The sequence below is a fragment of the Hyperolius riggenbachi genome, chromosome 5 (genome assembly GCF_040937935.1).
Source record: "Hyperolius riggenbachi isolate aHypRig1 chromosome 5, aHypRig1.pri, whole genome shotgun sequence".
Classification (NCBI taxonomy): Eukaryota; Metazoa; Chordata; class Amphibia; order Anura; family Hyperoliidae; genus Hyperolius; species Hyperolius riggenbachi.
Genome location: NC_090650.1, coordinates 30,970,194 through 31,100,158, shown reverse-complemented (window position 1 = coordinate 31,100,158; position 129,965 = coordinate 30,970,194). Strand labels below are relative to the sequence as shown.

Here is a 129,965-nt window from a genome sequence, read left to right as displayed (position 1 = left end):
GATGGTCACTGAGTGACTGAGATTAATAATCAGGGAAGTGGGTGGAGACTATAATAACCAATCAAAATTCACCTGTTGATTTTCAAGTGGAATATTTAAATTACTGCCATTTTTACACTGTTAATAGCAGATGCCTCAAACCTGCTACAGTTGGTCATTGGGTGACTGGGGTTCAAATGCTGGAGAGGGGCGGAGCCACAAACAGCCTATCTGATTTGTTTAATTTCTATGGGAATATACAAATTATTGATGCCAAGGACCCCAAAGCTCACAAACTTGGTCATTGAGTGTTTGCGCGTTAGGGTTAGAAAGTGGGCGAAGCCAACACCAGCCAAATACATACCCGGGCAACGCCGGGTCATCAGTGGGTGAAGACAAATACAAATTTCACTGGGAAAATGTACACTGCAGCCATTCTGTTAATGGCAGGGTTTTTAAACTTTGCACAGTTGGTCACAGGGTGACTGGGATTAATATTCAGAAAAGTGGGCGGAGCCTACAAAAGTGAATCAAACTTCACCTATTGCTTTTCAAGGGGGATATTTAATTGCTACCATTCTTGCACTGTTAATGGCACAGGCCTCTGACTGGGGTTGAAATTCAGAAAAGGGGACAGAGCCACAAACAGCCAATCAGATTTTTTCATGTCAATGCAAATTATTGATACCAAAGACAGCAAAGCTCACAAACTTGGTCATTAAGTAATTGTGTGTTAGGGTTAGAAAAAGTGGGCAGAGCCAACACCAGCCAAATACATACCCGGGCAACGCCGGGCAATCAGCTAGTATTTGATAAAAGAGATATCGGTCTCTTGGCCAATCTTCCCCTAAATCGTTTGCACCAATACTTACCTACGGGGTGTGCCTCCTCTGGTCCTTCTGTACACCATCTTCTCTTCAGACTGGCTACAGAACCGCAGTTTGTATCTCCCGGCAGTGCTGTGAGTATGAGTATGTCGCAATGCATGCTGGGAGATGTGTCCGTGGATGCGAGTATATTCTCTGTACTCGTATCTCCCAGACTCTACCTCCCAGCAAGCATTGCACACTCCCAACACTACCAGGAAATACAAACTACGACCGGTGTGAAGAGAAGATGGCAAATGGGGGACCAGAGGAGTAGCACCCGTAGGTAGGTAATAATGCCCCCCCAACCCCACCCTTCCCCCAATGAAAGCTTCATTTTTAAACCTCCCTTATGCGGAATCAATTTATTAAAGGAATACTATCGATACCCAAGTGTTCTAAAATGACAGTGTGCAAATAATGTCTAAGTAGCTGTGTAAACATTTTCCTACTTTTCATGGTAAATATCAGAGGAAAAAGCTGTAATTTATTGAGGGTAGGATTTAGCTATATTGGGACAAATCAATTGCAGAAGGGGTGTCTGCTTCAATGCACAGCCAGAGTTGCATATCAGACTACAGAAAGCAAATATCAAACATATCAAACTCTGAAAGCAAAAACAGTATGAAAAAGCTGTGACAATTAGTTACATTTCCTCTGCTCTCTTCAGACAGTCAGTCAGAAACCCAGGACACAGGAGCTGCAGCTGTTAGGAGCTCTCTCTCTCTCTCTCTGTCACACATAGAGTTAACTGGTCAAGTGTGAGGGGAATTTCCCCTCTCCTCATGGCTCAGTCAGCCATCAGATAACAGTAAATGAAGTTGCTACTAAAATGTATACACCAGTACTTAGCAGCACTTCCCAAACAATTCCTGTGTCAATTGAAAAAAATATGTGAATCGATAGTATTCCTTTAACTCTAAACACCTGCAAAAGATTCCTGAGGCTTTTAAAAACTCCCAGCCTGGTTCATTACTCAAAACCGCAATCATGGGTAAGACTGCCAACCTGACTGCTGTCCAGAAGGCCATCATTGACACCCTCAAGCAAGAGGGTAAGACACAGATATAAATTTCTGAATGAATAGGCTGTTCCCAGAGTGCTGTATCAAGGCACCTCAGCGGGAAGTCTGTGGGAAGGAAAAAGTGTGGCAGAAAACGCTGCACAACGATAAGAGGTGACAGAACCATGAGGAAGATTGTGGAGAAGGACCGATTCCAGACCTTGGGGGACCTGTGGAAGCAGTGGACTGAGTCTGGAGTAGAAACATCCAGAGCCACCGTGTACAGGCGTGTGCAGGAAATGGGCTACAGGTGCCGCATTCCCCAGGTCAAGCCACTTTTGAACCAGAAACAGCGGCAGAAGCTCCTGACCTGGGCTACAGAGAGGCAGCACTGGACTTTTGCTCAGTGGTCCAAAGTACTTTTTTCGGAAGAAGGCAACTTTTGCATGTCATTCGGAAATCAAGGTGCCAGAGTCTGGAGGAAGAATGGGGAGAGTGAAATGCCAAAATGCCTGAAGTCCAGTGTCAAGTACCCACAGTCAGTGATGGTCTGGGGTGCCATGTCAGCTGCTGGTGTTGGTCCACTGTGTTTTATCAAGGGCAGGGTCAATGCAGCTAGCTATCAGGAGATTTTGGAGCACTTCATGCTTCCATCTGCTGAAAAGCTTTATGGAGATGAAGATTTCATTTTTCAGCACGACCTGGCACCTGCCAAAACCACTGGTAAATGGTTTACTGACCATGGTATTACTGTGCTCAATTGGCCTGCCAACTCTCCTGACCTGAACCCCATAGAGAATCTGTGGGATATTGTGAATAGAAAGTTGAGAGACGCAAGACCCAACACTCTGGATGAGCTTAAGGCCGCTATCGAAGCATCCTGGGCCTCCATAACACCTGAGCAGTGCCACAGGCTGATTGCCTCCATGCCACGTCGCATTGAAGCAGTCATTTCTGCAAAAGGATTCCCGACCAAGTATTGAGTGCATAACTGAACATAATTATTTGAAGGTTGACTTTTTTTTGTTTTAAAAACACTTTTCTTTTATTGCTCGGATGAAATATGCAAATTTTTTGAGATAGGAATTTTTGGTTTTCATGAGCTGTATGCCAAAATCATCAATATTAAAACAATAAAGGCTTGAACTACTTCAGTTGTGTGTAATGAATCTAAAATATATGAAAGTCTAATGTTTATCAGTACATTACAGAAAATAATGAACTTTATCACAATATGCTAATTTTTTGAGAAGGACCTGTACACTGGTGATAACCTACATGAGTTTATAACATTTATCAAAGTAAAGGAAAAAGGGGCTCCTTTCACAAAACCTTGGTAAAATGTACATGCATAGAGCTCCCCTGTAGATCTGACCAGGCTTTGCACAATATACACTGTGGGTTATGCAAATAGCAATGCCTAGGTTGTTTTATATTAGGAAACAAAAGACACATCACATTTATGTCAGGCTTTCCTCCTGGTGGACTCAGAGCGCTTCAGGGCTGTAGCCACTTAGGGCGTTCTCCATGGGCAACCAGGCTCAAAGACTCCTAAAGGCCCGTACCCACTAAGCAATTTTTATGACAACTGGCGCTTTTTTGTGATCAATTCCATGCGACCTTTGGCGACATGCGGCGATAACCACCGTCATGGCGGATCAGATCTTTAAAATCCCCGAAACACTGTGCGCAAAGTACCACGATCGCTTGTGCCCATCATGTGACAACTGTGCGCAAAGTACCGCGATCGCTTGTGCCCATCATGTGACAACTGTGTGTAAAGTACCGCGATCGCTTGTGCCCATCATGTGACAACTGTGCACGATCGCTTGTGCCCATCATGTGACAACTGTGCGCAAAGTACCACGATCGCTTCTGCCCATCATGTGACAACTGTGCGCAAAGTACCACGATCGCTTCTGCCCATCATGTGATAACTGTGCGCAAAGTACCACGATCGCTTGTGCCCATCATGTGACGACCGTGCGCAAAGTACCACAATCGCTTGTGCCCATCATGTGAGGACTGTGCGGAAAGTACCACGATCGCTTGTGCCCATCATGTGACGACTGTGCAAAAAGTACCACGATCGCTTGTGCCCATCATGTGACCAATGCGCAAAGTACCACAATCGCTTGTGCCCATCATGTGACAACTATGTGCAAAGTACCACAATCACTTGTGCTCATCATGTGATGACTGTGCGGAAAGTACCACGATCGCTTGTGCCCATCATGTGACGACTGTGCACGATTGCTTGTGCCCATCATGTGACAACTGTGTGTAAAGTACCGCGATCGCTTGTGCCCATCATGTGATGACTGTACGCAAAGTACCACAATCGCTTCTGCCCATCATGGGACAACTGTGCGCAAAGTACGACGATCGCTTGTGCCCATCATGTGACAACTGTGCGCAAAGTACCACGATCGCTTCTGCCCATCATGTGACAACTGTGCGCAAAGTACCACGATCGCTTCTGCCCATCATGTGACAACTGTGCGCGCAAAGTACCACGATCGCTTCTGCCCATCATGTGATAACTGTGCGCAAAGTACCACGATCGCTTGTGCTCATCATGTGACGACTGTGCGCAAAGTACCACAATCGCTTGTGCCCATCATGTGAGGACTGTGCGGAAAGTACCACGATCGCTTGTGCCCATCATGTGACGACTGTGCTGAAAGTACCACGATCGCTTGTGCCCATCATGTGACCAATGCGCAAAGTACCACAATCACTTGTGCCCATCATGTGACAACTGTGCGCAAAGTACCACGATCGCTTCTGCCCATCATGTGATAACTGTGCGCAAAGTACCACAATCGCTTGTGCTCATCATGTGACGACTGTGCGCAAAGTACCACAATCGCTTGTGCCCATCATGTGAGGACTGTGCGGAAAGTACCACGATCACTTGTGCCCATCATGTGATGACTGTGCGGAAAGTACCACGATCGCTTGTGCCCATCATGTGACGACTGTGCACGATCGCTTGTGCCCATCATATGACGACCGTGCGGAAAGTACCACAATCGCTTCTGCCCATCATGTGACAACTATGCGCAAAGTACGACGATCGCTTGTGCCCATCATGTGACAACTGTGCGGAAAGTACCACGATCGCTTGTGCCCATCATGTGACAACTGTGTGTAAAGTACCGCGATCGCTTGTGCCCATCATGTGACGACTGTGCACGATCGCTTGTGCCCATCATGTGACAACTGTGCGCAAAGTACCACGATCGCTTGTGCCCATCATGTGACGACTGTGCGGAAAGTACCACGATCGCTTGTGCTCATCATGTGACGACTGTGCATGATCGCTTGTGCCCATCATGTGACGACTGTGCGGAAAGTACCACGATCGCTTGTGCCCAATGCCCATCATGTGGCAACTGTGTGCAAAGTACCACGATCGCTTGTGCCCATCATGTGACGACTGTGCACGATCGCTTGTGCCCATCATGTGACGACTGTGCGGAAAGTACCACGATCACTTGTGCCCATCATGTAATGACTGAGCGCAAAGTACCACGATCGCTTGTGCCCATCATGTGACAACTGTGTGCAAAGTACCACGATCACTTGTGCCCATCATGTGATGACTGAGCGCAAAGTACCACAATCGCTTATGCCCATCATGTGACAACTGTGCGCAAAGTACCACGATCGCTTCTGCCCATCATGTGACAACTGTGCGCAAAGTACCACGATCGCTTCTGCCCATCATGTGACAACTGTGTGTAAAGTACCGCGATCACTTGTGCCCATCATGTGATGACTGTACGCAAAGTACCACAATCGCTTATACCCATCATGTGACAACTGTGCGCAAAGTACCACGATCGCTTGTGCCCATCATGTGACAACTGTGCGCAAAGTACCACGATCGCTTGTGCCCATCATGTGACAACTGTGCGCAAAGTACCACGATCGCTTGTGCCCATCATGTGACAACTGTGCGCAAAGTACCACGATCGCTTGTGCCCATCATGTGACAACTGTGCGCAAAGTACCACGATCGCTTCTGCCCATCATGTGACAACTGTGCGCAATGTACCATGATCGCTTCTGCCCATCATGTGACGACTGTACGCAAAGTACCACAATCGCTTGTGCCCATCATGTGACAACTGTGCGCAAAGTACCACGATCGCTTGTGCCCATCATGTGACAACTGTGCGCAAAGTACCACAATCGCTTGTGCCCATCATGTGACGACTGTGCGGAAAGTACTACGATCGCTTGTGCCCATCATGTGACAACTGTGTGCAAAGTACCACGATCACTTGTGCCCATCATGTGATGACTGTGCGGAAAGTACCACGATCGCTTGTGCCCATCATGTGACGACTGTGCACGATCGCTTGTGCCCATCATATGACGACTGTGCGGAAAGTACCACGATCGCTTGTGCCCATCATGTGACAACTGTGTGCAAAGTACCACAATCGCTTCTGCCCAGCATGTGACAACTGTGCGCAAAGTACCACAATCGCTTGTGCCCATCATGTGACAACTGTGCGCAAAGTACCACGATCGCTTCTGCCCATCATGTGACAACTGTGCGCAAAGTACCACGATCGCTTCTGCCCATCATGTGACAACTGTGCGCAAAGTACCACGATCGCATCTGCCCATCATGTGACAACTGTGCGCAAAGTACCACAATCGCTTGTGCCCATCATGTGACGACTGTGCGGAAAGTACCACGATCGCTTCTGCCAATCATGTGACGACTGTGCGGAAAGTGCCACGATCGCTTGTGCCCATCATGTGACAACTGTGTGCAAAGTACCACAATCGCTTCTGCCCATCATGTGACGACTGTGCGGAAAGTACCACGATCGCTTGTGCTCATCATGTGACGACTGTGCATGATCGCTTGTGCCCATCATGTGACGACTGTGCGGAAAGTACCACGATCGCTTGTGCTCATCATGTGACGACTGTGCATGATCGCTTGTGCCCATCATGTGACGACTGTGCGGAAAGTACCACGATCGCTTGTGCTCATCATGTGACGACTGTGCATGATCGCTTGTGCCCATCATGTGACGACTGTGCGGAAAGTACCACGATCGCTTGTGCCCAATGCCCATCATGTGACAACTGTGCGCAAAGTACCACGATCGCTTCTGCCCATCATGTGACAACTGTGCGCAATGTACCATGATCGCTTCTGCCCATCATGTGACGACTGTGCGCAAAGTACCACGATCGCTTGTGCCCATCATGTTACAACTGTGTGCCAAGTACCACAATCGCTTGTGCCCATCATGTGATGACTGAGCGCAAAGTACCACGATCGCTTATGCCCATCATGTGACAACTGTGCGCAAAGTACCATGATCGCTTCTGCCCATCATGTGACGACTGTGCGCAAAGTACCACGATCGCTTCTGCCCATCATGTGACAACTGTGCGCAAAGTACCACGATCGCTTCTGCCCATCATGTGACAACTGTGCGCAAAGTACCACGATCGCTTCTGCCCATCATGTGACGACTGTGCGCAAAGTACCACGATCGCTTCTGCCCATCATGTGACAACTGTGCGCAAAGTACCACGATCGCTTCTGCCCATCATGTGACAACTGTGCGCAAAGTACCACGATCGCTTCTGCCCATCATGTGACGACTGTGCGCAAAGTACCACGATCACTTCTGCCCATCATGTGACAACTGTGCGCAAAGTACCACAATCTCTTGTGCCACGTGACGTCACATGTACCTGCCCGCAGGGGGGTAGATCAAAGAGCGCTCGTCTTTGAGGGATGTCACTGGGTTCCATCTCCTTGGGTTGTCAGTTGAGTATTCAGCTTTACAGATTTACATACTGGCTTGATCCAGGATCCAAACCCTGGTCAAAGGCCCCAATCCGACATCAAAAGGAAAAACCTTAAAGGACAACTGAGGTGACATGTGACATGATGAGATAGACATGTATATGTACAGTGCCAAGCACACAAATAACTAGGCTGTGTTCCTTTTTCTCTTTCTCTGCCTGAAAGAGTTAAACATCAAGTATGTAAGTGACAGTTTCTGTCCGGGTCGGGACCGAGTCGGGCTGGGACAGACTACAGCATAACTCTCACTGATAAGTAATTACAGCTATAAAACATTTTCCTGTCAGTAAAATGCTTCTGAAAGCAGAGAAGAGATTTAAAAAAATGGTCAATAATTCATAGATTAGAGGTCTGGCATACTTCAATGAAGTTGTCATTGAGCACAGACACAACGAAACCGTAAAAAATTCGAAACTAGACTTAAATATAAAATAAAACTGTGGCACGCTTAAAAAAAAGTCATTTTTAGGAGAAGGAGGATAGATACAATGGTTTTTCTCATCAGATTATTTTCACCTTGGATTTCCTTTAACCAGTACACTATCCAGCTAGGTGTTACGTTTATAATACAAGTTAACTTATTTGCATAACCTTCAACACAAATTGCGTGAATCCTAGTAGGCTCTTCAAATGTGGAGGCAGATTTAGAGGTGGACTTATTGTTAATTACGCTCAGTGCCTGGCCTGTGTGTCGAGAAAAGCAGGTCTGCTACAAGTGTGTATTCGAGTGCGCCCAAGGCAATGGAAAGCTTGAAGAAACCCTTTGAAGATAAAGCTTCTCTTGGTATTTACAGTTCTATGGCCTTAGGATGAGTTCTGATCTATTTAAGTGAAGGTTGTTCCATCTACTCCCCTGGTGCATCTCAGTTAGGAGGAACTTGGACATTAAGTCATGTCATTCCTGAAAACCATAGTGTCATACCTTTACCCTGCATCGTTGTCCAGAGGTCCATCCCAAGATTTAATGGATACAAAATGTGCATAGGAGATCCACAAGGAGTGGAGTGATGGAGCGGTGTGATGGACGTTTAGATGTGGAACAGAGGCGCCAGCAGGATAAAAGTTGATAAAATCTTTAAAAGTGCTTGGAGGAAGTGGTGGACTTGCCTCCCAAAAGCAGACAAGAGATCCTGTCTTCATATAAATCAATACATTTATTATACGGTACCCCAAACAACAGTGCAACGCGTTTCGCAGGTCAAGCCCTCTTCATCAGGCAAAAATTGGGGACAACAGGAGATTTGTAGTAACGGATTTAGCGCCTCAGGGTGTGATGGACGTGGCAGGGAATAATAATAATACTCCACCAACTATGGCAGCATTTTACGGTAAGCCCTGGAAGAGGAAGCCAGTGTCCAACATCAGTGGTGGGCCGAAATTTCGCATGGAAATTTGCATTTACGCATCGTAATCGTAATGCGAAATTTCAGGAAAAATGGTAATTCAATTCATATGTGATAGTAATATTTGATAATTTTGTGTCATTTTTCATGTAATTTTTGCACAATTTTGCAAAATGTTGTGCCAACTTTAGCAGTTCATAGCAAAGCCCACATACATACTATTGCTACTAAAATTGCTACATATGTTAAGGAAAATATTGGGTAGAAGTCAGAAAAAGAATTTTTCAAAAAGATGTCGTTTTTGAAAAAATTATTTTTTAAATACACAAAGAAAAACTGTTTTTAAACTCATTTTGTAGTTTAAAAACCATTTTTTCTTTGCATTTTTAAAATCGATTTTCTCAAAAACTTCGAGGTCTTTTTGGAAAATGATTAATATTTTGACTTTTACCCAATATTCTCCTTAACATACAGTATATAGCAATTTTAGTGCCACTACCATCATGTAGGGGACTTTGTTATTTACTGAATCACTGCCAAAGTCGGCACAAAAATACACAAAAATTACGCAAAATTTTAGGCAAAATTACGAATCACTATACAAAATCAATTGAATTTACAAATCATAATTACATACAAGTGTAAATGTGAAAATGTTTACGAAATTTCGTATAAACGTAATTAGCTGATTACGTTCATCACTGTCCAACAGTACTATTTTCTTACTGACATTTATTGACACTGTATTGCCTGCATGCTGGTAAATATTCCCATTCTCTATGTTCCGGACTGTCACTACTTAGTGACGGTAGTAGTACTACTAGGAGTAAAGTGTTCTTTTATGGTCAAATTAAAAAACTAAACAAAAAAACAATAGCTTGTTGTGCCAAAAAATTACAATTCAGCTGGGAAATGGCAATAACAACTGTGTGGCCAAAGTATTAACATATCAATTGAAAAAAAGCTGATAAAAAGCAAATGTCTTGAGCAAGACAGCCCCATCCTGGAAATAAAGTGTGATAATAATACGAATATGAAGGGGAAGGAGAAGAGGAGGAGGAGGAAAAAGAAGGCATAAAAATATAAACTGGATGAAGAGAAGACTGCAGACAAGGCTTCCTTAGTCATGATGAGTTGTGTCATTGATCAGCTTGTAGCACATTGCCCCCTGTGACTGACTGATGGGATAATAATTATATTTACTGATAATCTACGGCAACACAAAGGTGGCAATTTTATCAACATCACCCTCAGGGCAGCCAAGACGAGACAAGGAAATTATTAACAGCAAGGTCTGGACCAGTCCCAGGAACCTCCTCTCCTTCTTATAATAAACTTACAGTCTCCTCTACCGACACCTGTGCCACAGCTATGGGGAGCAGGGCTCTGGTCTCAGCAGGATGGCTCTCTGGAGCTCTGAAAGCCAAGAAGACACCATCACTGCGGGTGCTGGACAGTACTGGTGGGAAGGATGCCAAGAAGACGTTTTCAGAAAGACACATCCCTGGAGCTTCCTTCTTCGACTTGGAGGAGTGTAAAGATAAAGCATCACCGTATGAGATGATGCTGCCAAGCAAGTCCCAGTTTTCTGAATACGTTGGCAGCCTTGGCATTAATAACCAAAGCCATGTGGTGGTCTATGACTGCGATAACAAGGGCATGCTCTACAGCCCCCGGGTCTGGTGGATGTTTCGCGTTTTTGGCCACAACAATGTGTCAATACTGGATGGTGGTCTGGTGAACTGGGTGAAGCAAAATCTGCCCGTAACATCGGAAATTGCGCACGTGAGGAGAGAAAAGTTCAACGTCACTCTGAATCCTCCATTGCTGAAAACCTTTGAAGAGGTTCAGGCGAACTTGGTCAATAACAAGTTCCAACTGGTGGATGCTCGATCAGAGGGAAGGTTCCGCGGCCCAGAACCAAAACCAGGAGAAGGTAAGGAGGAGGTAGGGAAATGGAGATGATGGGATAGGGTTGGGCCCCAGAGGCAGCGGTGAGAGATTATGAAGGACAGAGAAAATGGAGTAAAAAAAGACGGAAGGTTTAGGGTTTGGGCCACAGGTGGGAGAAGATGAGAGAAGGGGGACAGACTGGATAGAGTGGAGGTTTCCGGGCCACAGCTGGTGGACCTTAAAGGGGCACTACAGCGAAACACTGTAAAATATAAAATATGTGCAAACATACAAATAAGAAGTACATTTTTCCCAGCGTTAAATGAGCTATAAATTACCTTTCTCCTATGTTGCTGTCACTTACAGTAGGTTGTAGAAATCTGACAGAAGTGGCAGGTTTTGGACTAGACTATCTCTTTATAGGGGATTCTCAGGGATATATTTATTTTCAAAAGCACTTAGTGAATGGCAGTTGCTCTGTCCAACTACCAAAAAACTGTGTAGGGAGCAGGGAAGCTGACCAGCATCATTGTTTAAATCCTTTTTGGGGAATATCTTTATAAAGAATAAAAAGCCTTGCTGAGAATCCCCTATGAAGAAATGGACTAGTCCAAAACCTGTCACTTCTGTCAGATTTCTACTGCCTACTGTGAGTGACAGCAACATAGGAGAAAAGTAATTTATGGCTCATTTAACTCTGGAAGAAATGTACTTCTTAATTTTATATGTTTGCACATATTTAAAATTTTACAGTTTTTCGCTGTAGTGCCCCTTTAAGAGTAAAGAAGGAGACAGTTATAGAGAGGTACACAGCCAGGTACACAGCCAGTAGGGAAATGTCACACAGAGTGCATAGACAGGAGGTTTGGGCATAGCTCCCAAATGTCCCTTTTTCATAGGGAACCCAGTCCCTCTGTCCCTCTTTCCTCCTCATTTGTCCCTCTTTCAGGACTGATGTACAGATCTAAATAATAATAATAATAAATATATTTATTTTTCTACTGAAAAAAATGAATGAACTCTAAACTTTATTCCTATCCTCTAAATGGAAATATTTATTTTGTTTTCAAATGTCAATATAAAAAAAAAATGATGACAGAAAATACCAGTGTTGCTTGTATTGTAAAACAACCTCTTTAGCTTATGAAATCTTTGTGATATGCATGACGAGGGCTGTGGCAGGGGTGTGATTAGAAGTGTTTCTTAGAGCGTCCCTCTTTCTTATCTCAAAAAGTTGGGAGTTATGGTTTGGGGTCCGGGGTTGCAGCCAGGAGAAAGTGAGTACAATGCAGAGATAAAACAAAAATAGTGGAATGGAAAAGTGACCTGGAATGGAATTCAATGATTATGAAATGATTGGAGGACATAGTCAGAACAGAGAGGGTAGGTTTAGGGCTCAGTACTATAGCTGAAAGAAATACTACTGAGCGAGTGGAGACAAAAGATTCTTACCCCAGTGCATAGGAAAATGCGGGGGGGGGGGGGGGATTACAGCTGCCCGAAATCCCCCTCCGTGCAGTGTCTGGGAACAGGCACAAGTTGAGACACCAGAATATCTGCAGGCATCCTGCAGCTCACAGCCCCGCCCCCTCTCTTTCCCTGCTACAGTTGACTTTGAATGTAGCAGCAGCGTGTGTACTGAGCAGTGTGTGTGCAGAGCATGGAGCAGCTGCATGTGTACAGAGAATGGAGCAGCAGCGTGTGTACAGTAGTGATGATCGAACACCTAGATGTTCGGGTTCGGCTAGGTTCGGCTGACGTCATCCAGCTCGCCTGCCCCCTCCCGCCACCAGGGGGCGCCGGTCCTCCCGGGGGGTGGCAGGCCGGCTCTCGGGTAAACCAGCGCCCCCTGGTGGCAGGAGGGGGCAGGCAAGCTGGATGATGTCAGCCAAACCTAGCCGAACCCGAACATCTAGGTGTTCGATCATCACTAGTGTACGGAGCATGGAGCAGCAGCGTGTGTACAGAGCATGGAGCATCAGTGTGTGTACAGAGCATGGAGCAACAGCGTGTGTGCAGAGCATGGAGCAGCAGTGTGTGTACAGAGCATGGAGCAGCAGTGTGTGTACAGAGCATGGAGCAGCAGCGTGTGTACAGAGCATGGAGCAGCAGCATGTGTGCAGAGCATGGAGCAGCAGTGTGTATACAGAGCATGGAGCAGCAGTGTGTGTACAGAGCATGGAGCATTGTATTCACAGGGATGGAGGCTGGCACATCCAAGAATAAAAAGCTCTTTTATTGAAACATCAAGTTTAAAATCTGTGGTAATACAGCGACAGCCCGCTGTTTCAGGTCTCCAGGTCTCCAGCCTTTCTTCAAGCTGCTTGAAGAAAGGCTGGAGACCTGAAACAGCGGGCTGTCGCTGTATTACCACAGATTTTAAACTTGATGTTTCAATAAAAGAGCTTTTTATTCTTGGATGTGCCAGCCTCCATCCCTGTGAATACAATGCTCCATGCTCTGTACACACACTGCTGCTCCATGCTCTGTATACACACTGCTGCTCCATGCTCTGCACACATGCTTTTTATTCTTGGATGTGCCAGCCTCCATCCCTGTGAATACTTGATCGGGATCTGAAGGTGTGAGGATCCGTTGAGGCTTGGGCACCCCTGTCCCATGTAATTGAGTGCCACTCTTTTTATCACTTGGACTGATTACAGAGCATGGAGCAGCAGCGTGTGTACAGAGCATGGAGCAGCAGCGTGTGTAGAGAGCATGGAGCAGCAGTGTGTGTACAGAGCATGGAGCAGCAGTGTGTGTACAGAGCATGGACCAGCAGCACGTGTACAGAGCATGGAGCAGCAGTGTGTGTGCAGAGCATGGAGCAGCAGCGTGTGTACAGAGCATGGAGCAGCAGCGTGTGTACAGAGCATGGAGCAGCAGTGTGTGTACAGAGCACGAGGCAGCAGTGTGTGTACAGAACATGGAGCAGCAGCGTGTGTAAAGAGCATGGAGCAGCAGTGTGTGTACAGAGCATGGAGCGGCTCTGGGGAGTCAGGTATGAGCACAGCCCTGTGCCATGCTGTGCGAATGCTTCACTTTCCCCTTTATTACCACAATGTCAGCTGTCCTCATTATTATCTGTATCCATACTGCTCCTGATTGATTTCGTTGTCGATCAGGAGCAGATCGGACATTTAGGAAATTATTGTCAGATCCTGTCAATTGGATGGAAAATTGCATTATGTGTACCCAGCATAATGCCAAGTTACAAACTTCTGAAAATCATTTTGCACATAATCATTATTTTGAAGCCTAATTTCGCAATTACTTGTAATTTCACAAAAATGTAACTTTTTCCTGCCCGTAGACTTCAGTGTATTTGTGCAAAATGTTTTTTTTCCTCATTCTCATTCATAAGTGGATTAATTGAACGTAAATTTGCACAGCACAACTTGCAAAAATTATGCAAATTTAAGGTTATCCTCAAAATCATAATTACGATTATAATAACAAAACATTGTGTAAGAAGATTCATGTGAGCAAAATTACCAGTTACACTTAGTACTAGTGAGAAAAGGGTAGGTGTGTGAGTTGTCTGTATCTCAAAGCCAACCAGGAGAAGACCTTTTGCATGTTTCTCTAGTCCTGTATGCCGGGTGACGGGTGTAATTCTCAGTATCTACTTATTCTGTATATATGGAGGCTGCACAATAGCACTTCTCTTGTCCTGTACATCAGGTGTAATTCTCAGTATCTGCTCTTATTCTGTAGGTATGGAGGCTGCACAGTAGTGCTTCTCTTGTTCTGTATGCCGGGTGTAATTCTCAGTACCTGCTCTTATTCTGTATGTATGGAGGCTGCACAATAGCACTTCTCTTGTCCTGTATGCCAGGTGTAATTCTCAGTATCTTCTTATCCTGTATGTATGGAGGCTGCACAGTAGCAATTCTCTTCCTGTATGCCGGGTGTAATTCTCAGTATCTGCTCTTAATCTCTATGTATGGAGGCTGCACAGTAGCACGTCTCGCCCTGTGTGCCGGGTGTAGTTTTCAGTATCTGCTCTTATTCTGTATGTATGGAGGCTGCACAGTATGACTTCTCTTGTCCTGTATGCCAGGTATAATTCTCAGTATCTGCTCTTATTCTGTATGTATGGGAGATGCACAGTGGCACTTCTCTTGTCCTGTAAGCCTAGGTTCACACTAAATCTGGAGCCACGGATACCAATGTTTAAAATAGCGGCCATCTTCACACATAACAATCGCCTAACGCCGATAGGCGGTGGCAGGTCGTAAGTGGTTTCCCATGGAAACGGCCACTCGTTCGAGCGGCCTTTCCATGTCAGTTCACGGAAGGTTTCTCCGTGAACAGCCTGCGAGCCTCCGATCGCGGCTTGCAGGCTAAATGTAAACACGCGGGGAAGAAATCCCCACTGCTTACATCATACGGCGCAGCAGCGCAGCAGCACCGTAAAGGAGATCAGCGATCCCCGGCCTCTGATTGGCCGGGGATCGCCGGCATCTGATAGGCTGAAGCCTATCAGAGGCGGCGCAGGACGCATCGCCGTCCTGTGCCGCCCAGGGAAAGGAGGGAAAGGGAGCGAGGCTGGGAATCGCTGCGGAGGGGGGCTTTGAAAAGCCCCCAACCCCCCCGCTAACCACAAATAGCCGGCGGTGATCAGACCCCCCCCTCGGCAGGACATCCCCCTAGTGGGGAAAAAAGGGGGGAAGTCTAGTCGTCCCTGGCTGCCACACGATCTGTGCTGTGGGCTGGAGAGCCCACGCAGCACAGATGTGAAGAAACAAGCCCGGTCCTTAAGTGGTCAAAAAATGGATCCATGGGATCCGGTTTGAAAAACTGAACGGAGAGTCCGGATTTGCAACATTTTCATGGACCGCAGATACACGGAGGGGTATGCAAAAACCAATCTCCCTCTACACAGGCTACTTTGCACACAAAACGGAGGGAGAACTGGATTGCCTACTGCCTGCTCCTCCCCTCAACGTCATCTTTGCGGACCTCTTATCCCCTCCCCATAGGTAGTATAATTGCCCCCAGGTAGCAGGCAGGAAGGGGATCAGCGGGCACAGCAGCGGGGAGGGGGTAGGACCCCCCCCCCCTCACCTGGGTCCCCTGTCCCTGCTCCCCCTCCAGCTATTTGTGCTAATGCAATCAGCTAATGTAATCAGCAGCGAGTGGGGAAGCAATTACCTACTTCCTTCCTCCTCGCTGCATGACTTCCTGCAATGCCGCCCACTGAACTACAGAGGGCGGCATTGCAGAAAGTCACACGGCAAGCAGTGGAACGCAAGGAAGGAAGGTAATTGCTTCCCCGCTCGCTGCTGATTACATTAGCTGATTACATTAGCGCAAATAGCTGGAAGGGGTCCAACCTAGCCCTCCCCGCTGCTGTGCCCGCTGACCCCCTTCCTGGTTGCTACCCCCTCCAGCACGGGAGCCCCCCACCCACGGCCAGGGCTGGGGGCACATTTTTAAAAACGCAAACGGAGTAGAAACGTATGCTGCAAAATGGCAGCATGGATCCGTTATCCTTTGGGGAGTGGGCATGCTGACTAGTTACGTTGTTTTGGGGGTCATGCTGCAAAAATTATGATGTTTTACACAGGGGGGTGGATTTCTGGGAAGGACACACAGGTTTGGGTCTAGGGTGGCTGCTGTCCAGGTGGGCGGCTGATCATGGAAAGGAAGGTTGCAGATAGAGCATACTGTAGCACATGTTAGTGGGCAGCTGGTACTTAAAGAGACACTGAAGCGAAAAAAAAAATATGATATAGTGAATTGGTTGTGTACTATGAATAATTACTAGAAGATTAGCAGCAAAGAAAATATTCTCATACTTTTATTTTTAGGTATATAGTGTTTTTTCTAACATTGCATCATTCTATAATATGTGCACATTACACAACACTCAGCATTCAAAATGAGTCTTTCAGAGCAGTATGTGAAGTAATGACCTCTCCTCTAGCAGAGGAAAAGTAAATAGTTCAGGAACAGTTGAGATAATAAAAGTCAGATTACAGCCCTCTCCATGACTAACTTAGTCGGAGAGCTTAATGGCTTGTTTGCATAGAGATAACAACTGGAGTTTCTCAACTCTTCCTGTACTGGAAACAATTACACTGATGTATCTGATCTTAATGTTTTATTTCTTAGCTGTGCTACACATACAAATCATAATATCATCATTTTTTTCCGCTTCAGTGTCTCTTTAAGTGATTCATACATGAAAGACAATGACTGCAGTATGTGGAAGGTACACATGGAAGAGCAGTCTTCTTAAAGCCACTATCCCCAAAAATGGTAACATTTAAAATACCTATTTTTAAGTACATTTCTCTATAAATCACGTACTTTTCTCCTATATTGCTGTCACTTACAGTAGGCAGTACATTTCTGATAGATCTGACAGGTTTTGGACAAGGACCTATGTAAGGATGCCGGCCAGCTTCCCAACTTGCTTGCCCGCTTTTTTGGCTGTTCAACCAGGCAACTGCCATTCAGTAAATGCTTTTGAATATAAAGAAAAACCTGAGAGTCCCCCATGAAATAATGGACAAGTCCAAAACCTGCCAGAACTGTCAGATTTTTACAGCCTACTGTAAGTGACAGCAACATAGGAGAAAAGCAATTTATAAGGCATTTTACTTGGGAACAAGTATACATTTTATACGGATCATACGCATGCATTTTAAATGTTACAATTTTCCACAATAGTGGTTTTTTAAAGGGATGCTATGGAGGGGCTCAAAAAACAAAAACAGACACTTACCTGGAGCTTCTATCGCCCCCCTGCAGCTGTCATGTCCCACGCCGTCCTCCTATGATCCTTGGTTCCCCACTGCCAGTCCCAGTCCAATATTGGTCTAACTAGACGTAGACGAATAGTGCTCGCTCCCGTGCCCGTCATCGGGAGCTTACCGCGCAGCCGCAGTCTAGACGCAAGATTAGACCGGGAGCGGCGGCGGGGAACGGAGGATCGTAAGAGGATGGCAGAAAAGGCAGTAAGCAGAAAAATCCCAATCACCTATGTGGTCATAGTGTTAACATAAGAAAAATGATACAGACTTGATAAAGAATGTGATAAAGCTTTGTGTTCTGTACACGCAGATAGGCACCCAGTTAGAACTGTTTACTGAAGAAAATCATGCACAGATAAATCATACACAACCACCAGGAAATGCAGCCTTACTTAGAACAGAGAGGAACACAGAATGAATACGGGTAATAACAATGCCACAGAGATCATCATCACATTTTACAGACAGTGACATCTTGTGGTTGTTAACTATACTGGAGTTTAGGAACAAATCCTGTTGTTACTACCAACAGAATGTACCTTCAATAAGACAGCTCCATCCAGGAAACAAAGATATAATAATACAGATATACAGAGGAAGGAAAGAGGAATAGAGTAGAAGGTAATGGATAATTTCGCTTTCGTCAAATTTCTCGTCATTTTCACAATTACGATCTTGATTGCATGCACGAAGTTCACTGAATTCAACAAAGTGTTTTAAACATATTTTCGCATAAATGAGTATGGCATATGTGCGAAAATGTATGGGCATGCATGCGAAAAATTCATTTCCACTTTATGGCAGTCAGTGGGCATTTTCAAATAGAAGAATGATGAAATTTTGAGTCAATGAGTAATAACACATTCTAATTGTGATGATTACGTGGAAAAATTATTTTGCAATAGATTAAAATGTCACATTTCGATTCTGCATCATAATGTCATATTTCGCTGTGAAATTAATACTATGCATCACTTGAACTCCTCACTAAGAAGGTGGCAGAAGAAAAACAAAAACAAAAACATAAACTGGATGGAGAAGAAAAAGAAAGAACAGACAAAACAAGTCCTTCTGATCGGAGGGCAGCGCATGACAACAAAAATTGCAGTCTTCACCACTGGGAATAGGAGGCACGGATCTACACAGCTTTGATTGCGTAGCCTGGGAGTTCTAATTGATGGGGATTTAAACTTCAGAACTCACATCTCTGCTGTGGTGAAATCATCCTATTTTCACCTTAAAGGGAACCTTAACTGGCGGGGAAAAAATAATTCACTTACCTGGGGGCTTTCCCAAGCCTCCTGCAGCCGTCCTGTGCCCGCGCCGATCCTTCGGTGCCCTCCGGTCTCCCTCCGCCGCTAAGTTTCGTTTTCGGACGACTGCCAGTCGTCCTCGGGCAAAGCGTCATCTTCTTCCGCATTCCCCGTCGTAAAGAGCCGTAAAGCGCGTCCGCATGACGCCAAACGCTTCATGCGGACGCGCTTTACGGCTCTTTACGACGGGGAATCCGGAAGAAGATGACGCTTTGCCCGAGGACGACTGGCAGTCGCCCGAAAACGAAACTTAGCGGCGGAGGGAGACCGGAGGGCACCGAAGGAGCGGCGCGGGCACAGGACGGCTGCAGGAGGCTTGGGAAAGCCCCCAGGTAAGTGAATTATTTTTTCCCCGCCAGTTAAGGTTCCCTTTAAGAACATCGCAAAAATCAAGCACCTCATCCCCCACAGAAGATCTCCCAACCTTAGTTCATGCCTTCATTACCTCCCGACTGGATTACTGCAATGCTCTCTACACTGGCCTTCCAAAAAAGGTCTTGTACCGCCTACAGCTGATACAGAATACTGCTGGCAGACTGTTAACCAACCAACCAACCCCGTCACTGCAACATAACGCCAGTCCTGCACTTCCTTCACTGACTACGTATAGAATGGAGGGTCCTGTTCAAGATCGGCCTACTGACATTTTAATCACTAAATAATCTGGGCCCTGGATACATGAAAGATATGTTGCAGCTGCGTAGCAATCCCCGCATTCTCAGATCCACAGGTTTCAATAATCTAGTCATACCCAGAGTCCACTTGGAAACATTTGGTCACAGAGCCTTTTATCGTGCTGCTCCTACGTATTGGAACTCCTTACCTCAGCAGATCAGGACAGCTTCATCCCTGGACATGTTTAAATCCAGACTGAAAACCCATCTGTTCAGTTTGGCATTTGCAGAAATATCACTTTTATTGTGTGAACACTTCATCCTACTACCAACTACTGAATCTAAGGGAGCCTAAGCGCTTTGAGTTCTACGGGAGAAAAGCGCTATAGAAATGTTATTGTATTGTATTGTATTGAAAACAGAAAAGGAGTTGAAAGAATGTGTAAAATTATGTAAATGCGTAATCACACATTCTATTTACGATTAAGTTCAAAATTAATTTTGCAATAGATTGAAATGTCAGGTTTGGATTTTGCTTCATAATTGCGAATTTTGCTGCAAAATTGATGCCATGCATCACTGGAACACATCACCAAAAAGGTGGCAGAAGAAGAAAAAACAAAAACATAAACTGGATGGAGAAGATGAAGAAACAGAAGAGGAGTCGGACGGGAGACAAGGATTCCACAGTCATCATGACTTGTGTCATTGATCAGCTTGTAGCACATTGTCCCCAGTGACCAACTGATGAGTTAAAAATTATGTTTACTGATAATCCCTAAAAACACAAAGGTGGCAATTTTATCACCATCACCCTCAAGACAACTAAGATGAGACAAGGAAATTATTAACAACAGGCCCTGGGAACCTCCTCTCCTCCTTATAATAAACTCACAGTCTCCTCTACCTGGACCTCTGCTAAAGTCATGGCAAACCAGGCTCTGGTCTCGGCAGGATGGTGTAACGATCTGTGTCAGCAAGAGGCAGAATTCTGATTATAAGGTGATCTGCAGAATCACCTATAATGCTGGTATATCAAAAGCTGCCGTGACAACAAATACAGATGGTGTAACTACACACAGAAAGTACAGAAGCCCTCACCAGAGGAGCTGGTGGGTACTATCAGCACAGAGGGCCTCACCAGTCCAGAGGAGCTGGTGGGTCTATCAGTACAGAAGCCCTCACCAGAGGTCAGGGCTCTCTGGTGGGGAGGCGAGGTCAGACAGGCAAGGTCGGCAAACAGACAGGTAGTAATGGTACAGAATCAGAAAGCAATAGGAAGGTGGTTATACAGGCAAAGTTGGCAACAGGATCAGATGGGCAGAAGTACAGAGACAGTAAACGAGAGAGAGGTCAGAAGCAAGTCAGAGTCATACACAGATATCAATGAAGAGCAATGCAAACAATAGTATTCCTATCTAGTGTGAAATCCCCGGTTTCCTCCCGGATCAAAGCACACCGGATCTATCTAAGGTCTGAGCGCTAACACGTAGTATTCACAACAGCAGACAGTTTGCGAGTGAAGCCAAGAGGCTTAAGAAGCAGACGAGACCCAATTGGCACGCCCACTCCTCTGAGTCAATGAGGAGCGGCGAACGTCTCCTCTGACGTCAGCCGACCATCTGGTCAGCTGACGCGCCTCCTCCCCGCATAAAGGTCCTGTCTGTGCGCGCGCACGCAACAATGCAGCCCTATGTGCGGCTGACAACCCCGTCCTCGGCGCGCTAGACGCCGGAGGCACGGGTGACACACTAGGCAGAGAGATGGAGGCAGCTGCGGAGGACGCCAGACTACCCGCAGCTGCTTCCTCCATGTTTCTTACAGATGGCTATCAGAAGCTCTGAAATTCAAGAAGGCCCCATCATTGCGGGTGCTGGACTGCTCCTGGTACGCCCCTGGTGGGAAGGATGCCAAGAAGGAGTTCTCAGATAAACACATCCCAGGGGCTTCCTTCTTTGACCTGGAGGAATGTAAAGATAAAGCATCACAGTATGAGATGATGCTGCCAAGCCAGTCTCAGTTTTCCGAATGCGTCGGGAGTCTTGGCATCAATAACCAAAGCCATGTGATGGTCTATGACTGTGATAACACAGGCATGTACTACAGTCCCCGGGACTGATGGATGTTCTGTGTTTTTGGCCACAACAATGTTTCTGTATTGGAAGGTGGTATGCTCAACTGGGTGAAGAGCAATCTCCCCGTAACATCAGAAATCGCACCCGTGAGCCCAGAAAAGTTCAACGTCACTCTGAACTGTCCTCTACTGAAAACCTTTGCAGAGGTTCAGGAGAACCTGAGCAGCAAAAAGTTCCAACTGGTGGATGCTCGATCACAGCAAAGGTACCAGGGCCCAGAACCAAAACCAGGAGAAGGTATGGAAAAAAGGGGCAAGGCGAGAGAGGGCAGGTTTAGAGCCCAGAGCCGTACGAGCAAGAAGATGAGGGCAAGAAGGGGTGGAGTGAAAAGAACGGGGAAAAATTGGAGGTTAGGGTCACAGATAGGAGGAGAAGAGAGAAGGGTGGACAGAGTAAGAAGGGCAGGTTTTAGGCCCAGGCCGACAGCTGGTGGTAGCCATTGAAGGGAAGAAATGAGACAATGATTAGAAAGGGGAGGTTCGGGGCCCATAGCTACAGCCAGGAGAAAGCGGGGACTTAACAGAAAGAGTGTATATAGATAGGAAAGATTTGTAGAAGTGGGTGGCAGCCAAGAAAAGGTGATTAGACTGACATGAAAATTGGGATGGGAAAAAGGCCTGAACCCAAATTATTATGAAATAAATGGAGAGTCGAGTAAGAAGAGAACGTAGTTTTAGGGCGCAGTACTATAGGCGATGGCCACACTCCCTAATTATATTTTGGAGGCACGGTGTCTATTTATATTTTTGGGACACATTGACTAATAATGTTTTGGGGCACATTTATGTTTTGGGGGCAGAGTGCTTAATTATCCTTAAAGGGACAACCTGCCTGTTTATATATTGGGGTGCACACTGCCTGATTATTGGTTTTGGGACACACCGTTTTTTCCAACAACAAAAAAAGTATTTATTGAAGCACAAATTGTTCATTAATAAATCTGATCATATTTTGTGGAGAACACTATTAAACTGTGTTTTGGAGGTACACTGTCTGTCTATTTATGTTTTTAGGGCACACTTTTTATGTTTTAAAGGAGACAAAGGCATAATGATGTTTTGAGGGACACACTGCCTATTTATGATAGTATTTATCTATGGGATATGCTGCCTAGCTTCATTTTTTTTCGGCATATAAGACACATGTAGGTTTAGAGGGCAAAAACCAAGTAAAAAAAAGATATAAACAGGTAGTCCCCAACTTATGAACGCCCGACTTCCGAATGACCCGCCGATACGAACGGCATGGATTCTGTGTTTCCATGGGAACAAGTAAAAACAATTTTTTTTTTCAAATTGGACTTTTTTGAGTTTTTGAGAAAATCGATTTTAAAGAATTCAAAGAAAAAATGGATTTTAAACTTGTATAAGCAGCTACAGAGGGCAGAGGTGACACAGAGGGAGACACTGGCAGCACAGGGGGCACAGAGGAGGTACAGGGGACAGAGATGGCACAATGTTCCGACTTAAGAACAGATTCAGGTTAAGAACTAACCTAGGGTCCCTATCTCATTCGTTAACCGAGGACTACCTGTACTAAATCTGGTGCACTTCAGGTCCAGGTCTTGTAGATGTTCTCCCCCAATTATCGATTCGTGCCCCCCTTGTACTTCCTGTGTCCCCCATGTCTCCTCCTCTGACCCACATGTCTCCTCCTCTGTCCCCCATATCTCCTCCTCTGTCCCCCCATGTCTCCTCCTCTGTCCCCCCATGTCTGCTCCTCTGTCCCACATGTCTCCTCCCCTGTCCCCCCATGTCTCCTCCTCTGTCCCACATGTCTCCTCCTCTGTTAAAAGAATAGTAGAAAACAATTCAAGACAAAGGACCTTAAAGTGGACACGAGATGAAAAACTATAACAAGTAACTTGTCTATATATCTTATCTAAAATTTAGATAGTTTACACAGCAAATCTAGCTGCAAACAGCTTCAATAGAATATGATTATTTCTTCCTGTGATACAATGACAGCAGCCATGTTGCTTTGTAAAAATTACACACAGACAAGCTTATCTGCATCTTCAGCACTCAGCCTGTGTAAAAAACCTAATCCCCCCCCCCCTCCTCCTCCCCTCTGCCTCTGAAATCTCTGGACACCTCCCCCTCTTCCTGTCCAGACTGAGCTCCCATGAGCCCTTGCTACTGTCTGAAAATTCCAAGGCTCTCTAAAAAGCTGTGGGCAAGGCTTGTTTAGTTTATAGGGAATTAGAGTATTAAAACAAAACTAAAAAAGTATTTGGCTTGAGGAATGCCCAATAAACAATAGGAAAGGAACACAATTATGCAATGAGTAAAAGTTAATCTCGGATACACTATATAAACTAATTACAAAACTGTGAGAAAACGCGGAAGCACCGCCGCATGCACTTCTGGCAAGGCGGCGGATTCCGCGTCCAGCGTGGCTACTGATGTGTGTGTTCACTCGTCTTTGCGTCTGCCCGAACGCGGAGGAACTGCCGCATGCGCTGGCGGCATGGCGGCGGATTCCGCGTGCAGCACAACGGGCATTTCACAGCAGGGGTCTGGTATGGCTGGGAGCTGTAGTCCACATAGGTTTAGGTGGACGCGCGCGCGCGCGCTGAGAGGAAGAGCTTTATGCCAGTCAGTGGGGGATCAGCTGACCAGGCTGGTCAGCTGACGCCAGAAACGGTTTCCATTGGTCCAGCACTTGGGGGAGGCGCTGGAGAGCACTGAACTATATATACTGGTGGCTGGGCATTTGCTGGTTTTCTGCCGTTGCGATCACTACGTGGTAGCACTCAGACCTTGTCTGTATCTGTGTTATTAGACCAGTTTCCAAAGGTGTTGATGGCCAAGAATCTCACACCTTAGTCTAGTAATACTGTTATTATCTGTATTGTTATTTAAGTTCAGTTTCCAAAGGTGTTGATGGCCAGGGATCTCACACCTTAGTCTAGGAATTCTGTACCATCTGTATTATTCTTATTACCTAGTCTAGTCCCTGGATTGTGAGAATCTTGGAGCTCACACTCAAGTCTAGGCATTGTTGATTATCTGTTATGACTTCCTGCATTTCCTGACCATTCTCCTGATCTCTGATTTTGTACCTTTTGTCTTTCTGATTCTCTGTTGCCAAAATTCGGCTAGTCCCTGGATTCTGTATCTGCCTACTGTCTTGGTACTTTATCTGTCCGTGTGTTAACGACCTGGCTTGTCCGACCTTGAGAACTATCTCTCCTGTTAGGAGATAGTTCACTGACCTGTCAGTGACACTCCCCTTGGTGTCACTCACGTTCTGTCCTTCCCTCTCTCTGTCTGAGTCCTCCCCCGGGAGAGTTCAGTGTACGGAAGGAACCAGTTGCCAAGCAGGATTCCTAACTGCTCTTGCACCTGCCTTCAGGGTGTGCTACTCAAAGCAAAGTATTACTGTTGCACCAAAACACTCTTGTCTTAGGTGTCCAGAGGTTAGTAGATATATCTGATTATCGGTGATACTGCAGATCATTGATAATCTGGTATATATCTGCATTCTCGGTGATACTGCAGATCACCGATAATCAGATCCTCTCTGTGTTACACTGATCGTTACAAAAACAAGTTGCAAGACCTTTACATGGCCAAGGTAAATTGGAAGCAACACTTGCTGTATATGTTGTATATGCTTGCTGTTACAAATGGAGGACAATACAGGCAGCACTTGTATAGGGAGAGCAGGAAGGCAGTACTTGTTATTTATTTAGGGATGTGGAGGAAGCACTTGTTATTATGAGGAGCATTATGACAACACAAATGGGTGCACAGTATGGCTACACATATTAAAATGAAACAAGTGATGTCTGCATTTTTTATTATGGGAGCTGCCTGTCAGTGGTATGTAATGGGATTCAAATTTATTGGGTTCTTCCATCAAATGTGCAGAACTCCATTCACAACCCGACCACACCTCCAACCATGCCTCCTACAAACACCCCTCACATCTTTCAGACCTCCAGTCACACACTCCCAACACACCTCCAATCGTTCCACACACCCCTAACACACCTCCAATCGCGCCTCTTTCATACAACCAGTCCCACCTCTTTCAGATCTCAAGTCACACCCCCACCACACCTCTAACCACACACTCCTCCCAAACATCCAATCCCACCTGTTTCAGACCTTTAGCCACATCCCACCACACCTCTAACCACACCCTTCCCAAACATCCGGTCACATCTCTTTCAGACCTCTTGTCACACCTCCTACGGCACTGCTCCCAAACATCCAGTCACACCCTTTTCAGACCTCCAGTCACACCTCCATCCTCACCCCTCCCAAACATCCACTCACACCTCTTTTAGACCTCCAGTCATGCTCCCACCATACCTTCAACTATGCCTCTCCCAAATATCCAGTCACTCCTCTTTCAGACCTCTAGTCACACATACAACCACACCCCTCCCAAGCACCCAGTTACACCTCTTTTAGAACTCCAGTCATACCCCACCACACCTCCAACCACGCCCCTCCCAAACATCCATACACCTTTTTCAAACCTCCAATGGCACTCCCACCACACCTCCAAACACGCCCCTCCTAAACATCCAATCATTCCTCTTTCAGACCTCCAGCCTCCACGCCCCTCCAAAACATCCAGTCACACCACTTCCCACCATACCTCCAATCACAATTACCGAAACCATACCTCCTGTCATTCTTCTAGACTTCCAGTAACAGCTCCCACCACATCCACCCCATGTTTTTCCTTAAACAGTGTACATTACGTAGGAAGTCATTGCTTGCTGTGAACAAGGCCTCCTGATTCAGTTGTGTTTTATCATCTGTTGTGTGTTGAAGCCTCAGTCAACAGCGGCTTGTTTAGGATGATAGTTTGGCCTTCGTTCACCTTTGTTCACTGTACAGACTTTCTGAACAATAAATGGATTGTGACAGCCTGGTGGCAAATAGCAGAGGTTTGGAAACATTTGTCTTTGGATGAATTCCAACCATAAAAAAGCGGCAGTTGCAATAGCTAAAAATCTGAAAGAATAGAAATAGCACATATGCAAAACCAGGACAGGATATGGCACAAAGGCATGAGGGGATAACTCTGGTTAGCTGTTGCGTTGGATTGTTTGGAAGGCTCCTTGTTTAAGTTCCTGAGTGTTCCCATCACTAACCCTAAACCCCAACTGTCCCCACCACTATCCCTCCGCCCACCAGCCAGCATTAACCCTCTGCCACCCCTATTCCTAATGCTAACCTCTCTATCAACGATCTCTGTCGCCAGGGCCGAGGCAGAGGCGAGAGAGGCTTCAGCCTCAGGGCGCAGTGTAGGAGGGGGCGCACAACTCACTCAGCTATCATTCACCAGTTGTGTTTGAAGTGAGAGAAATAAGAAAAGGGGATACGTGGCAGTGACTGCAAGCCAGATAACTAGAGATTGGGGGGGTTGGATGCCCTGGGGAACCTCTAATAGCAATCAGTGTGTGACTGCTGGGGTGGGAGGGATGGAGGGGCACACTTTGGTGTCTCAGCCTTTGGTGCTGGAGGACCTTGTCCCGGCTCTGTCTGTCACAGTCCCCTATCCCCAGTACTAGCCTTCACCATCCCTAATACTGCCACCCACCTACCCCTAACACTTACTTTCATCTCACCTATCCCTAACACTAGCTTTCCCTTCACCTACCCCTACACCCCCCCCCCCCAACCCTAACATTAACCTTCTCCATCACCAATCCCTTACACTAACCATCCCTATCATCAACTATCCATTATACCCGCATTCAATAACACCTACCCCTCCCCTATAATAACCTTCCCTTGATCACTTATTGCACCAATATGCTTCCCTGTCATTTATCCCATATACTAACATTCTCTCTTTCCCTGTCATATTGTAAAATTACAGATATTTTACTATTGGGCAATGCGTAATATGATAGTAGTATACATGACCAGTTAATTATATTTTACGGTTTCAGGAAAAAAGGGCGCCAGCTGAGAGTGGACGAAAAGGGCGCCGTCATAGACTCTAATGTATTTATCGTTAATACGGCAAAAAAAGCAGAAAAAAGGGCGCCGCAATAAATATCGTAACAACATTAGAACGTTAAAGTTTTTGAAGTGCGTTATCATTTTAAAAGCTTGCAACGTTATAGTTTTTATCATATTATTTAGTTTGTATGTACAGATTTAATGTTATCAAAGATATTATTGTTTCTATGTGTAAAACGGTGTTTCTGCAGAGGGAGTGGTTAGGCACCACCAGAGGGAGTAGTTAGAGTTAGGCACCACCAGAGGGAGTGGTTAGAGTTAGGCACCACCAGAGGGAGTTGTTAGGGCTAGCCACCACTCGGGAGGCGGTTAGTTTTAGGCAACACCGGGGGTATTTTACTATTACTTTACCCTATTCTCACTTGAACCCTCCCTCTGTCGACGCCTAAACCTAACCACCCCCCTGTTGCAAGTCTGCTGATTTTCTTCGTCACTTATAAAACTCTCTTCCAATATCCACACTGCCTAAAGATGAATGCTTGTGTTAAAGGTAGATTCACGTCTACTAGGGTGAGAGGGTGAGTTACAGAAAGATGGAGAAGCCTTTAATCGCGTACTTACATCCAAACAATCTGCCCAACTTTCATCTAAACTTGGTCTGTTGGACAATAGTTGGGCGTGTGTGCGACTGACAAACAACAAGATGACCAACTGATAAAAGGTGGTTTGCCAGATTTATCCGGGCGGATCATCCTACACAACTATTGTGCAGGTTGGCCACACGTGTACAACCTGTTTGAACAACTTTGTTGTCTTTGAATGTGGACATGTTGTGTAGTTTGTCATTTCACTTGCATGTGCAGAATTTAAGTGAGTTGGTCGTTTAGTTGGTTAGCGTGTGTGTACATACTTGTAGTGTAAACAACTTGTCATGCAGTTGGTCATGTCGTGCGGTTGGTTGTGCATTATGTTGGATGTGTGTACGAGGCTTTAGAGACTTATGAAAGCCATATCTGAAAGAGGTCATGGTGATTAAGATATCAGAAGGTCAGAACCAGGAAGGTCATAAACAGGACAGAAGCTATGAAGTACGTTTGAAGTCATGCCCTCTCCATTGTCTTCTCCATTCCTGCATTATCAGTAATCTGTGTTTTCTGTTTTCCATTAGTTGAACCTGGACATATTCCCGGCTCGGTGAATCTTCCCTTCTCCAGCTTCTTGACCAACGAGGGCTTCGAGAGACCAGCGCATGAGATCCGAAGTCTGTTTGAAGAGAAGGGAATTGATCTGAAGAAGCCAATGATAGCCACCTGTCGCCGTGGGGTCACCGCCTGTCACTTGGCCCTGGCGTCCTTTATACTGGGCAAAGAGGACACGGCTGTCTATGATGGATCCTGGTATGAGTGGTTCCATCGGGCTAAAGCTGAACACAAAGTGTTTGAGAGGAAAAATTGAGCACAAAGTAAACTTTCTGGACTGAAGGCGATATGAAGGCCATGACCACAAGAACTGAACATTGGTGGTGGTGGTGGTGGTGGTGGTGGGGAGGATTGAAAATTTCTTCATCTAGCTTTGTGGACTAAGAGGCTGACTTTACTGCTGAAGTGTGCCTGTTATCAGGGGCATAACTACAAATCATTCCCTCCCCGGAAAACTTTGATGGGGGCCCCCAATGTTCATATCCTTTCCCTTGCCTACCCCTGGTGACCTTCACACCCTGGGGGCCCATCTTGCAAGAGTCATACAACAAGTGTGACCATCCTAATCTTCACACCCACAACAAGTATAGCCACAAAAACTCCTGTTCTAAAGGATGGACGCCTTTAGGGGAGAAAGGGACGGTTACCATGTTTCCCCGAAAATAAGACACTTATATTAATTTCTCCATAAAAAAAATGTGCTAGGTCTTATTTTCAGGGAGGTCTTATATTATGAGGGGGTAGTGAGATCCCCCTTGTGTATAGCCATACCCCACTAATGTATAGCCAAATTCCTCCCCCTTGTGTACAGCCAGACCCCCCCTCTACCCTCCCCCCTCATATATACCAGTAGGCAGATTCCCCTCGCGCATAGCCAGTCTCCCCCCTCCCTTCCCCCTCACCAACATATACAGGAAGTGACATAGGAGTGTAATAGGAAGTATACGGAGGCGCTGTTACAGTGATATGGCGCAGTTATAGTGATAATCTAGCGGCCTTCATTACAGTTCACCGCTAATCTGCGGTTTGAATTATGCCGACGGGCAGAGGAGCTGCAGAGTAGGGGATCAGTCTTTCTGGAGGAGGGGGCCGGCAGGAGGTAATGCGGCGGTGGGGAAGGGGGGGGGGGGGGGGCTGGGAAACGGGACTGCCACTAGGCCTTATTTTAGGGGAGGGTTATATTTTGAGCAAGCTCGAAATATATACTAGGGCTTACTTTCAGGGGATGTCATACTTTTGGGGAAACACGGTAGTAGTCAGGGCCCTATCAGAGATCTGGGCCGCTCCCCTGTAGTTACACCCCTGCCTGTGATGCTTATGAGGTGTGAGAGATGATGCCTTTGAATCTGCAACCCTCGAGGCTTGCGGGCGCACTTCACCTACGCAGTAGCATGGACCTGCTCAGGCTTTAGCATAAAAAGCAGAGAACGATCAGGGCCATGCTATTGCGAAGGCGCGAGATATCAACAAGGTCTTGTTGATAATGTTTTGGCGGGTGCATCGCTGGAACGGCCCGGTGGGTGGGTCGGGGGAAGCCTCTGGATTATCCAGACCAGAGGCTTCTCTCTATTCTGGTGACAACCCATTGGGTCACTTTTTTCCCTACAGGTATTCTTTAATATTTTCATGAAAAAAAGCAAATGTAAAACATAACTTTTCACCTGTATAGGAAAAATAATAATAAAAAAAATCTGCAGCTCTAACCAGTGAACAACCCACCATAAAAATGTGAGTTCAGTTCAAAAACTCTCCAATTTATCTTCTCTTCAGGAAGGGGAAATAGGAAATATTATTATGTCAGCTTCTTGTGTGCACTTTGTTTATTATTTTCAACGCTAAAAAATAACGAACATTTTTCTTAGAACTACAGCTGTGATTTTGGTGGAAAATCTTTTACTTTTTGCAATGAGCTCTGCTGGTTCAAAGTAAATAATGTGAAATATTAATATACAAGATTGCATATATATATATATATATATATATATATATATATATATATATATATATATATATATATATATATATATATGTATATATACACACACAATACTGAATAAGATGATAAAATAGTTTTTTTTTAAGATTAAAATATATACATTCCCTCTAAGCTATTTGCAGTTTGTGAACTATGCTGGAAAGTATACGGTTTTGTAATGCCCATTTTTCTTTTTATGAAAGCAGACTGTTTCAAATTATTTATTTCCTTTTAAACAATATCAATTTCCTGGCAGCTCTGCTGATCTACAGTATTTGGTTGCAGTAGTGTCTTAATAACACCAGAAACAAGCATGCAGCTAATCTTGTCAGACCGCGGGTTGACGACTAGATTGGTGCACACACATACATTCTGTCCCTGTGCTCATTCTCATTGGCAATCGCATATCTTGCGTTTGCGTTCTCACTTGGTTTCCACTGTTGTGTGTTCACCGTCGCTGGTTGGCGACTAGATTGGTGAACATACATACATTCCTTCTCTGTGCTTATTCAGTCTTGTGTCGCTGCTAGCAATCGCCATCTCTTGCGATTGCTTTCCCACCTGATCTTCATGGTTGTGGGTTCATCGTCGCTGGATGGCGACTAGATTGGTGGACACACATACACCCTGTCGCTGTGCTCTCTCTCTTTAAGGGCTATCTTGCCCTGCATTGCTTCCCCTCGTACAATTCCTATCTGGCATCTGTGGCTGTGCAGAGGATCGGTTCCTCTGCACTCCACGGCTCCATCTGCCGGCAGGAATTCCCCTCTACAGGTGCATTGCACCTTTTGCTGGGTTCCCTCAAATTATACGCTTGTAGAGGATTTCCGCAGTGTCAGCGCGCATCCTGTGCGCTGACCACGGAAAGAATTCCACAATCGTTACAGTATGACCAGCCAAACCGAAATTCCCAGTGTAGAGGGAATTTCGGATTTGTACGTTTTTGTCGAATATGGGTCCTGTATCTTTAAGAGGTTTAAGATACTGGACTCTGAAACCAGAGATGATTTCATATCAGAATGTTCCAGATTCTTGGCAAATCCTGAATTTCAGGCCACCAACATTTCCACTTGGAGTGTTCAGATTGCTTACAATCTTTTCCAAGGAGATCTGTTTGTGTGGGCTGCTGAGTATGCCAGACACAAGAATCTGAGACATAACTCTCGCAGGTTTCTTGCTCATTTGTTCTCTCGTAAGCTTGGAATTCCCATGCCATGCTATTTCTATGAGTTTTTTCCTGCAGTGCAAGATGCTGATCAGATTGGTTTATGCAACACCTCTCAGTCTTTACCATATGCTAATGAGATGGTGCTTGCAGGCCAGTCTGCTGATTCGGCTTTTCAGCCAAAAAATCCATTGCCCATAGCAACTACAAATAAGGAAATTATTTCTGTCAAGTCTGAAATGTGTAAAACCTTTGGGTGTGATGAATTCAGAGAGACTTCTCAGTCTCAGGGTTTGTTGCCCCAGGCTAAAGCATATGTGGAACCTATGATAGGCAAAATTATTTGGCATATTAAAGGTGTAAGAAAATCTATACATATTCCTGATCCCAATCCATATGAGTCTTACCTTGATACAGGCTTGTTTGATCCCCAATTTTCTTCATGTGATATTGGGGCTTTGGTTGAGGAGCTTGAGTTTGATTGGAAGGCCTTTTGCGATTATTATATCGCAAAAAGTGAGGTGACTCTTAATGCTTGTGTTGACTTGGTGTACGCTTTGATTGGTTCTGATGAGTGTGACGAATGTTTTGTGGATCCGCTGATTTGTGTGTGGCAGACGATTTTGGATGAATTGCACACACACCAACCAATTGACTCCAATAAAGCAACACCATGGTCTGATGATTGTTCCTGTCTTTCTGGGGTAAAGCAAGTGAGTTTAGACACCGTGCGATCTGAAATGAATGGGTGTACTACGTTGGTGGACACCTGTGTGAATTCTGAAAGATTCTCTCCTGTTTCTGCAGATTGTGATCAACATAAATGTGTCAGTTTTGTCAAAGATATGTGGGATCCCTTGTCAATTAAAAACAGATCTTTAAGACCTTCCATCTATGATCCAGCTATGGGGAAAATTCCTAAACTATGCAGCATCAAAAGTAAAATTAATGTGTCTAATAAAGTTTCTCCTGTTGTTGTCGCAACTTCTTCTGCATATGAATCGATGTCCCACTCTGTTCACACCTGTAAAGGCCTGTTGCCTGATGACAGTTGCTCCAGTGTTTCTGTCCTGAACACCTTGCAGTCTGGTCCACAGATTGTGGATGTTTGCGCTAAGGAAGCGTCAGTTTCGCAACCTAAAGCGATCTTCGATTCGCAAATTTTGCGTTCTGACTCCTCGGATTTGACATTGTTAGCCGAGTCTAAGGGTGAGACAGCGCTTTGGTTTTGCGAATCTGATACTGGGGAATCTTTGCCTTGTCCAGAGAAGATCTCTGGGAGCCTGTCCTGTACCATGAATAAAACCATGATGTACAATCGCGCTGACATTTGTGAGTCCCTTTCTTGCTCAGAGGCTGGTACTGACTCTCCACCCTGTACTCTGGATGAGTCAGTATTGCCTTGCATAAAATCTCCTGCAGTGACCCTAGAGGCTTGTCTAGGTATTGCTACTATTATCACCTGTTTTTCTGCCATTTTGGAATTGCTGTCTAGTTTAACTGCTATGCAGAATTCTGTGTGCAGTGAGATTAGAGTTAGGGAGTCAGTGTGTTTTTCCAGTAAATATTCCTGTGCATCCTGTTCATGAAGATAAAATTCAGTCTCAGCGGATTGTAGAACCATCCCTGGGACATTTGCTCTGTCCACAAAATGTATTTGATGTTTTGCCCTGTAACATGGATAGTTCAGAATCCTTGATTTCTTTGTCAGAGAACTTGGGAAACGATGCTCCTGAGCTTTTGTCTGTTGTTCTGGAGGTCTCCGACTTGCTCCCAAAGGGTGCAGAACTTTTAGGAGGTGCCTCCTGTCCCGCAGGGCCTCCTGAGGTGTTGCCCACTTCAGTAGGCATCGCTGCTATATTGACTACTTTTGCAGCTCTTGGGGAGCTTCAGTCATGCGTAGTCAATGATGAATGTTGGTTGGATACCAGTACAGTCACGGAAATTTCTAAGTCTGAGTCCAAGACTTCTTTTGTAAGTCCAGTGCTTGTGACCACTACTCGTGATGATTCTCTGCCCGGTTTTGGTTTTGATCTTGTCGTGACGGACTCCGAGGTTGGCAGTTCCTCGACGTGTTTTGAGGTTTCTCTTGTGCTAGTGTACCCCGATGTGCTCTGTGACCCAGAAAGCCCAAGTGTGTCTCGGTTGCCAGCATGCTCAGATGCTTCCTCAGTGGAGACATGTTCTGATATTGCCTGCCTGCTTGCCAGGGGCGTAGGGAGGGGGGGTCAGAGGGGTACATCTGTCCCCCCCCCACAGCATCTGGGGGGGCGCTTTGGCAGTGTTGGGTGACTGGAGAATGGCAGCAGTTGTTTCTCAGTATTCAGCTTGCTGCTGCGCTGTTCTCCAGTCTCTCCTGCCCTGCCTGTGTGCGTATAGAGAGCGCCCCTCCTCTTCTCTCCTCTATGACACTGAGGGGGGGGGGGGGCGGGACTGAGCCAAACAGACCGGGTAATTCAAGCTGAGCAGGAAGAGAGGAGATGGCTGGCTTCTAGCTAATGAGTGTGGAGGAGATGCTGCTGTCAGAATCGAAGAGGTAGAAAACTAGCATGTGAAAAGTTTGCTGGCATTTTGTTTACTTTAGCTGCCTGGTCCTGAGCTGCTGTGGAGCGAGTGACCAGCGGGGAGGCACTAATTAAATGATTGCAAAGCAATGTTAATGGAGTATGTTTTCAATGATAATGGTCTGGGGTATGCTTTTTGTATTTAGCATTGTGCAAAGGTCTGCTATATCTCTGTGTTATACTATATACAGTGCTGCAGATTACTTTCTGCCCATACAATTGTATATAGGTTTACACTGCAGCTGGCTGGCTTCTATGTTCTCCTATATTCATGTAGCCCTCTCTTATCAGGCAGCTCCTCTCCTCCCCAGTCATCTCCCTTTTGATTCCCACACAGACTGTAAAAACTATTCACCTGGGTTCATCTAAAAGTGACCATACGTCAGGTGACTTTGCGGCAAATCAAGCATCCGATTAGATCATTATAACCTCATTGGATAAAAATTTGTGCCGCTAAGAGCATGCTTGATTGACAATGCAACCAATTTCGGGTTTCTGGAAATTGGTTACATGTAAACTCGCTTGATCGGGTACATGGCAGTAACGGCGTACAATATTGGGCCGAAAGCGACGTCACGTAACGCGCTGTCCTCCCTAATGTAAAATGTTCCCGCAGGGGCAGTATATTTTACTTGTCTGTCACTGGCTTTGGGCTCTGTCTACATACAGGTGCCCCACCTGGTTGCCAGACATTACGTGGGTGACGCCACACATGTGCCCAAGTATATGCCGGCAACCACATGGGGCGCATGTGTGTAGTAGACAAAGCGAAAACCAGCGACGGACAAGTAAAATATACTGCACCGGGCACTGGGAGGGCATTTTACATTAGGGGGACAGCGTAGAGGCAGTGAGATGGTGGATGCGGCGTCACAAGGCTGATTCCCAAGAGATTTATGCTGAAATCTATCAGGAATTTACCTGTGGTGTATGGGCAGGCAGCAGATTCGATCAGAGAGAGATCTGTCTCTTGGTCGATCTGCCCATACATCTTCTGATGTATGGGCACCTTACAGGATACCTGATGTGACATGATGAGATAGACGTGTATGTACAGTGCCTAGCACACATATAACTATGCTGCGTTCCTTTTTTTTTTTTCTTTCTCTGCCTGAAAGAGCTAAATATCAGGTATGTAAGTGGCTGACTCAGTCCTGACTCAGACAGGAAGTGACTACAGTGTGACCCTCAGTGATAAGAAATTCCAACTATAAAACACTTTCCTAGCAGAAAATGGCTTCTGAGAGCAAGAAAGAGATAAAAAGGGGAATATCTTATCAGTGAGGGTCACACTGTAGTCACTTCCTGTCTGAGTCAGGACTGAGTCAGCCGCTTACATATCTGATATATAACTCTTTCAGGAAGAGAAAGAAAAAAGGAACTCAGCATAGTTATTTGTGTGCTAGGCACTGTACATACACATGTCTATGTCATCTTGTCACATGTCACTGTGGGTATCCTTTAAAGGGGTTCTCTGGGGGGGGGGGGGGGTTGGGTTGGAAAAAAAACCAAAACACACTTACCTGGGGCTTCTACCGGCCCCCTGTAGCTGTAATGTCCCATGCCGTCCTCCAACGATCAGCCGTTCCCTGCTGCCGGCCCCAGTCTAACGCGGCATCTCATCACACTGCAGCTGCGCATGTGCGTGCTGCCGCTCGCGTCATCAGAAGCTTACTGCGCAGGCACAGTACAAGAAAACTTCGTACTGCGCCTGTGCAATAAGCTCCCGATGACGCGAGCGGGAGCGCTCATTATTCGTCTTATTAGACAAATAATTAGTCTTATTAGACTTAGACTTATTCCCGGTAGGGAACGGGTGATCGTAGGAGGACGACGCGGGGCATGACAGCTACAGGGGGCCAGTAGAAGCCCCAGGTAAGTGTCAGATTTACAAACTCCCCCCAGAGAACCCCTTTAAGTTGGTTCCTTTGTTATTGCATTCTGAGCACAGTGGTTCACCCAGCTGTTTGGAGCAACAGCACTTTTTCTCTTTCTGCAGCAGCCCATTAATGTGTCACCCTAATTATTATAAAGAATTTATACTATGCTGATGTCCTCCATAGTATGTTACAGAGTACATAGTCATGTCACTGACTGTCCTCAGAGGAGCTCACAATCTAATCCTACCATAGTCATAGTCTAATGTCCTACCATATGATTATTATGTATTTATATAGCACTGACATCTCCTGCAGCACTTTACAGAGTACATAGTCATGTCACTGACTGTCCTCAGAGGAGCTCACAATCTAATCCCACCATAGTCATAGTCTAATGTCCTACCATATGATTATTATGTATTTATATAGCACTGACATCTCCTGCAGCACTTTACAGAGTACATAGTCATGTCACTGACTGTCCTCAGAGGAGGAGATCACAATCTAATCCTACCATAGTCCTAGTCTAATGTCCTACCATATTATTATTATGCATTTATATATCACTGACCTCTTTTGCAGCACATTACAGAGTACATGTCACTGACTGTCCTCAGAGGAGCTCACACTCTAATCCCTACCATAGTCCTAGTCTAATGTCCTACCATATTATTATTATGTATTTATATGGCACTGACATCTTCTGCAGCACTGTACAGAGTATATAGTCATGTCACTGACTGTCCTCAGAGGAGCTCACAATCTAATCCTACCATAGTCCTAGTCCTAATGTCCTACCATATTACTATTATGTATTTATATAGCACTGATATCTTCTGCAGCACATTACAGAGCACATAGTCATGTCACTGACTGTCCTCAGAGGAGCTGACAATCTAATCCTACCATAGCCAGTCTAATGTCCTACCATATTATTATTATTATTATTATAATTATGCGCTTGAGTGAACCTAACTTGCCTAATCTCCATGCTCCCATCCAGTGACTGACTAAGCATTACCTCATACTGTGCTGTGTGATCTGGCTTTCTTGTATTCCTGTATTGTAATATTGCTGTATGTCACCCTAAATATTGTCTGTAACCTAATGTCCAGCGCTGTGTAATATGTTGGCACTTTATAAATACAATAAATAATAATAATAATATATAGCTCTGACATCTTCTGCAGTGCTTTACAGAGTCCATAGTCATGTCACTGACCTTCCATAGTCAGTTTAATCACCCTAATCTTGTGATCATTAACCCTAACCTGATACTTTACTGTATATTTTTTCCCATAATCCTATTGTCTATTTCCTAGCCTTACCCTAAACTGCCAAAAGGTCTTGTCAATACCCAATATCCTGATCTATTAGTATCTCTAACATCCCCCTCTCCTACTTCTGATAACCCCTGGTGCTGTTCCCCAAGTGTATAAATGTGCATGTACATGCAGCCTCGGACAGGCCCACCGAACCACCGATGGTCCCATCGGTGGGCCCCGGCCGTCCCGCCTCCTGGGGGCCCCAGTGCTAAAAAGGAGGGGGCTAAGCGCAGGAAGGGGGGACATTGTGCACAGATCGGCGGGGAGGGGCGGAAGCCTCCCCCCCCCTCCCTCACCTAGGGGCCCCCCTTCCGCGCTCCCCCCCCCCTCTCCAGAATTGCAGCCAGCGGGGAAGAATCACTTAACGGCATGAGTTACGGAGATGAGATCCGTAGCTCTGCGTGCCGCTGGCTGGTCTGCTCTGGTTCCTGAACTGACTGTCCAATCACGCTCTCGCAGGAAGTACTGCGAGAGCGTGATTGGACAGTCAGTTCAGGAAGCAGAGAGCAGACCAGCCAGCGGCACGCAGAGCTACGGATCTCATCTCCGTCATGCTGGTAAGTGATTATTTGCATATATATATATTGATTATCTGCAATTCTGGAGCGGGGGCCCCTAGGTGAGGGAGGGGGGTTTCTGGTCACTGCTGCCCACATTATGATTTTCTGGTGTCTGCTGCCCACATTACGATTTTCAGGTGTCTGCTGCCCACATTACGATTTTCTGGTGACTGCTGCCCACATTACGATTTTCTGGTCACTGCTGCCTACATTGCGATTTTCTGGTGTTTTCAGGTGTCTGCTGCCCACATTACGCTTTTCTGGTGACTGCTGCCCACATTACGATTTTCTGGTGTCTGCTGCCCACAGTACGATTTTCTGGTCACTGCTGCCCACATTGCGATTTTCAGGTGTCTGCTGCCCACATTACGATTTTCTGGTCACTGCTGCCCACTTTTGGGGGGGGGTATCTGGCACCAACCTGATTGCATTTTGGGGGGTATCTGCCGCCAATCTGATTGCATTTTGTGGGGGTATCAGCCGCCAACCTGATTGCATTTTGTCGGAAAATCTGCTGCGATTTGACTACTTGATGAATTATCATGAGGCATGTAACTACTTGAATATTTTATCTAAAATGTATCTGGTCGGACCTAATCTCTGTGAATAACACCGCTACTTATGTTGTGTTTTTTTTTTTTTTTTAAGTCTGCCCATGACTCATCGTGACCACGCCGATGTTCCAGTGCGTGGTGACACCCATTTACTTTCGCTGCGGCGCGCTGCGCGCGCCGCATGTGGACATATCCCTATTGGAGACTGTCCTCAGAAGTGCTCACAATCTTTTCCCTACCATAAACTCATGCAAAATTTCTAGAGTACATGTGTATGTGAGCCCAAAATGGGGGGGGGGGGGGGGTGGCGAGGAGGAGGGGATCGGGGGGGGGGGGGCCCAGGCTGAAACTTCCTTGGTGGGCCCTTAGTGTCCCAGTCCGACCCTGTGTACATGTATGCATTTATACATTACCTGTCCTGTGTTGCGGTGCCTGTCCGTCTTCCGAATCCACCACTCTTCTATTAGCCCCATACATGCCACTGGCGCATAGCATGCGGCACGTGTGTGAAGTCACACCCGAGCCACACCGGTGGTGTGTATAGTGCTAATGGAGGAGCGGCGGATTTGGAAGACGGATGGGCACGGCGATACAAGGCTGGTAATGTATAAATGCACACATGTACATGCACATTTATACACTATGGCAGATGCGGCGCACTTCAGCATGAAATTGATAGTGAATCAGCCTGTGGTGTACGGGCAGCCAACAGGTCTCTCTCTAATCAGATTCAATTACAGAGATTTGTCTCCTGGTTGAATCTGCCCATCATCGCTAGATGTATGGCTTCCTTAACTAACCTAAAGGCTGGTACACAGAACGCTATTTCCTGTCAGGTCAATGGGTCAGAACAATAATTTCCATCATTTCCAATCTACACCTGATTGATTTTAGGATCACTACTTTATAAAATCTTGTTCTTCATCGGGAACAGGTCGGACATACCGGAAATTATTGATTTGACCTGTCGATCTGACGGGAAGTAGCATCATGTGTTCTAGACGTAATGTTTTCCCTTAATTGTATCCCTATCCCCATTATCCTTATCCTTAACCTATATTGCATTGCCCAGGCATCTCCAGGGGGGGCGCAAAAATGGTCTTTGTCCCCGGGTGCTGAAAACCCTAGCTACGCCTCTGCTGCTTGCATGCCCAGAAGTGGTCCCTGAAAGCCCTGATCTTGATACTTGTCCTGGTAATCCTGAATCCGGAATTGTCATTGGTTCCATAGGGGTTCTTGGTAGTTCTCCATGTGAGCCTGGTGATCGTTCTGCCCTCTTGGGATCTCTGCGGAGCTTCAAAGTGTTCTGGGAGATTCTGGGAGAAATATTTACTGGTACCCTGGATGAGATCAACAGTGGTTTCTATGTGGAAAGGGACACTTCAAATCGGTATTGTGGCAGGTTTGGTATTTTTGGACGGTCCCTGGAAGGTGGCGGGCATGGCTCAGAGGGTGTCGATGGGTACTTCTCTGGCATTCACAGTTCTGATGGTTGTTACGCTGAGACTTGTAGTACTGATGGGCATGTTTCGATGGCTTGTGCTTCCGATGAGGTCGGTTTCGGGAGGGTTGACTCTGGAAGTGGGCCTAGTCGGGCTGTTCCGACCTTCATGAGTCTTCAGTCAGAGTTTTTTTGCGAATACCAGTTTTGAGAGACGTCTGGAAGCCGTCTCTAGAGGGGGGGGGGGGGTAATGTAATGATCTGCTCAGCTGGCTGCACAGGCAGACAGCTGTTTGACCATTCCTCAAGTCTGTGGGCTGCAGGTCTCTGGAAGAGAGACCTGTCTTCGCTTTGCAAGTTTCAGACCTGTTCTGCTGCTGAGGAATTTGCATACATTTGTCATGCAAATTATCTAGCCGCCTCCTTTGAAGGCTTGCAGCATAAATACCATGTGACCCCACAATCCTTTGCTGGTCATCATGGTTTGTTACTGTTGAAACACTCCTGGAGTGTCAGCCTTGCTATTGTTTGCCAAAGATTATCTTAGAGTATTCCTGGGGACTGCATTAGGCATCCCTCTAGTACAGTCAGTTTGTATTATTTGTATTGCCTGTTCTGTCTTCTGTTTGTCCTTGCGATTGCACTGTCGCCAGCGGTTGGCGATGGTGAATCGTTTGCTCCAGAACCTGGATCACACTTGCTCTGGCGGAAAGAGCAGTGGATCCTGCTAACTCTGTTTCCCTACTTGGTTCACACTCGCTCTGGCGGAAAGAGCAGTGGATCCTTCCTGTCCTGTCCCTGTACCTAGGACTCGCTCTGGCGGAAGAGTGGTGGATCTTATCTGACCTATTCCTGTTTCTGTTCGTTTGTCTGTCTAGATCGCACTCGCTCTAGCGGTAGCAGCAGTGGTTCCTTTTAAACTCTGTCTGGGAGTGTAGGCCAGAGCTGCAGTTGCTGCTGGCTGCTCCTTCTCTCTGTCTTGTCTGATACGAACGCTTGCTGTAGGCTTGGTGGGGTAACCGTTAAGCAAGCGTTCGCGTTCTCTGTTTCGTGTTGTGTGGCATTGGTTAGTTAGGGTGGCGTGCTTGTCTCTGTTGAGCTTATCGTGTGGAGACTGTGCCGTAAACGCGTTCGCTGTTGCGAATGAGTGCGGTGTTCGTGTTTAGCTAGCGTTTGTTATTTTCCTTATCTTCTCATTGTAGTTTGCTGTGCCTTTGCTACTCTCGTGCTCTGTCTTGCTTAGTCTTGTGTCACTTCTGGCAATCGCCTCTCTCGCGATTGCATCCCTACTTTGTTTCTGCTGTTGTGTGTTCACCGTCGTGGGTTGGCGACTAGATTGGTGCACACACATACATTCTGTCTCTGTGCTCATTCTCATTGGCAATCGCATATCTTGCGATTGCGTTCTCACTTGGTTTCCACTGTTGTGTGTTCACCGTCGCAGGTTGGCGACTAGATTGGTAAACATACATACATTCTTGTTCTGTGCTTATTCGGTCTTGTGTCGCTGTTAGCAATCGCCATCTCTTGCGATTGCTTTCCCACCTGATCTTCACGGTTGTGGGTTCATCGTCGCTGGATGGCGACTAGATTGGTGGACACACATACACCCTGTCGCTGTGCTCTCTCTCTTTAAGGGCTATCTTGCCCTGCATTGCTTCCCCTCGTACAATTCCTATCTGACATCTGTGGCTGTGCAGAGGATCGGTTCCTCTGCACTCCATGGCTCCATCTGCCGGCAGGAATTCCCCTCTACAGGTGCAATGCACCTTTTGCTGGATTCTCTCAGATTATACGCTTGTGGAGGATTTCCGCAGTGTCAGCGCGCATCCTGTGCGCTGACCACGGAAAGAATTCCACAATCGTTACACTGTATTTGTTATGGGTCCACATTTTACCTGGATTCTTTGTGGGCCCACATTGTACCTGCATCTACTGTGGTCCCATATTTTATTTGTATGCATCATGGGCCCAAATTGTACCTATATTATTTTTGGGTCCACATTGTACATATATACTCTGTGTGGCCACATTGTACCTGTATCCACTATGGTCCCACATTGCACCTGCATCTACTATGGTCCCACATTTTACATGTATCCATTTTGGGCCTAAATTGTACCTGGATTCTTTTTGAGCCCACATTGTACCTGGATTTTCTATGGGCCCACATTTTACTTGTATCCACTAAGGGCCCACAATTGCACACCATGGCCTTTTCCCATGACCCTCATTGCTTCCATCATAATAAAGGTAACTAGAGGACTTGTGCAGTGTTATAATATAACAGTGAGGTAATCAGGAGGGGAGGCATGAGAGGGCCGCTGCACCGTTGCGTAGCTAAGGAGCTGTGGGGCCCAATGCAAGTTTTACATTGGGGTCCCCAAGCACTCTATACATAATAATTGATATGAAAACCTGCCAATGGCAACTACAGTGTCAGAGGTGCAAGAAGGGGATGGGGAACAGTTTATTAATGATTACCATTATTCAAAGTATCTATAGAAGTGATTATTATGAGCACAGGACCAATGGAGAGCTAAAGCTGAAGTTGAGGGAGGGCCCTTCGGGGGCCCCTCTGGACCAAGGGCCCCTATGCGATCGCAACCTCTATTGCTACGCCCCTGGGGCCGCGTCTAGTGTGTAAAAACATTGGCTGAACTTTAAAGACACACAGATTACAGATTATTAGCTCAGGCCATCCAGTCATATTTAATCGCTGATAAATCCGCACCTATAACCAGTGAGAAATAAGTGGCTACTGGGATAAACCTAGGATTAAGCTTGCCATACACACATTAAATTTTACTGACAGAATTAATCACGCTGATCGAATCTGCTGGTTATGAGTGACAGAACAACTCACATCAATGGTAATTTTGATCGATTTGCAGCAAAATTTATCAAAATTATGACTGGATCGGACAGTAAATCTCAATCAATTGGATGCAGTGGGGGTACAGTGGTAGATGATGGGCCATAGTGTTCCACTGTATTGAACAGGGCAACGCTGCAGTTGGGGGGGGGGGGGGGTAAGGGGAGGGGTGGGGGTTAGATTCCTCTCTGATCGGATTCAGATCAGAGAAGGATTGAACTGTTTTTGACATTGGGTGGCAATCTCAATGTGAATAGTTACCTTTGTTCTTCCCTGCAAAGGCTATCATTCATAAAGCATTCCCGCATGCGGAAATGCTGAAAACAGCTGACTTTACCGAGCACTTAGCAAAATGTCTATTCATAAAAGCTGTTTCTGCATGAAAAGCTGACATTCCCGAGCAGAGCGATAAATCACCGCCTTGTGAGGTGATTATCTCAACACATGTCACCATATGTCAATTCATACAGATTAGAGCAGGTGGAATCAGGACTCCCTTGGAAGACTCGATAAGCATGTGGATAACAGCTAAATTAATGGAGACAGACCTCCCAGGCAGCAGCAGTGAGAGCAGAGCAAAAAAAGGCATCCCAGACTACCCAGGCTGTGTTTTTTAACCCCTTGGGTACCTGTTTTCAGATAAATTTCACATCAGAAAGCCTACATGTGTAACATTTCTTGAAGTTTTTCTAAGCTGTGGCAATTAAATAGATTGTTTAGAAAGACTAATAGACAGATTCAGAGAAGATTCAGGGCAAGGAGAGGAAGTTTTAAAAAAAAAAAATGCACATCTAAAGGGATGCTGGGGCTGCCTCTTCTATTGTAATACTGTCTCTGGAGGAGAAAATGTAACAATTCAGGCAGCTTCTCGTGTTTCCGCCAGCCTACCGCCTGCCTAGCTAGAGCCAGCCTAGTTCGGGAAAATACCGCAGTGCTATCGCAACTGTAAACATTTTTATGAATGAGCACACAGAAGACTAAAATACCGAATGCGGTATTTTCCCACCTGGATTTTTTTTTTCCGAACACACTTTTATGAATGATAGCCTAAGTCTCCATAATAAAAAAAAAAACCATAACTAAACTGAAAGCCCAAGAGGGGTAGGGGGATGCCTAATAATGCGGCTAGTGTGCAAAGCTGGAAACGTAGGAGTGCAGAGATCTCACCACTAGAATATCCAAGAAATAGAAGAATCCAGCAGTGGTAAGGAACCGTATAATCATAGTGCAGCAAGTGGGCAGAGCTGGACATTTCGGAGCACAGAAATCTCACCTCCAGAGTCCTTCAAAAAGATAGAACAATCTTTTAGGGGGAGTCAATGGCACTAGGTGAAGCAGGTGTGCAGATCTGAGATCCCAGGAGAGCAGAGATCTCATGACTGGAGTCCCCAGGAAATAGAAGTAACTGAGGGGGGAGCATATCTCTGCAGACGCATACGTTCGTTCTGGTCGGAGTGCCCCTTTAGTGGGTCTCAGCTGTGTATACAGAGTGAGATCTGACAGCTCAGGCTTTGGTTGGCTCAGTGTTTTCGGGCTGCAGATGGGTGAGTCTCGATGTCTTCTTTCTCTGGGTTTGTTTTGGCTGTTCTCCTGGGGTGAGGCGCTGGACTCCTCACTCCGCCTGTGTTGTGTTTGGCAGGTCCAGCTGATAACATGAGGTGCGGAGGATGAAGGGAGCGCAGCCACTACTCATGTGTTTCTCTGAAGCTGGTCCATCATGTGACCTCATACCTGAGTCACATGATCCTCTGACACCACAATATGGGATAACACGGGGCCAATAATTACTGCAGCAAAGCATCACCCACCCCAACCAATCACATTCCTTCCATCACTGTCTGACCCTTTCATCTGCCAGTCCAACTTCCTGATCATATATGGTTTTAACTGTGAAGTTTTATGAATAATGTGCAGCTGTTTCCCGTGTTTATTTACATTTTCATGTCCCTTTCATGCATTGGGTGAGAGTCAGATTACCACTATATACCATCTAGAAGGTGCCAAAATTATACAATATCTTAAAACAGCTGAAAGTTTACCTGAGCTTCAAACAGTAAACACTTACCTAAAATGAGGGTAGCCTTTGGATCCTATAGCGCATAGTTCCCCAATCCTGTCCTTAAAGAGACACTGAAGCGAAAAAAAAATATGATATAATGAATTGGTTGTGTACTATGAATAATTTCTAGAATATTAGCAGCAAAGAAAATATTCTCATATCTTTATTTTCAGGTATATAGTGTTTTTTCTAACATTGCATCATTCTATAATATGTGCAGATTACACAACACTCAGCATTTAAAATGAGTCTTTCAGAGCAGTCTGTGAAGTAATGACCTCTCCTCTAGCAGAGGAAAAGTAAACAGTTTACTTACAGTTGAGATAATAAAAGTCAGATAACAGCCCTCTCCACGCAGGGGTGTATCTGGGTAATATAGCACCTATGGCAAACAATGAAATTGCGCCCCCCTCCTCGGTCAGAGCCCCCTTCCCCTCTAAAAACAGCATCATTTCTCGCGTACATGTGTTATGGTTGCTTGTGTGTTTTGGCTTAGGATATTACTGAGGTTTCTTTTTTTGGAAATAGCTCTTCCTATTCCCTCTCTGTCCTCTATTCTAACACTAAGCACTAAGTGAACCCTACATGCATAAGTTAAGTATCCATGTTCCCCAGATAACAGCATTAATCTGATCTGAGGTCTGAATGACAGGGGAGCCATGGAGGCAGGCAGGCCAGTGAAGCACAGGGTCAGGCATGGCGCCCATGGTGCTGTGGCGCCCGTGACACAAGCCATGCCTGCACCCACTCTAGATACGCCTCTGTCTCCACGACTAACTTAGTCGGAGAGCTTAATGGCTTGTTTGCATAGAGATAACAACTGGAGTTTCTCAACTCTTCCTGTACTGGAAACAATTAGACTGATGTATCTGATCTTAATGTTTTATTTCTTAGCTGTACTACACATACAAATCATAATATCATATGTTTTTTTTCGCTTCAGTGTCTCTTTAAGGCCCACCAACAGTACATGTTTTGCAGAAAACCACAAACATACACAGGTGAGGTAATTAGTGTCTCAGCAGAGCTGATTAACCACCCCTGTGGATTTCCACAAAACATGCACTGTTGGTGGGCCTTGAGGACATGGTTGGGGAGAATCAAGTATACCCCACACACAGTCACTCACCCAGGACTATAGCCTGGTCTGCCGCTGCACAATCCTCCTCAACACCTCCACAATAGGAAAACCAGGAATGAATGAAGGAGGCGCTCAAAAGGCAAAAATTAAACTTGTGTTTAATCGATAAAGCTGCTCAACATGACATGTTTCGGGGTTCTCCCTTCCTCAGGTGTATAAGCACCCAACAGAACACAGCAAACTTATAACACCACACCTGTAGACAATAGACTCCACCCCTATGGTCAGCTGACCTGTAAGGCTGCAGTCTACAGTCACAAACATATGTTTGTGACTGTAGCCTTACAAGTCAGCTGACCATGGGGGTGGAGTATATTGTCTACGGGTGTGGTGTTATAAGTTTGCTGTGTTCTGTTGGGTGCTTATACACCTGAGGAAGGGAGAACCCCGAAACATGTCATGTTGAGCAGCTTTATCGATTAAACGCAAGTTTAATTTTTGCCTTTTGAGCGCCTCCTTCATTCACTCCTGACAAGGTTGGGAAGCTCTGCTATAGAGACTTCCCAAGCCATTATCTGGTTCTGGATCAGATTTTTGTGACTTGTGAGATGGCCCCCCAGGCTGTGAAGGGCACCAAGGGAAGGGGTGTTAAAGAGTAACTGTCGGGCATAAAATCAAAAATCAATTCTATATTTTTATCTGGTAGGTAAACAAGTAATGAGGATGCTAATCAGGCAATCCAAAAGTTAAAATCTCTTTTACTTTTCTTGTTTATAAATGATCATTCACCAGTTTACCTGACTCTTATTTGGTACGTTGCCGTACAAAGGAAGTTTCAGGGCATGCTGGGTTGTCCTTTTTTTGCTTCTGTGCATTAGTTAAGTCTGAGGGGAAATAAAGAAGCAAAAAAAGACAACCCAGCATGCCCTGCAACTTCTTTGTGCGGCAACGTACCAAATAAGAGTCAGGTAAACTGGTGAATGATCATTTATAAACAAGAAAAGTAATGGTGATTTTAACTTTTGGATTGCCTGGTTAGCATCCGTATTACTTGTCTACCAGATAAAAATAAAGAATTGATTTTTGATTTTATGCCCGACAGTTACACTTTAACATTGGAGGGGCCTCATCAAAGTTTTGCTGGGGGGCATGAATTGTAGTTAAGCCACTGGCCGCGGTCCTCTTCAGACACAAGTGTGCCCATATTGCGCCTGTGCAAGTACGGCTGAGCCTGGGCAGTAAGCCACTCGTGCATGAGCGGCTCCGTGCCACTGCGCTGGGGCAAGCATGCACGTGAGGGTGCAGCACGGCTGCGCATGTGCCAGGAGAGGAGTCCAGCCCCAATATGCAGGAGTGTATGCAGGAGAGCAGCGGCGCAGGACCGGAGCACAGCAAGGAAGCCTCGGGAGGATCATAGGAGGATTTAAGACTTTCTTTTCTGAATACACTAAGATTTCCACACGTGTAGTAATAGTTTGCGTAAAATGTTCCTTCAATTCACTAAGATCTGCTCGGTAATGTAGAAGTCTGTCCAGCTGTGGAGGAGGTCTCAGCTGTGTTCTGCTACAGTGATGTTATCCCACTTCTAGCCAGAGATGTGCTGATTCTTCTGGTACAGGTGGTCTGTTAAGAGCCCGTTTCACTAGGAGCGGTGCGATGCAGCTACATAGCCGCATCGCACCGCAGGTGTCCTGAAACACATGCACGCCAATGGAACAGTTCCCACTGCGTGCATGTTGTGCGGACCGATGCGGAGCGATCCGAGAATCTGCAGCATTCTCGCACGGCCGCATCCGCCCGCAGCCGCGTCCCATCTCCTCCATTGAGCTCTGCATCGGGAGATGTGGAAGTGATGCGGCCGGCAGTGGAAGTGATGCGATGCAGCTAGGTAGCCGCATTCGCATCACTAAGAAGTGGAAACGGGCCCTAAGAGAAACCGTTCCTGCTTCTGTCCTGTGACAGCTTTCAAGAGTGAGCGCTCGTTCACACTAGGGGCGTTTTTGAGATTTTGTAAGCACTGTCGATTTTCAAGATCGCCCTGAAAGTGCTTGTGCAAGGATTGTCTATGACGAAGTTCACATCTGAGTGGTTTGTTTCCGCTCAGATAAGTGGTGCATGGGCCATTTTTGAGGCGATTCCACCTCAATGGAAGGTATAGGAAAAACGCCAAACACTCACAAATTCACTTTGTGCAGCGATTGCATGAGCGTTTGTAAGAATAAATACATCGTATTTATTCTTTTCTGGGTCAAAGAGTTCACTTCCTTACTTGCATCAGGGAGTAAATAAAAAAAAAAAACAATCTGGAAAAGCACTTAGAAAAGCGCTTTTAACAAAACCACATCGCCCACCCAAGCGCTGGGAAAGGGAAAAAAGCCTATAAAAAAGCCCAACGCGGACGGAGACGCGAGCAGAACGCAATGGGTACGAGGCCTAAGGGCTTGTTCACACTACAAGAGCTTTTCTGTGGCTTTGTTCACATCTAAAATTGAAATCGATTTTTTGCACGATTTTTTTTTGCGCCTCACGGTACTTACCTGTCCACTACGATTGTGTATAAAGCACTTTTCTAAGCACTTTTGCAGAGCGATCGTCAGCAAGTGAACTCTTTCACCCGGAAATGAATAAATACAATGTATTAATTCATGAAATCGCTCGGGAACTCACTATACAAAATGCTTTTTCAAGCGTTTTGCGATTTCCCTATACCTTCCATTGAGGCAAATCGCCCCAAAAATGGTACAGGCAGCGCTTTGCTGAGCAGATCGGAATGGAACCGCTCAGATCAGCACTCTCATAGGGAATCATTGCACAAGTGATTTTCGTGGCGATTTTAAAAATCGCTGGCGCTTAAAAAAAGGCGAAAACACACTAGGTGTGAACAAGCCCCAAAGGTGGTCACACACGATACAATAAAATGATCAGATTTTACAGTAATTCGATAAAAACGATCGTATCTCTTGAAAACATCTAAAGCTTTTTTTTTCATTCGACTGAATCCGATCGGATGTCCCGTTTTTTTCAATTTAAATCAATCCGGAATGCCAGATATTTCTCTTCAATCTCTACTAAAGATTGTATGGTGTGTGTTGGATTGTTAATTTATTAATATACACACCCTAGACATTTTCTCTGAGTTTCCAATCATTTTTATCATAATTGGGGAAAAATTGAACATAGGTGTGTGGTACATTGGTCATATTTTTGAGATGTTACAATCAGTCATAAAAAAATTGATTGCAATTCCTAAATTGAACAGATATTTAAAAAAAATTGTATCTTGTGTGGCCATCTTAAGAGCTTTGCGATTTTAAAAGCTCCTGCTAATGTTATCCTATGTGTGTGTTCTCACTGGAGCAATGTAGTTTTGTAAAAATCCCCCACAGCATTGCATTAGCAAGAGCTTTTCAAATCACTAGTGCTTAGAAAGCTCTTGTAGTGTGAACAAGCCCTAAGAGTCATCCCTGCATCCCTTTAGATCTGCAGAGGGAGATCTTATGTGTATAGATCAGCATGTCTGAAGATGCGAGAGCCTCTATAAATGTGCCCAGCATCTCATGGTTTTTTTTTAGCTTTTTGATCTCCAGCCCAGCAGTGCATCGGATCAAATGGAGTGAGTAGTAGAATGGGGTGGCTCCTTCTGTTGGCTGTCTCCTTTCTCTGTCCATTTTACCGAATGGCTGATTGCCAGTTACCTGCCAGCTCCAGGCCGGTCTTAAAATACCGAACATCTCACTTGTTTTACCGAATGCTCTAATCTTTGGGAATTGAAATTTACTGAGATTTTTACATCAGTAGTCGGTAATTTTACTTTTTAATGCAGGAAGAGCCTCAGTGAATTGACATTCAACAACATGTTCAATAAAATCGAGTACATTTGAAATCGGCGCCGGTAGACTTGGGCGCAGGATGCAGTCGGTATATAGCTGATCCTGCTTCTGCACAAGTCCCGGCCGTATTAATTACTATTCCCCCTCCAGGCCGACATGGATAGTGTCTGATATAATTCGGCTTCCAGCTATTGCTGGAGGCCGAATTATTATGTTTTTTAAGCAACCTCGGCTCCATCTTCTGACGGCTCCGACGTTACTCACTGAGCGCTGCTATAGGAGTGATTCCTATTGTAGTCTATGGAGGCGCCGGCTGCGCCCAAATCTAGCAGCGCTGAAAAGCACTGCTCCGATAAAATCAGCTGTTTTCTGCATTACTGGTACATTAATATTGATGCGGTAATGCTTAGTGAATTAAAGTGAACCTAAACTCTTGCACAGGACAGAAGGAAAACATAGAGGAATGCACCCTGTCTGTATTTATGAGAGTTTAGTTTGTCTAATTCCCCCTCATCTGTGACTAATCACAAGTTGTAATTTGATCTCTCACCTGTGTCAGCTGCCTGCCACGGCAGAGAAGCTAATTGGCAAGCAAAGGATTTTAACAATATGTCTGCTTCCATGAAAGCCTGAAGTAGACACAGTGAAGATTTATTACAGGCTTTAAGGCTGCTTTCACAGTGGGACGTTACAGGCGCACGTTAGAGCAGCTGGTAACACAGCCCACCGCATAGTAATGAAAAATCAATGGGCTGTTCACAGTGCCCACGTTGCGTTACATTGTAACGCAGCACGTTTAAAGAAAGTGCTGCATGCTGTGCGTTATAGCGGCTTTAGCCGTGTTAGGCTGTTTGCACATGCTCAGTGATGTTTATTTTTTTTAAGTTTGGGGCAGGAGAGGAGGCAGGGAGAGTCTGCTAGTGTAGCCAGCCACATGGCTACTTAATATACACTGCACTGCAGTGTTTTCTTCCTGGAGCGGTCGCTGATTGGCTGGCGGGACCACGTGATGCGGAGTGCTCCGATCACGTGGTCTCCGCAGCGCATACGACACAAAAGGTGCACCAAGAGCTGCATAACGCAGCTCTAGGTAGCGTCCTCCTCCAACACCACCAGGCGTTGCGTTAGGGGCACGTTATGCGACCTATAACGTCCCCTAAAACGCAATGTCCTGGTGGGAAAGAGGCCTAAAGCAACTATAACAAAGAGATGTTTTTCCTTGAAAGGTTATTGTGCTGATGGGTATCTTTTAGAGCAGAGAGGAAGTTCTGAGTTCAGGTCCGCTTTAAAGCCATCCTATACAATAAAACCTAGCTGTCCCTGCGTCATCCACTTTCCCTGTCTGTCCGTCCGAAGCTTTTTCTGTACTGCGCTTGTGCGCGGCAGGCGGGTGCACGCGCAACGGGCACGCGGGTGGTGGGTACGTGTGGTTAAATAACTACCTAGAGCCGTTTTGTAAACGGGCTTAGGTAGCCTAGTAGTATAATAAAACAGTTCCTATCATTACAGATCTGGCATTGGGACTATACTGTGGTATCTTTCTTCAACAGACTAATGTCCCAGCTAATCAGATGTGAGTTTTGGATCAGAGCCATCCTCTTGTGGTCATTCTTCTTCCTGAGACAGCAATGACCAGTCTCACCAGGGACTTCATATCACTAATATTATTTCCTGACTTTTGTTGTTGTATCATTTTTCTCAGCTACATCATCATGAATTCTGTGAGTCCATAATAAGATCTTACTCTATGGGAGGTCCATCAGGGAAGTCTAGAATGATCTCTCACACTTTAGAGGACCATTAGGGGAGTCTGCAGTAATCCCTTGCCCTACAGATGACCTCTCACTCTGGCCATCAGTGAATCACTGAATAACTCTATAGAGCAGGGCTTTTCAACCTGTGGTACGCATACCACCAGTGGTACTTTGCTGTTGGCCAGGTGGTACACACCAGGTTTGTCTGCCACTTGTCATCATCCCATCTTGCCTCCACAAAGTTCAGCTCCCCTCGTTCGCTCCCCGCTGTGCTGCCCGGCGGATACTTCAGGCCTCAGATCAGTGGTGAAGAGACAGCCAGGCAATCGGTGCACAGTGACAGTCAGGTTACTGCTGATCTGAGGTCTGTACTATTCTGCAGGGCAGCACAGCTAGGGACCTTGGGGGCTAAAGAGGCTTCCACCTTCCTCCACAGTGGAGGAGATCCAGCAAAAGGACGCCCACAGATCTCCTTGTCAGCATACCAGCATACGTCGTAGCAGCTCTCCACTTTAATTTTGGTGGAAACAGCCAAGCCTGATCAGGTCCGCTCTACTGCGCAGGCCCACGGGTGGTACTTCTAAATTTTCAGGTGATAAAAGTGGTACAATTAGTGAAAAGATTCAAACTAAGCTCTCATCCTACAGATGGTCAACTGCGAAGTCTTTCCTGACCTCTTTCCCTGCATATGATCATTAGGGAGTCCATGTTGACCTCTTGCCCAGGGATGCTCAAATTCGGCTTCGGGAGATATCCGGATTTTTGCTATCCGGATATCTCCCAGTAATGCTGTGCGGGGAGGGGGGGGGGGGGGGGGTCAAGCTTACCTCTCTGACGTCTTCTTCGGTCGTCCCTCGGCGCCTCCCATGATGCGCTCCACGCGCGTCACGTGATTACAAACACTTCCTCCTTCAACCCGGAAGGAGGAAGTGTTTGTAATCAGGTGACCGCCGCTTGGAGCGCATCGTGGGAGGCGCCGAGGAACGACTGAAGAAGACGTCAGAGAGGTAAGCTTGACCCCCCCGCCCAGCCGGCACAGCATTACTGGGAGATATCCGGATAGCAAAAATCCGGATATCTCCCGAAGCCGAATTTGAGCATCCCTACTCTTGCCCTACAGATGATTATTACAAAGACCAGACTGACCTCTCACCCAACAGATGATCATTAGAAAGACTAGGCGTTCAAACAATGTTGTACACACGTGGCAACTGTACGATATCAGCCCAACAGTCATGTGAGTTGAAGGCCCATACACATGCTCAACCAAACTGCCTGATTGTCGTCTGATTTTGGTCAGTTGGACGACAATCAGGAGTATGTACAAGTAGATGCGCAACTGATAACAGGCGACTGTTGGGATGATATTGTGCAGTTGGCCAGGTGTGTACAGGTCGTCTGAATGACATACTTGTTTTGAATGCGGCGATGATGTGCAGTCTGTCATTTTGTATGTAAATGAGTTGGTTGTTCAGTTGGTTGGTGCGCGGGAAATACAAGTTGTGTAAATGGTTTGTCATGGGGTTGGTCATGTCGTGATGTTGGTTGTGCACTTGTTGGACAGTGCATGTTGGGTTGATGTGGCTCAGTAAAATGTACGCGATATAGGATGTCTATACTCCAGCGGTTCTGGATGTAAGCTTGGCTTCAGGGGCATATAGAGATCATTTGCATATTCAGTTGTGATACATTATGGGAGACCACAGATGTTCACTTAAAGGGAAGGTTCAAGCAAAATAAAAAAAATGAGTTTCACTTACCGGGGGCTTCTACCAGCCCCATGCAGCCATCCTGTGCCCTCGTAGTCAATCACTGCTGCTCCAGTCCCCCGCTGGCAGCTTCCTGACCTCGGAGGTCGGCGGGACGCATTGCGTACATTTTTACGCATTCCCGATAGTGCAGGAACATTAACGCATACATTTTTACGCGTTACTGGTTCAATGAGTACATTTTTACGCATTGAACCAGTAATGCGTAAAAATGTATGTGATAATGTTCCTGCACTAGCGGGAATGCGTAAAAATGTACGCAATGCGTCCCGCCGACCTCCAAGGTCGGCAAGCAGCCAGCGGGGGACTGGAGCAGCAGTGAGTGACTACGGGGGCACAGGATGGCTGCATGGGGCTGATAGAAGCCCCCGGTAAGTGAAACTCATTTTTTTATTTTGCTTGGACATTCCCTTTAAAGCTAAATTATGGCAAATACCTTCTGTTTTGAGAAGGAAAATTACACTAAGCTTTGCTGGGCGTGGGTACGAGCCTTTATCAGTCGCTCGTCGTTGGTAATTACCGTATATACTCGCATACAAGCCAAATTTTGACCCCCAAAAAGGGGGCCAAAAGTTGGGGGGTCGGCTTGTATGCGAGTCTTGGGTGGTGGGTGGTGGTCCGCGGCCCCCCCCCGCCCGCTCCCTCCGCGCCCGGCGCTGCTGTTGTGACGAGGCAGGAGAGAGCGGTTCCCCTGGTAACAGCGATGTGTATCGCGCGCTGCTGTGATACACTGATACGCATGATGGAGAGCAGAGCGAGAGGGGCACCCGGATTAGAGGAAGCGGCCGCCGGCTGAACAGGTAATAGCAGCAGCAGCGGCGGCCGCAGGGGGGGGGGGGGAGGGTTGCGCTATACTGGGCACTATACTGGCTATATTGGGCACTACACTGGCTATACTGGGCACTTTACTGGCTATACTGGGCACTTTACTGGCTAAACTGGGCACTATACTTGCTATACTGGGCACTATACTAGCTATACTGGGCACTATACTGGCTATACTGGGCACTATATTGGCTATACTGGGCACTTTACTGGCTATACTGGACACTTTACTAGCTATACTGGGCACTATACTAGCTATACTGTGCACTTTACTAGCTCTACTGGGGCACTACCTACCAATACTGGGGTACTATACTAGCTATACTGGGGCACTATACTAGCTATACTGGGCACTATACTAGCTATACTGGGCACTTTACTAGCTATACTGGGGCACTACCTACCCATACTGGGCACTATACTAGCTATACTGGGCACTTTACTAGCTATACTGGGGCACTTCCTACCCATACTGGGCACTATAGTAGCTATACTGGGACTCACTGGGGGGGTCACGCGGCCTGCACCAATCCAGCATTTCCTACCCCCGACTTATATGGGGGGTCAATAATTTTTCCCTGGTTTTTTAGGTAAAAATTGGGGGGTCGGCTTATATGCGGGTCGGCTTATATATATGGTAGGTCGGTAAAGCAGGGGAAATGATCAAAAGATGCAATTCACAAACGAGTAGCTATGACTGACATCCGTCTCCTCTCATGAGTTCTCCTCTGCATACAATTAAACTCCTGCATAATAAATTCAAAAGGTCCCATCCTCACATCTAAAATACCTCACAGAATTACTTTACCCACAGAAATCAGCTGCTCTAATCTCTGTCAGAAAAAGTGGGCGTGGTTACTCCTTGTTTGCCTTTGTGAATCGTGTCATTACTGAATGTTAGACCAGGTCTAAAAACATTACACCAAACCATCAGTAGACTGAAAACCATCTGTAGACTAGTCTAAACTGCTTAGTGAATTGAGGCCAATTGTCACTGAGGCAAATCATTATATCTTGATTTTTTTTATTCCATAGAAAGTATTGCAGTGCCCTCCAGTGGCCAGATAGCTGTAAACTTTGCAGAACTTAATCCGAAACACATTTTTTGCTATTTTTCCATCCTCTCTGGTCCAGTCATCTGTGTGTCAGTGGAGGGTCAGGAAATCTCTCCGGCAGTCTCTGGTCGGAGTGCTCCTTTACGTGGTGAGTCAGTGTGAGTCAGTTTTCTGCCCAGCAGAATCTGCTCAGTCCAGAAGAGACCTTCCCCAGCAGCAGGAGCAGCAGTACTGACTGAGCGCTCAGCACCGAATAACCCAGAGACGGCATCCACACTACTCTGTACTGACCCCTCAGAGAGGACCCTGACTGAGGACGGCGCTGTACTCTACCAGGAGGGACACAGAGAGGGTATAATACTATACATAGCATCACATCTACCAACACAATATACCATACATCGTCCGAAAACCCACATACACCACAATACAAAGCACACAACAAACCTCAGAGGGGTACAGAGAGGGTATAACACCACGAGGAGTGGTATACATAACCTGAATCACAATATACCTTATATTGTACACCCATATATGCCACAATACAAAGCAGAGAGGATATAACACCACCAGAAAGGGTACATATAACATATATTCCAATATACCATACACTGAACACCCACATATACCACAATACAAAACACACTACTCCTTAGGGTATAATACCATACATAGCATCACATCTACCAACACAATATATCATACATCGTCCGAAAACCCACATACACCACAATACAAAGCACACAACAAACCTCAGAGGGGTACAGAGAGGGTATAACACCACGAGGAGTGGTATACATAACCTGAATCACAATATACCTTATATTGTACACCCATATATGCCACAATACAAAGCACAGAGGATATAACACCACCAGAAAGGGTACATATAACATATATTCCAATATACCATACACTGAACACCCACATATACCACAATACAAAACACACTACAACTCTTAGAGGGATACACAAAGGGTATAATAACATACATAGCATCATCTGCAGGTATAACTTCTACCACAATATACCATACGCTGTACACCCACATATACCACAATACAAAGCATACAACAAACGTCAGAGGGACACAGAAAGGATATAACACCACGTGGAGGAGTATATATAACATTTACCACAATATACCATACACTGTATACCCACACAATACACAGTGGGTGCTGGAGGGGCATCTATAGCATATACCACAATACAAAGCATACAACAAACGTCAGAGGGATACAGAGAGGATATAACACCACCAAGAGGAATACATATAACATATACCACAATATACCATACACAATATACCCACACAATACACAGTGGGGGCTGGAGGGGCATCTATAGCATATACCACAATATACCATACACGGTACACATTTCACAATACATAGCATACAGCATTCTCCTTACAGGGCAGGGAGAGAATATAACATTTACATATAAAACAGTACACCCCCAGAGGGGCACAGAGGATATAACAGTACACACCGAGGAGGGGCATATATAACATATCAGAATATACCATACACAGTACACATACTACAATACATAGCATACAGTACACCCTTGGAGGGGCACAGAAGATATAACACAGTACCCCCCTAACAGGGCACAGAGAGGTTATAGCAGCACATACAGCACCCCTCTCCCCCCCATCCTGGAAGGGCGCAGAGAGGATATATAACACAGCACACAGCACCCCTCTGGTGGGAAGTTTGTGCAGTCACTGTGGTTCTCTGTCACCCCTGGACCACATTTCTCTTCTGCCAGAATCCGCTCTGTATTTCCTGAGTGTCCTGCCAAGCCCAGAAGCACCACATCCTGGATCTGCAGAGGGAGCAGAGGAACATCTAGAGAACTGTGATACAGCAAGGAGAACCCTGGGACCCCTCAATCAGGTAACCCCCCCACATTCAGCCCGGGAAATTACAAGACAGCAGCCCCATTGCTTTAATACATCCGCAGACCACAGCCTTGCCTGCATACCTCTCCCCTCTCCCCAAACCCACAGCGAGCATCACTAACCATGCGCTGAGTTCCAACTGCTAAGGACCACAAGTGAGTCAAGTTCCCCATTTTTTTTTAAACTTGGCCCCTGTGTAAAATGACAAAGCCTCTATATAGAAAGCCCCACTGAGAGTCTCTAACATGAGGAGGCGGGCTAGTCCAAAACCTGTCGGTTCTGTCAGATTTTTACTACCTTCTGTAAGTGACAGCAACATAGGAGAAAAGTAATTTATGGCTCATTTTACTCTGGAACAAACGTACTTCTTATTTGTATATGTTTACATGTATTTTACAATTTAACCACTTGAGGACCAGAGGTTTATACCCCCCCATTGACCAGGCCATTTTTTACAATCCTGCACTTCACAACTCTAATGGTCTATTGCTCAGTCACACAACTTAGGGCCCAAATGGATTTTACCTCCTTTTCTTCCCACAAATAGAGCTTTCTTTTGGTGGTATTTGGTCACTGCTGCGATTGTCAGGGTTTTTATTTATTTATGTATATTTTTATCTCCCCCGGGACATATCCTCACTAATTTCCAGATACAAACCCAATCGCAATCTCAGATCTGCACACGATCTTCTGTTGTCCTCCTCTAGAATCACCTCCTCACATTCACGCTTACAAGATTTACACACACTTCACCCCTCCTCTGGAATGCCCTCCCACAACACATCCGTCACTCGCCAACCTTTGCTACTTTTAAACGCTCTAAAAACACACTTGTTCCGACAAGCATATGCTCTACCTTAGGCCACTTCCCTTTGTCCTAAGACCAAATTGCACTCCTACTAGGTATCCTAAAACACACTGCCTTTATATATTTTATCGTATACTACCCCTCCTCTTGTTTCCCCCCATTCCCTTTAGATTGTAAGCTCGCAAGGGCAGGGCTCTCTCCCCCTTTTGTGTCTTGGAAATCAGTATACATTTTATTCATCATGTTATTTTTATCACTGTCATTACCAATTCTGTATCTTGTATTCTGTATCATCTTTTTTGTATTTTGTCACTAATTATGTCTCTTGTATATTAGTGTACACCATTGTCTGTATTATGTACCCCATGTTTGTTTCTCACTTTGTACAGCGCCACGGAATATGTTGGCGCTTTATAAATCAATAATAATAATAATCTCCCCCCTTCCTAAATTGGCCCTACACTACCTTTCACTATATAGCTATGGTAGGGAATAGGATCAGATTGTGAGCCCATCAGGGGGACAGTTAGTGACAAGACAATATACTCTGTACAGCACTGCGCAAGATGTCAGCACTATTTACATCTGTATTTATTTATATTATAAGTACAAAAAACACGCTGCGGCCGTTTGTTGAGCTCCTGTCTAATCTCGCTCCTCGCGAGACGCTGAGGAACAACGGATCCACTCTGCGGCCGCCAATCTGCGTTAGATGGTCGCAGAGAGGTTAAAATGAGTTGCTCTGGTTAGTCAGCGTCCACCAAACTGAACAACAGAGATAACTTAGAAAAAGGAGATGCAGGGAGGTCTATAAATCAATTAAAACAGCTAAAACAGAAGGATAAGGGGCAAAATACCTCCTATAATGAAAGACCACCACCATGGTTAAGTATATATTAGAACAGAGCCCATTCGTGATATCTTTTATCACCTGTTTATGCCCGGTGGTTTGAAAATAGCCTGCAGCTTCGAGATACAGCCATCCTGCTGCTGTACTCCGAGCGCTTCTGTCTGACCTTTCACACCTTTACTGCTGTCAGAACGTGTTGCAAAAGACACAAATACAGACATAGACAAAACCACATATTTTTATCCACCCACCTGGATACATTTAAGTGACACTGGACTTATCAGGGTTAAAGTGACACAAAAGAAAAACGTATGATATAATTAACTGTATGTGTAGTACGGCTAATTAATAGAACATTGGTAGCAAAGTAAAAAGACTCACATTTTTATTTTCATTTAGCTTTAGTTTATTTTTTATTTTTTTTTATAACATTGCATTACTCTGTCATATTTACAATTCACAAACCACACTCTGTATTTTAAACTATGAAACAAAGCAGAGCTAATTGAAACTCCCATACAGCAAAACCTTATCTAAATCTGTCTCTGACTGTTTCTTTGATGTATAAGTGCTACAGTATAGCTACCTATACTGGTGGAGGCACCTGTACTTAGCTACCTATACTAGGGGCACCTGTACTTACTACCTATACTGGTGGAGGCACCTGTACTTAGCTACCGATACTAGGGACACCTGTACTTACTACCTATACTAGGGGCACCTGTACTTACTACCTATACTAGGGACACCTGTACTTACTACCTATACTAGGGGCACCTGTACTTACTACCTATACTAGGGACACCTGTACTTACTACCTATACTAGGGGCACCTGTACTTTCTACCTATACTGGTGGAGGCACCTGTACTTAGCTACCTATACTAGGGGCACCTGTACTTAGCTACCTATACTAGGGGCACCTGTACTTAGCTACCTATTCTGGAGACACCTAGACTTAACTACCAATATAAGAGGCACCTATACTGGGGGCACCTATACTTAGCTACATATACTGGAGGCACCTATACTTAGCTACATATACTGGAGGCACCTATACTTAGCTACCTATACTAGGGGCACCTATAATTAGCTACCTGTACTGGAGACACCTATACTTAGCTCCCTATATTGGAGGCACCGTTACTTAGCTACCTATTCTGGAGGCACCTATACTTAGCTACCTATACTGGGGGCACGTATGCCTGGCTACTTATACTGGGGGCACTTGTACCTGGGGGCTGTTCATGACAATGTGTGTGTGTGTGTTTGGGGGGGGGGGGAAGGATTATGCAGCTATTTGCTAAGCTTATCATTTGAATGTTGGCAGATCTCTTGGACTCTGCAAATTTTAAAGTAGCTCATGAGCCAAAAAAGTGTGTGCACCAATCCTACGGCAAGCAATGTGCTCAGTGAATCGACTCAGCTGAGAGCTGGCCAATGGTATTGTGCTCCCCTGTCTGTCGGCCCTTCTCCCCTCCTCAACAGAACACATTGCTGCCCTAGGCTAGTAATGCGACTATACAGCCTTGGCCCTGCAATGACGCCTGAAGGGCAACATGCCTTGTATGTGTGTACAAGGCTTTAACGCAAACCTGAAGCGAAGATAAACTTATGAGATAGTGAATTGTATGTTTAGTACAGCTAAGAAATAGAACATTAGTAGCAAAAATAAAAAAAGAGTCTTATATTGTTTTCAAGTACAGAAAGAGTTAAAAACTTCAGTTGCTATCTATGCAAAAAAGCTTCTCTGAACTATTCAAACCACTGGGTGGAATGTAGTCCTGTTTTCTGAAGCACTTAAACAGCCACGAAACAGTGAGAGACAGCTGGAGATAAGGTTTTACTGCAGGAAAGTTCAAAGAGTCATTATTTCTGCTTTGTATTATAGGTTAAAAGACAGAGTGTGGTTTCTAAACTGCAACTGTGACAGAATGATGCAATGTTATCAAAAAAGAAAAAGCTATATAACTGAAAATAAAAATATAAGACTCTTTTCTTTGCTACTAATGTTCTATTCATTATCCCTACTACACATACAATTCATTGTATAATAGGGTTTTTTTTTAGCTTCAGGGTTGCCTTAAGATAGTTACAGACTTTACTTGAAAATACCAGAAAACCTGTCTTATATTTGCCCACCACAGACTGACCAACACATTGCCCGCCACAGACTGACCAACACATTGCCCGCCACAGACTGACCAACACATTGCCCGCCACAGACTGACCGACACATTGCCCACCACAGACTGACCAACACATTGCCCACCACAGACTGACCAACACATTGCCCACCACAGACTGACCAACACATTGCCCACCACAGACTGACCAACACATTGCCTGCTACAGACTGACCAACACATTGCCCGCCACAGACTGACCAACACATTGCCCGCCACAGACTGACCAACACATTGCCCGCCACAGACTGACCAACACATTGCCCGCCACAGACTGACCAACACATTGCCCGCCACAGACTGACCAACACATTGCCTGCCACAGACTGACCAACACATTGCCTGCCAGACTGACCAACACATTGGGCCTGATTCACAAAGTGGTGCTAACAGTTAGCACACTGGTGAAAAGCCCTTTATCATGCCTAAACTCAGTTTAGGCATGATAAGTTTAGGTGTGATAAGTTTAGGTGTGATACGCTTAGGCATGATAAATTTAGGTGTGATAAGTTTAGGCATGATAAGTTTAAGCACCAACTGCGTTAGCACCGCAATGCACAGCTGATCAAAAGTATTGCGCTAGCAAAGTCGGGTGCACTTCGCATAGAGTTTAATGGCGCTGCTTTGCGTGCGGGACTTTGCACTCTACACTTATCTAAACTTAGCATGCCTAAACTTATCACACCTAAACTTATCACACCTAAACTTATCATGCCTAAACTGGCTTTTCACCAGCGTGGTGCAATGGTTATCACGCCTAAAGTCTCTAACTGGGTTAGCACCGCTTTGTGAATCGAGCCCATTGCCTGCCACAGACTGACCAACACATTGCCTGCCACAGACTGACCAACACATTGCCTGCCAGACTGACCAACACATTTCCCACCACAGACTGACCAACACATTGCCCGACACAGACTGACCAACACATTGCCTGCCACAGACTGACCAAAACATTGCCTGCCACAGACTGACCGACACATTGCCCACCACAGACTGACCAGCACATTGCCCGCCACAGACTGACCAACACATTGCCTGCCACAGACTGACCGACACATTGCCCACCACAGACTGACCAGCACATTGCCCGCCACAGACTGACCAACACATTGCCTGCCACAGACTGACCGACACATTGCCCACCACAGACTGACCAACACATTGCCCGCCACAGGCTGACCAACACATTGCCTGCCACAGACTGAGCAACACATTGCCTGCCACAGACTGACCAACACATTGCCTGCCAGACTGACCAACACATTGCTCGTCACAGACTGACCAATACATTGCCTGCCACAGACTGACCAACACATTGCCTGCCACAGACTGACCAACACATGGGGCCTGATTCACAAAGCGGTGCTAACAGTTAGCACCGTGGTGAAAAGCCCTTTATCACGCCTAAACTCTGTTTAGGCATGATAAGTTTAGGTGTGATAAGTTTAGGCATGATAAGTTTAGGTGTGATAAGTTTTTAGGGGTGATAAGTTTAAGCACCAACTGGGTTAGCACCGCAGTGCACAGCTGATCAAAAGTTTTGCGCTAGCAAAGTCTGGTGCACTTTGCATAGAGTTTAATGGCGCTGCTTTGCGTGTGGGACTTTGCACGCGATCTAAACTTATCTAAACTTATCATGCCTAAACTTAGCATGCCTAAACTTATCATGCCTAAACGTATCATGCCTAAACTTATCATGCCTAAACTGAGTTTAGGCATGATAAAAATGGTTATCACACCTAAAGTCTTTAACTGGGTTATCACCGCTTTGTGAATCGAGCCCATTGCCTGCCACAGACTGACCAACACATTGCCCGCCACAGACTGACCAACACATTGCCCACCACAGACTGACCAACACATTGCCCACCACAGACTGACCAACACATTGCTCTTCACAGACTGACCAACACATTGCCTGCCACAGACTGACCAACACATTGCCTGCCACAGACTGACCAACACATTGCCCACCACAGACTGACCAACACATTGCTCATCACAGACTGACCAACACATTGCCTGCCACAGAGTGACCAACACATTGCCTGCCACAGAGTGACCAACACATTGCCTGCCACAGACTAACCAACACATTGCCTGCCACAGACTGACCAACACATTGCCTGCCACAGACTGACCAAAACATTGCCTGCCACAGACTGACCAACACATTGCCTACCACAGACTGACCAACACATTGCCCACCACAGACTGACCAATTGTAACGATTGTGGAACTTTCTCCGTGATCAGCGCACAACGCGTGGGCTGATACGGCGGAAATCCTCCACAAGCGTATATTTGCAGGAACCCAGCAAAAGGTGCTACGCACCCGTAGAGGGAAATTCCTGTCGGCAGATGGCGCTGGGGAGTGCAGAGGAACCTATCCTCTGTACCTCCACAAATGCCAGACAGGAATTGTACGAAGCGCAGAACGCAATCGCAAGAGAAGCGATTGCGAATGAGAACGAGCAAAGGGACAGGTTGTATGTGTGTGCGCCAACCTCGTCGCCACCCCGCGACAGTGCACACACAACAGCAGATATGAAATAGGAACGCGATCGCGAGAGGTGCGATCGCCAGACGTGACACAAGGCAGATCAGAACAGAATACGAAGTTAGCAAAGGCACAGCAAATAATACAATGAGAATAACAAGGAAAATAACAAACGCTAACTGAACGTGAACACCGCACTCATTCGTAACAGTGCACGCGTCTGTGCGCGGTCTCCACGTGATAAGCACAATAGAGACAAGCACGCCTAACTAACCAAGACAAGACAGACACCACACAAACGCGCTTGCTACACGGTTGCCTTACCGCAGGCACCAACAAGCGCACACAAACAGACAGACAACGAGAATCGATCAAACAGGAACCACTGCTCTTACCGTCAGAGCCAGTGCGAACCAGGTATCAGAAAGATCCACTGCTCTTGCTGTCAGAGCAGTGTGATCCAAGCACACGACAAACAGAAGGAGTAACCAGCAGCGACCGCAGCCGAGGTTAGCTCCAAGATCCAGACCAGAGGAATCCACTGCCACTAACGCTAGGGCAAGTGCGATTCAGACAGACAGAACAGAAGGATCCACAGCACTAGCGAAAGTGACTAGCGCGATCCAGGAAGACAGAACAGAAGGATCCACAGCACTAGCGCAGGATGCCAGCGCGATCCAGGTACAGAGTTTCAGGACAGAAGGATCCACATCACTAGCGCAGGATGCTAGTACGATCCAGGGAGGCAGAACAGAAGGATCTGCAGCACTAGCGAAAAGAGACTAGCACGATCCAGGGAAACAGATCAGAAGGGGCTACCAGCAACAACCGCTGTTGCGGTTAGCACCCAGACACACAGAACGATTTCCTGTCGCTGGGACAGGACAATCGCAACAGACAAACAAAACAGATAAACAATCCTAACTGCACTAGGGAAACCTGCCTAGTGCAAGTTCCAGGAATAACTCTAAGCTGATCTTCAAACAAAGAGCATGGCTGACACTCCTCCAGGAGTGTTACACAGGAAGGAGTCCTTCTGACCAGCCAAGCATTGTGGGAAACAGATAGTACTTATAGAGCAAGCCCACAATGGATGTGGCTAGGCAATTTGCATGATAAACGTATGCAAATTCCTCTGCAGCAAGCTGCAGAACTGACAAAAGGTCTCTCTTAAAGAGACCTGCAGAATGCAGACCTGAACAGGGGTCAAAAAGCTGCCTGTCTGCACAGGCAGCTGAGCAGATTCTCACACCAATACATTGCCTGCCAGAGACTGACCAACACATTGCCTGCCACAGACTGACCAACACATTGCCTGCCACAGACTATCCAACACATTGCCTGCCACAGACTGACCAACACATTGCCCACCACAGACTGACCAACACATTCCCCGCCACAGACTATCCAACACATTGCCTGCCACAGACTGACCAACACATTACCTGCCACAGACTGACCAACACATTGCCTGCCATAGACTGACCAACACATTGTCCACCACAGACTGACCAACACATTGCCTGCCACAGACTGACCAACACTTTGCCTGCCACAGACTGACCAACACATTGCCTGCCACAGACTGACCAACACATTGCCTGCCACAGACTATCCAACACATTGCCTGCCACAGACTATCCAACACATTGACTGCCACAGACTGACCAACACATTGCCTGCCACAGACTGACCAACACATTGCCCACCACAGACTGACCAACACATTCCCTGCCACAGACTATCCAACACATTGCCTGCCACAGACTGACCAACACATTGCCTGCCACAGACTGACCAACACATTGCCTGCCACAGACTGACCAACACATTGCCTGCCATAGACTGACCAACACATTGTCCACCACAGACTGACCAACACATTGCCTGCCACAGACTGACCAACACATTGCCTGCCACAGACTGACCAACACACCAACACATTGCCTGCCACAGACTGACCAATACATTGCCCACCACAGACTGACCAACACATTGCTCGTCACAGACTGACCAATATATTGCCCACCACAGACTGACCAACACATTGCTCGTCTCAGACTGACCAACACATTGCCCGTCTCAGACTGACCAACACATTGCCTGCCACAGACTGACCCACACATTGCCTGCCACAGACTGACCAACACATTACCTGCCACAGACAGACCGACACATTGCCTGCCACAGATCGCCCACCACAGACTGACTGACACATTGCCTGCCACAGACTGACCAACACATTGCCTGCCACAGACTGACCGACACATTGCCTGCCACAGACTGACCAACACATTGCCTGCCACGGACAGACCGACACATTGCCTGCCACAGACTGACCGACACATTGCCTCCCACAGACTGACCAACACATTGCTCGTCACAGACTGACCAACACATTGCCCACCACAGACAGACCAACACATTGCCTGCCACAGACTGACCAACACATTGCCCAACACAGTCTGACCAACACATTGCCTTCCACAGACTGACCAAAACATTGCCCAACACAGTCTGACCAACACATTGCCTGCCACAGATCGCCCACCACAGACTGACCAACACATTGCCCACCACAGACTGACCAACACATTGCCCACCACAGGCTGACCAACACATTGCCTGCCACAGGCTGACCAACACATTGCCTGCCACAGACTGACCAACACATTGCCTGCCACAGACTGACCAACACATTGCTCATCACAGACTGACCAACACATTGCCTGCCACAGACTGACCAACACATTGCCCACCACAGACTGACCAACACATTGCCTGCCACAGATCGCCCACCACAGACTGACCAACACATTGCCCGCCACAGACTGACCAACACATTGCCTGCCACAGACTGACCAACACATTGCCTGCCACAGACTGACCAACACATTGCCCACCACAGACTGACCAACACATTGCCCACCACAGACTGACCAACACATTGCCTGCCACAGACTGACCAACACATTGCCTGCCACAGACTGACCAACACATTGCCTGCCACAGACTGACCAACACATTGCCCACCACAAACTGACCAACACATTGCCCACCACAGACTGACCAACACATTGCCTGCCACAGACTGACCAACACATTGTCCACCACAGACTGACCAACACATTGCCTGCCACAGACTGACCAACACATTGCCCAACACAGTCTGACCAACACATTGCCCGCCACAGACTGACCAACACATTGCCTGCCACAGACTGACCAACACATTGCTCACCACAGACTGACCAACACATTGCCTGCCACAGACTATCCAACACATTGCCCGCCACAGACTGACCAACACATTGCCTGCCACAGACTGACCAACACATTGCCCGCCACAGTCTGACCAACACATTGCCTGCCACAGACTGACCAACACATTGCCCGCCACAGACTGACCGACACATTGCCCGCCACAGACTGACTGACATATTGCCCGCTACAGACTGACCAATATATTACTCACCACAGACTGACCAACACATTGCCCACCACAGACTGACCAACACATTGCCCGCCACAGACTGACCAACACATTGCCCGCCACAGACTGACCAACACATTGCCCGCCACAGACTGACCGACACATTGCCCACCACAGACTGACCGACACATTGCCCGCCACAGACTGACCGACACATTGCCCGCCACAGACTGACCAACACATTGCCCGCCACAGACTGACCGACACATTGCCCGCCACAGACTGACTGACATATTGCCCGCTACAGACTGACCAATATATTACTCACCACAGACTGACCAACACATTGCCCACCACAGACTGACCAACACATTGCCCGCCACAGACTGACCAACACATTGCCCGCCACAGACTGACCAACACATTGACCACCACAGACTGACCAACACATTGCCCACCACAGACTGACCAACACATTGCCCGCCACAGACTGACCAACACATTGCCCGCCACAGACTGACCAACACATTGACCACCACAGACTGACCAACACATTGCCCACCACAGACTGACCAACACATTGACCACCACAGACTGACCAACACATTGCCCACCACAGACTGACCAACACATTGCCCACCACAGACTGACCAACACATTGCCCGCCACAGACTGACCAACACATTGCCCGCCACAGACTGACCAACACATTGCCCGCCACAGACTGACCGACACATTGCCCACCACAGACTGACCGACACATTGCCCGCCACAGACTGACCGACAGATTTCCCGCTACAGACTGACCAATGCATTACTCACCACAGACTGACCAACACATTGCCCACCACAGACTGACCAACACATTGACCACCACAGACTGACCAACACATTGCCCACCACAGACTGACCAACACATTGCCCACCACAGACTGACCAACACATTGCCCGCCACAGACTGACCAACACATTGCCCGCCACAGACTGACCAACACATTGCCCGCCACAGACTGACCAACACATTGCCTGCCACAGACTGACCAACACATTGCCTGCCAGACTGACCAACACATTGGGCCTGATTCACAAAGTGGTGCTAACAGTTAGCACACTGGTGAAAAGCCCTTTATCATGCCTAAACTCAGTTTAGGCATGATAAGTTTAGGTGTGATAAGTTTAGGTGTGATACGCTTAGGCATGATAAATTTAGGTGTGATAAGTTTAGGCATGATAAGTTTAAGCACCAACTGCGTTAGCACCGCAATGCACAGCTGATCAAAAGTATTGCGCTAGCAAAGTCGGGTGCACTTCGCATAGAGTTTAATGGCGCTGCTTTGCGTGCGGGACTTTGCACTCTACACTTATCTAAACTTAGCATGCCTAAACTTATCACACCTAAACTTATCACACCTAAACTTATCATGCCTAAACTGGCTTTTCACCAGCGTGGTGCAATGGTTATCACGCCTAAAGTCTCTAACTGGGTTAGCACCGCTTTGTGAATCGAGCCCATTGCCTGCCACAGACTGACCAACACATTGCCTGCCACAGACTGACCAACACATTGCCTGCCAGACTGACCAACACATTTCCCACCACAGACTGACCAACACATTGCCCGACACAGACTGACCAACACATTGCCTGCCACAGACTGACCAAAACATTGCCTGCCACAGACTGACCGACACATTGCCCACCACAGACTGACCAGCACATTGCCCGCCACAGACTGACCAACACATTGCCTGCCACAGACTGACCGACACATTGCCCACCACAGACTGACCAGCACATTGCCCGCCACAGACTGACCAACACATTGCCTGCCACAGACTGACCGACACATTGCCCACCACAGACTGACCAACACATTGCCCGCCACAGGCTGACCAACACATTGCCTGCCACAGACTGAGCAACACATTGCCTGCCAGACTGACCAACACATTGCTCGTCACAGACTGACCAATACATTGCCTGCCACAGACTGACCAACACATTGCCTGCCACAGACTGACCAACACATGGGGCCTGATTCACAAAGCGGTGCTAACAGTTAGCACCGTGGTGAAAAGCCCTTTATCACGCCTAAACTCTGTTTAGGCATGATAAGTTTAGGTGTGATAAGTTTAGGCATGATAAGTTTAGGTGTGATAAGTTTTTAGGGGTGATAAGTTTAAGCACCAACTGGGTTAGCACCGCAGTGCACAGCTGATCAAAAGTTTTGCGCTAGCAAAGTCTGGTGCACTTTGCATAGAGTTTAATGGCGCTGCTTTGCGTGTGGGACTTTGCACGCGATCTAAACTTATCTAAACTTATCATGCCTAAACTTAGCATGCCTAAACTTATCATGCCTAAACGTATCATGCCTAAACTTATCATGCCTAAACTGAGTTTAGGCATGATAAAAATGGTTATCACACCTAAAGTCTTTAACTGGGTTATCACCGCTTTGTGAATCGAGCCCATTGCCTGCCACAGACTGACCAACACATTGCCCGCCACAGACTGACCAACACATTGCCCACCACAGACTGACCAACACATTGCCCACCACAGACTGACCAACACATTGCTCTTCACAGACTGACCAACACATTGCCTGCCACAGACTGACCAACACATTGCCTGCCACAGACTGACCAACACATTGCCTGCCACAGACTGACCAACACATTGCCCACCACAGACTGACCAACACATTGCTCATCACAGACTGACCAACACATTGCCCACCACAGACTGACCAACACATTCCCCGCCACAGACTGACCGACACATTGCCCACCACAGACTGACCAGCACATTGCCCGCCACAGACTGACCAACACATTGCCTGCCACAGACTGACCGACACATTGCCCACCACAGACTGACCAACACATTGCCCGCCACAGGCTGACCAACACATTGCCTGCCACAGACTGACCAACACATTGCCTGCCACAGACTGACCAACACATTGCCTGCCACAGACTATCCAACACATTGCCTGCCACAGACTATCCAACACATTGACTGCCACAGACTGACCAACACATTGCCTGCCACAGACTGACCAACACATTGCCCACCACAGACTGACCAACACATTCCCTGCCACAGACTATCCAACACATTGCCTGCCACAGACTGACCAACACATTGCCTGCCACAGACTGACCAACACATTGCCTGCCACAGACTGACCAACACATTGCCTGCCATAGACTGACCAACACATTGTCCACCACAGACTGACCAACACATTGCCTGCCACAGACTGACCAACACATTGCCTGCCACAGACTGACCAACACACCAACACATTGCCTGCCACAGACTGACCAATACATTGCCCACCACAGACTGACCAACACATTGCTCGTCACAGACTGACCAATATATTGCCCACCACAGACTGACCAACACATTGCTCGTCTCAGACTGACCAACACATTGCCCGTCTCAGACTGACCAACACATTGCCTGCCACAGACTGACCCACACATTGCCTGCCACAGACTGACCAACACATTACCTGCCACAGACAGACCGACACATTGCCTGCCACAGATCGCCCACCACAGACTGACTGACACATTGCCTGCCACAGACTGACCAACACATTGCCTGCCACAGACTGACCGACACATTGCCTGCCACAGACTGACCAACACATTGCCTGCCACGGACAGACCGACACATTGCCTGCCACAGACTGACCGACACATTGCCTCCCACAGACTGACCAACACATTGCTCGTCACAGACTGACCAACACATTGCCCACCACAGACAGACCAACACATTGCCTGCCACAGACTGACCAACACATTGCCCAACACAGTCTGACCAACACATTGCCTTCCACAGACTGACCAAAACATTGCCCAACACAGTCTGACCAACACATTGCCTGCCACAGATCGCCCACCACAGACTGACCAACACATTGCCCACCACAGACTGACCAACACATTGCCCACCACAGGCTGACCAACACATTGCCTGCCACAGGCTGACCAACACATTGCCTGCCACAGACTGACCAACACATTGCCTGCCACAGACTGACCAACACATTGCTCATCACAGACTGACCAACACATTGCCTGCCACAGACTGACCAACACATTGCCCACCACAGACTGACCAACACATTGCCTGCCACAGATCGCCCACCACAGACTGACCAACACATTGCCCGCCACAGACTGACCAACACATTGCCTGCCACAGACTGACCAACACATTGCCTGCCACAGACTGACCAACACATTGCCCACCACAGACTGACCAACACATTGCCCACCACAGACTGACCAACACATTGCCTGCCACAGACTGACCAACACATTGCCTGCCACAGACTGACCAACACATTGCCTGCCACAGACTGACCAACACATTGCCCACCACAAACTGACCAACACATTGCCCACCACAGACTGACCAACACATTGCCTGCCACAGACTGACCAACACATTGTCCACCACAGACTGACCAACACATTGCCTGCCACAGACTGACCAACACATTGCCCAACACAGTCTGACCAACACATTGCCCGCCACAGACTGACCAACACATTGCCTGCCACAGACTGACCAACACATTGCTCACCACAGACTGACCAACACATTGCCTGCCACAGACTATCCAACACATTGCCCGCCACAGACTGACCAACACATTGCCTGCCACAGACTGACCAACACATTGCCCGCCACAGTCTGACCAACACATTGCCTGCCACAGACTGACCAACACATTGCCCGCCACAGACTGACCGACACATTGCCCGCCACAGACTGACTGACATATTGCCCGCTACAGACTGACCAATATATTACTCACCACAGACTGACCAACACATTGCCCACCACAGACTGACCAACACATTGCCCGCCACAGACTGACCAACACATTGCCCGCCACAGACTGACCAACACATTGCCCGCCACAGACTGACCGACACATTGCCCACCACAGACTGACCGACATATTGCCCGCCACAGACTGACCGACACATTGCCCGCCACAGACTGACCAACACATTGCCCGCCACAGACTGACCGACACATTGCCCGCCACAGACTGACTGACATATTGCCCGCTACAGACTGACCAATATATTACTCACCACAGACTGACCAACACATTGCCCACCACAGACTGACCAACACATTGCCCGCCACAGACTGACCAACACATTGCCCGCCACAGACTGACCAACACATTGACCACCACAGACTGACCAACACATTGCCCACCACAGACTGACCAACACATTGCCCGCCACAGACTGACCAACACATTGCCCGCCACAGACTGACCAACACATTGACCACCACAGACTGACCAACACATTGCCCACCACAGACTGACCAACACATTGACCACCACAGACTGACCAACACATTGCCCACCACAGACTGACCAACACATTGCCCACCACAGACTGACCAACACATTGCCCGCCACAGACTGACCAACACATTGCCCGCCACAGACTGACCAACACATTGCCCGCCACAGACTGACCGACACATTGCCCACCACAGACTGACCGACACATTGCCCGCCACAGACTGACCGACAGATTTCCCGCTACAGACTGACCAATGCATTACTCACCACAGACTGACCAACACATTGCCCACCACAGACTGACCAACACATTGACCACCACAGACTGACCAACACATTGCCCACCACAGACTGACCAACACATTGCCCACCACAGACTGACCAACACATTGCCCGCCACAGACTGACCAACACATTGCCCGCCACAGACTGACCAACACATTGGCCGCCACAGACTGACCGACACATTGCCCACCACAGACTGACCGACACATTGCCCACCACAGACTGACCAACACATTGCCCACCACAGACTGACCAACACATTGCCCGCCACAGACTGACCAACACATTGCCCGCCACAGACTGACCAACACATTGCCCGCCACAGACTGACCGACACATTGCCCACCACAGACTGACCGACACATTGCCCACCACAGACTGACCGACACATTGCCCACCACAGACTGACCAACACATTGCCCACCACAGACTGACCGACACATTGCCCACCACAGACTGACCGACACATTGCCCGCCACAGACTGACCGACAGATTTCCCGCTACAGACTGACCAATGCATTACTCACCACAGACTGACCAACACATTGACCACCACAGACTGACCAACACATTGCCCACCACAGACTGACCAACACATTGACCACCACAGACTGACCAACACATTGCCCGCCACAGACTGACCGACAGATTTCCCGCTACAGACTGACCAATGCATTACTCACCACAGACTGACCAACACATTGACCACCACAGACTGACCAACACATTGCCTGCCACAGACTGACCAACACATTGCCCACCACAGACTGACCAACACATTGCCTGCCACAGACTGACCAACATATTGCTCTTCACAGACTGACCAACATATTGCCCGCCACAGACTGACTAGTTTACTACCTGACAAAGCCTAGCCAACCCACTGCCTGGCACATACTGGCCAAAGCACTGCTGGTAAAGGTTAACAATTACACTGCCTGGCACAGACTGGCTAACACACCCGCAAAGACTAGACAACATACTGCCCAGCACAAACTGGCCAAGCTTTTAAAAAACAACCAGAAAATGGTTTGTCGTGAACTTTCATACAGCGCAATGGGCAAACACGCTCACCGGATTCTGTTTATTCAAAACGTAACACCATGATTATTATTTTTTTTTATTATTATTATTTAGTATTTATATAGCGCCAACATATTACGCAGCGCTGTACAGTGTATATATAGATATATCTTGTCACTAACTGTCCCTCAAAGGAGCTCACAATCAAATCCCTACCATTGCCATATGTCTATATTATGTAGTGAACGTACTGTAGTCTAGGGCCAATTTTTAGGGGGAGCCAATTAACTTATCCGTATGTTTTTGGGAATGTGGGAGGAAACCGGAGTGCCCGGAGGAAACCCACGCAGACACGGAGAGAACATACAAACTCTTTGCAGATAGTGCCCTGGCTGGGATTCGAACCAGGGACCCAGCGCTGCAAGGCGAGAGAGCTAACCACTACGCCACCGTGCTGCCCAATTGATGCCCATGATGCTCAATTGTTTTTTTACCTCTGGCTATGGTTGCAAGATCACAGCTAGCTGCGTGGGCACACAAGGGACGTGCTGATGTTGTGACAACAGTGGGAAGTGGGGGCATGCACAGGGACGTGCTGATGTCATGACAACAGTGGGAAGTGGGGGCACGCACAGGGACGTGCTGACGCTATGATAAGAGCAGGAAGCAGGGGCGCGCACAGGGACAAGCCAACGTCAGGAGAAGAGCAGGAAGCGGGGGCATTCACAGGGACGGGCAATAAGACATCAAACTATTTTTCCTAAAATTTTCGAGATCTGTGCATATTGGTAAGATCTGCAGATCTCACATGACTGGGTCCTCTGTATACTCAGGCTTGGGATGCTAAAAGCTTGTTCCCACCTTGTGATTTTGTGCGTGATTCAGTGGCGTTGCTAGTCCCAAAGATCAGAGGCACTTACCATGGATCTATTCTGGGGTGCCCCGGATGTCCCCCAGGCAGAGTCAGAGCTGTGGAGCCTCTATGGGGGCATGCTAGGATCTATGGTGCCTCAATGGCGGGTATGCTAGGAGGGAGCTATGATGCATCAATGGGGATTATGCTGGGTGCAGTGGTTCATCTAAGGGGTCATGCAGGGAGCTGTGGTTATTCTATGGGGGCATGCTGGGAGTTGTGGTGCATCAATGGGAGGCCCATGGGAGCATGGGAGGGGGTCCACTAGAAGGTCAGGGAATGCTATGGGGGAACTGCCAGATAATGTAGCAGCAGGCCAGCCAGCCTAGTAAAAAGCCGGACCAGCCAGCACAGAAGCCAAGTAACTCTGCCTAGTGGTACTTCTTTTTTATGTGATATGCAGCATTTATTTATTTATTGCATTAATGGAAAGGGAGCTTCATCCAACATTTTGCTGGGCAGGCCTACTTAGATCACTGTTAAGTTCATGAAAATTTGGCTCCACCCATGACCACACCCACATTCTGGTGCATGGCCCCACCCATTTTGTCTGGAGCGCCCAAAAGTGCCCTGGATCTCATAGGATCCTAGCAATGCCCCTAGCATGATTCTTCCAATGACGGCCATTTTTTTGAGCGACGCCCGATCATTTCTGCAATCTTACGATGTGGGTACAAGTGCACGACTCCATATTAACTGAAAAAAAAAATGATCCAATAAGAAATTACTGTAATTTACCTATCCTGCTGTTTTATATATATATTTTGCTGGTTTCCATCCTAACTGTGTCTCTGTGACGTCAAAAGTGACATCACTTCTGCCCTTTTCTTTTTTTTCAACCCAGCTCACAGTGTTAATTTTTCCTCCATACTGCAACAGCTTACTGTCCTTCCCACAGCAAACATCACCTAGACAACAGGCTTACTTCACTGCGTAAAACTTTTCAAAGGGAGGGGTAAAGGATTAATTTACATTCTGGTCATAGTGTCCCTATTGTATCTGAAATAGGAAGCTTTCTGGTATTTTCATTCTGGGAAAAGCTTGTTACTGTAGCTAAAATAAAAACTTCCCATGATCCTGCTGGCACTGCACAGCTTTTGCAGGTCAGTAAAGGCAAGCAGACCAGGTGAAAAGAAGAAAATGGGGACATAAGGACCTGTTTTAGAAAAAAGGGGTTTACGTACTGTATATTTGGGGGTCAATAGCTATTATAACTTTTTTTTAACCTGGGACCACCACGCTGCAAGACGTGCTGTCCTATTTTAATCATTTATATTTCAAAATATAAATAGAGCCTTCAAGACTATCCGGCATTCAGTCTGCAGACCCCAATATAGAAGTGGAACCCCACTGTGTAACCATTGCCGTCTGCCTGTTCATATATTGGGATATTTTACACCCCGTCTGCCTCCGCCCGGATTGGCAGACACAGTAGCTCTGTTTACTGCATAATATATATAGATGTTGTGTATTCACATTCCCTGTGTGCAGTGACTTGCCCTGCTCTCTTACAGGTGTCGTCCGTCATATTTCTGTGTCATATTGATTTATTGGAGAAATTGACTCATATTCTGACACTTCTGTCCTGATTTGCAGAGAAGGCAGGTGAGAGAGATTCCAGATTATGTTCTTATTTAAGGCATATTTAACCCTGCGATTTTCAGATTTTTTTCAAATTTGTGACTTCATTTTGTGTTTTTTTGGGGGGGATTTGATTCCTCTTTTTTGTTTGCGTTCTTTATGCAATTTTTGCATTCTGTTTTTTCCATGCATATCAATGAAATTAATTTACATGAATTTGTATGTGATTAACCACTTCAGCACCACAGGCTTCAACCCCGACCCCCCCCCCCCTAAAGACCAGGCTATTTTTTTACAAAACGGGCCACTGCAGCTTTAAGAGCTCACTGCAGGGCCGCACAACTCAGCACACAAGTGATTCCCCCCCTCTCCTTTTCAGAGAGCTCTCTGTTGGTGGGGTTAGATCGCCCCCCGGATGTTTGTTTATTTATTTATTATTATTTATTTGTTTATTTTTTAATACATTTTCCTGTGTTTTTTTATTTATATATTCCCCCTCCTTCCCCCCGCCAGCCAATCAGCATGATCGGCTGTCATAGGCTTCAGCCTATGACAGCCGATCACTGTCAGGTCTCCCAGGGGGACAGCCTTGTCACACGGCTGTCCCCAGTACATCGCTGCTGTAGATAGCAGCACTGTACATGCTAATTAGACGTCTGTTTCGCCGTCTAACAGTCTGCGAGACTGAAGGTGGAGAGGAGCTCCGCCTACCAAACGGGGATGTGCGCGCAGCTGCGCTTGTGATCCCCTGCAAAAGCTAGCCCCAGGACTTTACGGCAATTGGTGTTAGGCGGTCCTGGAGCTGCCACCGCGGCCACACACATTGGGGTGAAGGGGTCCTTAAGAAGTTAAAGGGAACCAGAGACGCCGGCCACAAAAAAAGAAAAAATATGTCATACATACCTGGGGCTTCTTCCAGCCCCATAAGCCTGGATCGCTCGCACGCCGCCATCCTCCGCTTCCTGGATCAGCGGTACCGGGTCCCGTCACTTCCGGCGGACGCGGCCAATTGTCCGCATCACAGGGGCTCCCAGCATACCCTTGCGCGTGCCGCTGCTCAGTATGCAGCTGCACGCGTAAGAGTATGCCGGGAGCCCCTGTGATGCAGACAATTGGCCACGTGCTGCCGCCGACTAGCCGAAACGACAGGACCCGGAACTGGTTGAAACAGGAAGCGGAGGACGGCGGTGTGGGAGCGATGCTGGAGGAAGCCCCAGGTATGTATAACTTCTTTTTGCTGGCATCTCTGGTTCCCTTTAACATTACATTTGTATGCAAATTTTCTCATTTGGAAGGCAAAAATTCCTATTTACATTTACTTTTTTCTGCAGAAAAATCAGATGTAAGAATTCTCACTACAACACATCAAATTCAATGCTATTGACTTTCAATAGATGTGCGGTGAACGCGAAATAGCAACAATGCAGAAGGGCCTATTTCCACTAGTATACTGTGCATTTTGCATATGAATTTGCATATGTGAACTGCATATTTAATGCAAATTTTTGCATCAGATTTTTAACCACTTCCCTACCACAGGTTATTTCCACTTAAAAACTACAGCAATTTTCACATAACAAATACTATTTTTATTCATTCACCAATCACTTAATCACACATCGAAATGATGATCTATAGATTGTTTTTTTTTTCTTTCACCTCAGAATAATTTTTCTTTGGGTGATACTTTTTTCTAAGAATTACTTTAGATTCATTTGAAAGGGAATGAAAACAAGAACATTAAAAAAAATCATTATTTCTCAGTTTTTAGCCATTATAGTTTTAAAATAAAATGCTCTATTGTAAATAAAACCCACACATTTTATTTACTCATTTGTCCCGGTTATTGCAACATTTAAATTATGTCTCTAGTACAATGTATGGCAACAATATTTTATTTGGAAATAAAAGTGTAAATTTTTGTTGTTTTTCTTTGTTTTACTATTTCAATAATTACAAGGCCTTATTTGCAAAAATAACAGTCAGTTCCTAAGGTAACTATTTATGTATTGTTTTTTTAAATGCTGTGGGTTTTTTTTACAAGTTCTTTATTTTGGTGATTAAAGGATTAATAACTATCGGGGTATTTATTTTTTTAATGTATCTTAATGTGTTTTAAATGTCTTTTTCCTTTTGGCCACTAGATGTCTCCAAACTTTATCCTGTGTACTGTGAACAGTAAACAGGAAGTGATGTGTTTGTGGTTTACTTTCATTTTGTGAATAAACAACAACATCTCACTGATGTCACTTTGCACTTTGATCGGCTTTGGGAACCCATGTTCCTATTCACCGATCACGGCATGGGATTCGGACAGCAAGCTATTGTCTGAATAGACAGCGTTTCCCTGTCCGGCTCACATGCGGTGAAACGCTGCATATTCAGACTTGATGAAAACGGGCCTTATTCTCCACTGTCCTTCCAGCAATCACAAAACGCTAGCAGTACTTACTGATGAGCGAAAATGCCAATATTCTTTTCGCATTCATTTTCACAAAAATAATGTTAAATTCGATTTTCGAGCGACAATGCCATTGAAAATAAGTCTTATTTTTTGTGTTTTTTATGCTTTTCTCTTTTCTGAATTTCTGAATTTTTGGGGTAAAAATTTTCTAGGAAAAATTTAGTTTTTTGTATTTTTGCCCTTTTTGCGAATTATTGGGGTAAAATATTTTTCATGCTTTCCTAAAAAAGCAAAAAATACAAGCTATTTTTGCAAACATTTTCTCGAAATCGTAAATACGTGAAAATTCGCAAGCAACACGGGTCCTTTCCCGATGACTCCAGTGATTTCTTTGATGGTTTCTCAGACAGGCCTCTTCCATTCCAGGATAGATCTGTCCTACCTGCCAGGAAGTGGCTGCTAATTTCTCCATTCCTAATGACGAGTTCTCTGTACGGAGCAGCAGAAGTTCCCGGAGGCAGCGGCACAAATAACTCTGTGATTCACATACATTTCTACACTCTCATTAGGAGCTCAGTATTTCAGCCATCAGCAGATTCCTCCTCCTGACTAAACCAAAAACATACACTAGGTACTGCGCTCGCTGCAGGTCCGCGCCAAATATAGCATCACCCATCTTATAAAACCACACGCCGGAGAGGTGGGGGGAGGGACGGAAAATTCCCCAACTTTCATTCCCTGCATTAACTAAACATAAATAATCTGTAGCTGCGTCTGTGTTTGGGGAAGGGGGCGGGAGGGAATGTTCCATAAAGGGTTAAGGCTCATACACACTATAAAGAGGAACTTTAACTCAGGATTGAACTGCATTCCAATCAGTAGATTACTCCCTTTCCCACAAGAAATCTTCATATATTTTTTTGAAAAGATCATCGGGGGTGGGGGGGTGGGGGGAGGGCATTGGGGGGGGGGGTTTCTATATGGCTGATACTGTGATGAAACCCCTCCTACAGTGTGATGTCATGACCATGGCCCTGACAGTTTTCTGTCTGTGAACCATTGGATTGTGGGAAATAACGTTTTTTTTCCAACTGCCAAGCAAGCAATATCTCCCTTTGCATTGAACTCTCAGTAAACGAACATTCCGTACAGATCACCTGGCAGGACTAAAGATGTCACCACCTGTGATAAACGTCAGAAGGTAAATCAGAGAGAGGAGAGATTTTACAATGGGCAAACACTGACTAAATAATCTATAAATGTATATTGCAAAAATAAGCAATGTTATTAATTATGTTATTTTCACTACATTTGCCCTTTAAGCCCCTAGGCATCATCATTGCAAACGACTTTTTCGCATGGGCTTTTTCGAATGTGGTGTGAAATTTTATGTTGCAAGAAGTAAAGGTTTTATTTTCCACGCGTGCGAAAATGCAAACGCGAAAATGAGAATTTTGGCAGAAATCTGGTTCTCCATTGACTTTCATTAGAAGTATAGCGAACACGTTTTCACCCACTCCCAAAATGCTTAATTTACATGTATTACTATGTAATTAACTTCAAATGTGCATGCATACTTTCCCATTGATTTGCACTGTAGGCAGTTCACATGTCTGTTTAAAAAAAAAAAAGCATATACGTAGGCCCATTTTGTTTCTCTGCAGAAAATTTGCACAACACCGCGTGTCAAATGCGATGCCGACGGAAAATGCACACATATTCTGTCGTGTGTAAAGGGAGCCAATTACTGATGGCTTTGGGCAGCAGTCGTGCAATAATTACAATGTAAACACACAGTTCTGCTTCCAGCCAATTCAGTACAATAATACAATAACATTTGTAAAGCGCTTTCCTTCTATAGGACTCAAAGTGGATAGATATGTCTCAGATCAATACAGGGTTGCAAGCTAGACTGTTTTAGATTAAATAGGTAGGTTACTGGAAGTACAGTGAGCGGCATTAGGCAGACGTTGCTGCATGGAGCCAGGAAGAGGTGAGTTAGCACCCCCTGCCTGCCCGCCCCGCTGTGTAAATTACTAGAGGGGGGAGCACTGAAGGGAGGGCTCTAGGTGAGGGAGTGGGAAATGCGTCCCCCTCCCTGCCGCTGTGTGCCCGCTGCTCCTCCCTCGTGCGCTGCGCCCCCTCCTGCTCCTAAAAAAGGGTTTCTCTCCTTCCTTGCAGGGGTGATTATTACGTTATCTGTATCCGATGGCCTCTGCAGCATATTCAGTTTGGTGTTACAGCAGGCAGTGAATACAGATAATAATGAGGACAGCCGACATCTGTTAAGAAAGGGGAAGCGAAGCCTTCTGCAAGATCCATTCCTAACTTCCTTCTTTACTAGCACAGAGCCGGGGCACAGGGCAGTGCTCATACCTGCCTCTGTGCTCTGCTCCATGCTCTGTACATACGCTGCTGCTCCATCCAAAGTCAACGGTAGCCAATAAAGACAGGGCAGCACAGACATTCTGGTGTCTCAACTTGCGCCTGTCCCCAAACACTGCACCGGCTCCAGTCTGATCCAGTCTGAGGGGGGATTCTTCACCCCCACTGCATGTCCCGATGTCTGTGCACCAAGATGAAAGGTGCCTATTTGCAATTTACAGTGCCTCGCTTCTCTCGTCATTTGCCAAATGACTATTGTAATTCTGAGAGCAGGTTGTTGCTGGTACATGATCCAGTGGAGCCAGTAAGCTTCCAGCCAGCATCTAGTGCCAGCTTTTCTCTTCAAGTTTTATGGCAAGAAAGGGCGGCACATGCGAGCAACAGCACATTGCTGTGAACTGCAGGACGTCTGCAGACATTCTGGTGTCTCAACTTGTGCCTTTCCCCAAGCACTGCACCAGCTCCAGTCTGAATCAGTCTGAGGGGGATTCTGGGCACCCCTAAACTTGCCTATGGTAATAGCTATAACCAATATAGTCTGTGGCCAAGAGCCAAAAAGTCTGCCCAAGTGACACCATAACACAGAGTTTCAGTACCATTTAACAAAAGTAATCAAGTTCTGCAGGTAGAGTGGGGTAGATCCCCCATTAAGGATAATAGCTTTATGATTGATTTGGAAGTATTTCTTTGTTATATTTATATGATTCATCTCCTTGATGGGGTGATGGCTGCAGTTCCAGTGGATTGAAGGTTCACGTTCTGAATGCTGATAATGCATGAATTGCCTTAGCTGTGCAGGAGGGTTATATATGGCAGAACGCGTACAGTAAAAAATGGCGCCGGAAAAAAATGGCGCATGTTCAAAACGCTATGTTGCGTTTTAATGTTAAAACGTTAAATAGAGTTTTGAACACTGTAGCGGGCGGCTCCGTGCACCATTTGTTATTTGTACATAAATAAAAGATAAAATAATAAATATTCATACATTTAAATAATGTGTGTGTGTGTATGTATATATATATATATATATATATATATATATATATATACAGTGGTGTGAAAAACTATTTGCTCCGTTCCTGATTTCTTATTCTTTTGCATGTTTGTCACACTTAAATGTTTCTGCTCATCAAAAACTGTTAACTATTAGTCAAAGATAACCTAATTGAACACAAAATGCAGTTTTAGGTCTCTTGCACACTGCAAGCGATTCAGATTCAGATTCCGCTTTTTAATCTGTTTTTACATCCGATTCAGATTCCGATTTGCAGTTTGCTCCCTGCACACTGCAAATCAGAATCTGAATCGGATGTAAAAACAGATTAAAAAGCGGAATCTGAATCGGAATCGGTTGCAGTGTGCAAGAAGCCTTAAATGATGATTTTTATTATTTAGTGAGAAAAAACCCTCAAAACCTACATGGCCCTGTGTGAAAAAGAAATTGCCCCCTGAACCTAATAACTGGTTGGGCCACCCTTAGCAGCAATAACTGCAATCAAGCATTTGCGATAACTTGCAACAAGTCTTTTACAGCGCTCTGAAGGAATTTTGGCCCACTCATCTTTGCAGAATTGTTGTAATTCAGCTTTATTTGAGGGTTTTCTAGCATGAACTGCCTTTTTAAGGTCATGCCACAACATCTCAATAGGATTCAGGTCAGGACTTTGACTAGGCCACTCCAAAGTCTTCATTTTGTTTTTCTTCAGCCATTCAGAGGTGGATTTGCTGGTGTGTTTTGGGTCATTGTCCTGCTGCAGCACCCAAGATCGCTTCAGCTTGAGTTGACGAACAGTTGGCCGGACATTCTCCTTCAGGATTTTTTGGCAGACAGTAGAATTCATGGTTCCATCTATCACAGCAAGCCTTTCAGGTCCTAAAGCAGCAAAACAACCCCAGACCATCACACTACCACCACCATAATTTACTGTTGGTATGATGTTCTTTTGCTGAAATGCTGTGTTTCTTCTACGCCAGATGTAACGGGACACGCACCTTCCAAAAAGTTCAACTTTTGTCTTGTCGGTCCACAAGGTATTTTCCCAAAAGTCTTGGCAATCATTGAGATGTTTTTAAGCAAAATTGAGACGAGCCTTAATGTTCTTTTTGCTTAAAAGTGGTTTGCGCCTTGGATATCTGCCATGCAGGCCGTTTTTGCCCAGTCTCTTTCTTCTGGTGGAGTTGTGAACACTGACCTTAATTGAGGCAAGTGAGGCCTGCAGTTCTTTAGATGTTGTCCTGGGGTCCTTTGTGAGCTCTCGGATGAGTTTTCTCTGCGCTCATTGGGGTAATTTTGGTCTGCCGGCCACTCCTGGGAAGGTTCATCACTGTTCCATGTTTTTGCCATTTGTGGATAATGGCTCTCACTGTGGTTCACTGGAGTCCCAAAGATTTAGAAATGGCTTTATAACCTTTACCAGACTGATAGATCTCAATTACAGTACTTTTGTTCTCATTTGTTCCTGAATTTCTTTGGATCTTGGCATGATGTCTAGCTTTTGAGGTGCTTTTGGTCTACTTCTCTGTGTCAGATGGCTCCTATTTAAGTGATTTCTTGATTGAAACAGGTGTGGCAGTAATCAGGCCTGGGGGTGACTACAGAAATTGAACTCAGGTGTGATAAACCACAGTTCAGTTATTTTTTAACAAGGGGGGCAATCACTTTTTCACACAGGGCCATGTAGATTTGGAGGTTTTTTTCTCACTAAATAATAAAAATCGTCATTTAAAACTGCATTTTGTGTTCAATTATGTTATCTTTGACTAATAGTTAACGTTTTTTGATGAGCAGAAACATTTAAGTGTGACAAACATGCAAAAGAATAAGAAATCAGAAAGGGGGTAAATAGTTTTTCACACCACTGTATATATATATATATATATATATATATATATATATATATATATATATATATTCATACACAGCGTTTGCTGTCTGCCGGATGTCTGAGCCCTGGTGGAGCCGGGATGCCTGTGGTTTGTGGGAATCAGGATGGAGGAGGAGGGGGCGGAGATCGTCTCTATTATTCATATTATTCCCAGTCTGGAGGGAGAACTTGGGGTTCAGAGACATTTGTTAATACAGAATATTTGGGAGGTGACGAGGCAGACAATACAAATCTGCTTCTGATTAGAGGTTGTGTGACGAGACTGACTGGATATACATGTTACGGGGTGAGTCCAGGGCTGTCAGTAGTCAGATTCCATATGCTATAGAATTAGGCAACACATGCAGCAATATCTCAACAATTCTTTTTAAATTTGATTGGTTTTTGTTTTTTCTTTAGTTGGATTTAAAGGACCTCTATCGCGAGAAATTGTAAAAGGTAAAATACATACTTACATGAAGTACTTTTCTCCCAGAGAAAAATGCACCATAAATTACTTTCCTCCTATGTTGCTGTCGCTCGCTGTAGTAGTATTAATCTGACAGATCTGACAGGTTTTGGACTAGTCCATCTCCTCATGGGGGATTCGCTCTCTGTATTTCCTTTATTCTTGAGAAAAGTACTCTATGGAAAAGATGTCAGCCATGCCAGGCTCCCTACTCGCTTGCACTCTATTTTGGCAGTTGGAAACAAAGCAGGTTGTTATGGTGCACTGCGCCTAGCGCCAAAACTAGGCGCCCCATAGCAGTGATATAATACTGCGCAGTGAGTGTGAGGGTAATTCAGGGCTCCAACGGTGGCCAGACCCCGGATTACATCTCCCTCCAAGTTGCAACAACTCGGAGGGGGAATAGTATTTAACGCCGCCGGAGAGTTTTACGGCAGCAGGGAGAGCTGCCATTCGGCTAGTCCTGCGTCTGACCGGGATATACGCAGGGGCGCAGCAATAGACCCTGCAAGAGGTGCAGCTGCAGGGGGGCCCAGAAGCCACAGGGACCCCGTCTTGAGAGACTGACAACAAAGGGCAAGGAAAGAAAAAACGTTCTGCTCTCTGCACAATTGTTCTAATGACTGCATCTGCTCAGCCACTAATAGGGAATCATACATAGTTTTGCAGACAAAGATTTGTAGATTTGTTGTGGCGGGAGGTGGCCCCATTCAAAGTTTTGCAGGGGTGCCCAGTGATTTCTAGTTTTGCCCCTGGATATATTTACGCGTTGGACAGAGTAATTGATGTTCAGTAACTCTTTTTTAAATAAAGAAAACCCTGAGAATCCCCGTGGGGAGATGTACTAGTCTAAAACCTGCCATATTCTTACTTACTGTTAGTGACAGTAAGAAAGGAAAAAAGTCATTTGTAGTGCATTTTATTCTGAAACAAATGTATATTTTGAAAGGTAGACATACACATACATTTTGAATTTAACATTTTTTTTTACAATAGTGTAACAATAAATTGATTGGCAGCTTTCAGAAATGGCTATACAGACTTGCCAGGAATGATGACATGTCTGAACACCGCTGGGGGAACACAGACAGTTTTCTGTACAGCAGAGTCACAGCACATCATTGTCACATCTTGTTTTTGTTGAGGACAAAAGAAAATGTGTTTCTGTTTAGGGCAAGTGGAAGAACCGCCCTGGAAGATTCTCATGTGTTCTTCTGCTATTTGTAAACCAATGTACTCTCTGCTGGTGAAAGTCATTACAGCACAGCTACAGCAATCATCGCATACTGAGGGCATCACATGCTGGGTACTCTGTAACACTGAGTGCATGTCACACTAACATGACATCACATGATATGATGTCACACTAACACACGTCACATGATATGATGTCACACTAACACACATCACATGATATAATGTCACGCTAACACACGTCACATGATATGATGTCACACCAGCACAGGATATGATGTCACACCAACACACATCACATGATATGATGTCACACCAGCACAGGATATGATGTCACACCAACACACATCACATGATATAATGTCACGCTAACACACGTCACATGATATGATGTCACACCAGCACAGGATATGATGTCACACCAACACACATCACATGATATGATGTCACACCAGCACAGGATAGATGTCACACTTTACACAAGGAGACGCTGTATGCGAGAGGTAGCCTTTTCTCCGCCCACAGCACAAACAGAGCCGCTTGAGGTATGCTAACGCACAGGTGCTGTGGACTGATGAAACTAAAATTGAGTTATTTGGGCATAACGAGGTGTTATGTATGGAGAAAAAAAGAACACAGCATTCCAAGAAAAATACCTGTTTCAGTAAAATATGGTGGTGGTTCCATCATGCTGTGTGGCTGTGTGGCCAGTGCAGGGACTGGGAATCTTGTCAAAGTTGAGGGATGCATGGATTCCACTCAGTATCAGCAGATTCTGGAGACCAATGTCCAGCAATCAGTGACAAAGCTGAAGCTGAAGCTGCGCCGGGGCTGGATCTTTCAACAAGACAACGACCCTAAACACTGCTCAAAATCCACTAAGACATTCATGCAGAGGAACAAGTACAACGTTCTGGAATGGCCATCTCAGTCCCCAGTCCTGAATATAATTGAAAATCTGTGGTGTGAGTTAGAGAGCTGTCCATGCTCGGAAGCCATCAAACCTGAATGAACTAGAGATGTTTTATAAGGAGGAATAGTCCAAAATACCGTCAACCAGAATCCAGACTCTCAGTGGAACCTACAGGAAGCGTTTAGAGGCTGTCATTTCTGCAAAAGGAGGATCTACTAAATATTGATTTCATTTCTTTTTTGTGGTGCCCAAATGTATGCACCTGCCTAATTTTGTTTAAAGGGAACCTGTACTGAGAAAAATTATTTAAAATAAACACATGAGGTAACTTCAAATGAACATTACATAGTTACCTTGCCATCAGTTCCTCTCAGAAGTGCACCATTTTCTTCTGACAATGATCCATTCCAGTTCTGACAACATTTTGTCAGAACTGAAGTATATCAGTTGCTGTCAGTTATTTATCAGTTGCTGTCAGGTATAGCTGAGAGGACAACTGATGGGCCAAGTAATGTCTATGTTTCCCTATGGCTCAAGTGGGCAATGTTACAGTTTAACAGTGTGCTGACCAGAAAGCTGTTATGGGGTAATGGCCATTTTCAAAATGGAGGACGGAGAATTCCCTTGTTCACAGTGGACAAACAGGACGCAGGAAAGGAGAAAGAGATTGAGGAGTAGACTACACGGGAGGTAAGTATGACTTGTGTATGTTTATTTTGACGTTTAATTTTCAGTTCAGCTTTTCTTTAATCAATTATTGCGCACTTTCTGTAAATCCAATAAACTTCATTTCACTTCTCAAATATCACTGTGTGTGTCTCCTATATGATGTATTTAACTGACATTAACAACCAACGATTTATACAGGAAAATCATGACGATTAACAAGGTTGCCCAAACTTTCACATCCCGCTGTATGTACTGATTAAGGGCTCTGTCTATGACATGGTAGATCAGGGTTCAAATCGTGCCTGGAGTCAGTACCTATCCAGTACAGAGTTCAAGGCAAGACTCACTAACACTGCAGGGTGGCTTATTGAGCGTGTCTCAGTGGCTGCAGCTCTTGAGCGCTTTGAGTCCGACAGGAGAAAAGCGATATACAAATGTTCGGATTATTATATTATTATTATGTCACATCAACACATATCACATGATTTGATGTCATCATGCTTACTCACATCATATGATATAATGCCACACCAGCGCAGGATACTCACCAACGCACACTAAGGTTGCCCATGATTTGACGACATTGCAATGACAAAAAGACCACTGGCCAGTGTCAACCCTCAAGTGTATAAGTGTCCCATTCCCAGATACACCCAACCCCCCCCCCCCCCCCTCGGTCTGTGGCGTGAGAAGACACACCGGAAGGCCATGACAAGTGGTGCATGGAGGGAATGTCAATGACAATGGACACTAGATATATTATTACAGTTACATTTGGTGAATTGTGAAAGAAGTCTTTTTGTACAAACTACCATTTTTGTAAAAATATAAAAGTGTCTGCTAACTTCAATCAATTGGTTGCTCTTTGCTCAGTCCACAAGCCCACCACAGTCTGGCAGCTTATCAGGTGTTCTTGTGTTCCCAGCAGAGTTGTGCCATCCTCTGTGTGGCGTTTCAGTGACTCCTCTTTGGTCAGCAGAAGACAAAGAGATCCCAGACTGACGGAGCCAGTATGAGGGTCCTAGTGCTCTTGGCTGCAGTGCTGATGATCACCCTCAGTGTCCTCACAGAGGTGGAGAGTTCCAGCAACAGAGCGGTAAGTGTATTAACTAAGCATGGCATATTTTCCCATTTAACACCACAGATCACAATGCCTGGTAGTGATGAGCATGAGTTTCGCGTAATCGTAATTTTGCATCGTAGCTTGCAATTATGATGTGAAACCATGATGCAAAAGTTAGGAAAAAATTGTAATTAATTTTGTTAACCGTAATCATGGCCGGATTTCAGGCAAGACCACAAAGGCCTTGGCCTAGGGCACCAGGACAGCAAGGTGCATTCAGCGGGCAGCAGTATTAGTCAGCCTGCCAAACATTCGTTCTGCTACATAAAGTTTGCACATAGCGGTGGGCAGCTACAAACAGCCGGATCACTCAGGGGATGAAGCGACAGCGAACAAGCACAGTGAACTCTGAGCCGCCTGTCACTCACAGAATGTGCCTCTCGCCAAGGAGCTTACAATCGAATCCCTGCCATTGCTAATCAATAACTGTCCTCAGAGGAGCTTATAATGTAATCCCTGCCATCACTAATCACTACCTGTCCTTAGAGGAGCCTACCATCTGATCCCTGCCGTGTTGTGGAGGAAGTGTATGATACTGTTGGTCCAAGGGCAGCTGGTGATAGTGGGCCTTGGCCGGTAAAAATTACAAATCCGGCCCTGACCGTAATCAAGAAGTTTTAAATCAGGATGATACCATTTATTGGTTAACTAAAAATGAATAAGAATAAGCAAGCTTTCGGCCTTGCAGCCTTCGTTGGGCTTGCATCCTGTTGGTTTGCAGGCTGGTGGTACAGACAGCTATATACATGCAACATCAAAAGGGAAAACAGATATTTTTCAAGCATAAATGCATGTCATTGAGATGCCTTAAGTAAAACAGAACATCTTAAAGGGGTGAGAGGTTGTTAGCTGAGATAAGGATCCTTGTTTACTCCCTGCTCACAGACCTGGGAGTTGGACAGACAGAGAGGTATCGTAAATTCTGAGTTCACAAGTTCAGCTATATAGGCTGAAAAAGAGTTTTTAAATATCATCAGCCTCATACCAATATAAAAAGGTTTTGTCTTTATTCCAGCCCTTGTCCACAGCTTTGAACCAATTTATACATTTTGTTTCTGCTATTAATCGATCATTTGACGTTTTGAAGCCACCCTTCAGAGCAGTGACACGAAGATCATACACATACCTCCCAACATTTTGATTTTGAAAACCGGGACATTTAGGCCACGCCCCCCGGCCACGCCCCCAACCCCCTAGTCACGCCCACCCCACAAAAAGTTTTTTCCCCAATTATTAATTACTCCCAAAGGGGAGGCGCTGTGAGGGTGCCAGTGGGTGGGGGGGAGGATAGTGAGGGTGCCAGTGGGTGGGAGGGAGGAGGGGGAGGGTGGCTGTGGGCGGGCAGAGAGAGATCGAGGCACCAGCCCGGTATGCGGCATGGATAGCCGCCGCCCGCCGCCATTACACTTCTCCCTCCCTCCCTCCTAATATGCCCCCAGTGTCCCCTTCTCCCCCGCAGTGTAAAATGCGCAGCGGAGCGGGCAGTGAGTCTTATCACTGCCTCTCCGCTGCGTACCGGGATCTCCTCTGATCTTCCTGCTTCCTGTGACGTCACAGGAAGCAGGAAGATCAGAGGAGATCCCGGTACGCAGCGGAGAGGCAGTGATAAGACTCACTGCCCGCTCCGCTGCCCATTTTACACTGCGGGGGAGAAGGGGACACTGGGGGCATATTAGGAGGGAGGGAGGGAGGGAGAAGTGTAATGGCGGCGGGCGGCGGCTATCCATTCCGCATACCGGGCTGGTGCCTCGATCGTTTTTTTTCCCATTCATTCCCCAGCGGCCGGGACCAGGGGGGGGGGGGGGCAGTGCGGGACAGCGGGACGGCCCCCCAAAATCGGGACCGTCCCGCCGAAATCGGGGCGGTTGGGGCCTGCATACATGCTGTGTCCGTTGGACCGAAAGTGTGTAGCAACTGGGAGTTCAGATTTGGTATCGTTAATAGTTTGCCTGTGTCCATTCATACGTTTGCACAGAGTTTGTCCAGGTTCTCCCACGTACATAGCATTGGGGCATTTAGCACACATGATCAGATATACCAGATTGGTGGAACCACAGGAAAATGTGCCTTGTACTCTGTACTTCTGTTGTGAACCTGGTATCGTTAACCTTTCAGTGGAGTAAATGTGTCTGCAGGTCCCACATCTTTTTTGTCAGCAGGGTGATGTTCCGTTTTGTTGAGGCCTATTCAAAGAATTCCTGACAATCATCTGTTTTAGATTGTGTGGTTGTCGATATGACAAGAGGGGAGGTTTAGGGAATATCTTTCTCAGTCTGTGATCCTTGAGTGGAGTAAATGTGTCTGCAGGTCCCACATCTTTTTTGTCGGCAGGGTGATGTTCAGTTTTGTTGAGGCCTATTCAAAGACCTGACAAGGATCACAGACGGAGAAAGATATTCCCTAAACCTCCCCTCTTGCCATATCGACAACCACACAATCTAAAACAGATGATTGTCAGGAGTTCTTTGAATAGGCCTCAACAAAATGGAACATCACCGTGCCGATAAAAAAGATGTGTGACCTGCAGACACATTTACTCCACTGAAGGTTAACAATACCAGGTTCACAACAGGAGTACAGAGTACAAGGCACATTTTCCTGTGGTTCCACCAATCTGGTATATATGATCATGTGTGCTAAATGCCCCAATGCTATGTACGTGGGAGAAATTGGACAAACTCTGTGCAAACGTATCAATGGACACAGGCAAACTATTAACGATACCAAATCTAAACTCCCTGTTGCTACACTCTTTCGGTCCAATGGACACAGCATGTATGATCTTCGTGTCACTGCTCTGAAGGGTGGCTTCAAAACGTCAAATGATCGATTAATAGCAGAAACAAAATTTATAAATTGGTTCAAAGCTGTGGACAAGGGTTTGAATAAAGACAAAAACGTTTTATATTGGTATGAGGCTGATGATATTTAAAAACTCTTTTTCAGCCTATATAGCTGAACTTGTGAACTCAGAATTTACGATACCTCTCTGTCTATCCAACTCCCAGGTCTGTGAGCAGGGAGTAAACAAGGATCCTTATCTCAACTAACAACCTCTAACCCCATTAAGATGTTCTGTATTACTTAAGGCATCTCAAAGACATGTATTTATGCTTGAAAAAAATCTGTTTTCCCTTTTGATGTTGCATGTATATAGCTGTCTGTACCACCAGCCTGCAAACTAACAGGATGTAAGTCCGACAAAGGCTGCAAGGCCAAAAGCTTGCTTATTTTTATTCATTTTTAGTTAGCCAATAAATGGTATCATCCTGATTTTAAACTTCTTGCTTTTACTGATGGATAACACGGTACAATAACCTAGTGCTGACTGTAATCAGAACAGTAAATTCACGTAATTTTGTGTCAACTTGAACGGTTAAAGCCCCCATATGTGCTATTGTCGGTTAGCAAAGCCCCCATATGTGCTATTGTCACCAAAATAGCTATGTATGTTAAGGGGAACAGTGGGAAGACCTTGTAGTTTTTGAAAAAATAAAATCGATTTTAAAAATGTAAAGTAAAAATGTTTTTTAAACTTAGCAAAATGACAGTTTTCTGTGGTACACCGAGTTTAAAAAACATTTTTCCTTTGAATTTTTTTAATTGATTTCTTCAAAAACTACAAGGTCTTTTTGAACATTTTTTTTACTTGTTCCCACTATTTCCTTTAACATACATAGCAATCAATTTTGGTGACAAACGCATATATGGGGCATTTGCCATTAACTACATTGGGCACAAAATTACGCAAAATTATGCAAAATTACAAATGGATTATGTAGCAAAAAAGTATGTAGGTAGATATAACTACGTTTTGTAAAAGTAAATACCTTTCAAATGGATTATGTGAAATCAGTTGAATTTCCAAATCGTAATAACGCGTGTCCGTAATTGCAAAATTTTATGCAAAAATTTGTGTAATCATAATTAGCAGAGTACGATCATTCCTACTGCCTGGTTGGCCCGCTTCTGTATAATGTATCAAAATGTGCGGCAGTCCCGCAGTGCTATCTGCTGTGTTTTTGAAGGACTGTGCACATGCGTGTCCATGTCTCGTGGGATAAAAAAGCTAAAAAATTAAAATAGTTAATTTTAAGAAGTAGAATGCAGACACCCCCCCCTCTCAGGCAGACCTGTACTGGCCAGGAGGGTGAAGCCCGTAAGCAAAACTAACTCACATTGTATTTAACATTCAGGAGTGACTTATAAGTGAGTGATGTACTCCTATGGAGGTCCGATGCAGGCATACTTAATAAAAGGCCGCCTGGAAACTTGGGCGCCCAGGAAAAAACGATTGTAGAATATCGGTAAATTTACAGATATTCTACTATTAAAGTGTAAAGAAGGATCATAATATATCGGTATTAAATACCGGTATTTTACTATAGCTAAGCCTAACCCTACTCTCACACAGAACATTCGCCTTGATACCTAACCCTAACTGCCCCCCCCCCCCCCACAGACATCCTCTTTCTAACCCTAACCCCCCCTACACAAACATCCTACCTGGCGCCTAACCTTAAATACCCCCACCCCCACATCTAACCTTAACTACCCACCTACCACGCGCCTAACCTTAACACACACCCACATCATCAAACCTTAAGCACCCCCCACCAAACCGTAACCTCCCTGGCGGTGCATTTCTGTCTGAAATTATGAGTCAAAAGCGGCACATTGTTTTTCAAGAATTGTAGGCCTCCAATTCTTAAGTCATAACTCACCAAAATATGCAGAATAAAAGCCTGGTAGACAATCTGCATATACTGTAAATAAAAGACGGGAACACAAATTTGTTGAATTAATTACATTAATGAATAAAATGAAAAAATTGTGAAACTGTACAAATAAGGCAGGCATAGAGTAGTCAAAATCCAGGCAGACGTCGGTGCAGGCGGCAGGCAGAGAGTAGAAAAAATCCAGGCAGACGTCGGTGCAGGCGGCAGGCAGAGAGTAGACAAAATCCAGGCAGACGTCGGTGCAGGCGGCAGGCAGAGAGTAGACAAAATCCAGGCAGACGTCGGTGCAGGCGGCAGGCAGAGAGTAGTCAAAATCCAGGCAGACGTCGGTGCAGGCGGCAGGCAGAGAGTAGACAAAATCCAGGCAGACGTCGGTGCAGGCGGCAGGCAGAGAGTAGACAAAATCCAGGCAGACGTCGGTGCAGGCGGCAGGCAGAGAGTAGACAAAATCCAGGCAGACGTCGGTGCAGGCGGCAGGCAGAGAGTAGACAAAATCCAGGCAGACGTCGGTGCAGGCGGCAGGCAGAGAGTAATCAAAATCCAGGCAGACGTCGGTGCAGGCGGCAGGCAGAGAGTAGACAAAATCCAGGCAGACGTCGGTGCAGGCGGCAGGCAGAGAGTAGACAAAATCCAGGCAGACGTCGGTGCAGGCGGCAGAAAGAGAGTAGACAAAATCCAGGCAGACGTCGGTGCAGGCGGCAGAAAGAGAGTAGCCAAAATCCAGGCAGACGTCGGTGCAGGGGGCAGGCAGAGAGTAGCCAAAATCCAGGCAGACGTCGGTGCAGGGGGCAGGCGAGAGTAGCCAAAATCCAGGCAGAAGTCAGTGCAGGTGGCAGACAGAGAGTAGCCAAAATCCAGGCCAGGGTCAGTGCAGTCAGCAGTATATACACACACGTATATATATGTATATACACATGGCTCAATTTTCCTCCGGATAAAAAAATTTTATGTCCGCTTTAAAAGTTTATCCCGCCCCCCGCCAACGTCACCGCCGCACTGATTGGCTGCCGGGTCCCTGGAACAAGAGCTGGGATGTGGGGATCCTGGCGGCCAGTAATGGCTGCAGACAGCGCGCGCTTCCTAAACATGCAGGAAACAAAGTAATAAGCTACCCTGACCTGAGCTCGGGCTTACCGCTTGCAGCTCATTTTTCCTGCCCCGAGCTCAGGTCGGGGTTACCCCCAGGGAAGTTAACAACCCCCTAACACTTATCATTACCCATCCACCTCCAAAGCCTAACCTTAACCAGCTCCCCATCACCAATCACTGCAAAAAAAAAAGTGTAATTTTTTCGGGCGCCACCATAGGCGCCCATTGAAATAGCTGTATTGAAGGCAAATTTGGGCAATTTCTCCTCAATACTGTGACTTCAATGGGCGCCTATGGTGGTGCCAAAACTTCCGCCACTAGCGGGTGCCAAAACTACCCTGATGTAGTGTCTGCTGGGCTGAAGAGCAGATGCATGGAAATCTATTGGCTTACAGCATCTGCTGTCCATACAGACTGTGCAGGCTGGGCTTTGTCTGTTGTGATAGCACAACTGTGAAAACTGCCATGTGTGCATGATGGAAAAGTATAAGACTTTTCCTCCGGACTTTTCTCCTAAGGTGGTATCGTTCATATTCGCTTTACAATAACTTTTCAGCAATTTACAAGTGGAAAAAATACCTAAAAGTTGGCGAAAAAGTACTATCAAAATTATTTAGAGTATTTTCTTGCTTGCTGGCAGTTTAAAAGGCATTTTATGACAAGGTGTGAAAATATCACTTAGGAGAAAAAGTAAAATTGCATATGGCCCCAGGTGTGAACCCCCCTTTAAAAACGAATGAATGAATTGTAATTTGCTGCCAAGGACCACTATCGCAAAATTTCTAAAAATAAACAAAAAAAAAAGATTTATACTGGAAATAATGCTAGTAGAAGGAATAGGGAAGGGTTAAGATACGGTGACCAGACGTCCCACTTTAGTCGGGACGTGTCCCGGATTCGGGGTCCCCTGTTCCAGGCTTTTAGCCGCGGGACGTCCCGGCCCTGCTCCAGCCTGCATAGTCTCCGGCAGGGATACGAGAAGATGGCGTCTGAAGCCCAGTACTGGAGACTATTTGTGTCTCCAGTACAGGGCTTCGGACGCCATCTTCCCATAGCCCTGCTATTCCATTCAGCGCGGGAGATATGCAGGAGCAAGATCGTCCGGGGAGCTGCACACCAGAGGCCGGCCGGGAGCGAGAGAAGACTTCTTTCAGGTGAGTAAATGCTTTTTTTGCAGGTGAAATGCTGCCCACATTGCGTTTATTTTCTGCTGAAATGTTGCCCACTACTGTACTATTATTTCCTGCTGAAATGTTGCGCACATTGCGTTATTTTCTGCTGAAATGTTGCCCACATTGCGTTATTTTCTGCTGAAATGTTGCCCACATTGCGTTATTTTCTTCTGAAATGTTGCCCACATTGCGTTATTTTCTGCTGAAATGTTGCCCACATTGCGTTATTTTCTGCTGAAATGTTGCCCACATTGCGTTATCTTCTGCTGAAATGTTGCCCACGTTGCGTTTATGTTCTGCTGAAATGTTGCCCACATTGCGTTTATGTTCTGCTGAAATGTTGCCCACATTGCGTTTATTTTCTGGTAAAATGCTACTCACATTGTATGTATTTTCTGGTGTTTGGGGTAACTGTTGCTGCACTTATTATCTAATGGTCATAGTTGGCTATATTTGCTGCTTTGGGGTTACGGTATACTAATAAATAGCATCACACAGTTTCTGCACACCCATGATGCGAATCCTCGTTTCACCACATCATGGCGGAAACACTGCTTTCTTATGCCTCGCTGTTACATCATTATGTTAGCTCCACCCATACAATGTCATGGCCAGGACCATTTTTCGGCGGCAAACACCCCCCCATCCCAGGTTGAACCCAGAAAAATCTGGTCACTGTAGTTAAGTATTAGTTAAAAAATAAATCACACTGCTGTTTACACATTCACAGCGTGAATGGGACAGCTCTTTACCGACGGAGGACAGCTCGTATTCAAATTCCAGTTAGCATTCCAGTTAGAATCACAATTAGGCTACGTTTCCACTAGGGAGCCGTGTCCCTTACCAATTCAGATGCGGCTGTGCTGGTGCGAAATCACACTCTTATTTTTCCCTGCATGCAAATTCAGAAGCAACCCATTGATTTCAATGGATTCTAATTCCACATCTGAATCGCCTTTTTTACTGCCATGTTTACAGTATAACAGATGATGCTGCACTTTTATTAATCAGATCTGCTTTACTTCTTTTACTTCTGTGTCTGTGATCAGCAGCCACGGAGGTCCAGCAAGGTGGAGCTAATAAGAAGACGGGGGAGCCTTGTTCAACGTGGTCGAAGGAAGAACATATGGTCCTATAATCCTGGCCACAGATCGCTGGCATTCCTGGTAAGAGCATCATTAATGTTCCATGCTGCAGTACTGCAAGGCTGCCATCTAGTGGAAGAAGACAGTAGTAGATCATCTGAGGGGTAGCGCCATTCTCTGCTGTATGATAAGCACAGGAGGTGGCTGCATGGCCTGATTGTCTGACATTCCCAAGTGCAACAGTGTTTGGCACGGGCTGGAAATTTAAAGCATACAATAGCTTCTGGATTTACCCCACAATGTTGGATTTTTAAAGCAACAGGGACAGCCATACTACCCCAAAAAACACACAAATAAGTAGATAAATACTTATTCTACTTACATAACGTATGTATTTTACTGTCCACATTTTTTATTTCAGTGAATTTTATATAGTAAATAAAGAGAAAACTGTTCCTGGCATTTCCATCTTTACTGCCCCTAACTGAAGTCAATTCTGATATCATTTCCTCCCTTACTCTTTTTTTCTCCAAGAAACTGCACTGTCATATCTAGCTTGCTTTGTAAACACGTGTGTGCCCAGCCTAGATCGCATTTCAGCAGCTTCTCCCTTCTCAGTCTCGTGTCACACTGCCCTCAGCCAATTAGCGAGGAGCAGCTTCCTTCTCGTCGGCAATGTACCAAATAGAGACAGGCTGACTGAGATAACATTTATCACAGCAGAATTCGTGATTATATTGGAATGCTTGCAATGCCGGGTTAGGCTGCAGGCTGCATAATAAACACAGTGGGTAAATGGAATTTGAGTTTAAAGCTGAGAATTCCTGTTTAATGGTGTTTTATGTTTTTGAGAATGCAGAAGGGCAAATGAGGGCAATGCAAGTTGGGTGAGACCAAATCCAGGAATTATGTGGTGTATATTTCTGGCAACCATGTGCTAGAATATCTATAAGATCTGCTGAATTCTCCATAGCTTGATACATTCATCTTTTTTACCATTAAGCAGTTGAAAAACATATTTTATATATGTTAATATAAATAAATGCTCTGCATTGCACATATGCCTGAAGATATCTCTGTGAAAATAAGTAAATGAAAACGAGAAGCTAACTGGTTTATTTTTCCTGAAGGGAAAGGTGTTTTCCCTCTACGTGAGTCAGCCTGCAGATCAGTAGTATAAAATTTGACTAAAATGTGAATCCTTCCTGATTTGAATTTTTGTCAGATTTTTTTAACAGAGTATATCTAATGTCACTAGCTGTCCCTCTGAATCTTTTAGCTGTAACAAGAAGCTCCCCAACTGCTGCCTGCATGTAGTAAATATAGCAGTTTTATTAAGATCTATTACCTAATAGTTTAGCAACCAATTAATTTAGAGGTTTTCAAATGTTCCATGGCAATTTATTTTAACACAATTTATTTTGTATTTCTTACTTGTAACATTTCTCTGCTTTTATTTAGTACTGCTGTATTGTCTATTTATGGCCACTTGTCACTAGGGGCAGTGTGAGACAATAACAGAGGACTTCTGCTTTCAGTTTCTGTATTTTCTGCTAGTAGAGAGACATCAAAGCATTCCAAGAATTTACAGCACAACGAGTTCTGCCTACTGAGGTCTAAAGCAACGCACTTATCTCAAATGAGATAACTCTATTGAAGCTGCTAATAGGTTAATAATGAAGAATTGCATGTTTATGATCCCTGACTTAACACGTGTGTCTGTGCAGGTTGCTGGAGAGGTGGAAATGGCCTCCCCTCCCCCCACACAGCCAGTCACCGAGGGGGAGTATCGCTGCCTTGGTTGCTGTGGAGTGAAGACGCCAGTCAGTGTAAGTAGCCAGGATGGACGAAGAGGAAGGTGTCCAGAATCACATGATATACATAAACATACCTGCCAAATTTTGGAGATAAGAAAGAATCTTTTAAGACACACCCTTACCACACACCCTAATCACACCTATGCCCCACCCCTAATCACACCCCTGCCACTCCCCTAATCACACCCCTGCCACACCCCTAATCACGCCCCTGCCACACCACTAAAGAATTTGAGAGCAAGCAATAAAGTTTTAAAATTCAGACCACTCTGGTCCTCTCTATTATCAGTATAGTTCCCCTTGATTTAAACATTTAAAAATAAGAAATATTTCAATTTAAATGATAGAAATAATATAGTTATAGAGTATAGTAAACACATTTTCAGTAGAAAAATACAAATATTTACACAGATCTGTACATCAATACTGAAAGACTGACAAAGGAGGAAGAAAGAGGGACAGAGGGATTTCGTTCTTAAAGAGGGACTGTCCCTATGAAAAAGGGACAGTTGCGAGCTATGCATATATAGCATCGAGTCTGGGTGATTATACAGCCACGCAAGCAGGGAGTAGAAGCATTCACCATCTAGCCTATCAGAACATTAGGAAGCCTTCTAGACTACCCCAAGCCAGGGCTGGTTCTCTCATGAAGCAAGGTGAAACATTTGCATCAGGCGCAGTGATTACAGTGCGGCATGTTTGTACTGTAACAGCATGCAGTCAGAGTAGGAGGAGAAACAAGAGGAGAGCGAGTTGACGAGATCATCATTGGGGAAAAGTAGCTTGCTGTGCTGTGTGAGGAGTCTGCCAGTGGGGGGGGGGGGGGGGAGGCAGGAGGTCATCATTGGGGAAAATCAGCTTGTTGTGCTGTGTGAGGAGTCTGACAGTGGGGGGGGGGGAGGCAGGAGAGCAGCATTGGGGGAAAATCAGCTTGTTGTGCTGTGTGAGGAGTCTGACAGTGGGGGGGGGGGAGGCAGGAGAGCAGCAGTGTTTCATTTGATGTGTACAGCAGAAGGAGGAGATGGCACTGCTGTCCTGACTGAAGGGGAATGGAGTGTCTAAGGGTGAGCAGTTTGTCACAGACTCACAGCCAGCCAGTGTGCTATGTGTAGAGCAGCAGCATGTCATGTGAGAACATTAAATGAAGCAGAGTAAATTGTCAGGTACTGTGCGATCATTCCAAATCGGTGGGGTGCATCCACAAGCAGGTCCAGATTTACCATAAGGCACTGTAGGCACATGCCTACAGGAGCCTGATGATGGAGAGGCAGCTCACTCCCCTCCCCAAGTGTCTCTCTTTTTCCTTCCCTATGCAGAGTCCTGATGAGAGTGTAAATGAGAGGTTACTCACCCTGCTCTCTGCATTTCACTGATGAGATCTCCCTTAAAGAGGAACTCTAGTGAAAATAATATAGTAAAAAAAGTGCTTCATTTTTTACCATAATTATGTATAAATGATTTAGTCAGTGTTTGCTCATTGTAAAATCTTTCCTCTCCCAGATTCACATTCTGACATGTATTACATGGTGACATTGGTACTGTGGGCAGGTTATGTAGCTGCTCCTAGCTGTTTTGGGTGTTACAGACAGCTGTAAACAGCCATTTCCTGTCTGTGAACATTGTTACATTGTGGCAGTTTGCCCAGAGTACCGCGGTACTCAGAGCTTCTTGTGGGAGGGGTTTCAGCACAAAATCAGTCATACAGCGCCCCCTGATGGCCTGTTTGTGAAAATCATTATATTTCTCATGTAAAAGGGGGTATCAGCTACTGATTGGGATAAAGTTCAATTCTTGGTTGGAGTTTCTCTTTAAGTCAGGGGCACCTCTAGCTACTTAATACTGAGGGTACTTCTGGCTACCTAATACTAAGGGTCACCTGTAGCTACCTATAACAGGCAAGGGAGGGAGAAGTGACAGCTGGGCCAGCCAGCACACTTGTGGTGTGGTCAGGACAAGATTTGTACTTTTTACCGCCCAAGGCCACTGTCACCAACCGCCCCCCTTCAGTATAGGTAGCGAGATGACCCCCATCCCCCTTCCCTCCAGTATATGTAGCCAGATGACCCCTCCCCCTTCCCCTCTAGTATAGGTAACCTGATAACCCCCCCCCCCCCCACACACAAGTTTAGGTAGCCAGATGACCCCCTCCCCCTTTCCCTCCTGTATAGGTAGCCAGATGACTCCCTTAATCCCCCCTTTTCCCATCCCCCTTTCAGTATAGGTAGCCCGCTCACCTTCACACTGCAGCAGCCATCTGTGTCACTCATTTCTCAGCTCATCTGCAGTGCAGAAGCTTCCTCTTCCTTCCCATCTCCAATGCTGCCCAAGTCCATAGCCGTCGGCCACAATGCAAACGTGCACAGAGAGCAAGGTGGCTGCTGCACAAACAGCTAGCAGCAGAGTACCGCGGTCAGGTGCTCCCTGCATTGCAGCATTTGCAAGCTTGCAAATGCTGCACCAGTTTAGCCTGCTGCTTTGGTGCCCTTGCTTCTGTGGTGCCCTAGGCCATGGCCTAGGTGGCCTTTGCCTAAATCCGCGCCTGGGTGCGGTTCTGAAGGGGAGGGTGTTGTAGGTTCATGGAGGGTGAAATCTAGGGTGCTAGGACATCTGTGCCTATAGGCTCCTGTGAGGTAAATCCGGGCCTGTCCACAAGTTTGCCTCAGGCAGCATGAAGTCTAGAATCGGCCCTAAGCCAGTATGGATGTTGCCTGTATTGATATCTCCCGTGTGCCTTACAGCCTGGACACAGTAGAAAATGGTCTTCCTGAATTTTATTCTAATCATGCAGGTCTTAAAGAGAACCAGAGATGAAGCACCCTCTTGTATTTTACCTTATAAATCAGTGAGAACATGACAGTAAACACCTAATCTGTTCTTTGTTTCATTGTTCTCTCTTTAATCTGACTTTTATCACCTTTGATAAGAATCCCCAAATGAGCACTCAGTCTAACTTTGCTACGGAAAGATTATAGCTGAATCTGTCTTCTCTGGTGTCTTTTCAAGCCCAAGCCTGCCCCCTTGTGGCTCTGCTATAATGACTCAGCTATAATTATTCCCTGCAAAGCCAGACTGATTGCTCAGTCTGGGATTCTTATCACAGCTGATAACAGACACTTTTAGCAGTGAGGATGAAACAGAGAGCATGGTACATGTTTTCTCTAATGTGCTTACTGATATATATGGTAAAATACACAAGGGTGCTTCATCTCTGGTTCCCTTTAAACAGTGTATATTCGCCACTGGTTAAAAACTTAAAGAGAACCAGAGACAAAGCACCCTCATGTATTTTACCATATATATCTATGGGAACATGACAGTAAACACCTGCTCTGCTCTCTGTTTCATTCTTCTCTGCTAAATCTGCCTGTTATCAGCCCTGATAAGAATCCACGACTGAGCATTCAGTCTAGCTTTTCCTAGAATGATTATAGCTGAGTCAGTCTTCTGTGATGTCTTTTCAAGCCCAAGTCTGCCCCCTTGTGGCTCTGATTTGCTGCTATTTATCCTCAAAGCAGGCTTGGGCTTGAAAAGACAGAAGACTGACTCAGCTATAATCATTCCGGGAACAGCCAGACTGAATGCTCAGTCGGGGATTCTTATCAGGGCTGATAACAGGCAGATTTAGCAGAGAAGAATGAAACAGAGGGCATTTGGTTCACTCTTTGGGAACCAAATGCCTCTGCACCCTTCCTTATTTGTCCTTCTACTGAAAATGGCCTCAGTTGTGGTTACTATGTGAGGTAAATATTTTTTTGTAGTTAAAATACCTAATGCAGTATTTTCCTCCTTTTTTTTTTTAGCAATTTTGAAAGATTTTTTTTCCCCATTTCTGAACATGAGGTAAAATGTAAGGTAAATGCATAAAGTGAGGTAAAACATGAGTTATTTCAGCCGTAAGCATGCAGTAAATAAATAATAATCTTAAATTGTCTTCCATAAGTTAGGATAGTCTTTGGAAGAAATTGGGGTTTTTTGAGGGGGGAAGGTGTATTTGATTATGTAGAAACCTATGAAAAGTATATTTATAGGAATCCCTTATAATAAATAAATCAGTAAATATTTGGAGTTTTATTTCTACTATTCTTCTCTATTACACAGCTTGCCTTGAATAGGAACGACACTAAAACAGCAATAGGAACTCCACTAAAAACTGCAAAATCCATACAAATTGACTTTACCTCCAGGTACAGGCAGGTCTTAAACTGATTGGTAAATTATGTCCTAACATGCCCCCTAATTTCCATGAGAATAGCTATTTTCGGTAATTACCTCATGAATTACCTCATAGTTTACCTCATGAGGTAAAACATGAATAAAATCTACTAGAATTGCTAAATGTCATTACCTCATGAGGTAAATTACCTCACATGAGGTAATTTGTTTGATAACCCTACCAGAATTGAGGCCATTGGGTATCATTCATAAAGAGGCTGTGGGTAGTGCGGGAAAACACCGTTCTTCTCCGCAACCGGTACTTTAGACTTCTATGTGGGCATTCATAAAGAAGTGTGTAGGTGCGGTGGCAGTGCGGAGATTCCCCGAACTAGGCTGGCGGTAGGCAGGCAGTAGGCAGGCGGAGACACGGAAGCTGCCGAGTTGATACATTTCTCCGTGTTCCGCTCTGCTGCAGCTGCCTGGGAGGTCTGTGTGCGTCTCCATTCACTTGCATTGGTATCGCCACATCAGAGGGAGCGGGACTTTCCGACCTGACACCGCTGGCGGTATTCTTTATGAATTAACATTTTGCTACATTTGTTCCGTTAATCACCGCACAAGGCGGTGATTTATCACTCTGCTCGGTATGTCTTTTTTTCATGCGGAAAGAGCCTTTATGAATGCTGACTTTGCCGAGTGGTCGGTAAAGTCAGCTGTTTTTAGCATTTCCGCATGCGGAAATGCTTTATGAATGATACCCATTGTGTTTAACAGAACTTATTCCTATCAATTCAATTGATATATTTCTTATTTTCAAATGTTAAAATGAAGGAAAACTAAAGATGATAGAAAGGACCAGTGTGGTTTGAACATTAAAACTACATCTTTTGATTCTGATTTTTTGAGATATGCATGACGAGGGGTGTGGTGGGGCGTGGTTAGAGGTGTTGCAGGAGCGTGTCTCAAAGTGACCCTCTTTCTTATCTCAAAAAGTTGAGAGGTATAGTGAATAGTGGCCTCCATCTTCAACTATAATACGCGTTACAGACATAAAGTGTATACGACATGATTACACTAATGAGATAATGAGATGAATATTTCTCCATTATGTGGAGACATATGCTACATGAATCAGGGTTCTAGTATATGGATGACATGTTTCCTCTTGTTCTTCAGGCCAAGGGGACCACCAGACCGGAGCTGTCCAACAGAGTGGATGAGAGTGTGTTACAGCCATATAGTTATAGAGGGATCGGAACAGAACCGAACGCTGTTAATGACCCCTGCCTGGGCTGCTGTGAGGTGAAAGTGACCCCCTGGACCCTGGTGACTATGGTGAGACATGGTTTGGAAGGAGAGTGATAGTTCCTATTCACACAGGATGACGTATCTGCTGAAGGGGCGGGGCAATCCCAGCAGTATTGATAATCGTAAAGGGATCATTTCTCATCAGCAAAATTTTGTATAAAATTTTGCAATTATGAGTACTCGTAATTCTGATTTCAAAATTGAATTGATTTCATGTGTATGTTACACAAAATTACAGACGTGTTTTTTGTGTAAATTGTGAAATAACTTTTGCACAAACCAAAAGTTTAGGGGGGATTGGGGAACTGGTGGATACAAGTCAAAAATATTTTTGAGAAAATCAAATTTAAGAAGTTTAAAAGAAAAAAAAGCCTTTTGCGGTTATGTTTTTATTAAATTTTAACCCTTTGTGGACATGGGTAATAGGTACATTAGTACCCCTAAACTCATTTCAGTTGGTGGGGCATGCATCTGGTGGTGCCCTTTTTAAAGGGGACCCCCAGATTCCACCATAATCTCTCCAGGGCCCCCACTTCTTCCTAGGCACCGGAGGTGGGGAAAAGCCCCTTGTTTATGTAACGATCGGTGGGCGCAGAGAGTATCTGATTACCGGTGATCTGCAGTATCACCGGAAATACAGATATATACCAGATTATAAGTGATCTGCAGTCTCACCGATAATCCGATATACAAACTAACCTCTGATCACCCGAGTAGAGTGTAGTGTTTGGTGTAACTGTAACACTAAGAGGACAAGGCCTCAATGCAGTAAGGAGTACTGCACAGATTCCTTCCGCAGACCTGAGCTCTCCAAGACGGGAGGAGTCAGACTGATAGTAGGAAGGGATATCTGAAAGTGACCCTCAGGAGGAAGGATCGCTAACAGAGCGAGGAACCGCCTCTAACGGTAAGGTCGGTTCTCGAGGTCGGACAAGCCAGGTCGTACACACACGGACAGATAAAGTACAGGATCAGGAGGCAAAGTCAGAGTCAAAGTACAGGCAGGGTTCAGCAACGGGGTATCAGAAATATCGGGGTACAAAATCAGGAGGCAGAAGCAGAGTCAAGGAACGAGCCGGGGTTCGGCAACAGAGTATCAGAAATATCGAGGTGCAAGATCAGAGTTTAGGAGGATAGTCGAGGCAGGCAAAAGTCATAACATATAATCACAATCAAACTAGTACTTTAGCTATCAAATATCTAGCTAAGTGTAGGATTACAGCTCCAGCTGGTCCCGGCACACTTCAGGATCTGACTACGGATCTGGGTGCTCCCACGTATGTGATCGCACGCCAGACAAAGAGCAAGTGAACAACCAGCAGTATATATACTCTAGGACCTTTCCAGGACCTCCCTAATTGCTGGTCCAATGGGAGCAGTGGAATTTGTCAGCTGACCCAGCTGGTCAGCCGACACCCTTCTAACTGCTATTTAAACTCTGCCTCTGTGCTCGCGCGCGTGTAAGTCTGAATCTTGGTGGACTATCAGTCCCAGCCACACCAGTACTGTTTTGCAATGTATCTAATGCGGGGGTCGCCTCTGATGTGGATTCCGCCGTTACCAATGCGGATTCCGCCGCACTGCCCATGCGGCATGCGGCGTTTTTTCCGCGTTGTGACGCCATGCTGGACTCGGAAACAGCCGCCTCACCTCGAGAGACGGCGGCTTTTCCGCGTTTCCTCACAGTACCCCCCTCCCGAGGAGTGGACTCCGGACAACTCCCACCAGGCTTCTCGGGATGTACAGCATGAAATTCCTTCACTAACTCGTCCGCATGCATGCGGTTCCTAGGTACCCATTGCCTCTCCTCAATCCCGTACCCCTTCCAATGTACGAGGTACTGTACCGAGTTCTGTACAGTACGTGAATCTATGATCTTCTCCACTTCGTACTCGGGTTGGGCATCCACCAACACGGGAGGAGGAGGAGTAGGACCTACCTGGACTGCTGGTTTAAGAAGGGACACGTGAAAGGACCTCACCCCCCGCATGCTGGTGGGAAGGTCAATGGAATAAGTAACATTATTAATCTTCTTGGTCACGGAAAATGGGCCCACAAACCTGGGACCCAGTTTGGCAGATGGTTGCTTCAGGGTCAAGTGACGTGTGGACACCCAGACTAGATCCCCTGGCCGAAACTTCCATTCCACGGACCGTCTCTTATCTGCTTGACCCTTCTGACTCTGGAACGCCTTCTGTAAATTCCCCTTAACAATTCCCCAATTGTCCCTGAGTGATCTCTGCCAATTTTCCAGTGCTGGAAATGGAGACGAGACAACTGGAAAAGGGGAAAATTTGGGTGACCTCCCTGTTACAATCTGAAATGGGGAAAACCCAGACGAGGAATTCTTTAAATTATTTTGAGCGAATTCCGCGAAGGGCAAAAATTTCACCCAGTCACTCTGCGCCTCAGAAACGTAGCATCTCAGAAATTGCTCCAGGGATTGGTTAATGCGTTCTGTCTGCCCATTGGTCTGTGGGTGGTAGCCTGACGAGAAAGACAATTTCATGCCCATTTGGTGGCAAAATGCCCTCCAGAATCCAGACACAAACTGGACTCCCCTATCAGACACGATGTCTTCCGGAATGCCATGCAGCCGGAAGATGTGAATGATAAACAATTCAGCCAGTTCTTGAGCCGAGGGGAGTCCTTTCAGGGGCACAAAATGGGCCATTTTGCTAAACCGATCGACTACCACCCAAATGACCGACATGCCTTCAGACCTGGGCAATTCCCCCACAAAATCCATGGACAAGTGGGTCCAGGCTCACTCGGGGTGGGCAAAGGCTGCAACCTTCCTACAGATGCCAGCCGGGAGGGCTTACTCCGGGCGCACACCGCACACTCCCTAACATACTCCTTGCAATCTGTTGCCAAGGAAGGCCACCAAGCACACCTGGCAATCAGATCCTGCGTTCTGGCAGCTCCAGGATGACCAGCATTCTTATGGGCGTGAAAGAGTTGCAGAACCTGTAACCGGAATGGTAGTGGTATGAACAAGACCCCTTCGGGTTTCCCTTCAGGAACCTCCTGCTGAAAGGGACCCAAGATCTCTGTCCACTCTTCCCAAGACTCCGTGGCGGCTAACACCAGTTTCTGCGGAATGATGGATTCAGGAGTGTGAGGCTGTGCTGTCTCAGGTTCGAAACACCTGGAGAGGGCATCTGCCTTGATGTTTTTGCTACCTGGAGTGTATGTGATTATAAACCTGAATCTCGTAAAAAACAAGGACCACCGGGCCTGACGAGGACTAAGCCTCTTAGCCCCCTCGATGTACTCCAAGTTCTTGTGGTCGGTGTAAACAGTGATCGTGTGCTCTGCCCCCTCCAACCAGTGGCGCCACTCCTCAAATGCCAATTTAATGGCCAGGAGCTCTCTGTTGCCTATATCGTAGTTTCTCTCCGCCGGAGAGAACCTACGGGAAAAGTACGCACAGGGGTGTAGTCTTCCCTGTAACCCTGATCGCTGAGACAGCACAGCCCCTACCCCGACCTCCGAGGCATCGACCTCAACAATGAACGGATAAGCGGTGTCGACATGTCTCAGGATTGGTGCGGAACAAAACAATTTTTTCAGACTAGAAAATGCATTCTGAGCCTCCGGAGACCAGTGGGTAGTATCTGCCCCCTTTTTTGTGAGACTGGTAAGGGGTGCAATGATCGTGGAGTACCCTTTTATAAACCTCCTATAATAATTTGCAAAACCCAGGAATCTCTGGAGGGCTTTCAGACCCACAGGTTGCGGCCATTCTAGGACAGCTGTGACTTTAGCAGGGTCCATTGACAGACCTGAGGTAGAAATCACATACCCCAGAAACGTGACGGATGTCACCTCAAAAATACACTTTTCTAACTTGGCGTAGAGTCTATTCTGTCTTAATTTGTTTAGGACAAATTTCACATGGACCCTGTGTTCAAGGAGGTTTTTGGAATAAATTAATATATCATCGAGGTATACCAGTACGAATTTACCCAATACCTCCCGGAATACCTCATTGATTAGTTCCTGGAAGACGGCGGGCGCATTGCACAACCCGAAGGGCATCACTAAGTATTCGTAATGCCCGTCGGGTGTGTTAAAGGCCGTCTTCCATTCATCGCCCCTTCTAATGCGGATTAGGTTGTATGCCCCCCTCAGATCTAACTTAGAAAAGATCTTTGCAGTAGTGACCTGCGTGAATAGGTCGTCTATCAATGGTAACGGATAGCGATTCTTCACCGTGATTTTATTGAGACCTCGGTAGTCGATACAAGGTCGAAGACCCCCGTCTTTTTTCTTAACGAAAAAGAAACCGGCCCCAGCAGGTGACCGAGAGGGCCGAATAAACCCCTTGGCCAGGTTGTCACGAATGTACTCCTGCATGGCCAACTTCTCGGGACCGGACAAGTTATACAGGTGACCCCTAGGGGGCATACAACCAGCACGGAGATCAATGGGGCAATCGAACGGGCGATGAGGAGGTAATTGATCAGCAGACTTGGGACAAAAGACATCAGAAAAATCGGAATACACCTCAGGAACACCCTCCACGTACACCTTGGTCTGACCCAATGTCACCTTTCCTAGACACTGTTGGTGACAACGATCAGACCATCTGGTTACCTGACCCGTGGCCCAGTCGATTTGTGGAGAGTGGGCCTGTAACCAAGGCATACCTAAGATAATAGTGGAGGTTGACATGTTCAAAACGAAAAACTGTAGCTGTTCCCCATGCAATACCCCTATCGTGACCCTCACCTGCGGAGTCTGAGACAGGGGACGATCCCGTTGCAGCGGGGAATCGTCTACTGCCGTGACCTGAATGGGGGGACTTACTGGAGTGAGAGGAATACCCAACTCCCGAGCAAATTCAAGGTTCATAAAATTGGCCGCTGAGCCAGAGTCAATAAAAGCTTCAGTGTCCACAGACTTATCCTCCCACGTAATAGTACAGGGGAGAAGTAACTTCTTCTCTTTTTGGGGTGAGAATGAAGTGCCTAGGGTGTCACCCCCCACTACTCCTAGGCAGACCCGTTTCCCGACTTGTTAGGGCAGTTTCGCACCCTGTGCCCTGCTTCTGCACAATACAGGCACAGTTGTTCTGTTATTCTCTGCCTACGTTCCACCTGGGTCAATCTTGATCGACCAATTTGCATGGGTTCGGGTGGTGGTGAGGCTGGAGAGGGTGACACCGGTGGAGATGCCGTTACTGCGGGCGTACCAGAAGGTGCCACATACGAAGTCACCCTGACCCGGTGACTGCCCCTAGTCTGCCTCTGATGGCGTAGTCGACGATCGACTCTGATGGCCGATGATATGGCCTCATCGACTGTTGCGGGCTCGGGTAAGGTTAGCATCAAATCAGAGACCTCCTCCGACAACCCAGATAGAAAATAATCCATCAGAGCAAAATTGTCGAATCTGGCGGTAACAGACCACCTACGAAATTCTGCTGCGTAATCCTCGACCGACCCTCTGCCTTGCCGCAAAAGTTTGAGCTTCCGCTCTGAAGTTGCCGCAAGGTCAGGGTCGTCGTATATTACGGCCATAGCCTTAAAAAATTCCTCGACTGAGGTCAGAGCTAAACTAGTGGGGGACAGGTTGTATGCCCAGGACTGGGAATCACCAGTTAACAGTGTTTTAATGAAAATGACCCGTTGGGTCTCAGTCCCCGAGGATCGGGGTCTTAACTCGAAGTATGACAACACTCTACTCTTGAAATTCCGGAAGTCAGACTTGTGGCCGGAAAATTTATCAGGTACAGGCATACGTATGTCATCACTAGGAGGGGATCGCACTGAATCAACTGACGTCTGGAGGGTTTGCACAGAGCCTGAAAGGGCATCAATCAAAGCTTTGTGCTGGCCCAGTGCTTGATGAAGGTTATCCACCGAAGTGGCAAGCATACCCAGACGACCAGTGTTTGCGTCCATTTTGTTTTTTGGTCTGGCGTTCTGTAACGATCGGTGGGCGCAGAGAGTATCTGATTACCGGTGATCTGCAGTATCACCGGAAATACAGATATATACCAGATTATAAGTGAACTGCAGTCTCACCGATAATCCGATATACAAACTAACCTCTGATCACCCGAGTAGAGTGTAGTGTTTGGTGTAACTGTAACACTAAGAGGACAAGGCCTCAATGCAGTAAGGAGTACTGCACAGATTCCTTCCGCAGACCTGAGCTCTCCAAGACGGGAGGAGTCAGACTGATAGTAGGAAGGGATATCTGAAAGTGACCCTCAGGAGGAAGGATCGCTAACAGAGCGAGGAACCGCCTCTAACGGTAAGGTCGGTTCTCGAGGTCGGACAAGCCAGGTCGTACACACACGGACAGATAAAGTACAGGATCAGGAGGCAAAGTCAGAGTCAAAGTACAGGCAGGGTTCAGCAACGGGGTATCAGAAATATCGGGGTACAAAATCAGGAGGCAGAAGCAGAGTCAAGGAACGAGCCGGGGTTCGGCAACAGAGTATCAGAAATATCGAGGTGCAAGATCAGAGTTCAGGAGGATAGTCGAGGCAGGCAAAAGTCATAACATATAATCACAATCAAACTAGTACTTTAGCTATCAAATATCTAGCTAAGTGTAGGATTACAGCTCCAGCTGGTCCCGGCACACTTCAGGATCTGACTACGGATCTGGGTGCTCCCACGTATGTGATCGCACGCCAGACAAAGAGCAAGTGAACAACCAGCAGTATATATACTCTAGGACCTTTCCAGGACCTCCCTAATTGCTGGTCCAATGGGAGCAGTGGAATTTGTCAGCTGACCCAGCTGGTCAGCCGACACCCTTCTAACTGCTATTTAAACTCTGCCTCTGTGCTCGCGCGCGTGTAAGTCTGAATCTTGGTGGACTATCAGTCCCAGCCACACCAGTACTGTTTTGCAATGTATCTAATGCGGGGGTCGCCTCTGATGTGGATTCCGCCGTTACCAATGCGGATTCCGCCGCACTGCCCATGCGGCATGCGGCGTTTTTTCCGCGTTGTGACGCCATGCTGGACTCGGAAACAGCCGCCTCACCTCGAGAGACGGCGGCTTTTCCACGTTTCCTCACAGTTTATTGTATAGACAAGAAGGGTCGCATTTAAGCCAAGGCCACGTAGGCCATGGCCTAGGGCACCACAGGAGCAAGGGCGGGTGGGGGTAGGCTATACTGGGGGGGTGTTGCCTGGCTACCTATACTGGAGGGAGGGGAGTTATCATGTTATCTTTATGGAAGGTGGAAGGTTATCTGGCTTCTTATACTAGAGGGAAGTGGTCATCAGGCTACATATAATGGAGGGAAGGTGGGGTCATCAGTCTAAACTGGAGGTCGGGAAGGGTTATCTGGCGGGCTATACTAGAGGGAACGGTCAACAGGCTACCTATATTAAAGGGGGGGGCAGCCTTTGACAGTGGCCTTGGGTGGAAAAGAGTACAAATCCGGCCCAAGGGCTTTGGGAGAGAGTGGTAGGTGTTGCTGTCCCTCTCTTCGGGAGGCCCTACCCAAAACAGGCACCATGTGGCCTGGTATAGCTCTGCATGCTGAACCCCTCGTGGTCTGACTCTAAATTCTGGCTATATCAGCCTGCATCGGTGATAGGGGGAGACTTGGAAGGAGGGAGCCCATGCTGTCCGTATTCAATGTGACAGGGGCGGGCCTAAAGCAAACTTTCTTGAATACAGATGCATTGCCAGAGAATAAAGTGCATCCTCTCCTGAGCACAGCAGGTGTGGCATACACATACACTGCCCCCCACAGATCACCAGAGTGGACAGCGCCTCCGTACGATAGAGTGTCAACTGAGCCAAAAATGTGGTAAGCAGTAAAAGATAACCCATGAGAAAAGATTAGTACAGCGGGTCACTGAGAGAAGCTATAACAGTAGTGAAAGCCCTGGCTACAAGAGCTTATAATCTAATTACTATCACAAGCCTTCAGGGTCAGTATTCAAACAGGAAACAATATTCCCCAATAACCTCCATCAGTAATGATCTGCAGACAGTAATCTTATAGGGGAGGGCGAGTTATGCTGTACATGAAATACACTTCATGATCTGGCGATGATGATTGTGTAATGTTTGGGTAACTTCAGGTCATCGTTTCTGGGTTGTCTGTTCTTGCTTTGCTGTGACATGCTCTTATTCTGTGTCCTCCTAAGGTTGGTATTTTGTGCCTCGTTCTCACTCTTGTCATTCTGTCCTAGTCTGTGCCGATATTCTACCATGTCTGGTCTAGTGAAGTCAGGTGTTCTGGTCTTGCTGTGCTGTGACATGCTCCTATTCTATGTTCTCCTAGGATGCTATTTAGGGCCTGAGCCCACTAACGCAGTTGTGTCCGCTTCTGTCCACATTTCAGCATCTGTAACATTGATGTGTAACTGAAAAGCAGACTCAACTGCGTTAGTGGGCTCAGGCCCTTAGTGCCTCGTTCTCACTCTTGCTTTGAGTCATCCTGTCCTAGTCTGTGCCGATATTCTACCATGTCTGGTCTAGTGAAGTCAGGTGTTCTGGTCTTGCTTTGCTGTGACATGCTCTTATTCTATGTTCTCCTAGGATGCTATTTAGGGCCTGAGCCCACTAACGCAGTTGTGTCCGCTTCTGTCCACATTTCAGCATCTGTAACATTGATGTGTAACTGAAAAGCAGACTCAACTGCGTTAGTGGGCTCAGGCCCTTAGTGCCTCGTTCTCACTCTTGCTTTGAGTCATCCTGTCCTAGTCTGTGCCGATATTCTACCATGTCTGGTCTAGTGAAGTCAGGTGTTCTGGTCTTGCTTTGCTGTGACATGCTCTTATTCTATGTTCTCCTAGGATGCTATTTAGGGCCTGAGCCCACTAACGCAGTTGTGTCCGCTTCTGTCCACATTTCAGCATCTGTAACATTGATGTGTAACTGAAAAGCAGACTCAACTGTGTCAGTGGGCTCAGGCCCTTAGTGCTTCGTTCTCACTCTTGCTTTGAGTCATCCTGTCCTAGTCTGTGCCGATATTCTACCATGTCTGGTCTAGTGAAGTCAGGTGTTCTGGTCTTGCTTTGCTGTGACATGCTCTTATTCTATGTTCTCCTAGGTTGCTATTTAGGGCCTGAGCCCACTAACGCAGTTGTGTCCGCTTCTGTCCACATTTCAGCATCTGTAACATTGATGTGTAACTGAAAAGCAGACTCAACTGCGTTAGTGGGCTCAGGCCCTTAGTGCCTCGTTCTCACTCTTGCTTTGAGTCATCCAGTCCTAGTCCGTGCCGATATACTACCATGTCTGGTCTAGCGAGGTCAGGAGAACCTAAAAGGCCTCTGCATAAATCTCAGGTTCAAGAGCATGAAATGTTTTCTTGCTAGCTGACTTGTGTGGGAAAAAAAAGAGGAAACCTCAACACAGGTGGAAGGGTTTAGTGCACAATGCTTTTGCATTTTGGAAGTGAATATCGTCCATTAAGCAACCGGATACAATTTACATTATAGTTTTTATCATTACTAGATTAGTGTTTGAGTGCAGAGTTTGTTTGCATAGAAATTGACCACTCCCCTCAAGCTGCTTTACCATTTAAAACCTGGACCCTCAACATGATGAGCATAGCTTTCTTTGCTGGTGAGGTCACCCTCTGGTGTGGTTTGGGGGTCGGAGAGTTGCTCCTGTGGTTTTCTTGTCAGTGTATAATCTTCGGTTATGTCTTCGGTTATGTCTCATCTGGCCTTGTGTTTTTGTGTGGTGGCATTATACATGGTTTGATGTAACCACATGACTGGGACCGCTTCCCGTGAGTGCATAATGTCACATTATGTGGCCTGAGGGCTCTGGGCTGAACACACATTCTTTGATTCCAGCTGTTGGTATGAAGAGGAAGGGTTAATATCTATGGGTATCACTGATCCATTCACATAAGTCTCTGTATTAGAGAAGAAGATTGGAACTTGATTGGGAGGAAGTGGGAAAGGCTGATCGGGAACTATGAGAACAGATGATAAATAAACTTATTCTAAAGGAATTCTGGCTTACTGTGGTTCCTGTGCATAAAAATCTCTTAGTTAATTGTGAAAGTCAATCATACCTACCAACTTTTGAAACCAGGAAAAAGGGACACTAAGACACACCCCTGCCACACTTTTAGCCATGCCCCAATATAGTCACTGCTATACAGTTCACTGGTGTTTGGTGGCACCCTCCCTCCCCTATACAGTTCCCTGGTGTCTAGTGGTCCCCACCCTCCTATATACAGTTCCCTGGTTTCTAGTAGTCCCCTTTCACTCTGTAAAAATAAAAGGTCTCTGTAATACCTTGTCTTCTATAACTATCTGCTTCACCTAAGCCCAGCACTAACCTACCCCTACCTATGCCTAACACTAACCTCCTGTTTACCTACGCCCAACATTAACCTCTCCCTACCTACTACCAACACTAACCTCCCCCTATCTACGCCCAACACTAACCTCCCCTACCTACGCCCAACACTAACCTCTCCCTACCTACTACCAACACTAACCTCCCCCTATCTGCGCCCAACACTAACCTCCTCCTACCTACATGCAACTCTAACCTTCCCCTACCTACGCCCAACACTAACCTCCCCTCTACCTATGCCCAATAATAACCTTTACCTTCTTATGTCTAACACTAACCTCCCCCTACCTATGCCCAATACTAACCTCCCCTCTACCCATGCTTAACACTAACCTCGCACCCTACCTATGCCACACACTAACCTCCCTCTACCTATGCCTAACAGTAGCCTCCCCCTACCTGCACCCAACACCAACCTCCGCCTACCTATGCCTAACACTAACCTCTCCCTACATACACCTAACACTAACCTCTGCCTACCTATGCCTAATACTAGCCTCCTCCCTACCTATGCTCAACACTAACCTCCCTCTACATACACCTAACACTAACCTCTCCCTACATACACCTACCACTAACCCCCACCTACCTATGCCTAATACTAGCCTCCTCCCTACCTATGCTCAACGCTAACCTCTCCCTACATACACCTAACACTAACCTCTCCCTACATACACCTAACACTAACCTCCCTCCACATACACCTAACACTAACCTCTCCCTACATACACCTAACACTAACTCCTATGCCTAATACTAGCCTCCTCCCTACCTATGCTAACACTACGTACCTACGCCCAGCACTTACCTCCCCCTACCTACATCCAACACTAACACTAAGGATCAGTGGGGTTTGAATTATAGAACTACATCTTTTTGTATACTAATTGTTTTTAGTACTTGTGTCTAGGAGTGTGACGAGGGTGTGGTTAGAAGTGTCTCTCTTTTTATATCTTAAAATTTGGGAAGTATGTGTAGTTCAGTTAAAGCAACCACATACTGTAGAGGCTGTAGTCTCACAAACTGCCATAGATTGCCCCACATAAGAAAGGGGGATGAAAGTGGAATGTGCCACCACTAAAGGGTTGTCTCTATCTTGGCAGAGCCCAACTACAACAACAGCAAGAAGAGAGGTGAAGGCACCAACTGTGACCCGACAACGGCCCTGGCAGGCCCAGCGGTACGCTGATACTGAGAGACCATGTGTGCCTCCCAGATGTGTCCCCAACTGGAGGCATGAATCGTCCAGCTCCAGTGAAGAGGTGAGAGGACAATGCTGAGAGTTATTAATGTCAGTTGTCAATGACCTGGAGACCCCAGAGGAACCCAGTGTGGGCTAAAATGGAAATTCCAAAATATAGATTCCTTATCGGAGAACAGTTACAACCAGGCTGTGCATCCTACTTGGAGATATACTGCTGAGATGTATAGTAAAACCCCCATTATCCAGCACCGATGGGGATTAGCTGGTGACACAGATAATTGTAGTTTCTGGTTGCTTGAGAGGCAAAAAACTGTATCAGTCTACAATAAACACATATAATTTTATTGAATCTGCATACAAAATCCCCCCATTTACCCCCATAAAAAAATCGAGCCTCAGAGTGTATATTAACCTGGCATACACAGCCGGCCATGTCACTCACACTGCACTCACATGCACCCCACACACTCAGATATTGCACTCCCGGGAGTAATTCCAATAGCAATAGCTATGTTCCTCTGCCATGTGTGGGCTATAGCCTCAGATCCGAATTGCGTAGAAACTGCTGTATATGGCAAATAATGAATTGTCCCAGTTTATTCCAGGTTAGCAATTCACGTTTTTACAAACAGTTTATGCACTCTATATGCAGATATGTTCAAGGATGAGCTCAGGGGGAGTGGAGATAGGCATGCAGTTGTATTAGTCCATGCAATGGGGGCCCCCAGGTGTTAGTCCGATTATTGTTTCACACAGCTTGAGAGGCAATGCAAAAAATAGGCATAACTAAAAAAAACAGTACTATACCTCACACTGTATACTTACCATAACCTTTGTATTAATGTCAGACTTAACTTAAGGTAACAGAGGTTTAATGCTGTATAAAGTAGTGTAAAAGTAGCTTTATGCATCCTGCAAGGCCAGGATTTTTTTTCTGGTTGCTTAAGACTTCTGGTTAACTGAGTTCTGGATAAGAGGGGTTTTACTGTATTTGTACTTTAACAATAAATTACGTTTTGAGCCTTAAGGTGACCACTAGCGATACAATTTGCTGAACGATTTTTTATGAACGATTATTTGTATGCACGATCTGAAATGATCTTTTGGGACCACTATCGGACAAAAATCTCCTAACCAATCCGATCAGATTGACGGGATCGATCAGAAAATCAGATCGATTTCATTATTCTGATTGGATTGGTTAGGAGATTTTGGTCCGTTAGCAATCCCAAATGTTAATTTCTGATCGTTCATATGAATAATCGATCGTAAACGATCGTCTGTTGAATTGTATCATTAGTGGCTCTTTACATTCTCGTGCAATCTACACTGCTTATAGTCATTGGGCACTGAGCTAAAGTAAGGGTTAATAGTAAATCCATCAAATACCATCTGGGCCCCCTTTGCTCCAGGGCCCCATTAGTAAAATACATCACCAGCTTGCGTATAGCTTACCCTCCTGTTACCTCTTGTGACTTCCTCTTATCCCCATTTCAGTGGAATCTGGTATGGGCAGAGCTTTCTCTCCTATAGTATCATTGTATGTATGGGTGGGTTGTAACGTATTAATGTGTGTATTAAACAGCAAGGTGTTCCATAAAGCTGTGTATTTGTGTTGGGATTGTAAAAGCAGCAGGGACAACCATACTATACCAGGAAAAAATACACCTATAAGTATTTAAATACTTGTTCTACTTACATAACATATACATAACATATACATTGTACTGTCCACATTTTGATTTCAGTGAATCTTATATAGTAAATAAAGAGAAAACTGTTCCAGGCATTTTCCATCTTTACTGCCTCTGACTGAAGCCAATCTTGATGTCATTTCCTCCCTTACTTTTTTCTCCTATCTAGATTGCTTTGTAAGCACATGTGAGCACAGTATAGATTGCATTTCAGCAGCTTCTGCAGAGGGGTGAAGTGCATTTCACTTCTCAGCCTTGTGTCATACTGAACTGCCCTCAGCCAATCATTGAGGATCAGGAATGTGGGAGGGGTGATGAAAAGCTTCCCTCTCCCCGGCAATGTACCAGAATAGAGTCAGACTGACTGAGACAAGATTCATTACAGCAGACACATTTATGATTATATTGGAATGCTTGCAATGCAGACTGCATGTAGACTACATAATAAACACAGAGCAGTGGGTAAATGGAATTGGATTTTGTGGCTGACAATCCCGCTTTAAACGTACTCTGTCTTTATGACGGTGGCCATCTTTCCCCGGAACGCATCACAAAATAATGGTGATATTTTTCCCTCTGCAGATGACAGTGGACAGACGTCCTCCTCCTCCACGCAGCAGAATGCAGCCAATAAGGCAAAGGGTGGGACCTCACTGCCGACGCCTGGGCTGCAGGACTCCTCTGGGGTCCACTGTGGGCGGCGATTCCAGCTCCAGCGAAGAGGACTGAGCTGCAGGTGCGACTGAACATCACAGCTTTCACTACGCTATAACCTTATTGCCACACCTCCAGCTTTCACTACGCTATAACATTATTACCACACCTCCAGCTTTCTCTACGCTATAACATTGTTACCACACCTCCAGCTTTCTCTACGCTATAACATTATTACCACACCTCCAGCTTTCACTACACTATAACATTATTACCACACCTCCAGCTTTCACTACACTATAACATTATTACCACACCTCCAGCTTTCACTACACTATAACATTATTACCACACCTCCAGCTTTCACTACACTATAACATTATTACCACACCTCCAGCTTTCACTACGTTATAACATTATTACCACACCTCCAGCTTTCACTACGCTATAACATTATTACCACACCTCCAGCTTTCACTACACTATAACATTATTACCACACCTCCAGCTTTCACTACGCTATAACATTATTACCACACCTCCAGCTTTCACTACGCTATAACATTATTACCACACCTCCAGCTTTCACTACACTATAACATTATTACCACACCTCCAGCTTTCACTACACTATAACATTATTACCACACCTCCAGCTTTCACTACGCTATAACATTATTACCACACCTCCAGCTTTCACTACGCTATAACATTATTACCACACCTCCAGCTTTCACTACGCTATAACATTATTACCACACCTCCAGCTTTCACTACGCTATAACATTATTACCACACCTCCAGCTTTCTCTACGCTATAACATTATTACCACACCTCCAGCTTTCACTACGCTATAACATTATTACCACACCTCCAGCTTTCTCTACGCTATAACATTGTTACCACACCTCCAGCTTTCACTACGCTATAACATTATTACCACACCTCCAGCTTTCTCTACGCTATAACATTGTTACCACACCTCCAGCTTTCACTACACTATAACATTATTACCACACCTCCAGCTTTCACTACGCTATAACATTATTACCACACCTCCAGCTTTCACTACACTATAACATTATTACCACACCTCCAGCTTTCACTACGCTATAACATTATTACCACACCTCCAGCTTTCACTACGCTATAACATTATTACCACACCTCCAGCTTTCACTACGCTATAACATTATTACCACACCTCCAGCTTTCACTACGCTATAACATTATTACCACACCTCCAGCTTTCACTACGCTATAACATTATTACCACACCTCCAGCTTTCTCTACGCTATAACATTATTACCACACCTCCAGCTTTCTCTACGCTATAACATTGTTACCACACCTCCAGCTTTCACTACACTATAACATTATTACCACACCTCCAGCTTTCTCTACGCTATAACATTATTACCACACCTCCAGCTTTCTCTACGCTATAACATTGTTACCACACCTCCAGCTTTCACTACACTATAACATTATTACCACACCTCCAGCTTTCACTACGCTATAACATTATTACCACACCTCCAGCTTTCACTACACTATAACATTATTACCACACCTCCAGCTTTCACTACACTATAACATTATTACCACACCTCCAGCTTTCTCTACGCTATAACATTGTTACCACACCTCCAGCTTTCACTACGCTATAACATTATTACCACACCTCCAGCTTTCTCTACGCTATAACATTGTTACCACACCTCCAGCTTTCACTACACTATAACATTATTACCACACCTCCAGCTTTCACTACGCTATAACATTATTACCACACCTCCAGCTTTCTCTACGCTATAACATTATTACCACACCTCCAGCTTTCACTACGCTATAACATTATTACCACACCTCCAGCTTTCTCTACGCTATAACATTGTTACCACACCTCCAGCTTTCACTACGCTATAACATTATTACCACACCTCCAGCTTTCACTACGCCGGCTCTGAGGGGCCATATAACATTATTACCACGCCTCCAGCTTTCACTACGCCGCCTCTGAGGAGCCATATAACATTATTACCACACCTCCAGCTTTCACTACGCTGGCTCTGAGGAGCCATATAACATTATTACCACACCTCCAGCTTTCACTACGCTTTCTCTGAGGGGCCATATAACATTATTGCCACACCTCCAGCTTTCACTACGCTTTTCTCTGAGGGGCCATATAACATTATTACCACACCTCCAGCTTTCACTACACTTTCTCTGAGGGGCCATATAACATTATTACCACACCTCCAGCTTTCACTACGCCGGCTCTGAGGAGCCATATAACATTATTACCACACCTCCAGCTTTCACTACGCCGCCTCTGAGGAGCCATATAACATTATTGCCACACCTCCAGCTTTCACTACGCTTTTCTCTGAGGGGCCATATAACATTATTACCACACCTCCAGCTTTCACTACGCCGGCTCTGAGGGGCCATATAACATTATTACCACACCTCCAGCTTTCACTACACTGGCTCTGAGGGGCCATATAACATTATTACCACACCTCCAGCTTTCACTACACTATAACATTATTGCCACACCTCCAGCTTTCACTACACCAGCTTTCACTACACTGGCTCTGAGGAGCTATATAACATTATTACAACACCTCCAGTTTTTACTACAACTATGGTTGTGATTAGATTGTGAGCCCCTCTGAGGGACAGTTAAATGCCAGCTGGGTTTATTCATTGATTTAACAAACTTGTGTCTCCCTGCAGAGCAGCAGCCAGTTCCCGCCAGGAGGAGGAGCCAAGCTGCGATATGACGAGGATATCCCTGGAGGCAGCGGAGTGTCTGAGTGTTGGACGCATCACCATTATTAGCTGAAAGCAGGAATACCATGTTATACGCACATTATCCAGAGAGGGCGCTCACCTAATTACTCTTTCTATACATTGGAATAATCTGTAAATTCTGAGACACCTGATGGGAATTACTAGAGATCCGAATTTTGCCAATATTAGTGCAGGGCATTGATATCCTATTCCTTTTAGATTGCTAGCCTTGGGGCCCGGGGCCCTCCTATGCAGTTTTTGGTGCGTAGTACTTCATGTCACTGTTAATTTTTCATCTTCTATTAACACTCTAGTTAAAATTCCCAGGATTAACATGCATATGATAGTACATTTGCAGTAATTAGCAATTGCAAACCCTTAATAGAAAACAGGCAGGATGTTGAGCTGCAGCGCTGGACACAAAGTGATAATTTGTAAGTAACAGAGGAGGAAGGTGGGCAGGATCTTGTAATCAGCTCTGCGCTGGGGAAGCAACTCCCACTCTTCTGGCAGCAAGTAAACAGGAATGAGGCACCTGCATACTTTCAATATATTTATTGCAAAAATTCTAGACTTGCAATGCACAAGATGTTATACAATGCTATTTAATTATAATTTACTATCATATGCGTTAAAAAAAAATGAAGACCGACCTAGGATTTTAAAGTGAACGCGAGGGGAGAGGAATATGGAGGCTTTCCTTTAAAACAATGTACATTGCCTGGCGGTCCTGCTTTTCTAATACTGTTAGCCATAGACCCTGGAACAAGCATGCAGCAGATTGGGTACTCTGACTCTGGATTAGCCATATGCTTGTTCCAGGGTTTTGATTCAGACACTACTTATGCTAGAAGATCAGCATGATTGCCAGGCAACTGGCATTGTTTACAAGGAAATACATATGGCAGCCTGCAAATATCTCTCACCACAGGTTCCTTTTTAAACAATCTTATAGACTGAATAGATATTTTCCATCTTACCCAGTCATTTATAATATCTTATACAAAATGTATCATGTTTTCCCTCTTTTCCATACAATTATTTTGTTAAAATGACATGTGTGGCCCCCTATATAAGTCCCTGGAGGCCTTGGTGGAGGTGTGTTTACTCATATAAAGAATGAGGCTTTGTTTACATCTAAAATCGCAATCACTGAGGCCAGCGTTTCGCGATTTTGTGAGTGTTTTTTTTTTTTTTGCAGAGCGATATAACATTGTTTGTTTTGCGTCAGGAAGTGAACTCTTTGACCCGGAAAAGAATAAATACAATGTACTTATTCTTAGAAGCGCGAACGCAATCGACGCACAAAGCGATTTTGTGAGTGTTTGTGTTTTTCCTATACCTTCCATTGTAGCAAGATCACCCTAAAAATGGTACAGGCAGCGCTATGCTGAGCGGATCGGAAACAAACCGCTCAGATGTGAACTGTCTCATAGGAAATCATTGCACAAGCGCTTTTGAAAATCGCCAGCACTTAAAAAAAACGCAAAACGCCCTAGGTGTGAACAAGCCCTGAATGCTGTTAGAATGTATTTGTATCTACATTGTTACATGAGTCATGGGGCCCAATCACCGCCCTTAGTAAAACGAGGAGATTTCTGATATGTAACTTCATAAATAAAGATAACTGTAGGATGAGTCTGTGCTGTTTGTCTTATTCCTGCCTGAGTTATGTGTGTTTCCTTGTGGAAAGGTAAGGTCAGTGAGATGCTTATTTCTCCACCTTGAAAGGATCTAAACTGTACGCACAGGGGCGTAACTAGAAATCACTGGGCCCCCTGCGAAAAATTTGGGTGCCACCCCCCACGCTTTTTGCACAGGTAAACTGAGAACCAATGTTGCCTAGTGCACACTTCAATGTGTTTTCCCCATGCAGATAAAACAGACAGCAGTGAAACATTGCATGCATTTACTATATCAATTACATTAGCTTATGTGATACAACGTGTGTTTTCACACACACAGACACAAATGATGTGCAGAAAATGCATACAGAAAACCAACAGGCGAGTGTGCTCCCAGCCTCAGCTTATTACACTCACTCTGTCCATCTCTGATGGAGCAGAACTGGCTCCAACATCACTACAGTACACAGCACTTGGGGAGGGGTAGAGAGGTTGGTAGCTGGGCGCTGTACACAAGACCCTGCTGCACACTGAATAGGGACAGTCTACAAATCTTTGTCTACAAAACTTTGTATGATTCCTTATCAGTGGCTGAGCAGATGCAGTCATTAGAACAATTGTGCAGAGAGCAGAATGTTTTTTTTCTCTCCGTGCCCTTAGTTGTCAGTCTCTCAGGACAAAGAAAAGAAAATTCTCCCCTCACGGGGCCCCCTGTGTCTTACGCAGCATTATCAGCTGGAAAGAGATGCAAAGCAATGCCCGATACTTTATTGGTGGGTAGTTATCAGCCCCTGGGCACAAATTTACACTCTGTGAGAAGCCCCAAGTGTGTGACCCCTACATGATATTCCATATGCTCTGCGTGGGCCCTTTAGGTAGTTTCCCAGTCCCTGAATGTCCTTCCTCAGCACCTGAGAATACTTCCTAAGCCCCTGAGAATACTTCCCCAGAACCTGAGTTTTCTTTCACAGAACCCAAGAATACTTGCCCTGCTTTCATAGCCCCGGGGTGTGGTTTCCAGATGACATGAGAGAATTTCTATGTCTCCTCATCAACGTACTTCCTCATCCCGAGTTGGTCTACACATATCCTGAGTGGGCTTTCACAATCAGTATCTGTATATGTTTCCACAGCTCCCAAATCCTAATGTGTGTTTCTTTCCACTGCTACAGCTTACGTTGTGTGTTACATATGGACGAATCTTAGCAGAATTCTCCTTTTAGATTTAAAGTGTAACTGTCGGGTATAAAATCAAAAATTAATTCTTTATTTTTATTTGGTAAACAAGTAATAAGGATGCTAACCAGGCAATCCAAAAATTATAATCTGTATTAATTTTCTTGTTTATAAATGATCATTCCCCAGTTTACCTGACTCTTATTTGGTACACACACAATTTGGTACACAAAAAAGGAAGTTGCAGGGCATGCTGGGTTGTCATTTTTTGCTTCAGTACATTAGTTAAGTCTTAGGGGAAATAAAGAAGCAAAAAAAGACAACCCAGCATGCCCTGCAACGTACCAAATAAGAGTCAGGTAAACCGGGGAATGATCATTTATAAACAAGAAAAGTAATAGAGTTTTTAACTTTTGGATTGCCTGGTTAGCATCCTTATTACTTGTTTACCAGATAAAACTAAATAATTGATTTATGATTTTATGCCCGACAGTTATTAAAGGACCTCTGTCGAAAATCTTAAAATTTAAAATACATGTAAACATATACAAATAAGGACGTTTCTTCCAGAGTAAAATGAGCCATAAATTACTTTTCTCCTACGTCGCTGTCACTTACAGTAAGTAGTAGAAATCTGACATTACCGTCAGATTTTGGACTAGCCCATCTCCTCATCGGGGGAAGAGGGGGGGGGGGGTGTCTCAGGGTTTTCTTTATTTTTAAATGCACTCAGTGAATGGCAGTTGCTCTGTCCAACTGCACAAAAAGTGTGCAGCGAGCAGGGAGGCTGGCCAGCATCTACTGTAAGTGACAGTAACATAGGAGAAAAGTAATTTATGGCTCATTTTACTCTGGAAGAAATGTACTTCTTATTTGCATGTGTTTTAAATGTTACGATGTTACAGTTCCTCTTTAAATATAGATAGAAACTGCTGACAGGTGACCCCTGCTTTCCTCAGTATTGGGGGGGCCACAAACTTCCCCCCACTCCTCATCTGTAGGAAGGCCAGATAACCTCTCACATATCTCATGCTCTTCCCTTCTACTTCCTGTTATTTCCTCATGCTATAGATAATCCGCTAGTGTGACAACCTTCCAACAATATCAGCTGCCCCCCATATAAACACATACACACCACATACACACTGCAGACACACACATACACTGCTGACACACACACACACAAACTGCAAACAAACACAAATACACACACTGCAGACACACACACACACACACACACACACATACACACACACACACATACACACACACACTGCAGACACACACATACACTACAGACACACACACATAGCAGCTGTAGCTATAACATGGGTCCCCATAGCAGGGACGGATCTAGACCAAGTTACCCCAAGTTGCGCCTGGGGCAAGGTCAGGTTTTGGCGCCTAAACTGCCATTCCCCATCCACATTTTGCCGCCTTTTTAAGAATTCAACAAACTGCGCCTGGGGCAAGAGACCCGCTTGCTCCCCCCTAGATCCGTCCCTGCCCCATAGCAGAATTTTGGCAGGGGCCCCGAAAATTAATATCAGGCACCTTTGTGCCCCCGCCCCCTCCCCCCCCCCCCCCCCCCCCCCCCCACACACACACACACACACACACCACACAAATGTTTTAGGTATCCAGAGATGCCCTCAGAATTAGAAGGCCCTCCAGCATTGGTAGTCAGAGGTACCCCCAGTATTAGGTAGCCTTCCAGTATGGGTATTCAGAGGGGCCCACCGTATTAGATAGCCCTGAGTATGACTAGCCCCAAATGTCAGTAGCCAGAGTGGCCCCCAGTATTAGGTAGCCAGATGTGAAGTGAGTTAACTTCTCTCTACTCTGCTCATATAACTTTGCAACCCAGGGAGTCTGCCACAGACCCCCTTATCGCTGCCAGCAATTGCGCCAGGGCCCCCGGCTATGGGCCCCAGCAACTGCTATGGTGATCCCTACCCCACTGCTGCAGACACACACACACACACACACACACACACACACACACACACACACACACACACACTGCAGACACACATACACACACACACACACACACACACTGCAGACACACATAAACACACACACACTGCACACACACACACTCTGCACACATACACACAGACACACACACACTGCAGGCACACACACACACACTGCAGACGCACATACACAAACACACTGCAGACGCACATACACACACACACACAGACACACACACAGACACACACACAGACACACACACAGACACACACAGACACATACACACAGACACACACACACTGCAGACACACACACACACACACACGCACACACACTGCAGACACACATCCACACACACACTGCAGACATACACACATAAACACACACACACCAGATGACACATCTGACACTCCGGTATGTACCGAGGAATTCAGCATCATCTATATTTAGAATTAGAGCAGGGAGAGGCTTTGCTGCTGCCACATAGCTCTGGGAGGTCACAGCAAATAATCAAGAAATCCTGGCCAATCTCTGCAGCTGCTCTGAGTGATGTCACACGGGTCCCAGCAACATACTGAGGGGTCTCAGGGCCTCAGTGACAGAGCGAGAATAATCATGCAATCCTTAGCTAATCTCTGAAGCTGCTCTGAGTGATGTCACACGGGTCCCAGCAACACACTGAGGGGTCTCAGGGCCTAAGTGACAGAGCCCAGCCAATCTCTGCAGCTGCTCTGAGTGATGTCACACGGGTCCCAGCAACACACTGAAGGGTCTCAGGGCCTCAGTGACAGAGTCCGGCCAATCTCTGCAGCTGCTCTGAGTGATGTCACACGGGTCCCAGCAACACACTGAGGGGTCTCAGGGCCTCAGTGACAGAGCCTGGCCAATCTCTGCAGCTGCTCTGAGTGATGTCACACGGGTCCTAGCAACACACTGAGGGGTCTCAGGGCCTCAGTGACAGAGCCCGGCCAATCTCTGCAGCTGCTCTGAGTGATGTCACACGGGTCCCAGCAACACACTGAGGGGTCTCAGGGCCTCAGTGACAGAGCCCGGCCAATCTCTGCAGCTGCTCTGAGTGATGTCACACGGGTCCCAGCAACACACTGAGGGGTCTCAGGGCCTCAGTGACAGAGCCCAGCCAATCTCTGCAGCTGCTCTGAGTGATGTCACACGGGTCCCAGCAACACACTGAGGGGTCTCAAGGCCTCAGTGACAGAGCGAGAATAATCATGCAATCCTCAGCCAATCTCTGAAGCTGCTCTGAGTGATGTCACACGGGTCCCAGCAACACACTGAGGGGTCTCAGGGCCTCAGTGACAGAGCCCAGCCAATCTCTGCAGCTGCTCTGAGTGATGTCACATGGGTCCTAGCAACACACTGAGGGGTCTCAGGGCCTCAGTGACAGAGCCCGGCCAATCTCTGCAGCTGCTCTGAGTGATGTCACACGGGTCCCAGCAACACACTGAGGGGTCTCCGGGCTTCAGTGACAGAGCCCGGCCAATCTCTGCAGCTGCTCTGAGTGATGTCCCACGGGTCCCAGCAACACACTGAGGGGTCTCAGGGCCTCAGTGACAGAGCCCGGCCAATCTCTGCAGCTGCTCTCAGTGATGTCACACGGGTCCCAGCAACACACTTAGGGGTCTCAGGGCCTCAGTGACAGAGCCCGGCCAATCTCTGCAGCTGCTCTGAGTGATGTCACACGGGTCCCAGCAACACACTGAAGGGTCTCAGGGCCTCAGTGACAGAGCCCGGCCAATCTCTGCAGCTGCTCTGAGTGATGTCACACGGGTCCTAGCAACACACTGAGGGGTCTCAGGGCCTAAGTGACAGAGCCTGGACAATCTCTGCAGCTGCTCTGAGTGATGTCACACGGGTCCCAGCAACACACTGAGGGGTCTCAGGGCCTCAGTGACAGAGCCCGGCCAATCTCTGCAGCTGCTCTGAGTGATGTCACATGGGTCCCAGCAACACACTGAGGAGTCTCAGGGCCTCAGTGACAGAGCCCGGCCAATCTCTGCAGCTGCTCTGAGTGATGTCACACGGGTCCCAGCAACACACTGAGCGGTCTCAGGGCTTCAGTGACAGAGCCCGGCCAATCTCTGCAGCTGCTCTGAGTGATGTCACACGGGTCCCAGCAACACACTGAGGGGTCTCAGGGCCTCAGTGACAGAGCAATGTCTTCTCACACCACTAACTGAGGGGAATGGAAAGCTACAATAGAAGACTAGCTACATTTATGACATACAGCAAAGTCCCCTTTATCCGGAACTCAGGCAACTAGAAGTCTCAACTGATCGTCATGTCTGAAGAGGATAATGGGGACCTTTTTGGGAGGCTTTTTTGGGGTGCTTGAATCACAAAAGGAATCCGCACACAGACTTGGTTAGGAATAACTTAAATTTATTGTCCCATTGTACACAAATACAAAGTCCATTCATCTAAGCCGACAATAGTTTCGTGGCCTGACAGGTCCCTATTATCAAGGCACAAGCAGTCAGAATATACTGTATATTGCATATATTCTGTCTGCTTGTGCCTTGATAAAGGGGACCTGTCAGGCCCCAAAACAATCATTGGCTTAGATGAATAGACTGGGTACACACATTAGATAAAAGTCTTTGGAAAATGAAAGATCACAGACCAATTTTACCCCTTCCATGTAGTATGAGAGCATTTCTACACATTCTATTCTATTGAGCTGAACTCCCCATCAGATGAAAATCTTTGCAAGATGCTGCACACAAGGATGCTGTACACATCATTTATTATTATTTATTATTTATATAGCGCTGACATCTTTCACAGCGCTGTACAGAGTATATATAGTCTTTTCACTTAAAGGACACCCGAGGCGAAAATAAACGAATGAAATAAACGATTGTATCTATCTTTCTTCTCCTGAAAATGACTTTTAAGATATTCCACAGTTTAATTTGATGTTTAAATGGACTTTTTAAGTTTTAACTGTTTTATTGTTTTTGCTTAACCCATTCAGGTTCCGTCGTTTTCATGTGAGAAATGTTCACCTCCCATTCATTAGCCTATAACTTTATCACTACTTATCACAATGCACTGATCTATATCTTGTTCTTTCCGCCACCAATTAGGCTTTCTTTGGGGGGTACATTTTGGTAAGAGCCACTTTACTGTAAATGCATTTTAACAGGAAGAATAAGAAAAAAATGGAAAAATTCATTATTTCTCAGTTTTCAGCCATTATAGTTTTAAAATAATACATGCCTCCATAATTAAAACTTGCGTATTGTATTTGTCCATATGTCCCGGTTATTACACCGTTAAAATTGTGTCCCTATCACAATGTGTGGCGACAATATTTTATTTGGAAATAAAGGTGCATTTTTTCCATTTTGCATCTATCACTATTTACAAGTTTAAAATAAAAAATATATAGAAATATTTCATCTTTACATTGATATTTAGAAAGTTTAGACCCTTAGGTAAATATTTACATGTTTTTTTTTTTTTTATTGTAATGATTTTTTTTTTTTTTATACTAAACATTTTATTTGGGTACTTTTGGGAGGGTGGGAGGTAAACAATAGATTTATAATGTAAATGTGTGTTAATTCTTTTTGTTTTGTTTTTTCAGATGTAGTATTACTTTTTGGCCACAAGATGGCGGCCATGAGTTTGTTTACATGACGTCACTCTAAGCGTAGCACGCGCTTAGAGTGACGCATCGGGAAGGAGACGGCCAGAAAAAGCTCAGCTTCCGAGAGAAGCTGTCGCTTTTTCAGCGGGGGAGAGGAATCAGTGATCGGGCTCCATAGCCCGATACATTGATTCCTTGGCTACCGAATCCGCGGCCGGGAGTGCGCGTGCACGCGCACGATCGGCCCGCGGGGGCGCGCGGTACCGCGCATGGTTCCTGGACGTAGAAACTACGTCCAGGAACCAAAATAGGTTAATGACACATTCATTAAAGTATGCAGAGCTAAAATCTATGAACTATTGACCTTTTTTTATATCTTTACTGCTCTCAAAAGCCATTTTCTGCTAGGAAAGTGGTTTATAATTGGAATTTCTTATCAGTGAGGGGCACAATGTAGTCACTTCCTGTCTAAGTCAGGACTGAGTCAGCCACTTACATACCTGATATTTAACTCTTTCAGGCAGAGAAAGAAAAAAGGAATGCAACATATTTATTTGTGTGCTAGGCACTGTACATACCCATGTCTATCTCATCATGTCCCTTGTCACCCCGGGTATCCTTTAACTGTCCCTCAGAGGGGCTCACAATCTAATCCCTACCATAGTCCTATGTCTATATATGAATCTTGTAGTGTATTTATCATAGTCTTGGGACAATTTTAGGGGGAAGCCAATTAACTTATCTGTATGTTTTTGAGATGTGGGAGGAAATCGGAGTATCCGGAGGAAACCCACGCAGACACGGGGAGAACATACAAACTCCATGCAGATAGTGCGCTGGCTGGGTTTCAAACCGGGGACCCAGCGCTGCAAAGTGAGTGTGCTAACCAGTGATGAGTGAAAATTTCGATATTCTTTTTGCATTCATTTTTGCGAAAATAATGTTAAATTTGACTTTCGAGCGAAAATGCCATTGAAAATCATTTTGTGCTTTTTCACATTTTTCATGATTTGTTGTGCTAAAATATACACATTTTCATGTTTTCACTGTAAAAATAATGGGGTTTTTTGC

At 45.9% G+C, this 129,965-nt stretch overlaps 2 protein-coding genes across 10 annotated transcripts; both read left to right on the top strand.

Moving 5' to 3' along the window:
- Positions 1–10,412: 10,412 nt before the first annotated feature.
- LOC137518087 (thiosulfate sulfurtransferase-like) lies at positions 10,413–29,208 on the top strand. The gene is made up of 2 exons (XM_068235389.1): positions 10,413–10,978; positions 28,863–29,208. Exons 1-2 carry the CDS (start codon positions 10,414–10,416, stop codon positions 29,147–29,149), a joined length of 852 nt encoding a protein of 283 aa, XP_068091490.1. The 5' UTR covers position 10,413; the 3' UTR covers positions 29,150–29,208.
- A 9,132-nt stretch (positions 29,209–38,340) lies between these two features.
- LOC137518080 (uncharacterized) lies at positions 38,341–122,139 on the top strand. Of its 9 annotated transcripts, none has more exons than XM_068235360.1 (10): positions 55,685–55,957; positions 57,382–57,509; positions 76,385–76,475; positions 88,275–88,445; positions 96,522–96,638; positions 98,285–98,386; positions 103,706–103,864; positions 115,248–115,406; positions 117,625–117,778; positions 120,444–122,139. In XM_068235360.1, exons 4-9 carry the CDS (start codon positions 88,362–88,364, stop codon positions 117,769–117,771), a joined length of 768 nt encoding a protein of 255 aa, XP_068091461.1. In that variant the 5' UTR covers positions 55,685–55,957; positions 57,382–57,509; positions 76,385–76,475; positions 88,275–88,361; the 3' UTR covers positions 117,772–117,778; positions 120,444–122,139. The 9 variants fall into 9 exon arrangements, with proteins under 9 accessions (XP_068091466.1, XP_068091461.1, XP_068091465.1 ...); XM_068235364.1 differs by adding an exon at positions 84,525–84,563 and having other exon boundaries at positions 55,685–57,509; positions 88,278–88,445; XM_068235363.1 differs by adding an exon at positions 84,525–84,563 and having other exon boundaries at positions 55,685–57,509.
- The last annotated feature ends 7,826 nt before the right edge of the window (positions 122,140–129,965 follow it).

Excerpts from the sequence above, each read along its gene's own strand:
- LOC137518087 (XM_068235389.1), top strand. The coding sequence starts at position 10,414 with ATGGGGAGCAGGGCTCTGGTCTCAGCAGGATGGCTCTCTGGAGCTCTG. Across the intron at positions 10,979-28,862 it reads AGAACCAAAACCAGGAGAAG|TTGAACCTGGACATATTCCC; the intron begins GTAAGGAGGAGG and ends GTTTTCCATTAG.
- LOC137518080 (XM_068235365.1), top strand. The coding sequence starts at position 88,362 with ATGAGGGTCCTAGTGCTCTTGGCTGCAGTGCTGATGATCACCCTCAGT. Across the intron at positions 103,865-115,247 it reads CCTGGACCCTGGTGACTATG|AGCCCAACTACAACAACAGC; the intron begins GTGAGACATGGT and ends CTATCTTGGCAG. Across the intron at positions 115,407-117,624 it reads CGTCCAGCTCCAGTGAAGAG|ATGACAGTGGACAGACGTCC; the intron begins GTGAGAGGACAA and ends TTCCCTCTGCAG.